General features: G+C 45.0%; 1 protein-coding gene across 1 annotated transcript; it reads right to left on the bottom strand.

Annotated features, from left to right (window-relative positions):
• Positions 1 to 58,394: 58,394 nt before the first annotated feature.
• On the bottom strand, positions 58,395 to 120,044 carry GAPVD1 (GTPase activating protein and VPS9 domains 1). Its single transcript, XM_044305296.1, is given in 28 exon segments — positions 58,395 to 60,281; positions 64,440 to 64,637; positions 65,068 to 65,140; positions 69,914 to 70,127; positions 71,301 to 71,488; positions 72,217 to 72,376; positions 73,715 to 73,824; positions 73,976 to 74,105; positions 74,880 to 75,002; positions 75,091 to 75,162; positions 75,257 to 75,344; positions 76,685 to 76,894; positions 76,896 to 77,047; positions 77,143 to 77,226; positions 78,921 to 79,040; positions 79,431 to 79,565; positions 80,924 to 81,064; positions 83,309 to 83,482; positions 83,567 to 83,716; positions 87,545 to 87,674; positions 91,070 to 91,221; positions 93,296 to 93,376; positions 94,276 to 94,465; positions 95,496 to 95,630; positions 98,806 to 98,892; positions 100,594 to 101,437; positions 102,544 to 102,755; positions 119,924 to 120,044. Coding segments are annotated over 28 exon segments (4,608 nt in total). The 5' UTR covers positions 120,038 to 120,044; the 3' UTR covers positions 58,395 to 60,140.
• Between the last annotated feature and the right edge of the window lie 23,438 nt (positions 120,045 to 143,482).

The raw sequence follows: 143,482 nt of genomic DNA, 5'->3' as shown, positions 1-143,482 counted from the left end.
TGTCTAAGAAACACTATTCTTTTTTGTGGTACCCTTAATCCTTTTACATTCCACGTCACTATTTTCATTTTTTAATATTAATACACAATTTGTTTGGATTTCGACCTGGAGGATACTTCCACTTCCCGAGCACAAACTCCCATTCCTCTAGCACAAACTGCGACACCTCGCTTTGTATGAGTTTGATGGAGGAAGCGATGATTGCCTCTTGCGTGTCAGGCGCAAGTAGTCTTGCAAGGTATTTCACTTGCACTTGCTTGCGGATGCTGCGATTTTCACGCAGCCCCATTCACTTCTATGGGGCCTGCGTTGTGTGAAAAACGCACAATATAGAGCTTGCTGCGATTTTCAAAAATCACTGCTCATGTGCACAGCCACATTGGAGTGAATGGGTCCGGATTCAGTGCGGGTGCAATGCGTTCATCTCATGCATTGCACCCACGCGGAATTCTCACCCGTGTGAAAGGGGCCTTTCACTACCTCAGAATCCTGGAGGACAAAATCATTATGAAATTTGATCTGGCCTTTCTACCCAAAGTTGCTTCCTCCTTCCACTGTAATAAAGAAATAACAGACTTAGGCTACTTTCACACTAGCGTTCGATCGGATCCGTTCTGAACGGATCCGCTCATATTAATGCAGACGGTGGCTCCGTTCAGAACGGATCCGTCTTCATTATAACTTTACTACAAATTTTCTAAGTGTGAAAGTAGCCTGAGCGGATCCGTTCAGACTTTACATTGAAAGTCAATGGGGGACGGATCCGCTTGAAGATTGAGCCATATGGTGTCATCTTCAAGCGGATCCGTCCCCATTGACTTCCATTATAAGTCGGAACGGATCCGCTCGCCTCCGCACGGCCAGGCGGACACCCGAACGCTGCTTGCAGCGTTCAGGTGTCCGCTCACTGAGCGGAGCGGAGGCTGAGCGCTGGCAGACGGATGCATTCTCAGTGGATCCGCCTCCACTGAGAATGCATTAGGGCCAGGCGGCTGCGTTCAGGGCCGCTTGTGAGCCCCTTCAAACGGAGCTCACGAGCGGACACCTGAACGCAGGTGTGAAAGGAGCCTTAGCCTTTGGCGTAAGGTCCGTCCTTCCCTAAGTAGCTACTTATCTGGTATTGTTTTATGTGGTGCTGTCATGGAGGACATCCTGGAAAGTAGCCCGCCGCAGCCCCTAGAGCCATGGTTTGCGACCCCCGTCCTGCTGGGCAGAAACACAGCTGATCCTGCGATCAGCTGTTTTCTGCCCAGAGCGCCGCACAGTGTATGGATCACAGGTTTTGCTCCTGCACTGTAGCAGGAGCGGAAAGGGTCCCCGGCTATTAGTGAGAACGGGGAAGCTGAGGAGAAGACAGAAGCGCTTTATCAGCGCTTCTGCCTTCTCCTCTATGAGCGCTCTGCAGTTTGGACCCGGCGATCACCTGATCCCTGGGTGTCTCAGGGGCAGAGGAGTGCAGAGCTGCAGGGTCCGTAAACCCAGATCAGCCCTGCTCTGTACAATGCCCCCCAGCAGGCGGGTTTCTCTGTAATTGGTGCTCCTTTGGATGCTCCAGTTACAGCGGAAAAAGTACAAAAAAAAGTCAGTTATTGTCTCCCAGTCTTTCAGTTACCTCTTGGGGACAAATTATGTAGTAAAATAATATATAAAAAAAAAAAAAGTAAAAAATGATTTTAAAAAAATTGAATAAATAAAAAAAATAATGAAATATAAATAAAAGAAAAGAGAAATAAAATATGTGGCACAACAAAATAGAAAATTATTTAAAAATTGAAAAAATAAAATACAATAAAAAGGAAAAAGTGCTTAATAAAAGAGTGTTCACTGTCCCGCAACAGTCTTTTTATGACCCCTTGGGGGACATATTATGTGGAAAAAATATATTAAAAAAAATAAGTAATAAGATAATAAAAAAATACAATAAAATATTAATAAAATGCAAATAAAAATAGAAAGGAAAAAGTGGTCTTGGGGGACATATTATGTAGCAGAAATATATTAAAAATTAAGTTAAAAAAAGATAATAAAAAAATGTAAATACATAAAAGAAAAAACACCCACATCAACCAAAACCGTCACCATTAAACCGTCACCGTGAAACTATACATATTATATAAAAAAATGTCCTACACAAAATAGGGAACTAATTATAATAATTTATTTTGGTGTCAGTTTGCATATTTAAAGAATATGGAGCTATAGTTTGAAAAAAAAAATTACTTTAAAAAAAACGTTTTGTATAGTTTCCCCCTAATAAAAATTGTTGCAAAAATTATTTTGGTAGTCCAACAAATAATAGATAATAGATAGTTACAACCGTTTGAACCACCACGCTCGCTTAGGCTAGGTCTACACGACGACATTTGTCGCGCGACATTTTGTTGCACCAATGTCGCGCGACAATTTTTATAATGGCAGTCTATGGTGTCGCACTGCAACATGCGACATGCTGCGACTGCGACGCGACAGTCGCAGAAAATCCATTCTTCTGCGACTGTCGCGTCGCAGTCGCAACATGTCGCATGTTGCAGTGCGACACCATAGACTGCCATTATAAAAATTGTCGCGCGACATTAGTGCAACAAAATGTTGCGCGACAACTGTTGCGCCCTATCTGTCGCGCGACTTTTTGTCGCGCGACAAATGTCGTCGTGTAGACCTAGCCTAAATCACAAAAAAGTGTCTGGTCATTAAGGCCTTTTCAAGCCTGGTCATTGAAGCGTTAACCAATAAGCGCCTTCCCCACTAGTAGGGATCGACCGATACCTCCCATTGGCTGGAGCGGCAGCAGCACAGGGGGAGGAGACACTGCTCCTTCTCCCCTGTGCTGCTGCTGAGGGAACACGGAGAGCGCTGTCAGCAGCGCGATCTGTGTTCCCAGGACGTTATCGGAATATCGGCAAAATAAATGCCGATACCGATAACGTTCAAAATCCTGAATATCGGCCGATAATATCGGTAAATCCGATAATCGGTCGATCCCTACCCACTAGCAAGGTAAAGTGCTTACTGGTTACTGCAGGGCGCCTATAACTGGATTGGCAGGAGATGGTAATAACCAGTGAGCTCCGTCCTCTGCAGTGAAGGAAAACACTGATTTATGAATAGGAGGCAGGATGGAAGGAAATGTCGCAACATTTCTGGTAAAAATGTTTTTAAACAAGTTCCTGCAGCATGGCCTCTGCAATAGAAGATTCATAATTACATGCTCCACACCGCTCTGGTCCTCTGCGCTGCCCCCGCTGCCTCCATCTTCTGGTCCCCGTGCTGTTTACACCTGGCAGTGCATGGGCATAGTCATACACCGCTCCAGTCAATGAAGTGACACGCTGCTTGTGGCCACATCACCGCGTAAGCCAGTCATTGTCTGGAGTGGTGTATGACCATGTCCATGCACTGCCAGGTGTAAACAGCGGGGGCAGTGCGAAGGACCGGAGCGCCGGGGAGCAGATAAGTATAACTCCTAGGTTTCAGGGGCCATGCTGCAGCACGATATTTGGGACAATTACTGGGAAAATTACTGGTAAAAAGTGTTTATAGGAACGCTGAAATCTTATATCTGGCCAGTATAATTGTGCAGCTGATCAGTCAATAAACAAGGAATTGCTCATTTGTCGGTTGATTTCCATATTTTAATAGGATGAAAGATGTACGATTATCTGCTGTAATCTAAATGAAGGCGGAATAACTGTGGCAGCGATCATTCCTCCCCAGTCACTTTGCACTGGCTTGTGTAATAGGCAGATGAGCGCCGATCAACATTTTTATTTATTTCCGGCCCCTTGACCATCGATGTGACAATGCGGCCCCTAGACCAAAAAAGGTTGTGCACCCCTGGTGTACATTAAAGGACTGGGCAGGGCGGCGGTGCAGATGGTCAGCACTCAACAATGCTTTGACACCTCTTCGCGCAAACATGACCACGATTGGATGGAATGATCATTCTTTATTAATGAGATTGATGACAACGCGTTTCAGAGTCCAAGACTCCTTTGTCAAGTCTAAAAAGGCAATAAAAAATAGATATACACACACTTACATGGGTAATAAAAGGTAAAAACATGGAGTTGGATCCATGCTAATAATAAGTTAAAAAAACAACATTTTTTTCAAAAAGGAGGGAGCCAAATGTCTAGATGATGGATACTTAGTCGGCACAAATGGCTGATACTAGGTCCCAGATATATTGGTCTAACATATGTAATAAAAACATGATTCAGAAACAACCATAAATAATAATCAATAAATCAGTCCTTTCATGTCCTTGTATAGACTTGTGATTTATTGATTATTATTCATGGTTGTTTCTGAATCATGTTTTTATTATATATGGAAGTCCTATGTATCTGGGACCTAGCCATTTGTGCTGACCAAGTATCATCTGGACATTTGGCTTCCTCCTCTTTAAACATTTTTATTTATTTATTAATAGTATGGATCCCAGTCCACCTTTTTACCTTTTATTACCCTTTTTTTTAGCAAAACATTCCTGTGTGTCTGTGTATATATATATATATATATATTTACATATATATACATATTTATTTATTTTAACTTTTTATTTTATTGCCTTTTTAGACTAGTCAATAGAGTAGTTATCAAGGTCCTTAATAAAGAATCCTTATACCATCCAATCGTGGTCGTGTTTGAACCAAGAGGTGTCGGAGCATTGTTTAGTGCTGACCATTTGCAACCCCCTGTCTATACTATCCTGGAAAGTAGGATTTAGTCCGACCGGTAATTGGTTTTCCAGGAGTCTGACATGACGGCACCCTTACTTACCCTCCCTTGGTTTGTATACTTCAGAGTGATGCAACTTTGTTGGTATACAAATAAATCTGTTGCATCCATTCTAGTGTAGTAATGAGGATAAATGCTGGACGGTGGTGGGAATGGTCTTTTAACCTCTCCGTGTTTGTGTCCCTACAAAGGCCTCGAAGGGCTACCTCCATGTGCTATCATGTCCGGTAGGACTAATTCCTACTTTCTTGTGCTGCACTGGCAGGAAAAACTATAACTTCTATGTGACCGGAGCTGTTGTATTATATACTGATTCCTAGGTGATTGATAATCGGTCAGTTCTTTGTGGCCCATGTGAAGAAATGGGCCACATAGATGAATAATATAGACATTAATGGTGGACATTATTCATCTATGTGAAGATAACCATTAACTGGTAGAAGTTGTAAACCGACCATCATATATGCCATACCATAACTAACAGTGGACATTATATACTCACCAATTGATCGCACCACAAACTGTATGGATCAGTGGTGGAATTACCAACAGAAGACATGTTGATTTAACCAGCATTATATTCCATCCATTGAGTATTCCTTGTGAGACTATTAGAATAAAACTAAGTCGTGATTCTGGGTTGTATATGTAAAAGATATCAATCTACGGTCATCTGTACCAGTATCAGCACTATATGGGATTCTAATATATAGACAGCTCAAAATCAGTCATTACAACTATAAGAGTTGGAATATTATACGATATGTATGCATAAATGTGGTGCGTTTGTAGCCAGTTTTGTGGACCCACTTTGGTTCATATATTGGCACTAAACTGATATATATATATATATATATATATGTGATAAAGGTATCCCTTTTTTGGCGTCATTTAGGATTATTTTGATCTCTATATACATTTTATCTCCTTTCATTTTATATTTTTGTTTCTATTGTATTTTACAATTATGTTTTTTCTTGTTTTTAATTCATGTAAATGGATGCAATGGTTGCACAATAAATGCTTGTCTAGGGTACATTGTTTCTGGATGTTTTCAGATGAGGAGTGCCTGTCTCTGTTATATTTCAAATTTATTATGGCACCCTTTTTTCTGTACAGAGCTGTACAGTAGCACCCTTTGGATTTTCTGTCTTTTCCGTCAGACCAGGAGCAGACGGACTCCTTATCTCTGCTCCCTGACCTTATAAACACTCATTATAGTTCAGTTCTTTCTATCTTATCTTACATAAGTGTTTATGACCTCTTAGTAGTTTAGAGATAAGGTTTATTAGATGACCGGGAAACAAAGTGAAAGTACCAGTCACAGAGCTAGAAAAACAGTTAACTATTTGTGACAGAATGGCTCAATATTTTTTTAATAAAAAGTGATTTTTAGCCATAAATGAGTAACATGCAATCATAAAAAAAAACTGCCTCCAAAGGTGTACATAGCCTTCAAGGATGCTTTGCTTGATTTGATATTTCATCCGGATGCACTGGTGCACTGATTGGCTCTGACAGACCTGTTCCTATACCCCCTATGTATTCACAGGAAAGCATAGTCTGATGTTGTTATACAGTTTGACTCTGCAGAAGAATTATACAGCATGGTATGCTCTTTTTTTTAACAGCGTATGCCACTGTATGATATACCGCGGTAAAAAAACAAGAAATATCCCTAGTAAATGTAACATGAACAGTGCCTTAGCACCAGGTGTCTCAACGGCAGCATCTTCTTCTACATGGCCAGCTGTCTGATGTCTAAAAGTTAATGGGTGCGAGTGGCCAAAAGATTGACTATGGAAGTACATTAGAAATGGTACAAGTAGACCCCTTTTCTGCTAGACTGACTCAGTCCAGTCATAGGTACACCCATTGGCCTTTTGGCCATATAGTGGATTCCTCAGCATTATAGAGTCCTATTGGTGATGAATTGTTTCTTTCTCTTACTAGTGGTATGCTGGAATAGGACGTGAATTTACTCGGTGGCCAACCTATGTATTCCCGGTACAAATCAAGACATTGATCAGATCACTCTTTCCGGAGGATATCTGCGACTATCCTGATCCTGATCATGAAAGGGTAAATCTTTCAAACAATTTTCACTGCATATTTTCATGATGTGGCTAAACTATTATTTGCTCATTTTCTGTCAATGTTCCTGCATTTTTGTTTTATAATTCTTTTTCCTGTGTATTGTCTTTTGTGTAAATGATGACAAAATGTATTTTTTATTTACATTTCATAATGTAAATATCAGCACTAGGAGGCACATTCTCCATATGTCGCCTGCTCGGCATCTTTGCTCAACCAGTGGAGACTGGAGCGTCAGAACATTTACAACATGAATAAGGTTTTTAGATTACATTATACTACCCCCTGCTCTGTGCCATTTTTTTTATCTGATAAACTCACTGATGACTAATGTTCTACACACCTTTGCATACACTAACAGTACAAGTGATTATAAAAAACTTTGTAATATATCTTATCAGACTAAATGCCTCTTTCTCCACTTAGCAGGATTTTTTTATTTTTTTACTCCTGCGGCCACAAACAAGACACCAGCAACATGTAAGAGCATACTGGCTAGGGACTGTTTCCTTTTTTTTAAACAGACTACATAGTTCTTGAGCACAATGGGAAATGATCAGTCGATCATGTCATACACATGTACCTCATGCTAATTTTAATCTTAATCTCAAATGTACGGCTAGTTTAACATTCTCTGTCTTGAGTGACTGCAGCTATCATCTCAGCCCTTCTCCACAGACTTCTTTTGGAGCTCGTATTCTGATCCTTTAAAGAGGACCTTTCACTTGTATAAACTATGTGAACTGAGTATGCTGCCATATAGAGCGGCGCCCGGGGATCTCACTGCACTTACTATTATCCCCGGGCGCCGCTCCGTTCTCCCGTTATAGGCTCCGGTACCTTTGCTCCTTAAGTTATAGTAGGCGGGTCTTCCCTTGTCCTGTGGGCGTCTCCTTCTTCTAGGCTGCAGCGCTGGCCAATCGCAGCGCACAGCTCACAGCCTGGGAGGTTTTTTTCTCCCAGGCTGTGAGCTGTGCGCTGCGATTGGCCAGCGCTGCAGCCTAGGAGAAGGAGACGCCCACAGGACAAGGGAAGACCCGCCAACTATAACTTAAGGAGCAAAGGTACCGGAGCCTATAACGGGAGAACGGAGCGGCGCCCGGGGATAATAGTAAGTGCAGTGAGATCCCCGGGCGCCGCTAAATATGGCAGCATACTCAGTTCACATAGTTTATACAAGTGAAAGGTCCTCTTTAAAGAGCTGGCAGTCTGTCATGATCTCTTAAAGAAGACCTTTCACCACTCCTTATGTCTGTATGTTGTGCCATTCCTTTATTATTAGAAGTTATGAATGAATTGCTATCAGTCTGCAGTAAAGGTACAGAGGGGTGGTAACAAATTGGGAGGGGTGAAAGGTCCTCTTTAACCCTTGAGATACCAGAGGTTTTTTTTTTTTTTTTTATTTTTATTTTTCTTCCCTATCTTCCTTGAGCCATAACTTTTTTTTATTTTTCCTTTCACATAGCTGTATGAGGGCTTATTGTTTGGGGGACAAGTTGCACTTCTTAATGCCACCATTTAATATGGCGTACAATGTAGTGGGAAGCAGGAAAAAAATTCCAAATGGGGTGGAATTGGATAAAAAATCCAATTCCTCCACTCTTTTACGGGTTTTGTTCCCACGGAGTTCCCTTTGCGGCAAAACTGACCTGTGCCCTTGATTCTCTGGGTCAGTACGATTACACATATGTATATTTTTTTTAATGTCTAAATAGTGTAAAAATAAATGTAAACTTCGGAGAAAAAAAATTTGGGGCATCACCATATTCTGACACCTATAAATTGCAAATTTTTATGTGGGCCTGCCACCTGCTGGATAAAATAAGAATTGCAGCTTCAATACCCTGGGTCTCTTCAGCGTATTGAAACCACTTACCGGTACCGGCATCCTCTGCCGCCGCAGAGGATGCCTGTAAAAAGCCCAGAAGCATGAGCTTCCGGGTTTTTCACCCATTAGATGGTGGGATCACACTTGATCATGTCATCTAAAGGCTTTAATGATCGGCATTATTGCTGGTCGTGGTCATTACATAGTAACATAGCTTATAAGGCTGAAAAAAGACATCTGTCCATCTAGTTCGGCCTGTTATCCTGGAAGTTGATCCAGAGGAAGGCAAAAAAAAGAAAAAGCCAATTTTCCCTAATTTAGGGGGGAAAAATTCCTTCCCGACTCCAATCAAGCAATCAGAATAACTCCCTGGATCAACAACCCCTCTCTAGTAGCTATAGCTTGTATTATTATTACACTCCAGAGATACATCCAGGCCCAGAGATACATCCTCTTCTATGTTTGTGTACAAACCTTCTTTCCTCTAGACGCAGAGGATGTCCCCTCGTCACAGTCACAGTCCTGGGGATAAATAGGATAGATCTCTGTGCTGAACTCTGATATATTAATACATATTTATTAGAGCTCCCCTCAGTCGTCTTTTTTCTAAAGTGAATAACCCTAATTTTGATAATCTTTCCGAGTAATGCAGTCCACCCATTTCAGTTATTACTTTAGTTGCCCTCCTCTGAACCCTCTCCAGCTCTGCTATGTCTGCCTTGTTCACAGGAGCCCAGAACTGTACACAGTCCTCCATGTGTGGTCTGACTAGTGATTCAGCCATGGGTCTTTGCTTTTCAAACAGCTGTTTGAAGAGGAGGTGGTGCTCCATGCAAGCGATACTCACTCTTCATTACACAGCCTGTCGTCTCCCTTGCAGCGATGAGGCAGTGTAATTACAAGTACTCAGTGAATGGAGCTAGTACTTGTAATTACCCTGTGCCGCCAAGACTTCCACGACGTGCAGTGTAATGAAGAGGAAACAGCGTTCGCATGGAGCACTGCCTCCTCTTCAAACAGCTGATCAGTGGGGGTTCTGGGTGTGAGGATTTCCTGAGGACTTTTCTTGAGGATAGGTAATCAATATATACTTCCTGTAGAACCCCTTTTGACTTCCTAAATGCAATGGTCAATAGCCACAGCGGCATATAAGTAGTTATACAGAAGCTTTCTATCACCAAAACCCCAGATCCCCTCAGTCTAATAGACTGCCTGTCACTGTTGCAGTGATTTAATGCAGTTGTATAAAAGGTACTGTATACAACTGCATTATAAAAGCCATGTCTGCTAGTGAGAGTAAAAATGTATTAAACGTTAATAAAGTGTATTTATATAATCAAAAATAAATCTAACCATATTCCCCATAAAAATGTGGTTTTATTTAGAAAAGGTAAAAAAACAACCCTGCACACATATATGGTATCACATTGTGTTTCCACAACCTGTATAAAAAGTATATGTTATTTACACTAACTTGAATTTGAAGATTTGAGAATAAATAGGCTTACACAGGTGAAGTGCTAAAAATATTTACTAAGTGTGAATAAATAATAATCACCTGGCCTACACAATGGGGGAGCACAGTGGGGGGAGCTTCCATTGCCATGCTATCAATGTAATAAAAAAGAGCCACAAACAGTTAAAAGTGATGAAGAGATGTATTGCACCCGCAGGATTCCTTATAGAGATGATGACTCCTTCAGAGATAATGACACATTTGCATCTGCTGGTATATAATTAAAACACTGACACAATTTGTTAAATCCACAGGGATTTTGATTTCTTATAGAGATAATGTCTCCTTCAGAGATGATTCACTGTTATTAATACTTATGAGTTTGTTCCTTAGTTCACCATTAGAAATGAGCGAATTTCATATTTTGAAATTCGTTCACATGGACCATAACGTAATTCTATGACGGATTTCACAGGCAGGAAGCTGCAAGTGTATTACAGTGAGTAATACACTTACAGCCAATGCATTACAATACAGAAGTATTGTAATGCATTGTAAAGGGTATCAGACCCCCAAAAGTCCCAGAGTAGGACAAAAAATTAAGTGAAAAAATAAGTAAAAAAAAATAAAGCTTTACAAAAAAATTAAAAGTTTCAAGTAAAAGAAAAAAAGCGTCCTTTTCCCAAAATAAAGTAAACAAAATTGTAAAAAATAGAAAAAAAAGAAAAGTAGACATATTAGGTATTGCCGCGTCCGTATCGACCGGCTCTATAGAAATATCACATGACCTTACCCCTCAGATGAACACCGTCAAAAAAAAAAAAAAACTGTGCTAAAAAAAAATTTTTTTGGTCACCTTACATCACTAAAAGTTCAACACCAAGTGATCAAATAGGTGTATGCCCCCCAAAATAGTACTAATATAGCCATCACCTCATCCCTCACCCAAAAAATAAACTATGGCTCTCAGACTATGGAGACACTAAAACATGTTTTTGTTTGTTTCAAAAATGCTTTTATTCTGTTAAATGTAAAGAAAAGTATGCAGATAATCATAAAAGTGGGAGACCACTATCCGGCACTGCAGGCATATAGGTCAGTCCTTAGGTTTTGTAGTAATTTTTTATTAAAGTCCATGAGGCGCTGTGTTTTTTCTCTTTTTCTTGTCTAAAGAAAAGTAGACATATTAGGTATCGCCGTGTCCGTAACAACCTGCTCTATAAAAATACCACATCACCTAACCCCTCAGATGAACACCGTAAAAAAGATAAAATAAAAACTGTAAATAAAACTATTTTTTGTCACCTTACATCGCAAAAAGTGGAATAGCAAGCGATCAAAAAGTCATATGCACCCCAGAATAGTGCCAATCAAACTGTCATCTCATCCCGTAAAAATGATATCCTACCTAAGATAGTCGCCCAAAAATTAAAAAAACTATGGCTCTGAGACTATTGAAACACTAAAACATTATTTTTTTTTGTTTCAAAAATGATATTATTGTGTATAAGTTAAATAAATAAAAGAAAGTATACATATTAGGTATTTCCACATCCGTAACGACCTTCTCTATAAAAATATCACATGAACTAACCCCAAAAAGTCATATGCACCCTAAAATAGTACCAATCAAACCGTCATCTCATACTGAAAAAAAATTAGCCCCTACATAAGACAGTCGCCCAAAAAATAAAAGTAAATGTGGCTTTCAGAATATGGAAACACTAAAAATTTTTTTTTTCAAAAATGCTTTATGATGTGAAACTAACAAACAACCAAACATCATATTTGGTATTGTCGCGTCCGTAACAACCGCTGTATAAAAATAATCACATAATCTAACCTGTCAGATGAACATTGTGAATAGCAAAAAACAAAAACAGTGCCAAAACAGCAATTTTTTGTTACCTTGCCTCACAAAAAGGGTAATATAGAGCAACCAAAAATCATATGTACCCTAAAATAGTACCAACAAAACTGCCACCTTATCCCTTAGTTTCCAAAATAGGGTCACTTTTTGGGAATTTCTACTATAGGGGTGTAAAAAAAATTGTAAAGAATAGGGAAAAAAGAAAAGTAGACATATTAGGTATTGCCGCGTCCGTATCGACCGGCTCTATAGAAATATCACATGACCTTACCCCTCAGATGAACACCGTCAAAAAAATAAAATAAAAACTGTGCTAAAAAAAAATTTTTTTGTCACCTTACATCACTAAAAGTTCAACACCAAGTGATCAAATGCCCGTACAGCGGTTTACGACCACGTATGGGATGTTTCTGTAAACTGCAGAATCAGAGCCATAAATATTGAGTTTTGTTTGGCTGTTAACCCTTGCTTTGTAACTGGAAAAAAATTATTAAAATAGGATATCTGCCAAAAAAGTGATTTTAATATAACATTAAATCCATTATTGGATTCGTCCACCGAGTGCTCTGCCATCTTCTTTGTGAGTCTAGGTAAACTGAAAGAGACCTTGGAGAGTCTCCACATAGTGGATGCATGGAGAACCCTTCATCCTCAAGATAAGGATTATTCTTTCTTCTCGCATGTCCATATCTCTTATCAACGTATTGACTACTTATTTATTTCACAGGCATCTCTATCTATGGTGGGTTCCGCTGACATAGGGTCGATCTCTTTCTCAGACCATGCACCTGTCTACATGACATTATACCTAACTGCCCTATGCAAAAAGGCCTGGTTGTGGAGACTTAATGAAACGTTATTAAGAGATGATTCCACAATTTCAAAATTGGGTGAGAAATTATCTACTTATTTTGCCACAAATGTAACCCCAGATGTTTCCATTCCCATGGTATGGGGGGCTCATAAAGCCTGCATCAGGGGGGAACTAATTGCATTAGGTGCAGCAGTAAAGAAAAAGATCACAGGAGGTCAACTCTGTGCTATCACGGATATCAACATTAGAAAAAGCACATAAGCGTTCCTTAGCAGTGTCGCTACTTGAGGAATTGACTAACTTAAGGGGACAACTTAAAGGGACACTGACAGGCCCAATAAGCATATTTAGGTATATATATGACAGTACAGGTCTTATCAAATGTATTAAAATCATCTAAGTATCCCCCCTGTCCACCTTATAAATACCGAAAACTAAAGTTTTATAACCTGCTTGTCTCGTCTCCAATCTGCCCAAGGGGCGGCGTTTCAGCTCAAAATGCGCCCAGCCAGCTGCTCCCAACTGCCGTTCTGAAGCCCTGCCCAGCTCATCAATATTTACTTCGCTGGGCGGCGGCTACAACTCTCACCGACTCAAGATCCTGCGCATGGCCAATTCAATCCTCTGGGCACGTCGTCCGTCTAATCTTCAGCGCATGCGCCCGGCCGGGGTCACATCGCGCCTGCGTACAGACAGTCTGCGTCTTAGAGGCCGCTGCAGCCTCTGCTTTATGCGCATGCGCCGGGCAAAAAGTCTGATGTACTCTAAACAAAGGATATATGCTCAAGGAAATAAAGGGGGGCGGATGATGTCAGCACTACTTAGAGATCCACTTGCTCGTACACACATATCCTCCATCAGATCCAACACAAATATCTTGACGAAATTGCAACTCAATTTGCTAAGTTTTACAGCCAATTATACAATCTGAATGTCGAGGAGTCCCTGAGAGATAAAGAAACACGAATAAAAGATATTAGAGCATTCTTGGAGAAACTGAATCTCCCCACTTTCTCCCCTGAAAACTCTTCGCTACTATTAGAGCCAATCACCATGACTGAAATTAAACAAGCAATGAAATCAACCCCAGTGGGTAAAATTTTTAGGGCCTGATGGTCTCCCCATGATTTATTATAGGAAATTTCAAAATAAATTACACTGCCTGGATTTAACTAAGCAAATAGTTATGAGCCTCCTATTGGATAATTACTGCATGGGCGATTATCTTTCAGCTGGCAACAAGTTATTTAACCCCAACCTGTGCAATGAGTTGTTTCTCATTTCTTAAACAACCATGTCGAAAGACACATCTCGTGGTCATGGAAAAGATGTTAGTCTGTTTGAGAAGGGTCAAATCATTGGCATGCATCAAGCAGAGAAAACATCTAAGCTGATTGCAGAAACTACTAAAATTGGGTTAACTGTCCAACGCATTATTAAAAACTGGAAGGATAGTGGGGACCCAATGTAGTTGAGGGAGAAATGTGGCGGGAAAAAAATCCTGAATGATCTTGATCGGTGATCACTTAAACATTTGGTGAAATCAAATCGAAGAAAAACAACAGTAGAACTCAGGGCTATGTTTAATAGTGAAAGTAAGAGCATTTCCACACGCACAATGCGAAGGGAACTCAAGGGATTGGGACTGAACAGCTGTGTAGCCAAAAGAAAACCATTAATCAGTGAGGCAAACCAGAAAAAAGGCTTCAATTTGCTAGGGAGCAGAAAGATTGGACTCTGGAGCAATGGAAGAAGGTCATGTGGTCTGATGAGTCAAGATTTACCCTGTTACAGAGTGATGGGCGCATCCGGGTAAGAAGAGAGGCAGATGAAGTGATGCACCCATCATGCCTAGTGCCTCCTGTACCAGCCTGTGGGGCAGTGCTATGATCTGGGGTTGCTGCAGTTGGTCAGGTCTAGGTTCAGCAACAGTATGTGCTCCAAGAAAAAGTTCAGCTGACTACCTTAACATACTGAGTGACCAGGTTATTCCATCAATGGTTTTTTTCTTCCCTGATGGCACGGGCATATTCCAAGATGACAATGCCAGGATTCATCGGACTGAGATTAGGACAGACTGGTTTAGGGAGCATAAGACATCATTTTCACACATGGATTGGCCACCACAGAGTCCAGACCTTAACCCTATTGAGAATCTTTGGGATGTGCTGGTGAAAGCTTTGCACAGCAGTCAGACTCTACCATCATCAATGCAAGATCTTGGTGAAAAATTAATGCAACACTGGATGGAATAAATCTTGTGACATTGCAGAAGCTTATCGAAACAATGCCACAGCGAATGCGTGCCGTAATCAAAGCTAAAGGCGGTGCAACCAAATATTAGAGTGTGTAACCTTATATTTTTTTTGGGACAGGCAGTGTATTACCCCATTTTATGTCCCTCTGTCAAGCACTACTAAACGGTGGGGAACTTCCCAGACAAGCTCTAGAAGCTCATATAGCAGTAATACCCAAGGAAGGCAAAGATTTCGAGCTATGTAGTAGCTACCGCCCCATTTCACTCCTGAATTGTGATATTAAATTATGGGCTAAAATACTAGCTAGACGATTACAAACTCTACTCCCCTCTTTAATCCATAAGGAACAAACGGGTTTCATCCCAGCAAGGGAAGGTAAAGACAATGCTAATAGAGTATTAAATGCTATACATTACGCCAAACTGTCTAAGTCTTCAATGGTCCTTCTCGGCACAGACGCCGAGAGGGCCTTTGACAGAATAGATTGGACATTGATGCTTAGATTCGGTCTTCCACCTCCTTTTCTTCAAGCTATTTTTTCTTTATATAAAACCCCTTCAGCAAAAGTCAAGGTCAATAATATATTGTCCCCAGCTTTTAACATAAATAACGGCACTCGACAGGGGTGTCCTCTTAAGCCCAGCCTCTTTGTAATGTGTATGGAGACACTGATACAAGCAATACGGCAACACCCCCACATTCAGGGGATTGCACTCTCCTTCCGGGGTCCACACAACAGCTGCATACTCGGATGACTTACTTATATTTATCACAAATCCGACTCAAGCTTTCCCTCATATATTGTCACTGTTTCAGGTATCTGGGCGGCTATCCAACTTTAAAATAAATCTTGGAAAATCTGAAGTACTCAATGTATCATTAGACAAGCAGGCGTCTGCTATCCCCTTTATGTGGCAAAACTCTTCTTAACTTACCTGGGCATGAAGGTACCTGACGATCTTTCCAAGATATATGACCTGAACTACCGTCCCTTACTTAATAAGGTATCGTCTGAACTGGCTTTAGACAAAATCCCTTTCTTATCGTGGATCGGGAGGAAACACTATCTTACCACTTATATACTCCCCAAATGTTTGTATTTGATGCAAGTAGCTCCAATATACCTACCAGCCTCCTTTTTTCAGAAAATCAGAAGATTGTTCTCTAGGTTTTTGTGGAGAGGGGCCCACCCTAGACTAAGTTACAGGCTTCTTTCTCTTCGGAGGCAGAGGGGAGGTATTGGTCTTCCAGACTTCAAAGTTTATTATACTGCTATTCGTATGCTATGGATATGAACAAATATTCGGGTAACTCCCTATCTGCCTTGCTGGAGAGAGATGGAATAACGGAAACATCTTTGCACTTATTATGGTCTGACTCACGAAAACATATACCGCAGGACATCACAAATATTCTTACCAAAGGCCTTATATTGGCCTGGCGTGGGATACGGAACCATACTGCAATAGCACCATTTCCCTCTCCTCTAACTCCAGCATGCTATCTTACTTTTGTGTCAGGGACATTATCACCTCCACCGCACAGCAGGGACATGTGGGACCAACTGCGTCAATGCCCAATCTCAGTCCTACTATATGAAGGGACGATCCCTTCGTTTACCTCACTCTCACAAAAATTTGCGGAAACCTCCCTACATTTTTTACATTTTTCCCATTTCAGTAAAACATGTCAAAGTTTTCTTGCCCTAGGGCAAGTCAATAGACCAACTAGAGACTTTGAGAAAGCACTGCTCTCTCCTAGGCCCCTCCCAAAAGCAATGTCCAAGATATATAAACAGATAATAATACCAAACGCATCGGAGACACCTGCATTTATATCAGAATGGGAGGAAGAATTACACGTCACCTTTACTGATACAGTAGTACAGCAAATCCTCAGCAAGTCACATGGTTTTTCTCGTTGCGTCCGCTTACAAGAGAACTCATATAAAACGACGTCCAGATGGTACAGAACTCCTGATTATTTTTATAGGAAGGGAGTGGTAGACAAAGCTGAGCGTTGGAGATGTAAATCAGACACAGGTATCATGTCACACATATGGTGGCCGTGTGAGAGGATTAGACCTTTCTGGGATGGAGTGGAGGAGGTTATTAATGAGATCTGCACTGATCCCATGAAATTAACGCAACATTTGGTATTGATGTGGCAAGACACTCCATCCTGCTAAAATGCTGATGGTTGAGCCCCATGCCCCCCTCCCGGAAAGAGTGGTTGAACAGGGTAGACCAGATGCGCAGGCTCGAAGAGCTTACTTCTTAGATTGAATGCAGACATGAACAATTCTTGCGTATCTGGTCTCCTTGGAAAACTTTCCGAAGTATGTGATCCAATCTGGGGATCTTTTCTTCTGAGAAAGGAACTTTGCCAATATATATACTGAGACTCATATCATAACTATACTTACCCTTATGTTTCGCACATGTCATGAATACTATTTTTTTATATATTGAGGATTGTCTCCTCAACCCTACTCCGCCATCCAGGGAGAGCCCTTCCTTTGATAAAGTTATTCTACTTGTTTGTTTACCAAAGGTTATAGATTTACCTATGACTCAGTACGCGCACCAGCGGAATTACTGTTCCACACTACCCCTATCTTCCAGATTGAAATTAAACTGAAAGATGGTAGTCCTGTCTTTCCACTACGGTCAGCAAGAAGAAAGGACAAGGTGTCACTCCAAAGGACTTTCAGTATCAGATGGAAGTGGGGTATTATTATTCTTTTATTAGATTTATCCGATATAACATGTTCATTTTGAGCCGCATGCGAGCTAGTATGTCTGATTCCTACAACATGTACTTTCTGCTGTTTCTGTTGTTGTTGCTGTTGTATTTAATAAAAAGAGATTTATGAAAAAGAAATATCTACCTGAGAAGAGTCCTGGTTATTCATAATCTCCTGCTCTCCCCACCCATCTGCTGATGATTGGGAAAAAGGGAGAAAACTAGATGGGCGAGGAGAGCAGGAATTCATGAATAACCATGACTCTTAGATTAGATTTGACTCTTTTCCAGGCCTCTGCTGCAATGATTATGATGCTGGTTCTCGGCAAACACTTACTTTTAGCTGATGTGTGACACACCGTTAGTATGGGCAACATAAAGTTGATGACAGGTTCCCTTTAACAAATTGTGTCAGAACTTGAATTACAGTATATACCAGCATATGCAAATGTGTCATTATCTCTGAAGGCGTCATCATCTCTATAAGGAATCCTGTGGATGTAACAAATTGCGGCATCACTTTGAACTCTATATCAGTATATTTATAATTTATGACTACTACACAATTGTGGTACCTACTGTGGCAAATTTTGTGCAGCTATACGGATGATAGTTATCAATATTATCAATTATTAATAACTATATAACGCCACCAACAGATCTACCACACATACAGCTCTCAGTTTAATATTGCAACCGTACGTTACACACTTTTTATATAATTTTATTTTTTTCTAGTTTATCATTATTTATTTTTAACTATGTTCTAGAACAGGTGTTATTTATGTATTTCTTGTGAAATTTACTTATAACACATACACCAACTGTGAATAATGTAAAAAAACATAAATTGCATGAGAGATAATTTTTCCTAATTCTTCCCCAAAAATAAATGTTAATCAGTAAGTCCCGATGTACCCCAATGAAACCACATCTTGTCCCGCAAAAATGAAGAACCCATACAGCTACATCAGTGGAAAGTTCTGACTGTTGGAATGCGACAACATAAACAATTGTTTTTGCATGAGACATGCTATTATAGTGTAAAATCAAATAAAACTACATTCGATATCGCCATAATCGTACTGCCGTGCAATAAAAGTAACAGGCTAATTTTTTAAAAAAAACATAGGACACCCCTGACTTCGAGGTGATGCCAGAGTCCTATATTTCCAGGGTATTGAACAAATCAGGAAGTCACCAATAGGTGGTGACTTGGACAATAGGCTCCTGAGCAAAGAGTTGGAATGGATCTTCCGCCTACAGACAGAGACCTAATGCAGTATTTATACCTGCTTCACTGAGTGATTCATGGACCCCCTTCCTGCCTTTACCTGATGGGTTTTACCATCTATGCACATGCCTCCCCCTGATTTTCTATATTTGTATGTGCATCATATCTAGATCTTATCGGTACCATGCAATTATGAGTATTGATACCTCCTTATTATCATAATAATCTGTTATGTCCCTCTATAATTTGCTTAGCTGGATATGTATTACATCCCAGATTTATGTTGGTGTCTGTACCTCTTTTTGACTACATTAATCAGATCTCTCCCTCTAGAACATCTCTTTTATGTTATCTTTACACCCAGCCTCTACTGTCCCTTGTTACGATTACATCATTAGGATGCTATGCGCATCTTTTCTCTTTTCCCCCCTGAATACTTTCATTATGTTATAAGCCGCTTGATGATCCCCTCTTTTACCTAAGACACTTTGTAATTAGGAGGTAGGTAGGACACCTAAGGCATGGTTCTCACCTGAGCGTTTTACAGCGCGTACGAACGCGCTGTAAAACGCCCTACGCCCGAAGAAGTACAGGAGCTTCTTTGGGGCGTATTGTCGCCCGAATTGTGGCAGTTTATCATTGGATGCCTCTGTGGTTAATCACGAAAACGCCCCAAAATACGCCACAAAAACGCCCGATAAAAACGCCTGTAGAAAGCGCTTATCGAATACGCTCAGGTGTGAACCCAGCCTAAGAGCCGGTGAGGCAGAGACGGTGTGGCATGCCGTACACGCCTCCTCTCTGGTGATTGGCCCCATTGGGGAGCGCCCTTGACTTATTTGCAGTGCTTTCCTACTTAAGGAGCTCCAACCGATGGGCATGTATGGCTACACTAGCACCGGAGACCTAGCTGGCTGCCATCCAGGCAGCCAACACTTTGCAGATTATGGAAAACTTTCTTTAGTCAGTGCAATTGTATCTTAGGGAACTATACACTAAAAATAGAAAAGATGGATTGCACACTAGTATCTGGTGTCGCAAGGATATGATTTAACTATACACTCAACTAGCTACCTGGCCCTGGCTTCTGATGAGACACCTGATACAAGCATGTCGAAACGCATTGAGCAGGATAGCTTCCCTTCCTGCCTTTTTTCTACCCGGTCTATGTGAGGACAAGAGCTGTTGAAGACGCTGTAGTCAGCGTAAATGCCTATGCACGCTACATGTAGCTTCTACAGTGCTACTTTTGACTACACAGTCTCCAATATATCGCCCTCCAGTTGTTTTGTTAGAGTTTGGCAGTAGTAACATTGAGTCTCATGTAAGGAGCACTACTATACTTGGGTTGTTTCTTTGGGGACTTATTACAGGCCAGTAGAGATCTACTCCTCAATATAATTTAACAGTGAGGCTATCAATAGTAATAATTAGCCCCATACGCCTGTCTCCGCCTTTTGCATACAGGGTGTTTTCACATGGTTTTAACATATCACCAATAAAAATAAAGATTTTTAGTTTCTTAACTGTGTAATACAGGCAGTGATACAATTTATCTTCAGAGATGGAAACCTACCGACCTATATCTCTTCCTGTTTTTAACATCCTAGTTATGTCACACAGTGAACATCGTAAATGTAAAGAACTAAAAACAATAGTGGAATAGTTTTTTTCCCATTGCTGCACAAAAAAAATTATGAAAGCTGATCGATAAGTTATATATCCACCAAAATGGTGTCCCTATAAAACTATAATTTGACATAAAAATAAAAGTTATCATCTTAAAAAAACTACATAAAAAACTTTAGAAAAATGTATAATTGTCCTTAAATTGAAAATAATCTAGATTTTTTGGGGGGGGGCAAAATAGCTCAGCCCTATGTGGTAGGTTCGCAAGAACTAGGAGACTATGACAGTTACTGCAAAATAAAGCCTGTATTACACAGGCCGATCAGCAAGCGATTGTCGGAAAGGGACCGCTGCTGTTACATGCATGAATCTTCTCCACAGCATGGGGTGGAGCCATCGCTAAGGCGAACGCTCGTTAGCAGTTATCGGCCAGCCTTAAAGGGGACCTGTTACCAGGATTTTGGCCATAGAGCTGGGGACATGGGCTGCTAGATGCTAAAATTCGCATAAAATGTATTTAAGGTCACCATAAGTATGTGATAAACTAAATAATATATATAAATATATTATTAAGAATAAGAGAAAACTAATTCAAAAGCAGTTCATAATAAAAACAAAAGATTATTTTTTTTTATAATAAATCAGAGGACTAGTTAACTAAGGCAAGGGGCATAAGTAAAGGCTCATGGGTCCTGGTGTAAGAGTTCTTGACCAGCATGCACTTTCTAAAATACTGGTGTCTTTTTATGTGGCACAAGGGTCTTCGGGCCCCCTCAGGTTCCTGGGCCCAGTAGCGACTGCTACCTCTGCACCCCCTATAGCAGGTATGACCAACCTGCGGTTCTCCAGCGTTGTAAAACTGCAACTCACACCATGCTCCTTAGCACTGACCTCCATAGGGGACTGTCCCCTTATCTGTGACCTCCACTGTTCCCTGCCCCTTGACAGAGACCTCCACAGCAGCCGTCCCTTTAACAGTCCCTTTACTCAATTATTAGGGGTACAGATAGGGCGATCTGTCACAAAGACCGGGATCATTGAACGGTGTGTTGTCTTCCTGGCGCTAGAGTTTGACACATGAGGAGGTAAGTTCTAGACTTGACAGCGGCGAATCAATGGATGTCGTATATCTTGACTTCTCCAAAGCATTTGACACTGTACCACATAAAAGGTTAGTATATAAAATGAGAATGTTTGGACTGGAAGAAAATGTCTGTATGCGGGTAAGTAACTGGCTCAATGATAGAAAACAGAGGGTGGTTATTAATGGTACATACTCAGATTTGGTCACTGTCACTAGTGGAGTACCTCAGGCGTCAGTATTGGGCCCTATTCTCTTCAATATATTTATTAATGATCTTGTAGAAGGCCTGCGCAGTAAAATATCAATTTTTGCAGATGACGCTAAACTGTGTAAAGTAATTGACATGGAAAAGGACGGGATACTGCTACAGAGGGATCTGGATAGATTGGAGGCTTGGGCAGATAAGTGGCAGATGAGGTTTAACACTGACAAATGTAAGGTTATGCACATGGGAAGGAATAATGCACCTCCACAGTGCCCGCCCCTTTAACAGCGACCTCCACATGGCCTGCCCCTTTAAAAGTTACCTTCACAGTGCCCGCCCCTTTAACAGTGACCTCCACAGTACCTGCCCCTTTAACAGTGACCTCCACAGTGCCCGCCCCTTTAACATTGACCACCCCTTTAACAGTGGCCTTTATATTTGCCACCACTTTAACAATGACCTCCACAGTGCCTGCCCCTTTAACAGTGACCTCCACAATGCCGGTCCCTTTAATAGTGCCCGCCCCTTTAACAGTGACCACCACAGTGCCCGCTCCTTTAACAGTGATCTCCACATAGCCCGCCCCTTTAACAGTGACCTCCACAGTACCTGCCTGTTTAACAGTGACTTCGACAGTGCCCGACCCTTTAACATTGACCACCCCTTTAACAGTGACCTTCACAGTGCCCGCCCTCTTAACAGTGACCTTCACAGGTCCTGCCCTTATAACAGTGACTTTGACAGTGCACGCCCCTTTAACAGTGACTTCTACAGTGCCCGCCCCTTTAACAGTGACCTCCGCAGTGCCTGCCCTTTTAACAGTGACCTCCACAGTGCCCGCCCCTTTAACAGTGAACTCCATAGCGCCCGTCCGTTTAATAGTGGCCGTTGGTGAAGATCGGTCCAGTCGTTTGGTCGGGCATAAAGAACACCCAGACAGAAACTCATTTTTATATATATAAGAGACTAGCAGAAGGACCCGGCTTCACACGGGTATATTTCATCTATTTCATTTAATGTTTCTGTGTGTCGTTCGAAGATATCGACAGTATTGCCCATAACGGTGACCTCTACAGCATCCCGCTCCACTGGCTGCTGAGCTGTGTATCTAAGGGTACTTTCACACCAGCGTTTTTCTTTTCCGGTATTGAGTTCCGTCCTAGTTTTATCCTAATGCATTTTGAATGGAGAGCATTCCGTTCAGGATGCATCAATTCAGTCCCTCTTACGCTTTTTGGCCGGTGAAAATACTACATCATGCTGCAGTTTTCTCTCAGCGTCTGCTGAGCTGTATATCTAATATCCTATACTTTGTGATACTGTCTTTTGAGCTGTGTATCTAATCCTATCCTGTGTGATACTGCCTGCTGAGCTGTGTATCTAATCCTATCATGTGTGATACTGTCTGCTGAGCTGTGTATCTAATTTTATCTTGTGTGATACTGTCTGCTGAGCTGTGTATCTAATCCTATCCTGTGTGATACTGTCTGCTGAGCTGTGTATCTAATATCCTATTCTGTGTGATACTGCCTGCTGAGCTGTGTATCTAATCCTGTCATGTGTGATACTTTCTGCTGAGCTGTGTATCTAATTCCATTCTATGTGATATTGTCTGCTGAGCTGTGTATTAATCCTATCCTGTGTGATATTGTCTGCTGAGCTATGTATCTAATCCTACCATGTGTGATACTGTCTGCTGAGCTGTGTATCTCAGTGGCGGATTATAATTGGGGCGTTTGGGTCGGTAGCCCCGGGCCCGGCATCGCTGGGGGGCCCAACGACCCAAATGCCCACAAACTACGGCGGGGCACGGGAGCGCATAGTTCCCTGCCCCGCCGTCGATCACCACCATAGGCTTCAGGCCTAGCAGGCCTGAAGCCTATGCGGTAGTAAAATCCCGGTTCAGGCGGGCGTGATGACGTCATCGCGCCGTGCCTGTGCCCGGACGCAGCACACTGACGTGTGTGCGCACGCCTGCACCATCTACGAGTGAGCGCCGGCTGGGACACAGGTAAGTATTAGCTTTTATTTTTTTATTTTTTTGTGTGCCAACTGCCGACTTTGGGGGACATTACTGAAGTAACAGGGGGGGGGGGGGGGAAACTACTACGTGGGGCAAATTACTAGTATGGGGGAAATTAATACTGTGGGGGTAGTGTGGGAGACAATTAATACTGTAGGGGCAAATTACTACCATGGGGGGAATTAATACTGTGAGGGCAGTGTGCAGAAATTAATACTGTGGGGGCAGTGTGGGCGGCTATTTACTTAATGGATGGCAGTGTGGGGGCAAATTATCTAATGGGGGGCAGTGTGGGGGGTTATTACTTGATGGGGCAGTGTGGGGGGCAAATTACTTAATGATGGGGCAGTGTGGGGGCAAATCACTTAATGGATGGCAGTGTGGGAGCAAATAACTTAATGGATTGCAGTGTGGGGGGCAAATTACTTAATGGATGTCAGTGTGGTGGCGAATTACTTAATGGATGGCAGTGTCAGGTAAAATGATCTAATGGGGGGCAGTGTGTGGGGTTATTACTTGATGGGGGCAGTGTGGGCAGCAAATTACTTTGTGGGTGAAATTACTACATGGGAGGCTGTGTGGGGGAAATTACTGTATGGAGCAGTGTGGGGGAACTTACTATATGGGGGAAATTACTATATGGGGAAGTGTGGGGGAAATTACTATTTAGGGGCAGTGTGGAAGAAATTATTATATGGGGGCAGCGTGGGGGAAATTACTATTTGGGGTAGTGTTGGGGAAATTACTATTTGAGGGCAGTGTGGTGGAAATTACTATTTGAGGGCAGTGTGGGGGAAATTACTATTTGGGGGCAGTGTGGGGGAAATTACTATTTGGGGGCAGTGTGGGGGAAATTACTATTTGGGGGCAGTGTGGGGGAAATTACTATTTGGGGGCAGTGTGGGGGAAATTACTATTTGGGGGCAGTGTGGGGGAAATTACTATTTGGGGGCAGTGTGGGGGAAATTACTATTTGGGGGCAGTGTGGGGGAAATTGCTATTTGGGGGCAGTGTGGGGGAAATTGCTATTTGGGGGCAGTGTGGGGGAAATTACTATTTGGGGGCAGTGTGGGGGAAATTACTATTTGGGGGCAGTGTGGGGGAAATTACTATTTGGGGGCAGTGTGGGGGAAATTACTATTTGGGGGCAGTGTGGGGGAAATTATTATATGGGGCAGTGTGGGGGAAATTATTATATGGGGCAGTGTGGGGGAAATTATTATATGGGGCAGTGTGGGGGAAATTATTATATGGGGCAGTGTGGGGGAAATTATTGTATGGGGCAGTGTGGGGGAAATTATTATATGGGGCAGTGTGGGGGAAATTATTATATGGGGCAGTGTGGGGGAAATTATTATATGGGGCAGTGTGGGGGAAATTATTATATGGGGCAGTGTGGGGGAAATTATTATATGGGGCAGTGTGGGGGAAATTATTATATGGGGGCAGTGTGTGGGGGAAATTATTATATGGGGGCAGTGTGTGGGGGAAATTATTATATGGGGGCAGTGTGGGGGAAATTACTATATGGGAGGCAGTGTGGAAGAAATTACTGTATGGAGCAGTGTGGGGGAATTTACTATATGGGGCAGAGTGGGAGAAATTACTATATGGGGCAGTGTGGGGGAAATTATTATATGGGGCAGTGTGGGGGAAATTATTATATGGGGCAGTGTGGGGGAAATTATTATATGGGGCAGTGTGGGGGAAATTATTATATGGGGCAGTGTGGGGGAAATTATTATATGGGGCAGTGTGGGGGAAATTATTATATGGGGCAGTGTGGGGGAAATTATTATATGGGGCAGTGTGGGGGAAATTATTATATGGGAGGCAGTGTGGGGGAAATTATTATATGGGAGGCAGTGTGGGGGAAATTATTATATGGGAGGCAGTGTGGGGGAAATTACTGTATGGAGCAGTGGGGGAATTTACTATATGGGGGCAGAGTGGGAGAAATTACTATTTGGGGGGCAGTGTGGGGGAAATTACTATATGGGGCAGAGAGGGGGACATTACTATATGGGGGCAGTGTGGGGGAAATTATTATATGGGCCAGTGTGGGGAAATTACTATATGGGGCAGAGAGGGGGACATTACTATATGGGGGCAGTGTGGGGGAAATTACTATATGGGGCAGAGAGGGGGAAATTACTATATGGGGGCAGTGTGGGGGAATTACTGTGTGGGGGCAGTGTGGGGGAAATTACTATATGGGGGTAGTGTGGGGGCCTTTCTATTAGGGGACATTATTTTTGGGGACACTATACAGGTATTATTTACCTGGAACACAATATAGGGTGTTATTATTACTGGGGGCACTCTAGGGGACATTATAATTGCTGTAGACACTATAGGGACCTTTGGGGTAATTTATCAAACTGGTGTAAAGTATAACTGGGTTAGTTACCCATAGCAGCCAATCAGATTCCAGCTTTAATTTTTCACAGCTCCTTTGGAAAATTAAAGGTGGAATCTGATTGGTTGCTGTGGGCACCTACACCAGTTTGATAAATGACCCCAATTATGAGAACTCTAACGTGTCTGTGTAACAAACTCTGTAGAGACGAGATGCGGCTGAAAGAATTTGTCATGGCGGTCTGGGTCAAACGGAGGAGAAGATGAAAGAGAAGGTCTACATGACAGGAGATGTCACTGGATGTAACAGGTATGTGGTGCTGTATTCCCCTATATGTAGAGCTGGTTCACTACTGTGACCTGCGTCTCATCTTCTCCTCCAAGTCTTTTTTTTATCATAATCATATGTATTTTAAATTTGCCAACTAAAATTTGTATTTGTCACCTGCAGTCCTATGTAACAGCCTAGATAACAGTGATTACTTTCTGTGTACAGATAATGTAGTAGATGTTCCATGCAGTCCTATGTAACACCCCACATAACACAATAGTTCACTGTGTTATGTGGGGTGTTACATAGGACTGCAGGTAACATCTATGACATCTGTACACAGAGAGTTATGAGATGGTGGGGGTCTGACTCCTGGCACCCCCACCAATCCGCTGTTTGAGGAGACCGTGATGTCCCAGTGAGCGCCGCAGCCTCTTTGCTCCTTACCAAGCACAACGCTGTCCATTTAATAGCCCTGCGCTCGGTATTACAGCTCAGCCGCAATCACTCAGATGAGACAGAGCTGCACCTAGACCATGTGAACGATGTCATATTGCCTAGGAAGAGACGTTGGCGCTTATGAAGCACCGCAGCCTCTGCATATAGGAAAAAAAACTAAAACTAAAATGGAGGGGGGGGGGCGAATTGGGTAGACAGCCCCGGGCCTATCATGCACTTAATCCGCCCCTGGTCTATCTAATTCCATCCTGTGTGATTCTGTCTGCTGAACTATGTATCTAATATCCTGTGTGATACTGTCTTTTTAGCTGTGTATTTAATCCTTTCATGTTTGATACTGTCTAATGTGTATCTAAGTCTATTGTGTGATACTGTCTGCTGAGCTGTGCATGTCGTCGTGTAGCTCTAGCCTAAAGCTGATTTATAGCAGTGAAGAAAAATGTCTGGGTTGTTATGGAAACCGGGAGTAAAACTGTGTATGTGAAGACTAAGGGCCTGCAAGCTTCTATTGGCTGATAAGGGACATGTGACCGTGTGCATGGCAGTTGGGGGCCTTGTATTGGCTAATGCAGGTCATGTTTTGGGAATATCTCAGGAACGGTATGTCCTAGAGGGCTGAGACCCAATCTAAAACCTTTCCGGACACCTGATGTACCTGTGTGCCAAATTTGGTGAAGATCGATTCAGTCGTTTGGTTGTGCATAAAGAACGTCCAGACAGACAGACGTCCAGACAGAGAGAAAATCATTTTTAAATATTTAGATACTATCAGAAGGACCCGGCTTCACACGGGTATATTTCATCTATTTCATTTAATGTTTCTGTGTGTCATTAAAAGATATCGACAATATCCCCTATAACAGCAACCCGCCCCCTTAACAGTGAACTCCACAGCCCCCCATCCCTTTAACAGTGAGTTTCACAGCACCCTACTTCCTTGACAGTGACCTCCTCAGGGGCCCGCCCCCTTAACAGTGACCTCTACAGCACCCTGTCCCTTAACACTGACCTCTATAGGGGACTGTTAGGGGGTGAATATGTCATTAGTTTGTCTGTATGTGTATCTGTATGTCTTTCTTATATGCTTTCACTTTCTTGCTGGCCAGCAAACCTATCTCTTTGTCCACTATTATTTCTGCAGACAGACTTAGGCATTGTTCACACTAACATCCAGCAGTATCAACTTGCCTGCACTACAAACTGTGCGCAGGGCCGGTTCTAGGTGAAATGGGGCCCTGGGGCGAAAAACAATAAGGCCCCCCCCCATGACACTTGCTGACTTTAACGTCCCGTATTGACTTTGGAGATTTAATTTGTAGACGTTCATACAAAAGAAACGGTATATTGTGTGGCACAGTGTAGGCTATATGTGTATAACAAACATATTTCACTTACAATTACTTGGCTTGGCCCTTGGGGATCTCGGACGCCACTTCCACACTTTGGCCGGGGGCTCGGTGGAGCTGATGTTGTGTTTTATCCTAATGAGAAATATTTCATAATAAGGATTTGGAGAAGGGGCAGAGGGATAGCAGAGCAGGGAGAGGCTGGTGCTGCTACTAGGGAGTCATCCCATGGGGGAGTAATAAAGCCCACCATAATGCCCCCCGAGTAGAAATAATTCTACTTATAATGTGACAGTGCAAAAAATACCCTCTTGTTATGCCCCCAGTTGAGCTAATGTTCCAAATAGTGCCCCCATAATGTGCCAGTATAAAATACCCCTATATAGTGCCCCCATAGTGCTCCTCTCCCTCCTAGTGCCCCCCATAATGTACCAGTATAAAATGCCCCATATATAGTGCCCCTGTAGATGCCCTCAGTGTCCCCCATAATTTGTAAGTATAAAATACCCCTTCTTAGTGCCCCTGTAAATGACCCCATACTACTCCTCTCCCACCTTCCCCAAAGTACCCACCATAATGTGTCACAGTATAAAATGCTACTGTACAGAGCCCCCCATATAAAATACTCCTTCTTTGTGCCCCTATAGTGCCCACCAATAATGTGCCAGTAAAATGTTTCCCCATAGATGTCCCCAAATGTGCCAGTAAAATTTACCCCCATAGATGCCCACCAATCATGTGCCAGTAATAAGAGCCCCCCACCATCTTGTGCCAGTAACAAGAGCCCCCCATCATCTTGTGCCAGTAACAAGAGCCCCCCCATATCATGTGCCAGTAGCCAGAGCCCCCGATATCATGTGCCAGTAGCCAGAGGCCCCCCCATATCATGTGCCAGTAGCCAGAGGCCTACCATCATATGCCAGTAGCCAGAGCCCCCCCCATATCATGTGCCAGTAGCCAGAGCCCCCCATATCATGTGCCAGTAGCCAGAGCCCCCCCATATCATGTGCCAGTAGCCAGAGCCCCGCCATATCATGTGTCAGTAGCCAGAGCCCCCCCATATCATGTGCCATTAGCCAGAGCCCCCCCATTATCATGTGCCAGTAGCCAGAGCCCCCCAATATCATGTGCCAGTAGCCAGAGCCCCCCCATATCATGTGCCAGTAGCCAGAGCCCCCCATATCATGTGCCAGTAGCCAGAGCCCTCCCATATCATGTGCCAGTAGCCAGAGGCCCCCCATCATGTGCCAGTAGCCAGAGCCCTCCATCATGTGCCAGTAGCCAGAGCCTCCCCCATATCATGTGCCAGTAGCCAGAGCCCCCCCCCATTATGTGTCAGTAGCCAGAGGCCCCCCCATCATTTGCCAGTAGCCAGAGCCCCCCATCATGTGTCAGTAGCCAGAGGCCCCCCATCATGTTACAGTAGCCAGAGCCCCCCCCCTCATATCATTAGCCGCCAGTATTGTACAAAAAAAAAACCACACACACAAAAATAAAAACACTTATACTTACCTCCATGTCAGCGATGCGATGCAGGCCTTTTCCGGCCTGTGTCCTGCGCTGTATGGCTCAGGCGGCGCGATGACGTCATCACACCGCCTGCGCTGGCCTCTGGTAGGTTGCCAGTCTAGTGCCGGCAGTATCAGAGGAACGGAAGGGACACACCTCTCCCCTGCTCCTCTGCACAGGCATCTGTATCACTGTCCTGAGGACGGCGATACAGATGACTATGGAGATGAGCGCTTCCACAATGGAGGCGCTCATCTCCCTGTGTGACTGTCCTGCCGCCGCTGCCCCCACTTGCCGCCACGGGGGACGGGGCCCACTTAAATATATTTAGTTGCGGGCCGACGGGGGCCCCTAAGGACTTGGGGGCCCGGGGGCAATTGCCCCCCTTGTCTTAATGACGCGCTGGCCCTGAGATGCATGCAGCTGATTAACCTAGGTGAGGCAGAGCTGCAGTTAAAGTGTTTTTGTTTTAGTATAACTGTTATTTTACGACATGTATATTAACCACCTCCGGACTGCCTAACGCAGATGTGCGGTCCGGAGGTGGCAGCGCTGCGCAGAGTCACGCATATACGCGTCATCTCGCGAGACGCGAGATGACGCGAATATGCGCCCGCGCATGCGCAGTTCGCGCCGGCATTTCGTTCAGGACTATTTCGTCAGCAACCTGCCAGCCGTGATCATTGGCTGGCAGGTTGCTGATTTTTAAAAAATCCAATCAGAGAGCCGAATAACAGATCATATTTGTAAATATGATCTGTTATATGGCTGGCTGCTCCTCTGCTGGTTCTTTTCGTCGGTTGGATCCAGCAGAGGAGCAGGCTTCACAGTGAGTACACCAACACTACACACTTAGCCCCAGATCACCCCCATGAACCCCAATTAACCCTTTGATCACCCCTGTCAATCACAAGTGAAAAGAAAAAAGTGATCAGTGCAAACTGTCACTTTTTTTTTTCACTGGTATTGACCGTTAGGTTTCAGTATAGTTTAGGCCCCTTGGTTAGGTAGTTTAGGGATCGGTTAGCGCCCAGCCCACCGCACCGCAGTCCGTTATTCGCTGATTAGCGTATCGCTAATCAGCATTTGTACTTTTATAGTATCTGGAAGTGATCAAAACTGATCACGGTCAGATCTATAATTGTACTAGTGTCACTTTAGTTCTCCCTCCACCCAAAACGCAGTTTTTGCCCGATCAGGCCTGATCGCTCGCCCACACGTGCGTTCGCCCACACCCGCCCCACCGCAGTGACAAAAAACAAATTTTTTTTTGATCGCTGCACATTCAATTTACACGCACTGCGGCGATAAAAAAATCAGTTTTGATATTTTTTATCAACCGCAGCGGCCTCCGGTACTTCGCTAGCCTCCCCTTTGTAAGACAGGCTTGCTTTTTTTTCTTAGGTAGTCTCAGGGAATACCCCTAAATTTAGTTGCCCACATGTCAAACAGGGGGTATTCCTCTGAAGAGGCCTACAGGCTTCTGACCCAGTCGGATGAGGAGTGGGAACCCTCATCTGATGAATCCAGCGGGTCAGAATACGAACCTGTAGAAAGCAGTGGCTCTCTGACCCAAAGTTCGGACGAGGAGGCTGAGGTCCCTGATACCACCAGGCGTACCCGGCCCCGTGTCGCTAGACCGCAGGTTGCGCAGGATCCGCTTCAAGAGCAGCAGAGTGGGGCTGGTGCTGTCGGATTACGTGGTGAGGCATACACCAGCAGCTCAGCCCTTCCTGGACCTAGTACCAGCACTGCCGTACAACCTGGTGAAGTAGCGAGCACCAGAAGGGCAGTTGAAGCTGGTACGGTGGCACGTGCAGTAGTGACCCCGTCGCAGCCACCGCAAAGACGTGCCCGTAGAGCCCCTAGAATCCCAGAGGTGCTGGCAAACCCTGATTGGCAGTCCCCAACTTCAGCCGCACCTGTAGTTTTCCCTTTCACCGCCCAGTCTGGAGTTCGGGTTGAGACAGCTCAGATCGGTTCGGCCCTGGGATTTTTTGAGCTGTTCTTGACTGCGGAGCTTTTAGACTTAGTTGTGGCAGAAACAAATCGGTATGCCACACAATTTATAACCGCTAACCCGGGAAGCTATTATGCCCAGCCTTTCCGGTGGAAACCAGTCCAAGTTTCCGAAATTAAAACTTTTCTGGGCCTCCTCCTCAACATGGGCCTGACAAAAAAGCATGAATTGCGGTCATATTGGTCCACGAACCCGATTCATCACATGCCCATGTTCTCTGCTGCTATGTCCAGGACACGATTTGAGGTCATCCTGCGTTTCCTGCACTTTAGTGACAACACCGCCTCCCGTCCCAGGGGCCACCCTGCTTTTGACCGGCTCCACAAAATTCGGCCCCTCATAGACCATTTCAACCTGAAATTTGCAGATATTTATACCCCAGAGCAAAACATCTGCATAGACGAGTCCCTAATACATTTTACCGGGCGCCTTGGCTTCAAACAATACATCCCAAGCAAGCGCGCCCGGTATGGGGTCAAATTGTATAAGCTCTGTGAAAGGGCCACAGGCTATACCCACAAATTTCGTGTCTATGAGGGAAAAGATCAGACCCTGGAGCCGGTCGGTTGCCCTAACTACCTGGGGAGCAGTGGGAAGACAGTTTGGGACTTGGTGTCACCCTTATTCGGCAAGGGGTACCATCTTTATGTGGACAATTTTTACACAAGTGTGGCCCTCTTTAGGCATTTGTTTCTAGAACGGATTGGCGCCTGTGGTACCGCGCGAACTAGTCGCGCGGGCTTCCCCCAACGGCTCGTTAGCACCCGTCTTGCAAGGGGGCAGAGGGCCGCACTGTGTAACGAAGAACTGCTCGCGGTGAAATGGAGAGACAAGCGTGACGTTTACATGCTCTCCTCCATTCACGCAGACACGACAATACAAATTGAGCGAGCAACCCGTGTCATTGAAAAGCCCCTCTCAGTCCACGACTATAACCTCCACATGGGAGGGGTGGACTTCAATGACCAGATGTTGTCTCCGTATTTAGTTTCCCGCAGAACCAGACGCTGGTATAAGAAGGTGTCTGTATATTTAATTCAATTGGCTCTGTACAATAGTTTTGTTCTCTACAGTAAGGCTGGGAGAACTGGATCCTTCCTCAAATTTCAGGAAGAGATCATCGAGAACCTCCTGTATCCAGGAGGTTCCGTGGCCCCATCCACCAGTGTAGTTAGCCGTCTACACGAGCGACATTTCCCCAATGTCGTTCCTGGTACCTCAACCCAACCGTCACCCCGAAAAATATGTCGTGTCTGTAGCAGGAGTGGAATAAGGCGTGACACCCGCTATTTCTGTCCTGACTGTCCTGACCACCCTGCCCTATGCTTTGGAGAGTGTTTCCGGAAGTACCACTCACAGGTACACTATTAGCATAGGGATCATCTCACCAGGATAGGCACACAGGGCTATTAGGGCCCATTCACTCACTGCTGCTGCAAACGTCTCCTTTCACATGGGACAAAGTGCATAACGCACTTCGCCACATCTTTGGGCGATTTGCGCTTTGCACATTGACCCATGGGGAAGGAGAGGTTTGTTCTACAAAGGTAAAAAAACAAAAAAAAAAAAAACACCAGTAAGCAAACACGTTAATGTTCAGTTCAAAAAGTTTAAGTTACATGTTCTGTTGCAAAGTTAATAAAATTATTGCGTTGCGGCCTGGTTTTTTCTTTTTTTTTTTTGTCTTTTTACCTTCCAGGTGGACCAACCGATCGACCAGCTGCAGCACCGATGTGCATTCTGACAGAAGCATTGCGCTGCTGTCAGATTACACGCAAGTCGGTGTATGCGGCGCTGCAAGACGGGATTTTCTCCTCTGCAGTAACAGATATGTTTGCCGAGGCATACGAGCTGAGGAGGAGGCGGCGTTCCTATGCTTTGGCAAACACTTTGTATATATATATATAAAAAAATAAATCCCGGCAATGATTTATTCATCCACATCGATTGATGCGAATGGAGAAATCTGGTTTGCCAGGGCATACGAGCTAAGTGGGTATGGATGTAGGGCGGAGCTCCTATGTCCTGGCAGACGCCTTTCCCCTCCATTTTTTTTTTTGGCAGAGATTTTTTCATCCACATTGATCAATGAGAATGAAGAAATCTGTGCCGTTCATTTTTTTCTTTCAGCCCAGAGGCTGAACGGAAAAAAAAATCTCATTACCTGTATGCTCAATATAAGGAGAATAGCAGAAACTCCTAATGCTGGCCATACATGTAATGATTGCGGAGACCCTCAAATGCCAGGGCAGTACAAACACCCCACAACTGACCCCATTTTGGAAAGAAGACACCCCAAGGTATTTGCTGAGGGGCATATTGAGTCCATGAAAGATTGAAATTTTTGTCCTAAGTTAGCGGAAAGTGAGACTTTGTGAGAAAAAAACAAAAAAAAAAAACAATTTCCGCAAACTTTTGCGAAAAAAAAAAAAATTCTATGAACTTGCCAGGCCCCTCATTGGATACCTTGGGGTGTCTTCTTTCCAAAGTGGGGTCACATGTGGGGTATTTATACTGCCCTGGCTTTTTAGGGGCCCTAAAGCGTGAGAAGAAGTCTGGGATCCAAATGTCTAAAAATGCCCTCCTAAAAGGAATTTGGGCCCCTTTGCGCATCTAGGCTGCAAAAAAGTGTGACACATCTGGTATCGCCGTACTCAGGAGAAGTTGGGGAATGTGTTTTGGGGTGTCATTTTACATATACCCATGCTGGGTGAGATAAATATCTTAGTCAAATGCCAACTTTGTATAAAAAAATGGGAAAAGTTGTCTTTTGCCAAGATATTTCTCTCACCCAGCATGGGTATATGTAAAATGACACCCCAAAACACATTCCCCAACTTCTCCTGAGTACGGCAATACCAGATGTGTGACACTTTTTTGCAGCCAAGGTGGGCAAAGGGGCACATATTCCAAAGTGCACCTTTCGGATTTTGCAGGCCATTTTTTTACACATTTTGATTGCAAAGTTCTTCTCACACATATGGGCCCCTAAATTGCCAGGGCAGTATAACTACCCCACAAGTGACCCCATTTTGAAAAGAAGACACCCCAAGGTATTCCGTGAGGGGCATGGCGAGTTCCTAGAATTTTTTATTTTTTGTCGCAAGTTAGTGGAATATGAGACTTTGTAAGGAAAAAAGAGAAAAAAAAAAAAATCATCATTTTCCGCTAACTTGTGACAAAAAATAAAAAGTCCTATGAACTCACTATGCCCATCAGCGAATACCTTAGGGTGTCTACTTTCCGAAATGGGGTCATTTGTGGGGTTTTTCTACTGTCTGGGCATTGTAGAACCTCAGGAAACATGACAGGTGCTCAGAAAGTCAGAGCTGTTTCAAAAAGCGGAAATTCACATTTTTGTACCATAGTTTGTAAACGCTATAACTTTTACCCAAACCATTTTTTTTTTTGCCCAAACATTTTTTTTTTATCAAAGACATGTAGAACAATAAATTTGGCGAAAAATGTATATATGGATGTCGTTTTTTTTGCAAAATTTTACAGCTGAAAGTGAAAAATGTCATTTTTTTGCAAAAAAATCGTTGCATTTTGATTAATAACAAAAAAAGTAAAAATGTCAGCAGCAATAAAATACCACCAAATGAAAGCTCCATTAGTGAGAAGAAAAGGAGGTAAAATTCATTTGGGTGGTAAGTTGCATGACCGAGCGATAAACGATGAAAGTAGTGTAGTGCTGAAGTGTAAAAAGTGGCCTGGTCATGAAGGGGGTTTCAGCTAGCGGGGCTGAAGTGGTTAAAGGGCTTCTGTCACCCCACTAAACGCATATATCTTTTTTTGTCTACTTAGAATCCCTATCCTGCCATATTGCCATACATTATGTTATTAATAATTTTCGTTCAGTAGATTTAGCCAAAAACTTACTTTTATGATGTGCTAATTACCTTTCTACCAGCAAGTAGGGCGTCTACTTGCTGGTAGCAGCCGCAGAAAATCGCGCGCCTGTGTTGATTCGGCGCAGACGCTCTGAGAAAAGGGCATAAAGAACGTCCAGACAGAAGCTAATTTTTCTAATATACTACCGGAAGGACCCGGCTTCGCACGGGTATATTTCATCTATTTAATTTTATTTTTGTGTGTGTCGTTAAAAGATATCTACAGTATCCCCCATAACAGTGATCTCTACAGCACTCCGCCCCTTTAACAGTGAACTCCACAGTTCCACACCCCTTAACACTGACCCCTCCACAGTGCCCCGCCACTTTAAAATGGGATCTCCACAGCAGGCCATCCCCTTAACTTTGAACTTCCTAGCAGCCGGCCCCTTTAACAGTGAGTTTCGCAGCACCCTAGTCCCTTGACAGTGACCTCTTCAGTGCCCGCCCCTTTAACAGTGACCTCCACAATGCCCTGCACCTGTAATGCTAGGGCTACACGACACGTCGTGCGACATTTTGTCTCAACAATTTGTATAATAATAGGCTATGGTGTCGCACTGTGACATGCTGCGACTGCGCAAAAAATCCATCCAAGATGGATGCATGTAGCAGCGTAGTTGTGCCCTATGGGTCGTGTGACTTATTGTCGTCGTGTAGCCCTAGCCTAAAGCTGACCTACAGCAGTGAACAAAAATGGCTGGGTTATTATGGAAACCTGGAATTAAACTGTGTGTATGGCAGTTGGGATTTGAAGAGAAAGACTTGCAGGCTTGTATTGGCTAATGCAGGTCATTTTTGGGGAATATCTAAGGAACGGTACGTCCTTTCCCGGACATCTGATGTACCTGTGTGCCAAATTTGGTGAAGATCGGTCCAGTCGTTTGGTCGCGCATAAAGAACAGACAGACGTCCAGACAGACAGAAACTCATTTTGATATATATATAAGAGATTACAGATCTTTTGGCAGTCATTGACAGACTAACTCCGGTATACATGCCTAGCTCTAATAAACTAGCAAATAAAAAAAATATGACAATTACACTTTTAATAAAAGCCTTCAAACGCGTTTCGAAATCACCCTAGATTTCTTCTTTAGTAGTAATTAAAGACAAAATCTAGCGCGATTTCGAAACGCTTTTTTATTTATCAGCCACCCTAAAGGAACACCCATCAGTTCAACTGTATGAGGCTAGATGTGCTGGATGTGAAACCCTATGCATAAGGCTTCGCTGAGAAGGCTGGTAATACAGTGCACTTTCTGTGTTGAAGCACGGCGTCCCGATCCTGTCGTTGTGCGCGCAGCGGCTTCACATAGTGAAACTAGTGGCGAGCGCTGGCTGGCTCTAAGAGTATAGTGCGCTACCGAACAGAGGTTGCTCGACCTAGCATTTATCCACCTCATCTCCAAATGATGCTACCACAATACAATTCCAGTATTTTTTAGGATTTTGTGACTAGGCTCCAGACTTCCAAATTACCACAATGGGAAACAGTTCTGCAACCAAGAATAAAACACAACTGTCAGTATAGAATTTATACATTGGCCTAGGTGGAAACCTTGTGTATTATCACACCTGTAACATGGTTGACTTGTGTCTTCTTGAAGGTTGTAAAGGTGACATTGGAACATCTATCCCTCGTGAAGACGAAAAAATCCAAAAGTCTACGTTGAACTGCATGAATGTGGATCCACAATCGCATCCATGACACGTCAAGGGAAGTAAAATGGCAAAAATCCCGCTATTTGTAGGGATGTTGCCATCAATAAAACTGGGTTCTTTCATGTAACGTCTTGCTGACCTCAGTGTTTCCCAGCAGGTTACAGATATGTCAGAATCTTATGTCTATAGGCCTTGCATTTCTGAATGCTATTTGCAGTCCGCAGCACGGGCATGGCCACCATACAGTCTTGTGAATGAGCCCTCAGGCAAAGACATAATGAGAAATGAGAGGACTTCAGCTGTGAGGTACTGTGGGCGGTTTAGGGGGCATTTTGGTGGTGGCAGGTTCCCTTTAAGATGAAAGATCTTCTGTTCCATGGCTATTAGATTAGTACATGGCATAGGGTGGGCTCATAGAGGCTTGTAGAGGACAGTGTGGGGGGGCTCATAGAGGATTCAGACGGGCTCATAGAGGATTCAGACGGGCTCATAGAGGACTCAGGGGGGCCCGCGGGGCTCATAGAGGCTCAGGGGGCCTCATAGAGGCTCATAAAGGACTCAGGGGGGCTCACAGAGGACTCGGGGAGGGGGGGTTCGTAGAGGACCGTGTGCTTTCCTCCTACTCCTCACCCTCACATTAGGGGTTGGATAACCCCCCTTTTACTACTTGCTGCTGATGCTGAGTGTGCAAATAGGGGTGTGGCATGGGAGGAGCCAGGACAGGAGGTGGGATGGGCCAGGGGTAGGTAGTGGGCGGGGTTAAGGGGCCCAATTCAGATTCTTGCTATGGGGCCCAGTGATTTCTATGTACGCCCCTGCCAGGAGATTTATATATGCTCCTTCTCCAAGACGATCTCAGCGTACTAAGGCATACTAAGGCGACGACTACATATCCCAGACGGGCAGAAAGAAACCCTCTCACCAGTTCAAGCTAATCCCGTATCCAAGATGGAAGGTACCCAGTCTGAGGTGGGTGACCCTATAATTCCTGAGGAGGGTGCTGTAAGCTGGGAATGGGACTGCTCCTTCTGCATGTGCAACTAATCCAAAAAGTATGGAGGAACTCCTTGTATGGTTGGTTCACCGCCAAGAGTTAAGTGACCAGCGTAGAGAAGAGCAGCAAAGACATTATCGTGAACAGGAGCGATCCAGAAAAAGAAGAGGAGCAACGTAAAGGTGAATTGTGACGACAAGAAGCTGAAAAAGCAAGGAGAGATGAACAGTTCAGAACAGCCATGCAGCGCAATATGCCTAATGTTACCACTTTAGGGCTGGGTTCACACCTGAGCGTGTTCGATAAGCGCTTTCTACAGGCGTTTTTATCGGACGTTTTTGAGGCGTATTTTGGGGCGTTTTTGTATTTTGGAAACGCGCGTTTGTGTGATTAACCACAGAGGCATCCAATTAAAAACTGCAACAATACGCCCCAAAGAAGCTCCTGTACTTTTTGGGGCATAGGGCGTTTTACAGCGCGTTCGTACGCGCTGTAAAACGCTCAGGTGAGAACCATGCCCATAGGGAAACATTGTTTTTTGCCTGTTGAGCGTTTTACAGCGCGTAGGAACGCGCTGTAAAACGCTCAGGTGTGAACCCAGCCTAAAGCTTACCAGTTAACAGAGACTAATGATATAGAGTCATATCTGAAAGTGTTTGAAGAGTGGCCGAAGTGAATAAATGGCCTGAGGAACAATGCGTACTTCATTTAGCACCATTTCTCACTAGCAAAGCTCAACAGGCTTATAGCCAAATGAGAACTGAGGATGCTGAAAACTATAAAAAAGTCAAAACTGCAATCCTAAGACTCTATACTGTACATGTAGAGTCATTTCGCCAGAGGTTCCGGACCTACAGATACCAGGATAAGGAAGGACCTAGAGAAACATTTAACCAGATGTCTGAATTGTGCTCTAAGTGGTTTTCTCCAGAGGGCAAGACTGTTCAGCAGGTCCTGGAAAAGATTATCCTTGAACAATTCTTGGAAGTTCTTCCTGCACCAATGAAAATTTGGGTAAAGGAACATCAGCCTAAGGGCTCATTCACACGAACGTGTGCTGCCCATTGCCGTATTGCGGATCCGCAATACACGGGCAACGTTCCGTGTGCATTCCGCATCACGAATGCGGACCCATTCACTTCAATGGGTCCGCAAATCCGGAGATGCGGAACGGAACACTGCGGAGTGCTTCCTGAGGTTCCGTCCCATGCCTCCGCCCCGCAAAAAGATAGAACTTGCTCTATCTTTTTGTGGAACGGACGGATAGAGGACCCATTCAAGTGAAAGGGTCCGCCATCCCCATGTGGCTGGGCCACGGTCGGTGCCAGTGTATTTCGGACCAAAATTTGCGGTCCAGGGCACGGGCTTCACACGGTCATGTGAACAAGCCCTAATTGTGGTGAGCAAGCTGTGACACTGTCTGAAAATTACTTGCTTGCAAGAAAATAAATGGTTCAGAAGCTAAGTGTGGTAAGACCTGTTTCTTTTACTGCTCCTACTGGTAATCAAAGACCTGAGACTATAAAATATAAAAGTCATTATAAAGAACAGACTTGCTTTGTCTGCTGTAAAACTGGTCATCTTGCCAAAGACTGTGCCAGTTCTGCTGGTAAAAAATCAAAGGCATCAGCAGCAAATTGTGTTGGTTAAAGACTATTTGCAACCTGTGACTGAGCACCCAAACTGTGAATGCCCTGATTGATACTGGGAGCCGGCAGTCTCTGATTAGATCAGACTTGGTGGACTCTGCCAATATAACAGGTCATTTACTCTTGATATGTGTGCATGGGGACAAAAAGGTGTATCCTAAAACGGTGATACCTATGTAGGTAGCTATATCTGTAAAGAATAAATCAAGGCAACTGGACTTACTGTAGATTTCTTGAAAACGTTTCACTCGTTCTTCCAACGAGCTTTCTCAATTCAGAATTGAGAAAGCTCGTTGGAAGAACGAGTGAAACGTTTTCAAGAAATCTACAGTAAGTCCAGTTGCCTTGATTTATTCTTTACAGATATACCATGACCTGGATAAATGAGAACCTGCACAGACATATGTAAGTAGCTGACACACAAATGTCATTAGAAATGGGAATAGTGCTTAAAGGGACACTGACAGGGCCAATAAGCATATTGAGGTCTATATATGGCACTACAGGTCTTATAATGGGTATTACAATCATATAAGTATCCCCCCTGTCCACATTATACATACAGTAAACTTTAAGTTTTATAACCTGCTCCAACGGTCTTCAATCTGCCCAAGGGGCGGCGTTTCACCTCTCTTGCGCCCAGCCAGCCTCCCCCAACTGCCGCTTTGAAGCGCCGCCCAGCTCATGAATATTCAGTTTGCTGGGCGGCTTCTGCGGTCCCCGCTCTGAAGCGCTTCGCTTAACAGTGCCCGGCGCATGCGCCGGATCTTGTGAAGTCCGGTACAGTAAGCGCCGCCCAGCTCATCAATATTCACTTCGCTGGGCGGCGATAGTCGGAACAAAGATTTAGGGCTCCGCAAATTGCAGATCTGCAAAAAACGGATGCCGTCCGTGTGCCTTCCGCAATTTACAGAACAGGAGGCCCATTATAGAAATGCCTATTCTCATCCGCAAAACGGACAAGAATAGGACATGCCTCATAATTTTTGCGGGGCCACGGAACGGAGCAACGGATGCGGACAGCACACAGAGTGCTGTCCGCATCTTTTGCGGACCCATTGAAATTAATGGTTCCATAGACGGAATCAAAATACGTCCCGTAAAAACGTTTGTGAACGAGCCCTTAGTCTTTTACTGCAGAAACATAAAGTTACGTTTGTTTCCACACCTGGTCACACTCATTTAGCCGAACACGTGATTGACACTAGTGACGCAAAACCTGTATGACAAAAACCCTACAGGGCACCTGAAAACTTAAACCAGTAATAGGAGTGGAGGTCCAAAATATGCTAAAGCTAGGTGTCATTGAGCCATCTTGTAGTCCCTGGGGTCTCCTATTGTGATTGTACCAAAGAAGAATGGGGACATGAGATTCTGTATTGATTTTAGAAAGCTTAAAGGGATTCTGTCATGAGATTTTACCCCTATAACCTAAACATATGCTCATGTCCGGACTAATAAGAAGGATCCTAAGCTGGCCTTATTAAACCTCACTGTGGCTCTATTTGCCCCAAAAACTGTTTTTTATAACCTGTCAATCACTTACTTAAGGTGCCCAAGGGGAGGTCCGTTAATACAGGGTGCCCGGCCGCACCCCTCGCCATCCGGTGGCGCCGCCTTCCTTGTCTTCATCGCCGCCCATACTTCCCGGAGCGGAAGTGCGCGACTTCTGCTTTCGGATTGCGCAGACTGCGCATTTGACCACGGCATCTGAAAGGGAAAATGTATGCGATCAGCCTTATGGCTGATCGCATACATGTGCCACGGGTCTCTACTATTTAAAATAGTACCAACCCGGCGCTTATGGGTTACGTTATACATGCAAAGCCTATTCAGTTATAATATTAATGCATTATATTGTAGATATTGCAATGGACATGTCCAGGCCTGTTCGGATGCACTCAGGCTGATGTTAGCAGTAAGTCTATAAGCCAAGCTGGACAGATTTTGATAAAGTGATCTGTTATAGTGCTATCAGTTTTGAAACCTAAGATGGATAAACGCTGTTAACGATCCAGACAATTTCTGCTACATATGTGGCAAATACACTACTTATGATCAGCGCAAGAATCTGACAAAGCGAGTGCGTCTTGCAGCTAGCGATGCATTTGTGCTCGTGGTGCAGAACTTTCTTGGGAACAGGGGAGCTGCAAACTGCTGAATTAGTAGACAACATGCTTACAGCATATGAACAACTTGGCTTTATTTTGGCTAAACACCATGAAAGGTTTCAATGCTCGTCTGACGAGATGGTACTTGAGTTTACAGCCTTACCGATTCTCAGTACAGGAAGCTAGCATAAGAATGCTGACCTTCTATCTTGGTTTGGTAACCAAGTCCAAGAAAACAATTTTGTGGAAGGACAAGCTTTTACTTGATCTGGGGGGTATGTTAGGGGATGAATGTCATTAGTTTGTCTGTATGTGCATCTGTATGTCTTTCTTGTATGCTTTCACTTTCTTGCTGGCCACTTTCTTGCTGGGGGGGGCACTGAGCTGCTATAAGCACTTCCATCAATAACACTGCTGTCTTTTTACTCACGCAGTACCCCTCTGGTGAGTCACATGAGGCCAGTGTTCTATAAAAAAAAAAAAAAATAAATACCCTGTGAAAAGTCCATACCCCACATGACTTCCGGTGAAGCGATCAGCTGGAGAAGGAGGTGTGCGCCTCAGCGCAAGCGTACTATTGGCCAGGGATCGCTCGCACAGCGAACCACCATCCGAACTCCCTACCCCTCAGTGCACACGCGTGGACTCATATGGCTGATAGTGCTGGGAGCAGGGAGAGACCAACCTGATCGAAACCAGCCAGCAATGCATCTATGCTGTGTCCACGCGTGCGCAGTGTGAGGGTAAGGAAATTTCAGAAGATAAACAACCATCAGATCTAGTGTTCGTGAGTCCACGCGTGCGCACTGAGGGGTAGGGAGTTCGGATGGTGGTTTGCTGTGCGAGCGATCCCTGGCCGATAGTGCGCTTGCGCACACGTAGTAGTGCGCTTGCACTGAGGCGCACACCCTCTTCTCCAGCTGATCGCTTCACCGGAAGTGACGAGGGTATAGCATTCTGATAAGATATAGTATTCTGACAGAACACCGGCTGCTGCAGAGCTTCAGACACGCCACCTCTACACAAGACATACTGACTGAGGAGAGAGACCGCAGAGCTGGAGCAGAAGTGTGAACACAGTCTGTGAGTCTGCACTGTGACTGTCTCTTCTCTGTGGGACAGGAGGATGGGCAGGCTGAACTGTTCAAGTTGCTGCTGGATGCTGTAGTAGACCAGCAGCTTCATGCTATTTGGTTTTACTGCCTCATTAAGCAGTTTGCCTCCATGACACCTGCCCCCGTCCCCCATATTCTGTCCTATCTCATCCTCATGGATCCCCTTCTGTCTCCTTTCCTCTCATGTATCCAGAGCTCCTGTTCCACCCTCCCATTGCTGCCCTGCACAGACCTCCTGCCACTACTTCTTGTATAAATCCCCCTCAGAGCCCTTTTCACCTACTTGCTGTCTCCACTCCTCCTGTCCATCCAGGGCCCCGGGTCCCTGTCTCACTCCTCTGCCTCTCTTGGTGGCGTCTGAACAGCATTTACCATAAGGACCTTCTAACATCACAGGGTCATGTGACTGTGCCCCTCACCCTGTACTGTGCCCCCCTTAGATCCTGTATTGTGCCCTCTTACCACACCCTGTACAGTGCCCCTAGTCATTCCCTGTATTGTGCCCCCTTTTATCCGGTCACTGTATGGCGGTGTTATCCAGTCACTGTATGGCGGTGGTATCCAATAACTATATAGCCATAACTGTATCCCTTTCCCTACCCACGCCATCCTTTTTTAGACCTGACATGAGTGGGGAAAAGTTGCAGATTGCGGTGCTAAGGATCTTTGCACCACAATCTGTGTCAGAAATATGCCTAACATAGACATATTTCTATTTAATAAATGCTAAACTTTGCTGTGGGGCCCAGTCAGTTCTGGCTACATTACTGCACAGCTCCTTCTCTCCTCCAGGCCCAGCGGTGACGTCATGACGTGTGTCTCACTGCTGCAACGGGCCAGAGGAGATAAGGAGCGCAGGGAGATGAGCTGCGGTTAGTGAATGACAGGACCGCCGGCTCCCCTGTGCTCGAGCAATGATAGGTATGTGAGGGGGCCACTACACTGTGAGGGCCCCTTACACAGTATAATGACCCCCAGTGACCACCATACAGTATAATGACACCCAGTGCCCCCTCCATACAGTATCACCCCCAGTGTGGGGGGTCATTATTCCGAATAGAGAGCCACTGTGGGGTCAATATAGTGTGTGTGTGGGGGGGGGGGGCATTGGGGGGGTAATTATACTGTGTGAAGGTCCACTAGTGGTCATTATACTGTATAGGGGTCAGTGGGGGGTCATTATACCGTGTGAAAGCAACAGGGGGGGACATATAAATATTTTAAAAAAATGCTTCAAGGGGGCCCACTGGGATTTATCGCCCAAGTGCCCACATGAACCTGGAGCCGGCCCTGGTGCTAGGGAACCATCTTCAGTTCAGAGTGTTAGCTGGTCACTAGGGGAGCTACTTGCTACCAAGGTAGTTGCAAATACCCATGAAGATAATTTATTTTGCCTTGTTTTTGCTCAAAATAAAAATGAGCTTTGTTTTTGCCAAAAACTGAGTTTAGACTGTTTTAACGGCATATGCACCCACATCTGAACAGGGACCGTCCCCTTATCTGTGACCTCCACTGTTCCCTGCCCTTTTAACAGTGACCTCCATAGTACCCCATTCCCTTAACAGAGCATTCCACAGTACCCTGCTGACCTCACAGTACCCCGCTCTCTTGACAGTGACCTCACAGTACCCTGCTGACCTCACAGTACCCCGCTCTCTTGACAGTGACCTCACAGTACCCTGCTGACCTCACAGTACCCTGCTGACCTCACAGTACCCCGCTCTCTTGACAGTGACCTCACAGTACCCTGCTGACCTCACAGTACCCTGCTGACCTCACAGTACCCCGCTCTCTTGACAGTGACCTCACAGTACCCTGCTGACCTCACAGTACCCTGCTGACCTCACAGTACCCCGCTCTCTTGACAGTGACCTCACAGTACCCTGCTGACCTCACAGTACCCTGCTGACCTCACAGTACCCCGCTCTCTTGACAGTGACCTCACAGTACCCTGCTGACTTAACAGTGACCTCCACAGCACCTGCCCTATTAATAGTGGCCCCTGCCCCCTTAACAGTGACCTCCGCAGCTCCTTTAAGGCTAGGGCCACACGGCGACATGTGTCGCGCAACATTTTGTCGCCCCAATGTTGAGCAACAATTTTTATAATGATAAGCTATGGTGTCGCACTGCGACATACTGCGACACGACAGTCGTAAAGAATCCATCCAAGATAGATTTTTCTGTGACTGTGTCACAGTCGCAGCGCAACACCATAGACTATCATCATAAAAATTGTCATGCAACATCAATGTCGCAGTGTAGTTGTGCCCTATGTGTCGTGAGACTTATTGTCGCGCTACACATGTCGTCGTGTAGCCCTAGCCTAAAGCTGACCTACAGCAGTGAAGAAAAATGGCTGGGTTGTTATGGAAACCTGGAGTAAAACTGTTTGTATGTGGAGACTAAGAGCCTGTGAGCTTCTATTGGCTTATAAGGGACATGTGACCGTGTGCATGGCAGTTGCAGGCTTGTATTGGCTAATGCAGGTAATTTTTGGGGAATATCTCAGGAATGGTAAGTCCTAGAGAGCTAAAACCTTCCCGGACACCGATGTACCTGTGTGCTACATTTGGTGAAGATCGATCCACTCATTTGGTCGCGCATAAAGAACAGACAGATAGAAACTCATTTTTATAATATACTACCGGAAGGACCCGGCTTCGCACGGGTATATTTCATCTATTTCATTTATTGTTTGTGTGTGTCGTTAAAAGATATCGACAGTATCCCCCATAACAGTGACCTCTACAGCACCCCGCCCCTTTAACAGTGAACTCCACAGTTCCACACTGCTTAATACTAACCCCCCCCCCCCCCCACAGTGCCCCACCACTTTAATGAGACCTCCACAGCAGCCCATCCCCTAACTTTGACCTTCATAGCCGCCCGCCCCTTTAACAGTGAGTTTCACAGCACCCTACTCCCTTGACAGTGACCTCCACAGTACCCTGCTGCCTTAACAGTGACCTCCAGAGCAGTTGCCCCTTTAATAGTGGCCCTTGCCCCAATAACATTAACCTCCACAGCGCCCTACCCCTTTAACTTTAACATCCACAGTGCCTGCCTCTTTAACAGTGACCTCCACAGCGCCCTGCCCGTTTAATGTTGTGCGACATTTTGTCTCAACAATTTGTATAATGATAGGCTATGGTGTCGCAATGCGACATGCGACATACTGCGACACGACAGTCGCAAAAAATCCATCCAAGATGGATGCATGTAGCAGCGTAGTTGTGCCCTTTGTGTCGTGCGACTTATTGTCATCCTGTAACCCTAGCCCAGTGATGGGCAAACTGCGGCTCTCCAGCTGCTGTAAAACTACAAATCCCATCATGCCCTGTTGTAGACTAATAGCTGTAGGCAGACTGGGCATACTGGGAGTTGTAGTTTTACAACAGCTGGAGAGCTGCAGTTTGCCCATTCCTGCCCCAGCCTAAAGCTGACCTACAGCAGTGAACAAAAATGGCTGTGTTGTTATGGAAACCTGGAGTAAAACTGTGTGTATGTGGAGACTAAGGACCTGCGAGCTTCTATTGGGTGATAAGGGACACGTGACCGTGTGTATGGCAGTTGGGATATGAAGAGAAAGACTTGCAGGCTTGTATTGACTAATGCAGGTCAATTTTTGGGAATATCTCAGGAACGGTACATCCTAGAAAGCTGAGACCCGGTCTAACACCTTTCCGGACACCTGATGTACCTAAGTGCTAAATTTGGTGAAGATCGGTCCAGTCGTTTGGTCGCGCATAAAGAACAGACAGACAGAAACTCATTTTTATATATATAAGAGATTACAGATCTTTTGGCAATCATTGACAGACTAACTCCGGTATACATGCCTAGCTCCAATAAACTAGCAAATAAAAAAAATATGACAATTACACTTTAATAAAAGCCTTCAAACGCGTTTCGAAATCACCCTAGATTTCTTCTTTAGTAGTAATTAAAGACAAAATCTAGCGTGATTTCGAAACGCTTTTAGAGGCTTATATTTATCAGCCACCCTAAAGGAACACCCATCAGTTCAACTGTATGAGGCCACATGCGCTGGATGTGAAACCCTATGCATAAGGCTTCGCTGAGAAGGCTGGTAATACAGTGCACTTTCTGTGTTGAAGCATGGCGTCCCGATCCTGTCGTTGTGCGCGCAGCGGCTCCACAAAGTGAAACTAGTGGCGAGCGCTGGCTGGATATAAGAGTATAGTGCGCTACCGAACAGAGGTTGCTCGACCTAGCATTTATCCACCTCATCTCCAAATCATACTACCACAATACAATTCCAGTATTTTAGGATTTGGTGACTAGGCTCCAGACTTCCAAATTACCACAATGGGAAACAGTTCTGCAACCAAGAATAAAACACAACTGTCAGTATAGAATTTATACATTGGCCTAGGTGGAAACCTTGTGTATTATCACACCTGTAACATGGTTGACATTGTGTCTTCTTGATAGGTTGTAAAGGTGACATTGGAACATCTATCCCTCGTGAAGACGAAAAAATCCAAAAGTCCACGTTGAACTGCATGAATGTGGATCCACAATCGCATCCATGACACGTCAAGGGAAGTAAAATGGCAAAAGAAATCGATATTTGTAGGGATGTTGCCATCAATAAAACTGGTTTCTTTCATGTAACGTCTTGCTGACCTCAGTGTTTCCCAGCAGGTTACAGAGATGTCAGAATCTCATGTCTATAGGTCATATAACAGTCTCCTAGTGTGGGTAACGGTGGTCAGGCAGGTAGGGTTTCCTCTTTCATAGAAGTAAAAATGCCCTCCGGTTCTTGGGGTAGGTAGCTTTCATCCTGACAACCATTGAAAGGTTGCTCCCAGTTTTTAAAGTCATGGCATATCCTAACAATGACCATCACTTTCTGAACACTGGGAGTCCAAGTGCAGGGGACCACTCATGATTTGGAGAATTAGTCTAGGGCTACACGGCGACACCTGTCACGGCTAGGATCACCTGAGTAGTGGTGATCCCATAGGGATGAATGGGATCGCCACAACAGTCGCAAGAATTCCAGCCGTGTTACATTTCTTGCCATAATTCATTTCTATGGGATCACTGCTACTCAGAGATCCTGGCCACGACAGATGTCACCCTATCCTAAAGGGAAGATCTTTGGATCTGGTTTAGGGCCTTACTACACTGCCCGATATTCGGGCAGGAGAAAAGTGTTAGTGCGGCCAGGGCCTTGCATTGCTGAATGCTATTTGCAGTCCGCAGCACGGCCACCATACAGTCTTGTGAATGAGCCCTCAGGCAAAGGCATAATGAGAAATGAGAGGACTTCAGCTGTGAGGTACTGTGGGCGGTTTAGGGGGCATTTTGGTGGTGGCAGGTTCCTTTTAAGATGAAAGATCTTTTGTTCCGTGGCTATTAGATTAGTAAATGGCATAGGATGTGGTTAAACTTCTGATTATTAGAGATATTCTGCCCGAATAGAATCAGTCTGATTAACCCCTTAACATCCAAGCCTGTTTGTCACCTAACGACCAAGCAATTTTTTGATTTTTCCCTCCAAAAAGCTACGTAAAGGCTGGACATGGTGTATTTTCAATGCCACATAAAGTTTATTGATTAGCATTTTTTGTGGCAATGCAAAAAAAAAAAAAAAAACATTTCTACGATTGTATTTTCTGCCATCTAAAATGCAGTAAAAATAACATCTCAACTTTATTCTTGAATATAGGGCACCATAAATGCTATATGCCCCAACTGTAATCTGACATGTTGTAATCTGGTTACATGGGACCTACTACCTGACAGCCACGACAGAAGTGCTGTGGTCGTCAGGCAATGAATACATAGCAACCAAATGGTTTCAAGAGACTCGGCGCTCAGCTAATCTTATCTGGCTATTCCCCGTAATCTTCAGCTATTTTTCTAAAAATAAATAAACGAGTTCATTCCAGTGCTGGTGCATGGGAAAGTCCTTCCGTCATCTGTGCCGCATTCTCAAGATAGCCATGGGAAAAGGTCAGTACATGCAAATGTTTATATACCCATCGTACATTCAAGGCCGGCCATGTTAATGGTTTGATTTCTGGCACCGTTGTGTAAACAGCACAGTAAGCCACTTACTAATTACATATACTACAGCACCAGCCCCTTGTTTATTATGGTCCACTCCACCATCCTTCACGGTGCTTTGGCATAGAGCGTTAGGCACACAACTGTATGTACTTTTGCAGTCCACAAAAAATACAGATGACCTCCGTGTGCATTTTGTATTTTACGGAACAGAACAGCTGGCCCTTCATAGAACAGTGCTATCCTTGTCCATAATGCAGACAATAATAGGACATTGTTATATTTTTTTTACGGAATGCACACGGAGTACCCTCCATTTTTTTTTTGCGGACCCATTGAAATGAATGGCTCCGTATACGGTCCCACAAAAAAACGGAACGGACACGGAATGAAAATACATTTGTGTGCAAGAGGCCTTATTAAGTGGAGGTCACTGATTGACGGGTCTGTTTACTTGTCCCTCAGCAGACCAGGTTCGGACTGGAGCAGCCTGTAATAACCAAGGGGGTGGCACTGTTTAACAGGCGGACACTAGGGATGCTGCTGTAATGAATACGGCAGTAAATGGCTTGTTGTGCTGTTTAAAGGACATTTGTGAAAGTTGCGGCTACACAGCGAGGTGTCGCACGACAAGAAGTCATATGACCGATAGCATTGTGCTGTTGCGCAACTATTTTAGACCTGTGATTTGAACATTACCAAATTGCAGGCAAAATCACATGCGATTTAGGCTACTTTCACACTCGCATTTTGTGCGGATCCGTCATGGACTGATCCGTTGAGATACTACAACCATCTGCATCTGTTCAGAACGGATCCGTTTGTATTATCTTTAACATAGCCAAGACGGATCCGTCTTGAACACTACTGAAATCAATGGAGGACGGATCCGTTTTCTATTGTGCCAGATTGTGTCAGAGAAAACGGATCCGTCCCCATTGACTTACATTGTGTGTCAGGATGGATGGGTTTGGCTCAGTTTCATCAGACGGACACCTAAAACGCTGCAAGCAACGTTTTGGTGTCAGTCTCCAAAGCAAAACTGATGCATTCTGAGCGGATCCTTTTCCATTCAGAATGCATTAGAAGAAAACTGATCCGTTTTGGACCGCGTGCGAGAGCCCTGAACGGATCTCACAAACTGGAAGCCAAAACGCCAGTGTGAAAGTAGCCTTACATTGTGGTCTGTGATGGCAAAGTCATTTGTGACCAAAAATCCAACAATGCAATGTCACAGTCTTCATGTCATGTGACACAGCATGTAGATCCAGCCTTAAAGGGCATCTGTCAGCAGTTTTGTACCTATGACACTGGCTGACCTGTTACATGTGCACTTGGCAGCTGAAGGGCGTCTGTGTTGGTCCCATGTACATATGTGCCCGCATTGCTGAGATAAATGATGTTATAATATATGAAAATGAGCCTCTAGGAGCAACGGGGGCGTTACCATTACTCCTAGAGGCTCTGCTCTCTCTCTACTTTGACAGGTCTCAGATTAATGTTTACACTGTTTGGCCCTGTCAGTGAAGAGGAGCAGCAGTTGCAGAGAGCAGAGTCTTTAGGTGTAATGGCAATGCCCCCGTTGCTCTTAGAGGCTCATTTGCATATATTAAACATCAGCAATGCAGGCACATATGAACATGGGACCAACACAGATGCCTTCAGCGCACACGGAAAAGCTCAGCCAGTTTCATAGGTCAGTCTGCTGACAGATGCCCTTTAAAGAGGATGACCCATTACAGGCTAGGGAATATTTGTCTGATTGGCAGGGGTCCAACCACTGGCATCCCATTGGATCATAAGAACAGGGGTCTATGTCCCCCGCTCGAATGTAGTGGCAGACAGGCACGCGTGTCCACTGCTCCATTCATCTCCTTGGTACCACTGGAGCTAGAGCATAAGCGTTCGGCTATGTCTATGTGGTAGCAGCATGCATATGTGTGTGTCCGCTACTCCACTTCCACGTTCCCCAGGAACGCTACTCCACTTCCACGTTCCCCAGGAACGCTACTCCACTTCCACGTTCCCCAGGAACGCTACTCCACTTCCACGTTCCTGCTGACCATGAAAACAGGGCCCAGTGTTCCCCCCATTAGACAAGCAAGTGTGCTGATGCTTGCTTATTTATTGAATATACCATCAAAGCCCAATAGGTCGGGCTCTTTATACAGCTGTGGATCCTGCCTGGTGGAACACAGGTTCAGGGGGCACCCCCATTTTCATGATAGGTGGAGGTCCCCTCTATCATACATTTATGGCATATTCACTGCCTGTGCCATCAATGTCCCACAAACAGATGTAAGAATAAAACCACGTTACCAGTGCCTTACCACAAATGGGCATACAGGAGGTAAGTCCCAACCGTCCGTAGGAGAGGCCTGTTGTAATATAACGCCAGTTATGTCCAGATACCGGATGTTTAACCCCATAGATGCTGCAATCAGAAGTTACCACAGCATCCATGAATAGGGCTCTCATGGGGGAAGTGTAATGTCTATCTATTAATTACCCACTCTTTCAGGCTGTAGGTTTTCTGTATGTAATAAATCAAATATCAGACACATGTAACATAATGACACCGAGCATCCTCGTCAGTTTTTATTTCACGTGACTCATTAAAAATATATAGATTTTACAGCAAAGCAGGGGAATCTTTCATATCATTGTTTAGTCTCCCTGGCAATACTTACAGGTTCTCTAGTCTGTAGGACTATAGGAGAAATATTAAACAGGGGCTACTGCAGGGTGTTCGTAAGAAAGTGTATCCAAACATAGGACATAAAGCAAAACCCCTTATCAGATGGGTTGACCTTTGATTAAGGCCTCATGAACACGTGTACGTTATTTAGGTCCGGAAACTACGCTTCCACAAAATACGGACACCATCTGTGTGCAATACAATTTTTTCTTGCTCCCATTACTACAAATGACTATTTTGTCCACAATACAGATAATAGGATGCGTTCTTTAAATTTGGGGAACAGATACACAGAAGGCATGTTTGTACTGTAAAAAAAAATTTTATTATTTTTTTGCATACCCGTAGTCATAATCCACACAAACTACAGTCAGGGGCATGGGCACACGAACACGTGTTCATTTTGTTTGTGGACCATATGCGGAACCACTCATTTCAGTGGGTCAGCAAAAAACGGAAGTTACTCTGTGTGGATTCCCTTTCTGTATGTCCGTTCCGCAAAAGAATAGAAAATGCTCTATTATTGTCCGCATTATAGACAAGGATAGTACTGTCCTGGTAGGGGCCAGCTGTTCCGTTCCACAATATATGGAATGCACATGGACATCATCCTTATTTTCTTTTTTTTATCCTAAAACCTGAATAAAATGCTTCCATTAATACATCCGTTTCATCCGGATCCGGTTGTATTAAATAGAAACTGAACAAACCAAATCCGGCCTTAAAATCATTAACAGTCAATGGTCACCAGAGACTTAGGGCTCCTGCACATGACTATGTATTTTACGGTCTGTAAAAGAAATACAGATGACAACATCTGTAGAAAATGGTCTAAAGGTAAGACCGCTCAGAGGCAGCAGCGGGTCTGCCGAAGTTATGAAGATGCCCACCGCCACCATCTAAAACTCTGGTCTTAATAAATGTGCCCCATAGTTAATACAGTTGAAAAAAATACATAAAAGTTAACCCAAGGGATAGAGGCAGTGATGGCTAACCTCCAGCAGTGAAACTACGACTCCCAGCATGCTCCATTCATTTATATTTGGTTCTGAGAACAGCTATGCAAGTGTGCATCTTGGGAGTTGTAGTTTTACACCAGCTGGAGTGCCGGAGGTTAGACATCACAGGGATAGAGGTGGGGATGTGAATTTTAATAAAGGTGAGTAAGACACAGACTTCTACACATTTTCTTAAGCATTAATGTAATTTACGTTAAGAATTCATCTAACCTTTATTTTTTTTTAAACTGAGCAGGTCCTGAGGTAGACTACTCCACAGACTCGCCGTTCTTACAGTAAAGAAGCCTGAACACCTGTGAAGACTTTCCTCTCCAGACAGAAGCAGTGGTCTTTGTTTTTGAGGGATTTAACATGGAAGAGCTTTTCACCGTATTTTATTGTCCATTCTCAGGACTAAATAAATGTAATAATTTAATCCATTCAATAAATGTAATTATTTAATCTTTCTTCATAACCAAGACCCTCCATGCCCCTTATCAGTTTAGTCACTCTCCTTTGTACTGTTTCCAGCTCCAGAGCATCCTTTCTATGGACTGGTGACCAGAACTAAACTGCATATTCCAGGAGGCCGCTCCAAAGCTTTGTAAAGTAGTAATATTACATCCCTGCTCCACGAGTCCATGCCTTGTTTAATACAGGACAATATCCTGGTGGCCTTAGAAGCAGACGATTGACATTTTTATGGCTGCCTAGTCCAAGTCTCCTTCGTGCAGTGCTCCAGACAAAAAAAAAATGACCAGGAGCCATTGGCTCCTAAACTAAAAAATTTAGGAGCCAAATTACATTTTTTAGTCGCCAAATTTAAAATGCATATAATAAAAAAAAAAAAAAGGACTTTGAGAAGATGAGACACAGGTCACAGTAGTGAGCCAGCACTACATATAGGAGAAAACCACATAGCTCTCACATCCAGGGACATCTTCTAGGGGACAAGGTGACAAAAAATGGCGAATTGCGTGGTTTAGAGTTTTTTCTGTTACGGCCTTCACCGAGCGGAAATATTTTTTTATATTTTAATAGCTCACACTTTTTGGGACGTGGCAATATGTAATATGTTTATTCTTTATTGTTTGTAAATTTTATATGTAAAACTGGGAAGGGGGCCATTTAAACTTTTAGTATTTTTTTTGTTTTTTTAACTTTGTATTTAATAACCATTTCTACCCTTAGGGACTAGAACCTGGATCTTTTCATCCCTTATGCTATTATTCACCCTGATAGAGATGGGACCCTGTGGCCACCATAATACAATGGGTGGGGGGTGGGGGGGAGGCACGGGACTTGTGGCCAGTGATAATGGGGGGTGATGAGGCTTTGGGAGGGCGCACTGCATCAGCAATTAATGTAATTAAAGAGGACCTTTCGTGGGTCCAAAGAATATGAACTTAGTAGTAGGCTGCATAGAGCGGCGCCCAGGGATCTAAGTGCACTTACTATTAGTCCTGGGCGCCGCTCAGTTCACCCGCTGTGGCCCCTGGTATTTTCAACATTCAGAGCAAGGAGGAGGAGACGCCAGTGTCTGTCCTTCCCCCTGACAGCAGCGCTGTCCAATCACAGCGCAGAGCTCAGAGCCAGGGAGTTTTTTTTTCTCCCTGGCTCTGAGCTCTGCGCTGTGATTGGTCAGCGCTGCTGTCATGGAGACAGAGAGACACTGGCGTCTCCTCCTCCTTGCTCTGAATGTTGAAAATACCGGGGGCCACAGCGGGCGAACGAAGCGGCGCCCAGGACTAATAGTAAGTGCACTTAGATCCCTGGGCGCCGCTCTATGCAGCCTGCTACTAAGTTCATATTCTTTGGACCCATGAAAGGTCCTCTTTAACTCCTTTATACAATTGTCTGCAGCGGTATCACAGACCCGGCACCCAGCCTCAATAACAGGGCATGCGATGTGTGGCACCTGAGGGGTTAATTACCACAGATCGCATGCCCTGTTATTGAGGCCGGGTGCCGGGTCCGTGATACCGCTGCCTATACTTATGTTTTACATTCATTGGTGGCGCAGTGGTGACAGCTCCTCCCCTCCTCCTCCCTGCTATCTCCCCATTGGTGGTAGTGGCGGCCGCGTCACAGTGGAGAGGGAGGGACTCCTTCCTTCTCCACTGACTGTGCTACTGAAGAGAACTTGGGCTGCGCAGGATCGCGGCAGTACAGTCGCAAATGGCGACAAGACTAAAAAAAAAGTCTTGTCGCCATCTGCAAATTTTAAGGCGCATTGGCGACCGTTTTGGTCGCCATCTGGAGCCCTGTAGTGACCACCATATAGGCAGATTGGTGGTTACTAAGGTGTTAAGCCGTTTGCTGGTACTTACTTAGGGCTCATGCACACCACCGTTGTTTGTCTGCATTTTTGCAGATCGGATGCGGACCCATTCACTTCAATGGGGCCACAAGAGATCCGTATGTCCGTTCTGTGGCATCAGCAAAAAGAAAGAACATGTCCTATTCTTGTCCACATTACAGACAAGGAAAGGACAGTCCTACTATGGGCTCGACGTTTCATTCTGCAAAATGCGCAATGCACGCGGCTGATATCAGTGTTTGCAGATATGCAATTTGCAGACCGCAAACCAGGCAACAGCCGTGTGCATGAGCCCTAATATTGTTTTGGAAGTTGTCCAACACCTATCCATAGATTGTGCCTGGTGCTACTCCTCAGCTCGACTTGAGTGAATATTACACACAACCTGTGGACAGGCATGATGTTGGTTTTAGAAGAAGGCAGTCAATTTCTGATTGCTGGTTAACTCTATGGTATACTGAATCCCGCCCAGGAATCTACATATCTGTGCACTCAGATATATATATCTATATTATACACACACACACACACACACACACACACACACAGGTGAAACAAAAATAAAGAATATCATGCAAAGTTCATTTATTTCAGTAATGCAACTTAAAAGATGAACCTAACACATGAGATAGACTCATTACATGCAAAGCGAGATATTTCAAGCCTTTATTGATTATGGCTTACAGCTTATGAAACCCCAAAGTCACAATCTCAGGTGCCCTTTGCTCAGGGGGTATGGATTAATTAACTGACTAGAGTGCGACACTTTGAGCCTAGAATACTGAAGCTTTTCACAAAATTTTAATTTTGAATTGCATTAATGCAATTCCTTTTAAGTTGCGTTACTGAAATAAATAAAGTTTTGCACGATATTCAAATTTTTTAAGTTTCACCTGTATATAGCATGTTTAGCATGACCAATTTCTTTACTGTCTGGTCAGAAGCATGTAGATAATGGTCAGATAACCTCTCTTGGCTGCAAGGACTCAAATGGGAAGAGGTATAAGTGTCCCCTGTTTTCTACCCCTGTAGTGAGCACTGTTAAGCGTTTTTTTTGTAATAACTGGTTCAGTTTTAATAGATCATCATACCGTTTAAAGTGGTTTGATGAGCTGATCTCAGGATAGGCACTCAATATCAGATCGGTTAGGGGTCCAACTCCTGGCACCCCCCGGGCTGCTGTGCAACAGAACCAGGCACAGCTCTGTAGACAGGATTGGCTGTGCCTGGGCCATGAAGCTCTCTCTCTTCCTTTCACATGTATGGGACTGAGCTACAGTAACCAGGCACTGCCACTGCACAGCTTATGGTGCTGTGCCTGGTTCTCCAATCAGCAGATTGGTGGTATGCAGGGGGTTCGGACCACTTACCAGGTCATCAGTATTAATGTCATGGAAAATACCTTTAGTAATGCCGATCGATCTGAAAATCTAATGAGGCAGGCATTTACCCATACACCTATTATAGCTGTAGGCATCTCAACTAACATTCTGCTGAGAGCAAATAAACAGACACGCACATGAATACTGCATGTTAAAGTTATAAAACCCTGGCCTAATACAGTTAGTATAAATGTCATGCCCCACTGCATATGCTGTGCCAACATACCAGACACCAGCCCCACAGCATAGGCAGGTGTACCCTCCATGTTAAGCAGGGCGGTGGAATTTCCAAAGTAGTAGTTCTGCTGTGGATTTGCCACGTTTCTGCTAATTTGCAGGTTGTATGCAGATTCCACCTCTTGCATTGCAAAGGCTGCAATCAGCAGCATAAGTCGACAAGCTGCAGTTACAAATTCCATGTCTTAAAATCTCATCCCCTTTGTTCGTAATGTAAAAAGTGTGAAAAAAAGAGTTCAGCTACATCATAAAGGGGTTATCCAAGACTATGAAAATAAGTTTTTTTTTCTTTTTCCAGAAACAGATCCGCTCCTGTCCTTGAGCTGAGTTTTAGTATCGGACACAACGAGGGACAACTATTAGTTTACGCACATTATGGTGCACACAATGTGTATGCCACAGTTTGCGACTTTTTAGTCTTTTTGCCATTTTTCCGAAGTGGCAAGAGAAGGGGGCATGGCTTCACGTGGCCCGCCGGATATATTATAACTTTTGACAGAGACTGGAGGAAGGTATTGCTGAAGTCTGCCCCAACTCCTGGCTGGAGTAGACCTCAGTTTCTGGTGCACAGCAGGCCAGAGATGCACCTAATTTATTGACAGGCATCTGCCTCTTAATAAATTATATAGTGCATCTCACTCCAGCGCAGGACAGGTCAAGACTGGCGTATAGGTACACCATCTTAATAAATCTCCCCCATTGAGTGGACAAGCGTGGCACTGGGTCTTTATTTGGGGATGGGTATTCTACTTTAGTCTAATGCTGGATAACCTTTTTACTACAGATCTATATAGCTGGAGTTCATTAGTACAGTAGGACTGGAAAGTTCCTTAAAAGTGCAGATTTATACAAGAGGCATTTTTAAACTCAGTTCGGCAATAGTCTGTGTTGCTGTTATTTGTGCCAAACTTATCCAATGTCGCACAATGTCCCGTAGATTTATCAAACTATTGTGAAGGAAAACGGGTTTAGATGCCCATAGCAACCAATCAGATTCCACCTTTCATTTTTCACAGCTCTTTTGGAAAATTAAAAAGGGGAATCTGATTGTTTGCTATGGGCAACTAAACCAGTTTACTTTACCCCAGTTTGATAAATTTGGCATGTACTTTGTCTGTTTTGAGCAGTTACGCCACCCTTTTTCTGGAGTAGACTTTTTGATCTGGCTTGGTAATCTAACCACACTAACTTTTCCATTCAGTTTTAAGAAACAGTGCAAAATGCAAACTGTTGCAACCTCAAAAATTAGCAAACCCCTATTTTGCAACTAACCGACACGATAATTTAGTGATAAATGACACCACCCCAAATATGTGAAAAACGATAAAAGAATTCTGGGTTATGTAACAGGTTTTCTACAGAAAGTTTATTGTAGAAGCAGAGAAACTACCAGTTTCTTAGGAAATATTACAGAAGACAACCATCTGTTCTGCGCTACCTCAACCTTGCGTTTATATCATACATGTTAAATTCTGTAATAATATAGAAAAGTTCCATGTACTGTTCTTTCTATGGGTATAAATATGAACACATACACATATGGTCAAATCCATTTAATCCAACGTTCAGTATGGTCGTTCCAATAGTCTGGTACAGAGGTGCCAAATAATCCGGAATCTTCCAAGACTACCGTTTGAAGACGTATAGCCAACTACTTGCGCTTTCCCTGGATTTATCTTCCTGGAAGTCTTTACAGTGTTGGATCAATGAATTCCACCAGATGTATACATATCGATACGTACACACATACTTCACATCCACCTATGTTACAAGATTTACAAGGTCTTCTACAGGACCCAAAGGACTGACCATTAAAAATTTAGTGACCCTGAACATGTGCATGAGTTTATGTTCCCATGTGGCGTATATGCTGCAGATTTCACACCGCGTTAGGCCTCAGGCCCACGGCCATATCCGTTTTTGCGTTCCATGTGCTTCATTTTCCCTTCTCCAAGTCCCGTGGCCTGTTTTAAATTCCTATTTTTGTCAGCGTAACGGACAAAAATAGTACCTTTTTTTTGTTGTTGCGGGCCACGGAATAAACGTGCAGATGCTGAGCGCAAACGGTGTGCTGTCTGCATCTTTTTCGGCCGCGCTGAAATGAATGGGTCCTCATCTGATCTGCCTAAAAAAAATGCATATCGGATGTGGACCGAAACTACGGTCATGTGCATGAACCCCAATTGCGGTGGAAAATCTACAGTGTTTCTAGTAGCAGCAAAGAGGATGACATTTTAGAAATCTCATCCAGACGCTTTGGTGAAAATCTGCTCCGTATCCATGCTGAAATTGACCTGCGGTGTGGATTTCAGATCTGCGGGACGTCAGTTAATGCTGCAGATTTCACCCTTTGGGAACATACCCCGATATTTCTTCCATAGTAGAAATGTTCTGTTTAAAATCTCCCGGCAGGCATGGCGTTACATAGTAATCTTTACACATAGATGGTGTCTCTGGGATACCAATAATCAACCTTAAGCTGCATTCTCACTGTATTAAATTACAAAATGGCCGCTCAGACCATGATGCGATGGAATTTAAGTAAAATCCTGCTGTTTTAGATTTCCAAGACTATAGAGGATATTGATTTTAAAAAATCCCATTCACAACCAATTTTGGCAATAGTTGGAGAGGGGACCTGAAGTGACTGTAACCCGCAACCCTTTATATACACTTCACTCCCAAAAGGCAGCAAAGTGAGTTTTTATGTATACACATATATATAGATATAATCTCAATTATTGCCACTAATCCCTATAGCTACTTTTAATTAGATTGCAGTGACAACCTGAAAACGAGCTGTCAAGTGGATCTTAAATCTAAAATACTTGACGTGGTCCCTTTTTGCGTTTCTACACCAAAAAAATAAATAAAATTCTGAGCAAAAACATGATTTCTGTTTAGTATCAAGTCTGTGTAAGAGGATGCAGTGTTAGAAATGGAGAAGGGACTTAGAAGAAGGAAAAACCAACTCAGTGCACAAAGGCTCCTCCACCTCCTCTCTGTACAGGTATGATACAAGAAGCAGGGCTCTGCTGCCCTCTGCTGGCAGGCAGAAGTCACTTCCTTTTATAAAGCAGCTGGTCGACACCGTTACTTGCGATCATCAATGGTTTTAATGAACTCCACTGCGGCAGTGAACTGCATCCACCAGTAGGACTCCTCTCCAGTTAGACGATTTGAGTAGAAACTGTTGATGTACTGTACCGTGGACAGCAGGAAGGGTGGGTTAGCCTGTAAAAGTGAATAGTAACAACCTTATAAAGGGGTCTCCGTATACGTGTGCATACTCCCATCCAATGTTATGGTCTATAGCAAATGGTACAGCCTAACCGGAGCGCTGTGGCCCCATCACTGCAGTACCCAGCACAAGAACGTCCATAGGAGGGTGGCTGTACCTTCTGCATCCCAGGCCTGTTCAACTGAATGGACGGCATTGTGCCAGTTACTGCACTGAAAAACATTCTTTAAAGACCAGACAAGGCCACATATGATTTGTACTGGTTTAGTAAGCCTCACTCCTTATTGCAGCAGCCGCATTAACACCTTCAGGACTGGAAGATTTTCCGTTATTACGTGTTCCCCATTTGGTAAAACTGACCTGTTACCTTCATTCTTATGAAGCCTCGTCACCGTCAGGGCTCCACATGAACTTACTGCTGTTGGAGCCTGGATCCTTCCTACTAGGAACCAACGGCTCCCCTGGGGAAAGCTGCCCCAGATGCCACAGTCAATTAACCACGGCATCTGCGATCAGTGTCATAACCAGTCACAGACAGACATTAGCCCCCAGTGTCTGCTGTGTGAAACCGCATAAACCTGGCAGCTATGGCATCTGCTCTGCTCAAGTGCGGACATCCTCCATACAGGTTGGTTAAAGCCTCAAATGTTCCCTGAGGGTACGGTGTGTAAACATTGCAAGCAGTGGTCACCGTGTCCACAGCTCGCTACGGGGCAGCAGTGGTCACCGTGTCCACAGCTCGCTACGGGGCAGCAGTGGTCACCGTGCCCACAGCTCGCTACGGGGCAGCAGTGGTCACCGTGCCCACAGCTCGCTACGGGGCAGCAGTGGTCACCGTGCCCACAGCTCGCTACGGGGCAGCAGTGGTCACCGTGCCCACAGCTCGCTACGGGGCAGCAGTGGTCACCGTGCCCACAGCTCGCTACGGGGCAGCAGTGGTCACCGTGCCCACAGCTCGCTACGGGGCAGCAGTGGTCACAGTGCCCACAGCTCGCTACGGGGCAGCAGTGGTCACAGTGTCCACAGCTCGCTACGGGGCAGCAGTGGTCACCGTGTCCACAGCTCGCTACGGGGCAGCAGTGGTCACCGTGTCCACAGCTCGCTACGGGGCAGCAGTGGTCACCGTGTCCACAGCTCGCTACGGGGCAGCAGTGGTCACCGTGTACACAGCTCGCTACGGAGCAGCAGTGGTCACCGTGTCCACAGCTCGCTACGGAGCAGCAGTGGTCACCGTGTACACAGCTCGCTACGGGGCAGCAGTGGTCATGTGACGTGTTCAGCATCAGTGCAGAAGAGGACGCAGCTGGCAAAACAGTCACATTGAAAAAAAATATATATCACATTGTTGAGTAGAGTGGGCGATTTTACCAAAAATATAATTTTCAATTTTAAGACATTTTTCGCAATTATTTTTTTACCTTTTTATTTTTCTGCCATTTTTGTGGGACAAATTGTATTTTAGTGATAACATTTTGGTTTACATATAACATTGTTTAACGGTGGTAATGGGAACTACTCCATCATTGTTTTTTCACTTTAAACGTACTACCACGGTGCCACATAACTAGCGTGTTACCATTATTCTACGAGTCAATACGATCACTGTGATACCAAATATGTATAGTTGTATTTATTTTTCACATGGTAGTTTTTATGTCGTCACAATCCAAGAGCCAGAACTTATTCATTGCTCCACCAATGTACCCGTATACAGGCTTATTTTTTGCAAGACAAGATGAAGTGTCCATAGGTACCATCAGGACTTTAACATTTATTTTATTTTTATTTAGAAAAGACAATGTCATAGTTGCTTGGCATTTTTCAGTGTTGTTCACTGGGTGGTTTAAATAACGTTATCACATGTGGAATGTGAAGAACATAGTGATACCCTAGATGTGATGTTTTTATTTTTTAAATCACTTTTTATGGGGAAAAAAGTTTGTTTTTTGTTTTTTATAAAATTAATTTTATTACTTTAGTCCCACTTTTATAATGCAAAGGGACAAATTAGTCAAATTAATTTGATTAATCGCCCAGCCAGTTGAGACCCATGTCTCGTTGTGTAGAGCCAATGGACAGCATTGAAGCTGCTGCAGTAAGAGGGCCTTCACACGCAGCAGATTGTGGCAGAAACCTCCGCCTCTGAAAATCTGTTCCAATCATTTCAATGGAGCAGCAAGTGCATGGATTTCTGCAAGCTCTATTAAAGGTGAATAATTTTCTGCCACAAGTGAAGGTACCCTTTGGAGTGAGGTTTACTATAGCAGTAACATAATTTTATAGAAATACAGAACTTATCAGAAACCGAGCAACCATAACTTAGAGGCCTGAGTCATTTTCTTCCACCATGGAAAACCGCAGCCCTCTTCTCCTTCAATAAAAGTCCCCACCTTTGACATGCCCAATACCATCTCTTTAGCCCACATTTTATTTTACTTTTTTGCTGTCAGAATGGACACGGGGTGTGGGTGTTACATTGTACACACACAGACCAATACATACAGTACAGATGCAATTTGTATGGTGTGTGTGTTTTCAAAAAGTAAAAACCAAAGCAGGCTGCAACACAGTCCTGATCAAAAGTTTAAGACCACTTGAAAAATGGCAAAAAATCATATTTAGCATGGCTGGATCTTAACAAGGTTTTAAGTAGAGCTTCAACATGCAACAAAAATTTTGAGCATTCAATTTAATGAAAACAACGAATAAACTGAAACAGGCTGTTTTTCAGCTGATCAAAAGTTTAGGATCACACCTCCAAAATAAACCTAAACCCCCCCAAAACCGAAATCCAACTTCCAAACATGAACTCAGTAATGAGTAGCTCCGCCGTTATTGTTTATCACTTCAAAAATTTGTTTCGGCATGCTTGATGCAAGCGTTTCCATGAGGTGAGTGGGAACATTTCTCCAAGTGGTGAAGACGGCTGCACGAAGGCCATCTACTGTCTGTAACTGTTGTCGATTTTTGTAAACTTCCCTTGCCATCCATCCCCAAAGGTTCTCAATTGGATTTAGATCAGGGGAACACACAGGATGGGCCAAAAGATTGATGTTATTCTCCTAGAAGAAGTCCCTTGTCCTGCGGGCATTGTGTACTGTAGCGTTGTCCTGTTGAAAAACCCAGTTGTTACCACACAGACGAGGGCCCTCAGTCATGAGGAATGCTCTCTGCAACATCTGAACATAGCCAGCGGCCGTTTGACGCCTCTGCACTTCCTGAAGCTCCATTGTTCCACTGATGGAAAAAGTACCCCAGACCATTATGGCGCCCCCTCCACTGTGGTGCGTAGAAAACATCTCAGGTGGGATCTGCTTGTCATGCCAGTAACGTTGGAAACCATCAGGACCATTAAGGTTACATTTTTTCTCATCAGAGAATAAAACTTTCTTCCGCCTTTGAATGTCCCATGTTTGGTGCTCTTTTGCAAAGTCCAAACGTGCAATTCTGTGGCGTTCAAGGAGACGAGGTCTTTGAAGACGTTTTTTGTTCCTGAAGCCCTTCAGTCTCAGATGCCGTCTGATGGTTATGGGGCTGCAGTCAGGACCAGTAAGGGCCTTAATTTGGGTCGAGGATCAGTCCAGTGTCTTGACGGACAGCCAATTGGATCCTCCAGCTCAGTGCTGATGACATTTTTTTGGGTCTTCCACTTGACTTTTTTGTTCCATAACCCTCAGGATCATTTAAGAAATTCCAAATGACTGTCTTACTGCGTCCCCCCTCAGCAGTGATGGCGCGCTGTGAGAGACCCTGCTTATGCAGTTCAACAACCCGACCACGTTCAAAAAAGGGAGAGTTTTTGGCCTTTGCCATCAAAATGTGTGACTACCTGACAGAAAATGACAATGAATCCACATCTTTGCACAGATTTGGCCTTTTAAAAGGCATGTGGTCCTTAAATTTTGATCAGCTGAAAAACAGCCTGTTTCAGTTTATTCATTGTTTTCATTAAATTGAATGCTCAAAAAAGGTTTTTGTCTCACTCTCATTTCTTCTTGTTGCATGTTGAAGCTCTACTTGGAACCTTGTTAAGATCCAGCCATGCTAAATATGATTTTTTTGCAATTTTTCAAGTGGTCTTGAACTTTTGATCAGGACTGTATGTACAACACAGAAAATATTCACGGAGATTAGGAGATAGTTATAGTTACCTTAATAAGGACAAATACCAGGACAGGGACAAAATCATCCGCTCCAGGGACGGAGTACTCGTTAGCGAGACTTAGAAGGTTCATAATGGTTGAACACATGCGCAGGATACACTGCACCTTGTCGCTGGGAGTTTTGTACGCGCTAATGGTACGGATTTCAGCCTGTGCAGAAGGCCACGGAGCTTCCCTCAAGTAGACCTAATAGAAGCCATCAGAGAGAAAAGGTTATTATTCAGGACAGAAACCTCTAAATTATGTGTATCAGACAGGCCAGACGCTCCCACATAAAACGGCAGAAAGATTTTGTTAGTCTGTAAAGCAGACCATAGATAGGGAACCATTTCAATGGATCCGCAAAAAAAAAAGAAAAAATACGGAAGCTACTGCGTATGCCTTCCGTATTTCCGTTCAAAGATGGAACATATCCTACAATGATAGGACTGTTCTATCAGGGGCTAGCAGTACCATTCCGCAAAAAACGGAATGCACACAGACATCATCCGTATTTTTTGTGGATCCGTTTTTCGCGGACCTCAAAATACTGAAAGAGCCATACGGTCGTGTGCAAGAGTCCTAAGTCTAAGCACAATCATTTCTGAATCTCACAAACAGGACTTGTAAAACTGACCTCCGGGATCTGTAAAGCTCTGTGATTGGCTGTCACCACTTTGGACAATCTTTGGATGTGTTCGTATAACACCCTGTTTGGGGGTAAAAAAAAAAAAAAGGAAATTAAGTTAATTCTGTGCAAGACAAGTAAATCAGACAGACCATCTTTATCCTCACCTGACCTGACATTTTCAAGAAGAACAAAAGCTAGTACCACAGGGCACCTTACTGCTTCCCAGCAGAGGGCGAGGGGCATCTTACAGTGGTCCCATACATGGAGTTAGTCAATGTTAGATCGCTGCGCTCGCTACACCGTAACTCAGCAACAATAGCAATTATTTAAAATTTAACGGGGGGCCCTGATTTTTACATAATGTGAATTTTGTGATATTTTATTAAAGGGAGTCTGTCACCTATTTTGAGCATTTTAGAATGTTTTTATTGTCTGGCTTGCACACAGGAATCACTACACCACATGCATAAAAAGATCCAGCCGAACTGACTGAGCATGTGTGACCTCCAGCATGGGCCCATTAGGTGGACATCCTGTGAGGGAATCAAAAGAACAGCAGGGCGCATGATATGTATGTAACAGCAATATATAGACACAGGAGCCTAGTTTTAAAATAATTCCATCTGTTATATTTAGCGAGATCCAATAGAGAAATATGATAATATTCATGGGGCAACCCTTTTTTAATGAAATGTGCTGCGACTTTCTGATACTTTGCTTCAAACTTCATTTCATACACCTGGAGACTGGGCAGTCTCATTAAGGTGTACTTCTGATTTTAAAGTGGTTCTCCTATCGAGGCATAAGAACATCAGAGGCGGCTCCCCCACATGGCCCTCTCTTCTTGTAGATGCAGGAACAGTATTGTTATGCAAAATAAATTCTAACCAAGGGCTCTTTCACACCTGCGTTCTTTTCTTCCGGCATAGAGTTCCGTCGTCGGGGCTCTATGCCGGAAGAATCCTGATCAGTTTTATCCTAATGCATTCTGAATGGAGTGAAATCCGTTCAGGATGCATCAGGATGTCTTCAGTTCAGGACCGGAACGCTTTTTGGCCGGAGAAAATACCGCAGCATGCTGCGCTTTTTGCTCCGGCCAAAAATCCTGAACACTTGCCGCAAGGCCGGATCCGGAATTAATGCCCATTGAAAGGCATTGATCCGGATCCGGCCTTAAGCTAAACGTTGTTTCGGCGCATTGCCGGATCCGACGTTTAGCTTTTTCTCAATGGTTACCATGGCTGCCGGGACGCTAAAGTCCTGGCAGCCATGGTAAAGTGTAGTGGGGAGCGGGGGAGCAGCATACTTACCGTCCGTGCGGCTCCCGGGGCGCTCCAGAGTGACGTCAGGGCGCCCCACTCGCATGGCACGTCATCCATGCGCATGGGGCGCTCTGACGTCACTCTGGAGCGCCCCGGGAGCCGCACGGACGGTAAGTATACCGCTCCCCACTACTACTATGGCAACCAGGACTTTAATAGCGTCCTGGGTGCCATAGTAACACTGAAAGCATTTTGAAGACTGATCAGTCTTCAAATGCTTTCAGTACACTTGCATTTTTCCGGACAACGCAAGTGTGACAGAGGCCTTACAATGCATTTCATGCACGGCCATTTATTTAAAATAGCACAAAAAATGTTTATTCTCTGACCTGTTAGAAAGGTACATGATGTAAACTGTAGTGAAGGTAATGTTCTTATCAGTGACTGTATTTGTGAGTTATAACCTCCCTTCTGATCATCAGCCGTGTCATGTGACCAGCACTCTGATCTCCAAAAAACACAACATCTTATGTGTGGACAGGAAGCCAGTTCTCTTTGTATTCCTAAGGGAGTCTCAATATCAGTCTCATAGGAACGAATAGAGAAGTAACTGACTTCCTGTCGTGTGTCAGTTGGAGATCAGAGAGCTGAGGATCACAAGGGAGGTTATAACTCACAACTAGATTCACTAATCAAAAGATTACCTTCACTACAGTTTACATCAGGTGCCTATCTAAGGGCACTTTCACACTAGTGTTGTTAGAGTATGGCAGGCAGTTCCGTTGCCGGAACTGCTCGCCGGATCCGGAAATCCCTATGCAAACAGAAATCTTTTTTTTTTTTTTTCCAGATCAGTTTGACTTATTCATTGAAATAACGGATGCAGTATTAAATTTTTTCAAAGCTAGAAAGAAATGCGCATGAGCAGACTGGAAAACCAGATCCGACGATGCAGCAACTTCCGGAAAACTTGGTACCAGATTCGGCATTAAAGGGGTTATCCCATCTTAGACAATAGGGGCATATCGCTAGGATATGCCCCCATTGTCTGACAGGTGTGGGTCCCACCACAAGGAGAACGGAGCTGGGGAGAGTTGTGGCTGGAGGACCCCGGGTTCCGTCCACCACCAGGTGCAGATCCCCACCTCTCCCATTGAAGTGAATGGGAGCACACTGTGCATGCGCGGCCACCGCTCCCATTCATTTCTATGGGGCCGACAGAAATAGCCGAGCCAGCGCTCGGCTATTTTCGGCAGCTCCATAGAAATAAATGGAGGGCGGCTGCGCATGCGCAGTGCACCCTCCTCAAGTTTCTCCTCAAGTATGGCAGGCAGTTCCGTTGCCGGAACTGCTCGCCGGATCCGGAAATCCCTATGCAAACAGAAATCTTTTTTTTTTTTTTTCCAGATCAGTTTGACTTATTCATTGAAATAACGGATGCAGTATTAAATTTTTTCAAAGCTAGAAAGAAATGCGCATGAGCAGACTGGAAAACCAGATCCGACGATGCAGCAACTTCCGGAAAACTTGGTACCAGATTCGGCATTAAAGGGGTTATCCCATCTTAGACAATAGGGGCATATCGCTAGGATATGCCCCTATTTTCGGCAGCTCCATAGAAATAAATGGAGGGCGGCTGCGCATGCGCAGTGCACCCTCCTCAAGTTTCTCCGCTCAGTTCTCCTTGTAGGTGCGGGTCCCAGAGGTAGGACCCGCACCCATCAGACAATGGGGGGCTATCCTAGCGATATGCCCCCATGGTCTAAGATGGGATAATCCCTTTAATACATTTCAATTGAAATTAATGCTGGATCCGGCAAGTACGGTAGTGTTCCGGAATTTTATCCAGAGAAAATACCGTAGAGGGGACGTAACGGAAGACATCCTGATGCATACTGAACGGATTGCTTTCCATTCAGAATGCATTGGGACAAAATGGAAGCGTTTTTTTCCGGTATTGAAACCCTTTACCGGATTTCAATACCGAAAAAGAATAATGCTAGTGTGAAAGTGCCCTAACAGGTCAGAGAATAAACATTTTTGTGGGAAATCTAATTTAATGCTAATGTTCCCCAGCAGATGCTGCAGGGATAACATGGCTGGTCCTGGCTTACCCCTCTGATAAATAATTGCTGGAGTGAAAGAAGCCAGACTAAGCTTCTTTCCAAAAAGGGGTCATTCTTCAGGACATCAGATGTAACAATATGGCAAAAAAATCCCTTATGTACCATTAAGAGATTGTCCCCTGGATTTCAAAGCAGCCACCATGAGCAGTATACAAAACTGACTACACAAGGCTAGTGGGCCGCCAGTGAACTTAAAGGGGAAAGCTTAATCAAAAGGATCTTTGGTATATAAAAAAATAATAATCACCCCTTATGTCTACATTTTTGATCAGTCTTAGGACAAAGGAGTGGAGGTGTTTGGCTGAACCCCCTTTGGCTTTGTTTGGCTGTGCTCAGGCCTTGAAGAAGCTCAAGAAGAGCACTTCTGCGCCTTCAAATTAGATTGGTGGCCCATGACCCACATTTGTACTGTCACTAGGACATGTCAGAAGCTCTGTTACAATAGTGACTCCTAAACCCCTATAGCACTGCTCAAAACTATGTTTTTTTAAATAAGACATGGAAAGGGCCATTTAAATTGAGGGCTGTTTTGTTAAGAGGACCTCTAACCCCTCCTGTTTGGTAACTACTTGCTTTCCCTATGTACCAATAATTCTGGAGCATGTATTCTCATGGCCGTATGTTGTGCTGTTCCTCAATCATTCCTGCTAGAAGTTTATGAATGTAGGTCCAGTTGGGTGCTACCTATTAGAGGGGGAGGGGCGGCCCTGCACAGGGTGACACCCGCAACACTGATTTGATCATGACACTATGCAGGGACTCGCCCACTACTGGTTACACCTTCATTCATAAACCTCTAGTAGGAAAACATGCAGAAAAGGCACAATATAGATTCATAATAAATGCTCCAGAATCGTTATTGGATGGGGAATGCACATAGTTACTAAAACAGACATGTCAGGAGAGGGGACTGGTCCCCATTAAAACATTGTACCGCATTTGTGAGCAGTGCCCTTGGTGGAGGGCTCAAATCGTAGAATTCACAGATGTGGTCTTCCTACACGTCTGGATCCATTATGCCAGTAATAAACCACGGACTTGCTGTTTACCTGCTCCAATAATACGCCCTAAAACCAGAAGTACACATTAAGGGCTCTTTCACACAAGCGGATGCCGTGCGGGAAATCCGCTGCGTTACAGAGTGCCAAGCCCCGCTCTGGACATCAGAGACACAGAGCATTAACATGATTGATAATGCTCCGTGCCTCTCTCTGATCTTTTTACTACAAAATCACAGTAAGATAAAGTTGTCACCGTTCTTATGTAGTAAAAAGATCAGAGAGAAGCACGGAGCATTATCAACCATGTTACTGCTCCGTGTCTGCTGTCCGGAACGGGGCTTGGCTGTCTTTCACGCAGCGGATTACCTGCACGACATTCACTCGTGTGAAAGAGACCTAAGGGTTCTGCCTCCCCATCTATCACTCACTTCTCCTAATATGCCTCCTTTTCCCTTCAACTCACTGATCACGTAGTGCGTCGGCATCCTGGTTGGGGTAGAAGGCCAGCTTAAAAATACGGTTCATCACGCTTCTCTCAATTGCAGTTTGCGCGTCCTGTAGCTGCTCCTCGCTGGCATTTTGCCAAATCACATCTTGGGCCATAGCTCCGTACAGGGACTGCAAGAATTCCTCCACTTGCGCAGTTTTATCATCGGCTGCTGTTAACTTCTGAAAATCTATGGACATAGAGCAACACAAAATAAAACCTAAGGACACACATGTTTAAAAGGGGTAACACCAGGGATCAGCAACCTCCGGCACTCCAGATCTTGTGAAACTACAACTGCCAGCATGCTCTATTCACTTCTATGGGGGTCCCAAAATCTTTGTTGTCTGCTCCGTACAGTATAAGGCTACTTTCACACTAGCGTTCGGGGCTCCGCTTGCGAGTTCCGTTTAAAGGCTCTCACAAGCGGCCCCGAATGCATCCGTTCTGCCCCAATGCATTCTGAGTGGATGCGGATCCGCTCAGAATGCCTCAGTCTGGCACCGTTTGGCCTCCGCTCCGCTCAGTAGGCGGACACCCGAACGCTGCTTGCAGTGGTCGGGTGTCCGCCTGGCCGTGTGGAGGCAAACGGATCCGTCCAGACTTACAATGTAAGTCAATGGGGACGGATCCGTTTGAAGTTGACACAATATGGCTCAATTTCAAACGGATCCGTCCCCCATTGACTTTCAATGTAAAGTCTGGACGGATCAGTCTGACTAACTTTCACTCTTAGAATTTTTTCTGAAATATAATGCAGACGGATCCGTTCTGAACGGATCCCATCCTCTGCATTATAGGAGCGGATCCGCCTGTGCAGACACCAGACGGATCCGCTCCGAACGCAAGTGTGAAAGTAGCCTTAGAATGAAGTTTTATACGAATCGACTTAGGGGAATAACATTCTCCAATCACCAATCAGGCAATAAAAAAAATTCTTAAAATAAAATATCTGCATGTTTGGCTAGCAATGTAGTGTGTCCATAAAGACCCGCACTACACAAATAACATGTAAATTATCTCGTCCAGTGAACACCAAAAAAATAAAAAATAAAATGCCAGAATTGCTGCGTTTTGCTTGGTCGTTACCAAAAAAAAACAGAACAAAAAAAAAAAAAAAAAGAAATCTAAGTATGCCCCTAAAATTATACCAATGAAAACTAAAAATCGGCCTGCAAAAATGAAGCCCTCATCCAGCTCTGTAGAAAGAAAAATAAAGTTATGGGTTTTGGGATGTGGCGATGCAAAAACATTTTCTTCTTTTTGAAACACCGGCTCGGCTCTTCTTCCAGGTGTGTGCTGGTAGTTGTACCATGGTTGGGGGTTGCTGAACCCTGCGCTAAACAAACAGAACAAGATTTACCTTGAATAAACTCCAGGATCTTTTTCTCTTTGCTCTCCAACAAGAGACGGACGCAAACAGTGGTGAAATATCGCGTGGAGACTTCCTTATCACGAAGAACTCTCTGCAGCAGCCGTTCAAGGTGAGCCTGTGTGCTTTGTAGCCCCTGGCGACATCTCGTCAGATATGCAATATAGGAGGCCCTTTTCCTGCAATAACCAGCAGGTAAATCTTAAATCGGTACAAAGGAAGTAAACGCAAAGAATCTACAGGACAATCATTTCTTATTCATTGTTTAAAAGAGAATGCCCGACCATGGCATATGGACATCATAGAGGAGGACTCCCCACTGAGAATTCCCTAAAAGTTGAAAAAAGGAGCAGCTCTCACTCTGGTAGACCCGATCTGCCCGTGTATTACTTAGTTGGCCATTTATTGCATGCACCGTTTCCTCCACCAGTTTTAGCATTGGCCACTGCCAGACTGATATGCATCGGCAACCTTTTTTCCAACTGTATAATAAAGTGCTGCACCATGCACTTTCCTATACATACTGTAGGTCCACCTCCATAAAAAAATAAAAAAATAAAAATAAATATAGTATGTGGTGTATTTCCTGACTGCCAGCAAGACTGGAAAGATGTGGATAATGTGAATAATCGTTGAGTTTGCAAAGATATAAGTGTAATTATTAGAGATGGCAAAGTCACTTCCTTTGTTCCTATACTAAAGAAATATCAGAGAACAATATTGCTTGTATTGCTTGTAATCCAGCTTCGTGTAGCCATATTGACAGTCCCGTTACTGCACGTCCATAACAGCCATCTCAGAATATTCTTCATGCAGAGGCGACCGCTCGTGAGAAGAGAATTGGCAAGACAACTAGTAGTATTAGAGGGTGAACGGTGCTCTTACACCTGCACATGTCCCTTCATACCTGTAATCCTCGGCTATGGAGGCAAGGATCTTGCTGCAAGTCCGGTTGTCAAATCTGCTCACACAGCGCATGGTCTCCTGAATCTGGGCCATGAGGTTCTTGTCCTGTAGATTAATGGCCTCGGCCAGCTGGACTTTCAGGAAGCACACAATCTCATTGTCTGCAATGAGATTTTTTTTAAATTGTCGTTTAGAAAAATTACATAAAATGAAAAAATTATTGTCCAGAATAATTGGGCCAAGTTTAGAAATAAATGAGGTCATTGTTTTAGGACTCATTAGAAACCTTAAAAGGGGTATTCCGGTTAATTACAGGTCATCCCCTATCCACAGGATAGGGAACAATAACCTTTAGACCCTACCAATTACGAAAATGGGGACCCCATACCCCTTGTAGGATCGGCACTGCTTCTTTACTTATCTCTATAAGGCTGGGTTCACACCTGAGCGTTTTACAGCGCGTTCCTACGCGCTGTAAAACGCACAACAGGCAAGAACCAATGCTTCCCTATGGGAATGGTTCTCACCTGGGCGTTTTACAGCGCGTATGATCGCGCTGTAAAATTCCCGACGCTCAAACAAGTGCTTGAGCTTTTTTTTGGGCGTTTGTCGCGCGTTCCCGCACATAGATATTCGGGAACGCGCGACAATGTGTGCACGCCTGTCTCTGTATGCGCGATTGTAAACGCCCGTACAATCGCGCATACAGAGCGCTCGTTTCAGAACGCTCAGGTCTGAACCCAGCCTAAGAGTTCTGGAAATAGCCGAGCGCTGTACTCCGCTGTCTCCAGGACTTTTGTATAGATTAATGGAGCTGCAGTACGCATACCCGACCCTTTGGAAGGGTAAGGGATCCCAGGTTTCGGGATCAGTGGGGCTCCCAGCGGAAGGACCCCCACCAATCTAATAGTCATCTCCCATCTTGTGGATAGAGGATAACGTGTAACTATTGGAATACCCCCTTGATGGTTTTAGGGAACTTAGTTTGAAGTTAAACTCTAAACCAGTGGGCTCCAACTCCTGTGAAACTACAACTCCAAGCAGGGCATGCTGAAATATGTAGTATCACAACAGGTGGAGATCCGGTTGTCCTGGCCACACTGATAATATATGGGCTTTGGGCACTATCAAAATGCAATATTGGTATATGTAAAAGGGAGTATGTCACCTTGATTAAAGACTTATCTGCAGTACTACATAAATAGTAGTGCTCATTTTAAATTTTCATACTGCTCCGTATTCTGCTGACAAAGCTGTGCTGAAGTACATTGTCTGGACTTCTGAGCTGCATGCACATAAGGGAGAGGACCTCCTGTGCATGAGCGCACCGATCCAGACTATGTAATCCAGCGCAGGTTTGTCAGCACACAGTGTGGAAATGAAGGGCAATAGAAAAATAAAACTTGGCTCTCTAGGCTCCTTATCTGCAGTACTACTCATATAGTACCGCAGATAATAGTCCATATTCAAGGTGACAGACTCTTTAAATGTTGAATTACCTTCAGGATCATTATGATCAGGAAGACCATTCCGCGTAGAGTGGGAAAGCATTGGAAATGCAACAGAATCAGCAGAGCATAATGCTAATCGCAACTTCTTTTTTGCATCCCTACATAAAAACAGAAATAAGACATTGGAATATAATAACGTCTCCAAGTGTACAGCGAATATGCTCTTCACTTTTATATATAAAAAGTAGCTGTTCAGAAATGGCTTTAGTACATGAGAGAAATCAGTCTTTACTGCCTCTCAACCGCTACCTGTAAGAGAAGGAGGAGTCCGGTGGAGGAGCCGTTTGGCTGGCAGAATCCAGGAGATCATCAGCAGTCATATTCTGCAAGGCTTCCTCTCTAGGGGAATCGTGAAGACTTTCTCCATCACCGATGGCATCTGCAACACATCACATTATAGATGAGAGACCAGCACTGTCAATGAGGCTATGCCTCTCAGGGATCAGTCTGGTCTAAAGCCTGTGTGCATATACGAGAAGGTAAATGTAAAAACAGAGGCTGAGATTTACTCATTCCAAAGATGGGGTAAGCTTGGGCAGGCTGTGTAGAACTGCAGCAGATTTGTCACAGGGGCTCAGGCTGGATGAGAAATGTGAAGCAGGGATAGACGCCTTTCTCTGACAGATTTTGCCAGTGAAGCTTCATGCCCTTCAGCTATGCCTAGTCCCCTAGTCGAGCATGTCGGAAAAAAGTGGAAAAACCCTAGGTGCATTAATTTTTTTTCTTAGACAGATTTTGGAGGTATACACATTAGTAGATCTGGGCCAAAGTATCTAAAGCACCTGTATACCCTGATCACTTCATTCATTTGCCGCGTGACAATTTCAAACACAAATGAAACCTCAATTACAAAATAAATAAATCATATTAAAATTGTAGAAAATATCACCTTGCCCATCAAACTTACGTTTGCAGTCATGCAACTTTGCATCAAAGTCTAAATAATTACATAAAATTTGTCTGCTGCAGAAGAGAATCACAGTTAAGAAGTTCCTTCTTACTCTCCAAAAAACTTTCTGAGCCATGGATTCTAAAGATACATTGGGTATATTATCCCATATACTGTGACATGATCATAACTGCATCTTTTCTTTAGTATGGCAGAAAGGATGAAAGACACAACTGATGGCTGACATGAAATGAATGGTTTTACCTGCTGCCTCATAGGAGCCTGTGGCTCCATCACTTGGGCTACTCCTCTTGATGGCATTCCTATACTTGTCAAGAATGTCTTCTGCAGCCTGAGAGTGGGGACCAAGTCTAGATGTTGCGTCATCTAAAAAGTTAAAACCCATTATCCAGTCAGCCGTTCCGTGACTCCTCAGATGGACATTACTGTACAACATCAGAAATTGAACCTGCACCTGGCATGGAGAATCTGTCCTGCCCAAGTTCCTCCTTCTCCTGCTTTTCCTTCTTCCGGAAGGGAATAGGGGCTGAGGAAAAAAAAAAAAAAAGTCGGCACTTACAAAGAGTCACTTGCAGAGTACCTGGTAACAGTATCTAGTAACCTGCAGAATAGCAATTTACCTTTGGGCATCGCTGACACGAAGCGTTTCCTCCACCAAGGTCTGTTACGGTCTGAACGCTCGTCATCGCTGTCTTTCCTTTCTTCTGGCTACAAGAATACATTTACAGTTAAACGTTACATCGGTGTCATTGTCCTGAGTGTACTAAAAGGTTTTAAGAATTTATAATTATTGTCGAGAAAATACATTTTCACGTTTCATTGTCGCTACTTTCACATTAGTGTTTTCAATTCCGCTATCAAGATCCGTCAACGGGGACAATACTGAGAGCACCAGAACGCATTCCATTCTGTTTGGTTGCGCCCCCACATTTCTGTGCGGGACAAGACGGACTCAGACGCAATAGAAAACGGATCCGTCCCCCCATTGACTTCCAATGGTGTTCACGACAGATGGATGCGGTTGTATTATTGTAACGGAAGTGTTTTTTGCAGATTCATGACGGATCTGCAAAAAAGACTAATGTGAAAGTAGCCTTAGAGAGGCATAAACGGATGAGAATAAAACCACAAGGCAGACAGCGGTCTCTCTGCAGGGTCTTCTGCAAACTCTTGTAGCCAAGGTCTTTCCCATACTTGCTTTTTCCACGTTTTGGCTGATTTGTCAGAAGAGGCGGGGCTTAACTAAAAGGGCATGTCCTTATTTCGCATTGTACCAACAGGCAGAAGAAGGCGCATTATCTATTTTTCTACAGGTTAGGCCCTTCTGTTTTCACATAATTAAAGCTCAGCGAGACATGCGGTTTAAGAAAAATGGTGGATTACGTCCCATCTCATACATCGCTAGGATATGCCCCCAATGTCTGATAGGTGCGAGTCCTGGAGGTGGGACCAGCACCTATGTCTAGAGCGGAGCTCGCAAAGTGAAGGAGAACAGACTGTGCATGTTCTATAATAGAGAGACTGAATGAATCCTTACTCTTTTGGAGAGTTGAAGTTGAATTTACCCTATATAACTAGTCAACGTTTATTTAGGGGAGCCGATTAGCATTTTTGACGATGCTAAGCTGCTGACAGGACTAGGTATGGGGCGAGGAGAGCAGTACAATTTGACCTTTTGTTGAGCTTTTCTCAAAAGAGTAGTGTAAAAAATGAAGTTTTATTCTGCTCCTTTAAGTGCATGGGAGATGGAGCTTTGCTGTGAACTGCTCTCTGCATGGAGATGCATCACAGCTCCACCAGAGTACACCATAGCTAGCACTCAGAGCAGAGGGAAGGAGCTGTGCAGCAACATAACGCAGAGACCACTTCACAGTGAAGCTCAACCCTGGGGACTTTAGGAGCAGAACAAAACTTCATATTCTCACTGCTTCGGATAAAAACTCCACATAAGGTATCTTTATACTGCTCTCTCTAGTGCTATCAGCAATTTACCAAAGCTAAAACTGCTGATAGATTCCATTTGAGTATAAATTCTGGACATCACATACCTCCCCCCTTGAAGAATCCTTGCTAGGTGAGGATGAGGACGACTGCGAGGCATTGATCCCTGCAGATGGACCCAACGCCATTCCACCAGGTGGCAACTCTCGCTCGTCATTTCCTGCTCTTCTTGCCCAGCCAGGATCACTCATAGGCCGCCGTATGGATGTGGCTATGTCAGAGCTACGGCTGCGCACTAATCTCTCAGGACAAGAGTGTCCTCTGCCTATAGGAGTCAGAGTCCGTGGGAACAAAGACATGCGAGCCAAACGTGGGCAGTCGAGCTTCACTGCCTCCCATAGCTCCTTCCATAATGGGTGGATCAGGAGGAGGGTGAGAGGGTCTTGCATAGTGTACTTTGGGCCGCACCACTGAAAAGATAAAAAATAAATAAACATTAAGTCAATTATATACATAAATAGTGCAAGCATTAGGCAAGTCACTAAAAGAAAACAGAACTCAGTACCTTCATTAGATGCTGGCGCTAAGGGATCAAACATGGCTAACAAGGACTCTGTCTGGGATGGGGGAGACGTGGTGTGATGAATGTCTGGAAAATAAAGAAGGCATATTACTGGTCTTTTTTTTTTTTTTTTTTTGCATGGAGTGGTCTCTGAAAAGAAAGATAAAGCTAAGAAATAATAGAACAGTAAACATAGTTGCAAAACTGGACTCTTAGGATAGACAAGTGGCTCCTGCTAATGAAGAAAAAGTAATTAAATTGGATCCGTCAGGTCACAGGATAAACTGGGAGGAACTGAGCTCCCAGATATACATACAGCTTTCTAAGGCGTTCTTCGGTATTTTCATGTAAAAATGCAGCCAGGATTCAAATAGAAAGCCTGTGATTCCTGCTTCTCCCAAGTAGAGGAGCCCCTTCTATGACATCCACATGCCCCTGATACAGTATATCGACAACAGCGGTCCTTATGAGGAAACCCCTTTAGGCTGGGGTTAACAGCGTGCGGTGCAGGAAACTATCACCTGCTATAAAGTAACAACAACAGTCCAAACAGTAACGCTAAAAAGTCTCCCTGTAGCCCTAGTCTTAAAGGGGTTGTCTCATCTCAGACAATGGGGGCATACTGCCAGGAAATCCCCCATTGTCTGATCGGTGCGAGTCCCCCTGCTGGGACCTGCACTTATATCGAGAACGGAGCCCCGAAAGTGGTGGAGGGTGCACTGTGCATGCGCTCCCATTTACTTCTATGAGGAGAGCGTTTGGCAGTGGCCGGACTGGAGTCCTTCAGCCACCACTTTGCAGGGCTCTATTCCAGATAAAGGGTGTGGGTCCTAGCGATATGCCCCCATTGTCTCAGATAAGACAACTCCTTTAAAGGGGTTGTGCAGGCATTATGTCCAATCTGTGAGGGTCTGACGCCTGCAAGCTCCACCTCCCTGGCCGATCAGCTGTTTGAAGAGAAGGCGGCAGTCCATGCGAGCTCCGCTTCCTATTCATTACATTGCGCATAGCCTCCCTTGCAGCGGCGCTTCCAAGACCTATCCTGAGGATACAATTTCCTTTTTTATTTACTTTTCTGCTTACACAGCCATATGTTTTTTGCAGGACGATTTGTATTATTTATGCGGTTTCTTAAGAGGGCGGAGTGACCAGGGCAAATGTTGAGAAAAGGGTAAAGTCGGGGTGTTGTCAGAGTGTAGAACGGGCAGCCCACGAACTGATCAGTGATCGCAGCATGCACTATTTGGTTTGATTTTCATGCAAAACTCGCCCATTCAAGTCAACAGATCCATTTAAGAAAATGGACAGCACACGGATGTCTGCTAGGACACGCTGGGTGGGCATTTTTTGATCGATGTGAAAAACGGACGATATACAGGCAGAAAAGAATGGACAAACAGTGCAGAATGAAGGGCACATGGACAAGTTTAGCCAGTTAAGATTTTTTGCATCACATATCAGGTCGCTCAATGAAAAGCTATTTTTTATCCATTTTTACTGGCCCATGCTATATACCATTTATGAAAGGAAAGTATGTAGTAGTGTGCAAGTACAACCATCTGTACAATTTGGTCCACTAGTACCACATTATGTTTGAGATCCTAAAGCTCGGAAGAAATATGATTTTAACTGTATACTCTCCAGTCTACACATACACAACCGATGCAACAAGCTGCCATTAGTCATATGTCACAGTTCACATACAGCCAGTTCCATCCACATTATTCCTCCTAAAAGCTGTCAATATAAAAACTGTGAAATATTTGCACTTTGCCACTTACTCTGAACACAGTCCTCAACTTCAGGGCTCGTTACTGAATCCTTTCCTCCAAAGTCGGAGCTACACTCAGAGCGGAGGTCTTCTATCTTGTTGGGGATGTCCTCAGAAGTTGCACTAATGCCTTTAAAAAGAAAACAAATATTTGTCAATAAGTTTTCAGAAAACTTTTGAGTGTCAAAAAATGGGGGCCCGAGTGCCGAGACCCCCACCAATGCCCCTATAACAAGGAGAGAGAAGCGCTTGTACAGCTCGTGACAGTGAGACCGGCCCATAGACTTTCTATCGAGTCTGTCTCTCTTCATTTCCTGCAGCGAGGAGAGACAGCACAATATGAGAGCACTTCTCTCTCCTCGTTCTAGCAATCACTGGGGGTCTCAGCACTCAGACTCCCACTGATCAAAACCTTTGAGGTCTCCGACATATCAAAAGTTGTCTGAAAACCTCAGTGACCCTTTAATCCCTTACTATGGGATATGTAAACCACAGACATGAAAGTAAAGCTGCATCTTACCTGACACCACACTCAGACCTGGAGTGCTGGGTCTGGAGCTGACCTCCCGCACCTCGGTGTCATCCGATGTACTGCCCAACCCGGAGCAGCTCTCCAGTTCTTGCAGCCGCTCTTCCTGCTTCATGTCTGGTGCTTCTGGGAAAAAAAGGATGCCGAGTCATCAAGTTGTTCAACTGCTGCCGCTGACCATAGATGTCAGAATCATTCTGTTTATATTCCAGAATGTAAATGCTGCAATAGGAATGCAAGGTGTTCTTCAATGACTAGAGAGGCCCTGCTAGGAACACAGGCTGGAATAAAGGGATCATCCAGGTTTGTAAAACTCCTGACCTATCATAGTTGACCATAGTTTGGAAGGGCTAGGACTCTAGGTATCCCTGCTGATCAGCTGTCTGAGGGGCCACGTCACTTGGGTGAGGTCTGTGGTCTCCTCATTGCTTACACGGGTTCATACTGCACAATGCCATACTCTGCAGCAGCTGTGCTTGCTTTTGCAGATAGAGCCGCTGTGAAAAAAAACTGAAAACAGCCCCTTTTAAACAGCTGACTGACAGTGGAGCCAAGAGTCGGCCCCCCAAAAAATCTGATACTGATGATCTAACCTAGGGATAGGCATTTTCACACTCTGTATGCAAATAGCAGTACCATTTTAAATGGGTTTTCCGATTTTTTTTATACTGATGACCCATCCTCAAGAGATCATCAGTAGCTCATCGGTGGGAGTTAGACTCCCGGGACAAGCGCCGATCAGCTGTTTAAGGAGGCCCTTGTGCACTTTCCAAGCACAGCTCGATCCACTGGATAGCAGATGTACTTGGTATTGCAGCTCAGCCGCATTCACTTAAATGGGACTGAGCTGTGCCGAGGCCCTGTGACGTCACTAGGTAGGGTAAGCCCCAAGGACGGCCAAGGCACTCACTTGACTGCCGTGGCCCTGGCCTCTTTAAGCAGCCGATTGTTTGGGGTCACAGCTGTCGGCCCCCAATGGTCAGATATAGATGACCTATGATAGGTCATGAACATAAAACACTTGGGAAAATCCATTTAAAGGGCTCTTTTCGGTAGTAAGGCTACATGCACACGACCGTTGTTTTGGTCCGCATCCGATGCTCCGTTTCCGTGGTCCGCAAAAGAAATATAACCTGTCCTATTCTTGTCTGTTTTGCGGACAAGAAAAGGCAGTTATATTAATGGCTGTCCGTGCCGTTCCGCAAAACACACAACGGTCATGTGCATATAGCCTTGATTCTTTGCCATGACGGTGATGGATGTAGAAGCGGAAATAAACACAATAAAAAAGGAAAAAATGTATTTGTTTGAAATAATAAAAATATACAAACATTTACACCTGGGTCATACTTCATGTTATAAAAGTCACTGGGAACCGATGAAGGTTTTCTGTGGGTGTGAAATGTTACCTTCTTACAGCAGACGCACGTATAACGTATAATCAGGATATGCAGACTAAACTGATGCCAAGTATTGAGACTCACCCGAATCACTGGGCAGGACCTCTACACTCCATGCTTCACTGGTGGTCTCCGATATAGTGGATCCAGTACAAGGGTCAAGTAGTATGGAGCCCGACCCAGGTAAGCAAAGCAGACTACCCAGCATATTTTCTGCCGCTGCACCTAGAATAAGACAGATTTACAGTATTCTCAAGTAGACATCCCACAGAGTGACTGATGAAGGCCTGGCTGATAGGACATCCAGCAATCCTGCTCACGTGGCTTTTTGTGTAGCTCCAGTTTTTTCCACTACAGAATGTGCATACGTGGCTGCCAAACAGACTGATCACACCGCCACGGCATTTCACATGCCATGGGTGGAAAACCTCTAAGAAATATAATCATACTCAGGAGATTTTCGGTGCACATGACTTATGAATTGATGAAATATCATGGAAGGTGAGCCATCTTCAGAGGTGTCTGGCAGCGGCTTAATCCCCCCTCTCCCTAATGAGAACATATGTATGCACGGTTAAGCTAAGCAAACATGTATGGGGCAGTCCCATACATATGGCCCTAGGTAAGAGGTGGTTCCAAACCGACAGAAGACACCGCAACACAAATAGGCGTGGTCAGCAATACCATAGCGCAAAATACCATCCTATTAGAACTATATACCACAGTGCAGCACACTATACTGCCCCTCTGTGGTGGCCATCAATAGCAGCTGAATTCAGGAGGACATGTGCGGTCGCTGGCCGGGTGTATGAGTACCTCATCCTCACAGTGTTAATTATTGTTGAGAGCTTATCATGTATCCGGCCAGGAGCAGAGAGGAGGTCTTGGGCCCCCTGGCGCATCGGAAGCTGTCACCACGATTTTGGAGTATTACATAAGCAGTACTGCAGAGGAGTTCAGGTCACTAGACAGCTCCAATGAAGTACACTTTTAGGACTGCTGCGCATGAGTCCTCTCCATTATGTTCGGCACAGCAGTCCGGACTGTGTATTTCAGTGCAGCTTAGAAAATGGGGAAACAAGGGGCAGTATTGGAAAATAAAAAATTACATTCTTGAGTCATTTGCAGTACCACTCATGATAGTCCAAGATTGTTGGTGACCGATTCCCCTTAAGGTGTATGGCCAACTTTTACCACCCCTAACCCAAATTCTGGTACGTAGGCTTCTAGACGACATTTTGATGCAGCACTATACACTGGTCTTGCAGTAATGGATAAAGTCAGAGAGATTTAACTCCTTTAAATGTCAAGGTCACCCATGGGATATATATGAAGTCCTCTTATACCAAAGTTATACAGTCTTAATACAACTCATCTCAGAAGAGATAAGCCTTTATACAGCTATGGCAACTGAAAAAAAGATTTAAAAAAAAAAAAAAGTTTTGTCCATTGATAAATGTGGCCAGGGAAATAAATATACCTCTTTGTTGGGTAGGAGAAGGAGATGTAGTTTTTAACAAAATATAGTTCAGCCTGTATGAGTATTCATGTAAATGACCACTAGAGGGAGCTGAACAGAAAAAAATAAAATAGTACATGTAGTAATGGCTTCAGCACTGCCTCACATTCATATATAGCCATCGGTACACAATGCCCTGTGACCTTGCATAATACCAGCGGATAAATATTTTGTGACGTCAGTAATCACGTGCCGTCTAACACAGCTGTCAAGACTAATGCTGCATTTACTCTGCCGGATTGTGCAGATTATTGGGACTGAACGATCCTACAAACGCTTGTTCCCGATAATCTGCCTGTGAAATGAGTGGACCTTGGGTGCAACAAGAGCAATGGCGAGACCTTGATTGCACCAAAGGCCTAAATGCATATTAAGAATAAGTATCATAACTCGGATCAACATATGAAAAACAGGTGAACCACAGCTATGTGTCTACGCAAACCGTTGAATAGGGCGTTTGCTGATGACAGACTCCCTTTAAATGGGCAGACCAACTGATGTCACGCAAGGGGGATAGGTCAACACTGCGGCGTCAAACTGTATGTTCACAGCAAAGGAGCCAGTGGCAGGGAACAGGCAATGATACTTACCTCTGCAGGTGTGACCACAATGGGATTCCGCCAGGAGATGAACAACCCCTTTAAAAGGTGTTCTCCGGTAATAATGCTGCCAGCAGGCTGCCCCAGTAAGCTAAGGATTCATACTAACATGCTCCCTGCCGCTCTAGCCCTCATCACTGCCTCCATATTCCGGTCCCTGCACTCTGTTCTTGGTCACATGCTTCCACTGCAGCCAATAAATGGCTTCAGTGGTGAGGTAGCCGCAAGCAGCACGTCACCGCTGAAGCCAGCATAGTGGGACAGGCTGCTGGCAATTGGTTACATGGTATTCTTACCGGAGAACCCCTTTAAGCATTGAAATCCACACCCAGTCCTCTTTTTCTCTCTTACCAGCCATTTCTTGCAGCCGGTCTTCATCAATATTTGGGTCAAAGTCGCTGCCAAGAACGTCCGTGCTCCATGTCTCACTAACTGTCTCAGAGATATCTCGGTCTTCGGTCAATCCCATCATATCCCGAATTTCAAACTTGCGCAGCTTGTCGTCAAGGTTGTCCTGTGTGGTAGCTGCAGGGGGAAGAGATAATAAGGCTGAGCTCTATGTCCGCCACCATTTTATGAACAGGATCCAGGTAGGAGACTGGCACTCACCCTGTTCATGCTCCAGCAGCTGCAGCGCCTCCACACCATTTCTGCCTGAGGGCCCAGCACCCATTTCTGACACCGACTCTCCTTCCAGGTCCAGGGATGACACCGAGTTGGAACGGTTCGAGGGACCTGGTGTAGACATATTTCCTTCTTCTATGTTATTTTAATTGACAGCCAAATCATAGTAAATGTTAACATCTCAGAACATACGAGTACAGAAACACAACATTAACCATTTAATTACATGATGTCGCAAATCTGCCAAAAGGACTCGCTTTTAAAAAACGGTCAAGATTAAAAGGGCATCTGTCAGCAGTTTTGTACCTATGACACTGGCCGACCTGTTACATGTGCGCTTGGCAGCTGAAGACATTGTGTTGGTCCCATGTTCATATGTGTCCGCATTGCTGAGAAAAATTAAGTTTTATTATATGCAAATGAGCATCTAGGAGCAACGGGGGCGTTGCAGTTACACCTAGAGGATCTGCTCTCTCTGCAACTGCTGCACCCTCTCAAATTTGATTGACAGGGCCAAACGTGTAATAACGTTTACACTGCCTGGCCTTGTCGAAGTGGAGAGGGGTTGGAAGTTGCAGAGATAGCAGAGCCTCTAGGAGTAACGACAACGCCCCCGTTGCATATATTAAAACAATGTTTCTCAGCAATGCGGACACATTAACACGGGACCAACACAGATGCCGTCAGCTGCCAAGCGCACATGGAACAGGTCAGACAGTGTCATAGGGACAAATCTGCTGACAGATGCCCTTTAAAGGGGCTTTCCTAAAAGTGATAAATGTCTGATTGCTAGGGATCCGACTGCGGAGATCCCCACTATCACGGGGGTCCCATGGTACCCTGTTTGAACGGGTGATGAATGCCGCTCCAGTCAAAGTTTATAGGACTGATAAAGATAGGATTCAGTTCCGCAGAAACTGAATAAAGAACTAGTGCGCGAAGACCACTCCATTTGTATGGGGAATATGGGACCCCAGTAATCACATACTTATCATCTATCCTGTAAGTAATGAATCTGGGGAAATCCCCTTTAGGGCTACCTGCACAGTTTGCGGATTACGCATGGCACTGTAATACAGCACCAGAAAAGTCCACGAGATTGGACAAATCTCATGAACGCTCCGCTACTTCATTCCATGCGGAAACGGACTTGCCACGAGGATTCTGAAATGTGCGGCAGGTCAATGCTTTATGTGACTCTTTAGGGCAGATTTCACAGTTTTCAATCAAGGCATAACTGCATCAAATCCGTACATGGTTTTTGGGGAGAAATCTGTACTGGAATTTGTGCAGAACAGCAAGCCCCCGCGTGCAGCTAGTCCAAAGGGGATTTAAATAGTGAAGACCAATCCGCAGATTAGGTCATCAATATATGATCTCTGGGGTCTGATTCGCACAAGACTGCAGCCCTGTACATTACACAGTAGCTTAGTATTGCAGCTCAATCCCATCCACTTAAATGGGACCGACCTGCATAAATGGCTGGGATGTCACAGGCCTAAGGGGATTGTCCACTTCTACTATTATATGATATCAACAGAATATGACCGGTGAGGGTCTGACTGGAAAAGTCTTTGGGAAACGACAGGGTATGCTCAAATAGGAAGTGGGATGAGACCCCACTGATCAAACATTTTGGCTACGGCCACAAGGGGGAAGGGGTACGCTGTGGATCAAGTGTGGAATCTGCAGTCTAAGGGCTCATTCACACGAACGTAAGGGCTCCGTGCCCGTATTGCGGATGCAAATGGCGGTCTGCAATATACGGGACCTGTCAATGTACACTCCATGCTGAGGATGCGGACATAGACTTGAATGGGTCCGCAATCAGCAAGATGCGGCAAAAGATAGGACATGTCCTTTCTTTTGCAGAGTGGAGGCACAGATCGGAAGCTCACTCCGAAGCGTGGGTTTTTGGGTCTGTGCCGCTGAACTCCAAAAGACAGGAGATGTCCTATCTTTTGCCATATCTACCAGATTGCGGAACCATTCGAGTCAATGTACATTGACAGGTCCTGTATATTGCGGACCAAAAGCACAGGCATGAGGCCCTCACGTTTGTGTGAATGAGCTCTAAGACAATAGAAGCACAGTGTATAAAACTGTAAAAAATCTCATCCTGCTCTGTAGAATACACATGACATGACCTGTCAATTAAAGGGGTTCTCTGCCTTTTTCTTACTGATGAGCCATCCTCTAGGTCATTAGCATCTGATCGGTGGGGGTCCAACACCTGGCACCCCAGCTGATCAGCTGTGTGAGAAGGTACCAGCGCTCGCAGTAGCGCCTCTGCATTCTCACTGCTTTCCACAGTCCAGTGACGCCACGATTATACGTAATGTGGCCTTGGTGCAGGTTATCCCCATTGAAGTGAATAGGGGCAGAGCAGCGCCCAGGCCATGGGACATAGACGTGCAGTCACCGGCCTGCGAGTATCAATGCCTTTTCAAACAACTGATCAGGAGGGGACCCGAAGTCAGACCCTCGCCGATCAGATGCTGGTGACCTATCCAACGGATAGATCATCAGTAAGAAAAAGGCAGAGAACCCCTTTAAGTCAATTTATGTTGGGGGTTTTACTGTTTCCAGAGGGTGAAATTTGAAGCAAACCCACAGCATTTACACTATAAACCATTTTATACTGCATACACGTCCCATCTGGATCCTTAGGCTATCCTTGGGACAAGCTTTCAATGGCGGTCCCATTGAGCATGCAAAGAAAAAAGGCCGTAGGACCCAGCAGGGAGTCATCCAAACAAGTATGGTTCAGTCCATTTAAGCGGGTTGTGCAGTGGAATAATACTGAAGATCTATCCTCAGGATAGATTATCAATATCAGATCAGTGAGGGGCTGTTTAAAGGGTTCACAGCACTCATTCCAATGCATAGGTCATCAATATTATGTGACTGCACAACCCTGTTAAGTCAATGGACTGAGTTGCATTACAAATACACTCACGCGTGAATGAAGTACGCAGGGATCATACAATGATGGGTTGTCCCAAAAGTAGACCATTAATAAAAACCATCTACAGATTCCTCTTTAAAGGGGTTATCGCACGATTAATGTGAAAAATTTAACTCAGATATCAAATAGTACATTATGATCTCTTTCTAACAAAGCTAGAACCAGCCTTGTACATCACATCCAGAAATAGCGCCATTAATTGCTCCTATTCCTCTACTAGATTTATTTCAAGCCAGCAGCACAGAAGGTGTGTCCTTTCTGCTGCCACTGGTGGATGTTAAAGGACATAACTGAGCATGTGCGGCCACCTCAATGAGGTGGACAGAGAAATTAGAAGAAGAACAAGCAGCAGCTGGCGCTATACAGATAGATTTCCATGAATAAGTGGCTGGTGCCGGTTTGAAAACTGTAGAACGTTTATCATGAGACAAGCCCTTTAAAGGGAACCTGTCATCAACTGTAAGCTGATCTCACTGAGGGCAGCATAAATTAGTGACAGAAATGCCAATTTCAGCGGTGTGTTATTTATGAGCTAAAGGTAAGTGGTTGCTGAGAACCAGCCTCATAACCATTGCAGCCGAGGCCTTGAAAAGAGTCAAATCTACCTGAGAAGAGTCATGGTTATTATAATTTCCTGCTCTCTCACCCCTCTGCTGATGATTGGCCGTTCTCTCCTAGAGAGAAAGGGAGAAAACTAGGTAGAAGACTGTCAGTCATCAGCAGGTGGGCAGGAGAGCAGGAAGTCATGAATAACCAGGACTCTTCTCAGGTGGCCGGGACTCTTTTCCAGGCCCGGTCTGCAATGACTGATGTTGGTTCTCGGCAACCACTTACTTTTAACTTATAAATGACAGACCTCTGAAATCAACTCGCCTGTCTATACTTTATTCTGCCGATAGTATGGGCAGCATAAAGCTGAGGACAGGTTCCCTTTAACAGCAAAAACAGAAAAGAATAAAAGGAAAATAACGGAGCTGAAATCTTAAAGCCTGTACCTTCTGAAATGCCTTCCAAGTTATCACTACAGAGAGAAAAGCGCAAGGTCTTGTCGGGCTTCCCATGAAGCTTTGTGTCGTCCACAGGAACATCCGCTTGTCCACTGTCCACAAGCTGCATATTCAGAACCTGAAAACATGAAAAAAACAGAACCTGCAGATCTATAATAAAGCACAGGATGATGTGCCATGCTTTAAAGGGGCTTTTTCAGAGAATAAACTAATAACTGAAGACCCTTGGCTGCATCACCTATTGAACGATTCGTATTTACCTGCTCCCACCACTCCGCTCTTGTGCATTGGCTCCTGTTCCTACATCTTCAATCAGGGTACTCCCTTGTATTTTACACTTCTGGCTGACTAAGAGTCTCACTTTGAGTCAGATACTCAGACTTCATATGCAATTCAGCCATATAACATTTTGAATATTTGTTGTTAGATGAGAAGGATACTACTCGCGCTTCAGAAGACCGCTTGGTCCTTTCTTTACTTTATTTTTCACAATTAAAAAGTGTTGCCTCGCTCTCAGGCCCACTTGTTCACAAGTTGTAAACCACATTCAAGCGCAACATTTCGCATGAGTAAGGGGGCGTGACCCCCAAAACAACGCACTTAATGTGGTTTACAACTCGGCGAACTCTGAACAAGTGGGCCTGAGAGCCATGCAACACTTTTTAATTGTGAAAAATTAAGTAAAGAAAGGACCAAGGGGTCTTCTGAAGCGCGAGTAGTATCCTTCTCATTTCTTCCAGCTGGGGCATGGAGATGGTCATCTGCGCCGCTGCAACCAATAACTGGGTTCGGCATTGACCAGAAGAAAACATGCCGGAGACTGGAAGATGAAGGAACGTGAGCCAGCACGGGAGCAGTGGGGACAGGCTAGTATGAATTGTTAAAGGGGTTGTCCGAGTTATTTTTTTTGTTCTTTGTACGTTTCTAACTAATCAAACATTTACAATTCACTTCCTTCATCTGTAGTTGCTCCTTTCTCAGATTTCACTGAGGGTCACATGACCTGTGACGTCAGCTTCTTTTTCTGCTCTCATGATGTTTCGTGCACAAGCCTAGGGAGTAGATCTGTGTCTGTGCAGGCCACGCCCCCTGCACTGGCCCAGCTGCTCCTGTCTGCCCTGTGTCTCCCCTCCCACTGGATTCTTCAGGAAAGTTTAACCCCTTTTACCATCAGCAGTACAGATTTAGGGCTGGAGGCTCTGCTGAGCAGCTGCAGGCAGTGAAGAGACAAACGCTGGGCACATTGTCTTCCCTCCTGCAGACACAGAGCTGACAGACTGGAGGAGTTCTGCAGAGCATTGCACAAGAACAGGTAAGGGGAAAGATTCTGTGTGTATCAGCAATGTCACTGTACAACTAGGACTTGTAGTCCTACACATACAACATGCTGCCAAGTATCCCAGGAGTCAGATGTTCCACTCGGGGCAGCACTTTTTTCCACTCTAAACAGAGGTCAGAAGAGAACTAGGGAAATAGAAATTTTTATTTTTTTGCCTAAAACTTGCTTTTTTTTTTTTCTTACTTAACTTGGACAACCCCTTTAATAGGCAATGCAGGCTGGGGGCCTTTAGTTAATAGTTAAGAGTTTTCCGAGATTTTTATACTGATTACCTATCCCAGAGAATGGCCGCTTTCACACGAGTGAGTTGTACACTTCGGACTCGGAACGCAAGTATAAGACAGCTCGCATCCTGAACTCCCAGTACTGCCGGGGTCACATAGCATTATATTTATTTATGATGCAGTGTAACTCTTACAGTTCTGGAATGTATTGGATAACACTGACACCATTATGTCACTCACTGTTATCCAATACATTCCAAACCTCTAAGGGTTACATAGCATAATAAATCAATATAATGCTATGCGACCCCGGCAGTACTGGGAGTTCAGGAAGGGGAGCTGTCTTATACTCACGCTCCGAGTCCAAGTGTACAACTCGCTTGTGTGAAAGCGGCCATTCTCTGGGATAGGTCATCAGTATAAAAATCTCGGAAAACCCTTTTAACTATTAACTAAAGGCCCCCAGCCTACATTGCCTAGGGGTTGTCCAAGTCCTGAGCGCTGCTGCCTTGTCTCAGCTCACCAAGCACAGCGCCGTACCTAGTATAGTGGCTGCGCTAGGTACTGCAACTCAGTCCCATTCCCTTGAAGGCGTCTGATCTGCTCCTAAGCCACGTGATAGATGAACATGTCATTGGCCTAGGAAAAGTAGAGCGAAGGCCGTGGCACTCACAAAATTGACAGTGCCTTCTCAAACAGCTGATTGGTGGGGGTCCTGGGTGTTGGACCCCCATCGTTCAGATACTGATGACATATCCAGAGGATAGGTCATCCGTATAAATCTCAGAAAACCCCTTTATTATTCCTGGAAAAACAAACACTTTTACACAACGCTGCATATATTTTGGCCTTCTTTATCCATTTCCACTTTTGGGGAAAAAAAAAATTTAAAATTGAGTTTCCCCTGGATATAGCAGCATGAGGGAATCTTTCATTTCTGTACACATTTTGTTTGGTTATATATAATATATTGACAAACTTGTATTTTTTATTTATTTTTTTTGGTTGGGGGGGGAGGGAATGTAGCAATTCGGCTTTTATGGTTTACTACTTTTGCAATATAAAAACCTAATAAATGTCTGTGTTGCCATATTATGAAAGCCGCACCTTTTATAGTTTTCTCTATCGATGGAGCTGTGGAAAGGTTTGCTTTTTGCATTGAAGTTCCTTTCAAACCACCCAGATCCGACGATCAATGCGGAGAGGCTAAATGGGCCAGGACTAGAGCTAGCCCGCGTCATCACTGACATACGATTACCTCATTTCACATCAATATCCCACTTATCAGTACACCACAGGGAAGGGACAGGTTAAACAGGCCATGCTAGAGACTTCTTTTCTACCGACCATCAGCATCTTTTTATAATACAAGTGAGCGCAACAGATGCCAGATATCTGTCAAAAAGCTGATCTGCCATAATGGATTGTTGTTTTCTGTAGTCAATCATGCCGCTCAATAGGTATAAAACCAATCAAAGGCCTCATGTACAAAAACGTATCCGTATTTATTTCGATGTGCAAACCACAGATACTTTCTACAATTTTCTTACTCCCTTTTACCAGAATTGACGATTCTGCACTGTCTGCAATGTATTGCTTTTTTACAAGCAAAACTTAGTGTAAGGGTCCATTCACACGTCCGTAATTTGGGCCCGCATTCGTTCCGCAATTTGCGGACCAATTCACTTTCAATGGGGCTGGAACGGATGTGAATCTGTATTTCCGGGATCCGCAAATCCGTTTCTAAAAAAAAAAAAAAAAAAAATAGAACATGTCCTATTCTTGTCCGCAATTGCGGACCAGAAAACGCATTTTCTATTATAGTGTCTGTAATGTGCGGTCCGCAAATTGCAGATCGCACATTGCAGGTGTCGGTGTTTTTGCGGATCCGCAAAACACTTACGGACGTGTGAATGGACCCTAACACTATAAATGGGTGCCTGCGAATACCTCATTCTCGGACATCATGCCCGGGGTAAGCTGCGGCCCTGCTCCCAGTGAAATTACGAGCACTTCCTCAGGTTGATCTTGGGGTATGGCATCTTGAGGGGACCCCTCGTGTTCGGCCTCCAGGAGGCTGGTTTTGCTCCTGCTGCGAGTCACTATATTCAGGGACAAGAAAAAGCGTTACTTTGTCATCTGTAATATAACAGGAAAGAATGGCAAAAACGTATGGAGAGCCCCACACAGTAACACTCACTTCACTCCTCAATACCCTACACATAGAAAAGCCATTTCTTCTTTTTTCAGTACAAGTATAGGAAACATATCCAAGTCAGACTCTGGATGAATCATTAAATACAATTTAGAGGAACTATTAACAGTAAAGTGGGAAATGGTTAAAAAGAAAACCTTAATGGTGAAGCTTTCTTTCACTTTCAAAAGACTGTACCGGGTTCTACACAATGGCTTAAATTTTAACAAGATCCGTAAAGAATATACAACGGATACGTTAAAAGGGTTGCCCCATTGTAACAACTTGTCCGCAGAACAGGGAAAACGCGTCTGACTGACTGTTGTCCATCAAATCAAGAGAATGGAGGCCTATGGTCCCCAGTTTGAAAGCAGTGACAGATACGAATGTGCGTCCACTCAATTCAGCTCTGTAGGACTGCTGGACAGGAGCACAAGTGCTTGGCTAACGATGGCGGCCCCTTAGTGTTGAGTGGAGTAGCTTGTCTGTCACTCCTTTCAAATGGTGTAACGTGGGTTCTTGTGATGAACGGGCAGCCGCCAACTCAGTAGAGACACAACCCTTCGACATAGGGAAAGGTAACCTCAGTTTGTCAATTTATTCACAAAATACAGGAGGAATAACAGAGGAGCCGGTCACGCTCCAGAATCTACTAAAACAGACATGTCAAGAAAGGTGACAGGTCTTCCTTAAAGGGGTTGCACCAAAATTTGAAGTTACTCCTTATACCAAAGGTCAGACACCCACCAATGCTGAGAATAGGAGTCCTACTTCTCCGATCTGATGAAGCGACAGGTCGAGAGGGGGCCCTACTGCTCCAATCATTTAGTATAGGACCGCCGGAAATACCAGATCTTCTCCAGCAGTCCCATAGATAATGGAGCATCAGCACGTATGGATAACCTGCCACTCTTGGGGCCTACGACCTGCTCTTGTCAACAGTGGGAGTCCCAGCAGTTGGACCCCCACTGATCATACAGTTATCACCTATCCTGTGGCAACCACTCTATGGAAAATCATACCCGAGTAAGTAACACTACTATTTTCTGTAATGAGTATTAAAAGTAGATCTGTCAGCAGGATGCCCTTTAAATCCCCAGTGAAAAAGACATCCGTGAAATACAAATGTACGAAAAAAAGAAGAATCCATACACACATCAATGAAATACACACATATGGACAGATGCATATATCTATAAGCAGGCACCGAACATCTGGCACAAGGATATACATATCCGCTCACAAACATGTCAGCTTAGGCGGTTTGACAGTTCTGAATATATATATATATAAATGACGCATTATGGATACATGCACGAGGTGAATAATGTCCTCCACTGGGATGAGGAGCTTCAGAAGAGAGAAATGTAAACCAAGCTTGCCAGAAATAAAAGAATAAACCTTTGCCATGTCAGATTCAATAGTGCCAAGGAGCATGCCAGGCAGAACAGTGGACATATGCCATGCTTTCCCTATATAGAAGTAGAGGGAGTTGAGATATGAACACTGTAGGAAAAGGGCAAATTGGGAATGAGGACCTCTATGAATAGGTAGGGCCGCTATATGGCGCCACAATACTGAACTATTCTCTCCGGCTGCAATACTTCCATGGGAGAATACGGCCATAATACCTGAAATAGGACATCTATGCCCTTCTTAAAGGGTTTGAATAAAAAAATAATACAGGGATTTGGGCCAAAATATTAAATATATTGCACGTCAATATGGTCTCAGAGAAAATCTGCAAGAATGACAGCAGAGGACGGCCAGAACATGGCTCTCAGCTGGGCCAAAAATGTAAGCAATATACTAGTGGGAACATGACATGGTTGGTGGCATGGACATGCATTGTGGCAAGCAGCTGCATGACAGAATGACTTTATGGAGGGGCTGCCACTAATGGAAGCGATTCCAGCAAGCTTAGTCACACGCCATGATGGCTGAAGCGATCTTCATGACAGAAGAACATCCCAGTTACACACCAAATGGAGTCACCAGGTTTATATGAGCGGAGAGGTTTGAGGCGGACGTGTCCCAGACTGTCATGGCTGCAAGCTGCTGCCCTACGGAGTCAATCAGGTCAAGTTTGCAAAAGAAAGAATATGATTAGATTACGGACTTGGCATTGGACATGTAAAAATACCTGCTAGAGGGAATACAACTGAACAGAGAACAAGTTAGAGTGGCCACAGACGTTACATTAATGCCGGCCTAGCTGAGCATCTAGTGTGTATGGGGGCCTCCGGACTCTTCCTCAATGGTAGACGTTGATCACATAGAAGGGTCGGATATGATACATTTCAACATGTCCGCCCCTTTGTTCTCAAGAAGATAAGCAGCCACCGGAGGAGTCTCTCCCTATTGAGAACACACGCTACCGCCAAATTCAGGATCCAAGTTCTATGGATCCCAAATACTGTTGTGAGGCTAGGGCTGAGATGCTACAGGCACTGTGTGGAATACAATTAAAGGGGTTGTGCAGCCAGTACATATAGATGCCCTATGCTCCGGCTGGGTCATCAATATCTGATCGGTGGAGGTATGACTCAGCACCCCCACTGATCAGCCGTTTGAAGAGGCGACAGAACTCGTACAAGCACAGCTTTCTCTTCCAAGAATACACTGCACGTCGTCTCTCTTGCAGCGCAATTACAAGTGCTCGTCCCATTCAAGTGAATGAAACAAGCGCTTGTAATTACACCACTTTTTGCTGAGACTTCTAAGACGACACAGTGTAACCATGAAGAGGAAGTAGAGCTCGCACGACCGCCGCCGTCTCTTCAAACAGCTGATCGTGGGGATGCAGGGCGTCTCCCCCATCAATATGATTTTCATGACCTTATCCTGAGGACTGGACATTAGTAACAAAAGTAAACTGCATTACTGTAACATTTCACATCATACATAGGAGTCATGGAGACCTGTAAAAGTCAGTGCTTTAATTATGGTACTGGGCACTTACCTATAGGGAGTCTGTTCTTTCGGCAGGCTGGGGTGGTAGCGGGGGACAGCTGAGGAGTGCTGTAAGGAGTGCTGTCATGGTTGTTCTTGCATGGCTTGGTTTGTGGCACTGTCACCAGTAGGTTTTCCAGGGCCATTCTATCCTCCTCTCGCAGCTGATCCCCAGATATGACACTGCGCAAGAATCCAAGCTGCAAGGAAGAAGCAACATTAACCTCTCTTACGGACATAGACAGAATACAGACCGTCATGTAGATAAAAAAAATTGTTTGATGGCTGATTTTGGCTTAACCTAAACAATCGTTTGCAATGACAGACGGAAGTCTTTTGTCTGCTGAAAAAGTGACCATCCAGGTTGTAAGATTTCGGCCGTGGTTTGCCGAAACTACATTTGTATGGCATGATTGGCATGAACTCAGTAGGTCACTTACATTGTGCTCTAGGATTAAGGAGTCACTTTGTTTTACAGAACGGATTCCTTGGTCGGCCAGTTTAGTCTGATGTGTTGCTGGATGGATTATTCACATAATAAACTACTGGATGTATGTAAAGGGGTTGTGCAGGGCTTTTATATTGACGACCTTTTTTCAGGATATGTCATCAATATCTGATCAGTGGGGGTCCGACTCTCGGCACCCCCACCGAACTGCTGTTTGAAGAGGAGGTGGCGCTGCTTTTCAGAATTGCACTGCGCATTGTCTCACTTGTCTTGGCAGCACTTCACTAGGACGAGCATTCAAAGCAGCGCTCACATGAGTGCCGTCTCCACTTCAAACCTCTGATCGGCAGGGTTGCTTGGACTCAGACGCCCGCCGATCAGATATTGGATGACCTTTTCTGAAAATAGGTCATCAATATAAAACCCCCGCACAACCTCTTTAACCTTGGTTTTATTATTTCTCGATACCTTCTCAGGTCATTTATTGCAGTGTTAGATGAAGAATAAGATTTCCATGGCAAGAGCTGTGTTCACATCAGGTTTTTGTCAAACATTGAACACATGCTACAGAGTCCAGCAAAGAAGTTAAAAAAAAGTAGACATTCTACAGATACGTTTTATACAGTGGACGTGGACCCCTATAGTAATGGACGGCATCTGTCTGAGGCGTCCATTCAAGTAACGAGTCATGTGTATATGCTAAATGTGGGACAAAGACCTGATGTGAACACAGCCTAAAAGCATTTCTGCTGTAGTCTGTAGAAAACAAAGCAGGTGCTCACCAAAGTGACAAGCTGGCTGTATGTCATATACACAACGGTGCGACTTAACCCTTCCAGGAGATTTACAGAAGATAATGGAGGAGTTTCCACCGCTCTGCCTCCAATAACTACATCCAAAAAAGCAGCAACACAGCCCTATGGAGAGAGAAAATAGAATTACATAGAGATACCAAAAGCATTGTGTCTTTTTAATTCATTTACATTTTGTGCAGCCCACATTTTGTTCCCGATTTATCCTGTAACTGGGGCTGACATATTAGCCCCAGTAACAAAGGAAATACTGCTGCCAGACAGGTTGTACAAGGCTGCACAGCCTCACCACACCGCTAATCTGGGTCTGCTAAGGCCAGGGCTGTGGAGTCGGTAGATAAATGCTCCAACTCCTCCGTTTTTGGTACTTCCGACTCCCTGTCTCCGACTCCTCTGTATTTAATATTTTATACATTCCTTGAAGGAAAGAAAGGCAACATACATGTCATTACCACAGAACTACTGGCTAGGAAGCCGCTGCCTTCTCCTCTGTGTGCTGATCTTCTGCTGATGATAGGGCAGTCGGAGGATCCAGGAAGGGGAATTTATTGTAAAACATGATTTCCCCAGTAGAATCCCATAGTCATGTTTAAAGTTTAAGCTAACAATCTGAGTTTACAAGTTTTTATAGCCTTAGCTGAATGACAGCAGTATTTCTAATGGTTTACAGCTTCAGTCTTGAGCTATTGACTATCCATTCCCTTCACTTATACAAGTGTCTCTAGTCCTGCAGAAAACATATTTACTTAATCAGTTATCAGTGAGAGGCTAGGTTAACCATGGGCGTTGCGTTCCCTGTAACAGCGGAACACAACGCAATGGAAAGTAAGTATTGCCGCTCCTTAACTGTGCGTTGCGTGCCATATAGTGAAGCATATGAGAAGCATGCTTCTTCATGGTCACTTAACGTGTTCGTTTTGCGGTAACGTGACGCACTGCATGCATTAGCCTTTATTCTTACAGTAGAGAAGTACCGTATTTTTCGCAAAAGTGAAGGGAAAAATAGCAGTGCGTCTTATGGAGCGAATGCTGCGACCATCCGGTGATTAGGCTGAGAGGGAGGAGAGGCTGGGGGCCGGCATCTGTTTCTGTAATGGCAGCGGGGCCCGATGCAGTCACTGTATTCTACTACACCGGGCCCCGCTCACTGTAGGCTGGGGATCAGCAACATCCGGAGCGCCAACTGTTCTGAAACTACAGCTCCCAGAATCCTGTAAATGTGCATGCTGTGAGTTGTACTCTCATAGCAGCTGGAGTGCTGAAGGCAGTGGCATAGCTAAAGCTCAGGGGCCCCGATGCAAGAGTTCAGCTTGGGCCCCTATCCCTCAGAGCTTTGTGGCCAGGGAAGCACATAGCCTTTGCGGTGTCTGAGGTAAAATGTGAAACGGCAACAGACCTAACCCCTTCTCTTCAGCCAGAGTGACTTGACCAGCATGTACTTTGTATGTACTTTGTCCCTCAGGCTTCTGGGCCCACTAGCGACTGAGTGCTATTGTAGGCCATCAATACAGATCATGGGGGTCTGAACTCTCTCAGCAATCAGAACAGTGATGCCAAGGATGCTCCGCATTTCTGCAGATTTTTGGTCACACAGACACAATGGAGGACATCCGGATCCGGCATTCATTTACATTGAAATGTATTAGTGTCCGATGCAGCATTAAAAATACCGCAATGCCGGATCCATCCTTCCGGTCTGCGCAGACCGGTAAAAATGTGAAATCTGTTTTGTGAAATCGGATCTGTTCTTGCAATGCATTTATAAGACGGATCCGCATCTGGATCAGTCTACAAAATGTTGTCCGTTTGCATGCAGATTGCCGGATCCAGCAGGCCGTTCTGGCGACAGAACTGCTTGCCGGATCACTCTGCCCCAAGTGTGAAAGTAGCCTTAGCTGTTGGAAATGTGGAGAAGCACAGCGCCCTCTAGTGGACATACAGAGTCACTGTCTGTTCAGTCAGGAATTAAAGAACATTTTGCATGTCACACCACTCCCACTGCTGCTCATTTAAATGAATCTTAATGTTAGTACAAAGTTAAAATGAAAATTCAAATAGGCTTTCTTTTTCATTTGACTTTTGGCAGGGAAAATGCCTGCAAGAGATTAAATTGAAATCTCAATCTACCATTTTCAGCTTCTACATGGTGTTTTCATTTGATTTATGATTTTGACATGAAAAACCCACTATAGGAAGAGGAGAATTAATTGACAAAATAAAAAAGGCTATTTTTACATTTATTTTTGACACTTATGACCCACACTGAAGTTAGAAAAGAAAATTCAAAATGGAGAAATTGAATTTTCTTTTTAATTTTGCCATGCATTTTCCAGACACTAGATGAAATTAAAATGTTAAAACGTTATTTTAATTATAATTTTAGTTTTTTCAATTTCATTTTCATTTTGGCAGGTTTTACCTCCCATACCTGGGTGGGGTCTGGAGTAAATCCACAGCAGGGTATTAAGCCAAGTGATAAAATACAGGGAAGATACTATATTGGACTGTACTTTATCACTTGGCAAAGCTTGCTGTGCATTCACTGCAGACTGGTTTCAGGGGCTTCTTAACCTTATCCTGAAGGGAGGGGAGCAATGTTTTTACGTGGGACTGTACGCGCGAGGGGTGATATTATTCACGTGGGACTGTACGCTGGAGAAGTTGATGGGTGGCGAGAGATTTTATTTAGACTACTAATGGTTCCCCTGCATAAATACCAACCTCTTGGCGCATGTTCACACCACCGCTATTTATTTCTCTTCCTGCTGGATCAGACACATAGCTGACAGGAACAGAGCTGAACATGGACTATAATGGAGTCTGTTGAATTTCCATTCGTGGTTCTGTCTTTTTTACCAGCAAGGCTTTTTGTCCAGCGTTTTTCACAAAATCTGCGACACAGGCCGCAAACAGAGCCTCCAATGCAGATGTGAACAAGGCCTTAATATTATTTAGCCCAACATATAATGTATTTGAATTACTTCAACTCTCGTACTCCTCCTCCGCAAAAAAAACGGTAAGAGTATTTTTAGTCTTCCGTAAAAAAATATTGCGGGGTGGCCAGACCCTTATTCGGTTTATTTTTGACCCTTTAAGGAAGACTGTCACGTGAATGACCCTTTAAGGCCTACCACTATCCAGGCATTTTCTGCACAGTTGGTTCACACTGGGATCTCACGTTTCACATTTACGAGTTGTGTACCACACAAGGAGTCATCTGTAAGTCCCTGATGAGGAGTCAGCTCTTCAATCATCATCGTCTACACCGTACATTACTTACTTTGTCAAATTTACTGAGATTGTTCCTGCCACGCGATTCCGCTTCCTCAAATCCCGTCAGAGCCAACTGCTGCAGGAGGCGGCCGACCTAGAGCACAGTAACAAGAGAAGGACCTGAATGACTGGCTTGTTACATTCACATCAGCTGTATTCACTGGTCTGGACGCTGCCAACAGGGAGCCCATCCAGCCGCTCCTTCCTATAATGCTCTCTTTGACACAATATCAAAAAGGGACAAGTGACTGCGGATGAGATTTATAAGCAGGATCTTCACCTGCTCACAGACATGGAGACTGAACTGTGCGGCTGCAATTTCACGTCGTATAAGGCATCATTAGATACTACCAGATATATAACACCTAGTAATTCTCATAGGAGCCAGAAAATTGCAATCATTCTATTCATTTTCAATTTGAAACTCATTTTCCTAAAAAAAAATAAAAAAAATTATAATAATCTCCACCTTTTACCTAAATTCTGTTCTCATCTATTTCATCGGAGAGACTAGGGCTACGCGTTTCTCATCCAAATCTCCATGCACTGAAAGATAAACTATACAGTTCTATCTACTTGCAGTCACCACTAGGGGGTGCTCATCACATACTGTTTATTTAGTTTACAGTATACATAGTATGTAGTAAGCTCCCTCTAGTGGTGGCAGCAGGAAGACAGAAGTTTACCATTTGCAGTCAACCAAGCCCTGTAAACATATTGACGTTTACAGTGGACACAGCTGTGTACTTCCAGTGGCTGGGTCTAGAGTTCCTCCAAGTAGCTGATCGGTAGGAGGTAGTAGTACCGCGAGTCAGACCCCTGCTGATCTGATATTAGTGACCTATCCTGAGTAAAGGGCCCTAAGAACCTCTTGCAGAGATTAATCAGCACAATATTTTGTACCAATATACTGGGAAACAAAAGTAGTAGTCAAGGTTGCACATCCACTTTAACATTTGAAAGCTTGTAACGAGGCTGAGACTATACGACATGATTTGTCCTAGGAAACTTTGCCAGGGGCACTACTCTCAGATAAGAAAATTCTATTGGCAGAGATTAATCTAGGAAACTACACAAAAAGGCATGCGATAGGCAGCTGTTCATTTCAAAATTAAAGAGGACCTTTCATCTGAATTATACTTCTAAAGTAACTATACAGGCATGTAGAGCGGCGCCCAGGGACCCCCTTGCACTTACTGTTATACCTGGGCGCCGCTCCATTTCCCCGTTATTGCCTCCGGTATCTTTACCGTTAGGTTCCCCTGGGTGGAGCCTGCCGTCGGCTCATTCTCCCATGCTGTAGCGCTGGCCAATCACAGAGCTCAGCTCTTAGCCTGAGAGAGAAAAAAGCCTGCAGCATGGGAGAAGGAGGCGCCGGCAGGTTCCCCTGGGTGGAGCCTAACTGTAAAGATACCGGAGGCAATTACGGGAGAACGGAGCGGCGCCCGGGTATAACAGTAAGTGCAGGGGGGTCCCTGGACAACGCTCTACATGCCTGTATAGTTACTTTAGAAGTTTAATTCTGGTGAAAGGTCCTCTTTGTAGAAAAATCAGAACAGACTGCCTACTTACCTGCTCCCTCGCCCGGGTCCCCAGCAGTCAACATCAGCTACAGAAGCGTCAAAGCATATGTTGACAGCAGGGGGCTCAAGGGGCAGCCGAGGCCACAGATCAAAGGAGTTTGGTTCTTGCTCCCTGCCGCTAGTTCCCAAGTAATCAAGGGAATACTCGGCAGAGATACTGTAGGATACATGTGAAATGAAGTGGTCACAGTGACCCAGCATGGCTTACATACCTGCATCAAGTTGAATCGAGCCACTTCGTTGATTGGAGCATCAGATATAATCCCATACTGCTCTGGATTCACTATGGCAGGGCAGATGAAACAGGTCAGCAGGAGGTCGGTGCACATAGACCTTGCTTCACCGACGTCCAGACCTTCCACACAAGACAGAGTTTTGTACATCTGAGATACAATCCACCTCAGGCTGTGTGGGAAGCAGTAGGTATTTTGTTTTAAATAACCGATAAATTTGTTGACCAGTGTTACCAGCTTGGCTTCGTTGGAATCTATCATCTCCTGGACCTTCTGCCTAAAGCGGTCACTGCCCTTCTCCCCAAATAATTTCTCTTGCTGAGCTGGAGAGAAGCGCTCAATAAGCTTGCTTGGATCTATCTCCAGATGATCTTCGTCCTCAACTAATAGCTGCATGATGGGCTCATGTAAAGTTGCTGTTAGGAAGAGCTTGGCTGAGAAGAGTCCCTCAGAAAAAAGTTTAAAGATGATGCTGAAGGCACAAGTACCTTTCCGGAGCAGTCGACGAGGGTTATCGCTTTCCTTCAGCTCAAATTCAATCAGGTAGCGTAATACCTGGAGCAAGTAGCTTTCATCCTCCTGCATTATACAGTTTGCATACAGAGACGTGAAGACAGTCTGGATGACACTCTGAGCGTTCTCCTGGTTAAGCTTCTCCGCAGCCACAAGACAAGATGCAATCAGCCTTGGGTTCTCCCGGAGCCGATTGAGAAACTCGCCATACGAGGTCTCCTGAAATCCTAGCTGTTTGTAGCCGTCCACAAACTGGGTGTCCTCCAGCACCTTGGCGTGCTGACAACATTCTGCAGGTGATGCTTCAGCACTAAAAAATAAAATAAAAATATATAAATTTATGAACTTTTACAGCCAGGAGTAGGTTTAAACGGCTGGTGCACAACCTGCAGCCTGCAATGTAACGCTGTGCATCACCAGAAAACACCAACGTCTGTAGGTCGCGGGGCCGTCTCTCAATTGTAGTTTATGGGAGTTATTAAAGGCTAGGCTGGTACTACAACACCCATAATCTACAATGGAAAGAGCTGCATGCCTGCATTGGCTCATCTTTGGAGTGCTGACTGGGAGAAAAGGAGATCCCCATTCCCCTGAGTATGCAGGACTACCCTAGCACTGCATTCCTGTTATTCTCAAGATAAGTGAGGGATCCAGATGCTGAACCCCCATCAATCATAAAGTGATGGCATATCCTAATGACTTGTGTCACTTTAAAGGGGTTGTCCGGGTTCAGAGCTGAACCCAGACATATCCACATTTTCAACCAGGCAACCCCCCTGACTTGAGCATCGGAGCAGTTCTTTTATTTACAATAACACACTGCCGGGCGGAGGCTTCTGCCCTGCAGTGTGTTCCGTGACGTCACCGGCACTGATGGGCAAGCTTTAGCGCTGCCCTAGCCTGTAAAACGGCTAGGGCAGCGCTAAAGCCGGTCCATCAGAGCCGGTGACATCACCGAACACACTGCTGGGCAAAAGCCTCCGCCCGGCAGTGTGTTATTGTAAATAAAAGAGCCTTTGCCCTGCGCGATCCAGCACAGGGCAAAGGAGAGCATCGGAGCAGAAATGCTCCGATGCCAACATCAGGGGGGGCTGACTGGGTTAAATTATGGGTATATCCGGGTTCAGAGTTGAACCCCTTTAAGAGGTAAGAACAGTGGTAGATCAGTGGTAGCAAACCTATGGCACGGGTGCCAGAGGGGGCACTCAGAGCCCTCTCTGTGGGCAACCACTCCCTGGAAAAAGTATATGGTGTACCAATAGAGCCTTGCCTGACAAATAAGTCACCATACACTGCTATCTCTTCATGAGAAACAGCAGGGAGGGCTTTTTCCCCCCAACCCATTACACCCATGAACTAAAATCCAAAATAATCCAACCATAAGAAGCAGCCAACGTCTCCACCTAGATACTCTACCTGGTGAGAATAAGCCTGTCCAAGTTGATTCTCTGCTGTTTAGAAATCCAAGACGTGCGGTACAGCTTTTCTGCCGTTTTCAACACATCGGCATTTAGCCTCTGGATGAGCTGCTTCTCCGAATTAACATACAGGCGTTCTTGCTTGAGGTGGCGGGCAAGGGTGTGGATATCCGGCTTCACCATTCTGGGACGCGATGAGAACCGCTTGACCTATAAAACACATACAGACCATACATTAGAGTCAGCCGGGATAGTCTAATCTGAGCTGAGGCAGCAGCCTACATTTCCAACACATTTTTTAAAAACTGCTGTAAAAGGGATTTTTGATTTTTTTAACCATTTGATATCAAATCTCTCATCAGAGATCTCACACTACAGAGATCTAAGGGTAATGTCGTTTGTGCGGATTTCACAGTTTCCACATAAACTGCATGAGCTATTTGCAGATTTTATCGTGGATTTTCACCCAGATCTCATCTGTGCAAAGGGTGAAATCTGTAAGGCTACTTTCACACTTGCGTTGCTTGATTCCGGCAGGCAGTTCCGTTGCCTGAACTGACTGCCTGATCAGGCAAACTGTATGCAAACGGATGTCATTTTTTCTGACTGATCAGGCATTTTTCTGACTGATCAGGATCCTGATCAGTCAGAAAAATGCCTGATCAGTCAGAAAAATGCATTGCAATACCGGATCCGTTTTTCCGGTGTCATCAGGCAAAACGGATCCGTTTTTTTTTTTTTTTCATTTTTAAAGGTCTGCGCATGCGCAGACCGGAAGGACGGATCCGGCATTCCGGTATTTTGAATGCCGGATCCGGCACTAATACATTCCTATGGAAAAAAATGCCGGATCCGGCGTTCAGGCATGTCTTCAGTTTTTTTCGCCGGAGATAAAACCGTAGCATGCTACGGTTTTCTCTTTTGCCTGATCAGTCAAAACGACTGAACTGAAGACATCCTGATGCAAACTGAACGGATTACTCTCCATTCAGAATGCATGGGGATATGCCTGATCAGTTATTTTCCGGTATAGAGCCCCTGTGACGGAACTCTATGCCGGAAAAGAAAAACGCAAGTGTGAAAGTACCCTAAAACTGACATGCTATGGGTTTCAAAATACGCACCCTTCAATTTCTGCATCATGTACATCAAATTTTGAAAACCTCATCTACCGTATTATGCTCCAGATTTTCTACAAGGAAATCTGCGTGTAACATGCACTGTGTGATTGTACCCGGAGGATTTATTTGCTTTCCTTGGTTGATAACCTTCACCTCCAGCATGGTGCACTGTGACCATCTACCCCGTCCTACGTAGAAATAAATACTCCCGCTATATAATATCAACAAGGAATCCTCTGAGGGGGCATTTATTTTTACCAGTTTATAACACTGCTCCCAGCAGGCTACAAAGGGAGTAGGTGGGAGACCTCAAGATTGAGGGTCCCCACTTAATGAAGATTGTGGTTGATAAAAAAAATTGCCCCTATGGTCCCTTGTGCAGAAGGCTTCCTTTCCACATGCCTTTCAGAAGCGTTCTTCGCCATATTTGCCGACCGCACTTTAACCCTCTAAAATTCACAGGAAGACAGCCCCTTATTCCACACTGATGCAAGGATCCTGAAAATAAGAAACTGCCCCACATTCTTTCAACGCAGAGGTCTCCCAACTTCTAGAATAAGAGTACAGCAGGATACGGAAACTAAAGTGTAATAAGCCATTTTTCGAGAAGCTTCATGTGAAGTCCCGAAGAGATCTTCTCAGAAGACTGCTGGACTACGAGAAGCGTTTTAGCATAAACCCTGCAATCCTCTGACAAAGACCACATTGTGGCGAGTGAAATAAGTTCTGTACTCGAGTTCCTCTTTGGCAAATTCCAGTAAACGAGGAGGGAGAGGATTAAAGGGATGAAGGAGCTACATTATTAATTCCTTATGTACCATTCACACACGTAAAGCCATAAAAGCCTTCAGATACCTCTAGGCGGACGTCACCCACAATATTCATTATTCTGTACTTCTGGGGTGAGCAACCTCTGGCACTCCAGCTGTTGTGAAACTACAACTGAGTGAAGCCTGCTGGGAGATGTAGTTTCACAACAGCTACAGCACCGAATGCTGATGACCCCTGTAGTTGTAGGGGGCATCTTCTCTAGACCAAATCATTTCTAACCATCTGTGCTTCTAAGATGGTCGGATTTACAAAGTATAGGTAAAAGCAGAGTGGCGGCAATGGACAAGTGCTCCACTCTGCACCAGATGTGATAAAGCTCCACCATTGAGTTCTTCAGCAGGTCATTGACCACATGGAGGCCACCATGAAGATCCTACAGGAATATACAAGGGAATGGCAGAAATAGAAGCCGACTTTCTCCCAGCTGGCCTGCCGTGGTACATGAAGCTAGGCCAATGCTAATGAATTAAGAATTTACTATTTAGGTCATTCCCTAAAATATCTGTAGAGGTTCATTACAGGTGAACCCCCAATATAACACTGGTGTCCTGGCTTTCACATTCGGTCATGCTTGCACTGGAGTCAAAGCTATTCTGACTGGTAACGTCCCACCCATTACGATATAAAAAAGATGCATCCATCAGAGATCAGAATTGATGACACCAATGTGAACAGAGCCCAAGGCTGGTTTGTCACCACTAGGAAAGGAAATATAATTGTAGTCTGCAAATTGTCTGTAAACATTTTGCTCTACAACATTAAAGGCTATGTACCCCTTCGGGGGGGGGGGGGGTTATGACTGCATTTTTCATTTTGGGCTTAAAATCATTTTTTCAATTGGTCTTTTTTTTTTAAAATATTCAGTAGTTTTGTCATAAAGGGTTAACTTCTGCAAGCTGTGAGAATTTGTGGCAGTCATCTAATAACCCTTATCTTTAAATTACTAATAGCTCAAACACTTAGGTCTCCTTCACACGACCGGATGCCATGCGTGTCATCCGCAGCGTGAAAGACAGCCAAGCCCCGTTACGGACAGCAGAGACACGGAGCATTAACATGGTTGATAATGCTCTGTGCCTCTGGTCTTTTTACTACATAATCACAGTGACAACTTTATCTCACTGTGATTTTGTAGTAAAAAGATTAGAGAGAGGCACGGAGCATTATCAATCATGTTACTGCTCTGTGTCTCTGCTGTCCGGTGCAGGGCTTGGCTGTCATTCATGCTGCGGATGACACGCATGGGATCCGCTCGTTCGAAAGAGACCTTATTTAAGTCACATTCCTATCAGCAAGATAAGAATTGAGCTATAATGAGTGTTGATAATGTCAGAAATAAGGAGCAGCCTGATTGGAAGCAGTAAACACAGAGCTTGCTGCTAGAGAATCTCAAGGCTGTACAGAGAAAGGGGCTCAATAAAGGCCAACTGATAAAATAGTTTTAAGGGTACTTTCACACTAGCGTTTTTCTTTTCCGGCGCTGAGTTCCGTCCTAGAGGCTCAAATCCGGAAAAGAACTGATCAGTTTTATCCTAATGCATTCTGAATGGAGAGTCAGTCCTTCAGGATGCATCAGGATGTCTTCTGTTCAGTCTTTTTGACTGATCAGGCTTTTCAGAAAAACGTAGCATGCAGTATTTTTACCTCCGGCCAAAAAGCCTGAACACTTTGACTGAACGCCTGATCAGGCTTTTTTCCCATTGACTTGCATTAACGCCGGATCCGGCCCCGTGTGTTCAGTCAAAACGGATCCGGCTTTTGCATGTTAAACCCGAAAAATGTGAAAAAAAAGTTAAAGTCCATAAATGGCGGATCCGTTTTTTCCAATGCATTTTTCCATTGTGATCGAAAGCCTGATACGGATTCAAATGTAATCCGTTTTCACACGTTTTTCCGGATCCGGCGGGCAGTTCCGGTGTCGGAATTGAACGCCGGATTAAAACAACGCTAGTGTGAAAGTAGCCTAAGCTCAACACAATGTGCAATAGTTTAAAAAAAAAATCCCCCGAAAGGTGTACATAGCCTTCAAAGGGAACCTGTCACCTGGATTTTGGGTATAGAGCTGAGGACATAGGTTGCTAGATCGCCGCTAGCACATCGGCAATACCCAGTCCCCATAGCTCTGTGTGCTTTTATTGTGTAAAAAAAACCTATTTGATACATATGCAAATTAACCTGAGATGAGTCAGAGCTTGAAAATATGACTCTTCTCTGGTCACACAAGTAAGATATGACTCTTATGTTAATTTGCATATGTATCAAATCATTTTTTTTTACACAATAAAAGCACACAGAGCTATGGGGACTGGGTATTGCGGATGTGCTAGTGGCCATCTAGCAACCCAGGTCCTCAGCTCTATATCCAAAATCCAGGTGACAGGTTCCCTTTAAAGGGGTTGACAACAGAAATGGTCCGTTAGCACACAGTATCTCTATTGATGGGTTTAAAACAAGGCCAACTAGTGTCACTAAGTGGCGTCGACTACGGATGAGCGAACTTGTGTTTAAAGTTCAGCATACAAGGTTCGGGTTATCTAAGAATTCTGTTATGGATTCCGCCACCACGGACCATAACTTATGGTGCATGGTAGCCAAATCCATAACTGAATTCTTAGATAACCCAAACTTGAAACACAAGTTCGCTCATCCCTAGTGTCAACTGTATCGGGGCAGGTGCTCTACAGAAAGAAAACAGCAGGCACCCACCTGATAGGGACAAATAGTGCCCATAACTCCACAGCATGAATTGTAAATAGGACTCAAGAGCAAAGGAACCCTTCAAGTACCTGCACTGCCTTCAGACTACAGATTATATCTACAACCTTTACAAGAAGAATATAAGACTTGCGGGTGCGCAGAATTAAAAGGTTTTACTATGAAAAATATTCAACATTTTTCAAACAAGCACCCGGATGTGAATATATTTCAATATAATTGCATGTAATAAAATAAAAATAAAATAGTATTGTCACTGAGCTATTTAATAACATGTGTCTGTACAGCGCCACCTGCTGTTTGCCATTTTCCTTATTTCTTGTCCATATCAATGAGGTGGTCACACACACTCAATTTAAATCTTTAACTGCCACCAGCCATATCCTCTGTTAGAAGTTACAGGAAGAGAACTACAGCAGAAAGGACACACCTTCTGAGCTGCTAGCCTGAAATACAGCTAGCAGTGCAATAATTGGGGAGATCTCTGGATCCATGTGAGGTACAGGGCTGGTTCTAGCTTTGTTAGAAAGATTGCCATGAATTATAGGATATCTGATCTTCATTTTTTACATTTATCATGGCATAACCCCTTTAAAGGGGTTCTTCGGTATTCTCAGGATAGGTCATCAATATCAGAGCAACCGACAACCGGCACTCCTGCTGATCAGGTGTATGAAGGGAAGGCGCGCACAGCGCGCGTGCCGTCTCCTCTCTCTCTTCCTGCTTTCTATAGACATAGCAAACAGCAAGCAGGAAGAGACGGCATGGCGCGCGCGCCTTCCCTTCATACAGCTGATCGGCGGGGGTGCCAGGTGTCGGACGCCCTCCGATCTGATATCAACTACCTATCCTGAGGACAGGTCATCAATATTAAAGGCCCAGAGAACCCCTGAGATTTTACGGTGGAACAATACGCAGGGTGTACACTGTTGGATGGTTATGACCCCAACCCTTGTTTATAGTGTTAAGTGTCACATACATTAGGGCTGCGATCCTTTACCTGAATGGAAGAATGGTCCTAAAATGTACAGGACAATAACAATGCATTTTCTGGAGGCGCTGGAGCGTCACACAGGTACAGCCCGTAACATCTTGCCCCAACACACCCCTCCCTACAGAACTGCGGTCACTGGATACAGCAGCTCTCATACCATTCATCCTCGGAATATGAGTTCTACAAGTGCAAACCTGACCTTCCAGGGCACAAAGACCTGTCGTATGTTCCTGAAACTGGTCACCTTACAAAAAAAACAAAACTATTTCATTTCCACAGAAACAACAAGTTCTCATGAATCATGGCCAATAAGTAAACGGTCAGCTTCCCTGTAAATTAACCCTTAGGATACCAGAGTTTTTTTGTTTGTTTTCATTTTTATCCCTATCTTCCTTGAGCTACAACTTTCCAGAAGATCTGCTGGTAGAGGAATGTAAATAGCGCCGTCCAGTGTGACCCAAAATAGCACCGAAAACCGATGAAAGAACAGTGTTTGGCAGAGGCCGGGTGGGCAGTGCAAACCATTCAACCCCATCCCCACTAGTTAAAGGCTGGAGAACTGGACTTCAATATTCACAGGACACTCAACATGTAGGTGGGACTGAACGTTTGTTAGCACAGTGTGTGTCTCTGGTGCTAAATGCCCTATTCAAAATCATACGGCCACTTAAGTTATTTTTTGCGGGACAAGTTGTACTTTCTAATGCCACCATTTAAAAGGCATACATACAATGTAGTGGGAAGCAGGAAATATTTTTTAAATGGGGTGAGCTTCCCGGTTTTTCACCCTTTAGATGCCATGACCTCACTTGATCACGGCATCGAAAAGGCTTTAATTACCGTGATCGGCATTATTGCCGGTCGCGGTAATTAGCTGCTGTTTGAAAGAGAGGAGACCCGACGGCCATGACACCCGCTGCACGTGCTAGCGGGCGCCATGTTTGCCCATTGCTGGTAGCGAAAGGGTTAATTATAAACATCTAGTAGGTATAATAGAGGAATGGCACAACACAGAGTCTTAAGAAAAGATGCTCCAGAATTGTTACTACATGGGGAAAGCAAATAGTTACTAAAACAGACATGTCAGGAGAGGCAACTTGGGAGAGAAGTCCCTTTGATAAAAGAAGAAAAATTACAGATCATAGAAATCTATGGAACATCAAATGGGAACAATAAATCTACTTGTAAATATAAAAATCAAACAGCCTGAAGCACAGCTCATTTGTGCCACTATGAAATGCACCTCTTATCTCTTGGCGGATGGAGATCTTTCTCTGGATGATATCCGTATGCCGTCTGCATTTTCTGCGGCCCCGCAGAAATTAATCGGTTCACGCCCAACCCGCAAAAAAATGCAGATTGGACTAAAACTACAGTGAAGTGAATGCACCATTCAAACGTGGAGCTCGTGTTCGGACCTTGCACACGTTTTATGAGGGCAAGGCCGGAAACTGCCCCTAGAAATGCAGTTTGTGAACAGACTTAAAGGGGTTCTGCACTTTCAATTAACTGATGATCTATCCTCTGGATAGATCATCAGCTTCTGATCGGCGGGGGTCCGACACCCGGGACCCCCGCCGATCAGCTGTTTGAGAAGACAGCGGCGCTCCAGCAGCACAGCGGCCTTCTCACTGTTTACCGCCGGGCCGCCCGCCCACTGACGTCACGACTTGTATCAACTAGAGTGGGCGCGGCTAAGCTCCATTCAAGTGAACAGAGCTTAGCCGCGCCCACTCTAGTTGATACAAGTCGTGACGTCAGTGGGCGGGCGGCCCGGCGGTAAACAGTGAGAAGGCCGCGGAGCTGCTGGAGCGCCGCTGCCTTCTCAAACAGCTGATCGGCGGGGGTCCCGGGTGTCGGACCCCCGCCGATCAGAAGCTGATGATCTATCCAGAGGATAGATCATCAGTTAATTGAAAGTGCAGAACCCCCTTAATGTCACGGTCTCTCCCATGACAGGTGTTAGAAGATCTGACAGCCTCTTTTGGTTTCACTTCTTTCAGTGTTGTTGATGGTAATGACCACACCTCTTGTCTCAGGTGCAGCATAGTGGTCATTACTATTCCCCTATTTAGTCTAGCTACACCCATCCCTCCATGCGGGAGATAGCTCCATTTTAGTAGAGGAAGGTGTTTGTGTCTGGATCTCAGCAAGTTCTTCTTACAGAGTTAAAGGGGTTGTCCGAGTTATGAAAAAAAATATAGCACTGAAAATCTGATATATAACTGAGCTAAGCAAGTTTTATGCAAAATTTTTATATATATATATATATATATATATATATATATATATATATATATATATATATATATATAATCAAAGAAATAGGACTGCACTCCGGATATTGATGAAAAAAATCAAGTGGTTTTATTCACCCATATAATGGCAAATCTTGCAACGTTTCAGCTCTTGCGAGCCTTTCTCAAGCATAGAGTAAGTGAAAGTGAGCACATATAAAGCATTTACAAAACAGTGCTACACCCATCGGGGTGTGGTTACAATCAACTTAATTACAGACATGTGTTACAATTATAAAGTGCATATTTAGCATAGTAATCAGTGGAATACATTTCATCCTATCAGGATATAGTTCCTTTACATACAGAATAAAAATATATCCAAGACTAGTGTTCCAATTAGAATCATAAAGTGTTATAAACATACTGAATAGGGATCCCAGGAAGATGAATCCTATTCAGTATGTTTATAACACTTTATGATTCTAATTGGAACACTAGTCTTGGATATATTTTTATTCTGTATGTAAAGGAACTATATCCTGATAGGATGAAATGTATTCCACTGATTACTATGCTAAATATGCACTTTATAATTGTAACACATGTCTGTAATTAAGTTGATTGTAACCACACCCCGATGGGTGTAGCACTGTTTTGTAAATGCTTTATATGTGCTCACTTTCACTTACTCTATGCTTGAGAAAGGCTCGCAAGAGCTGAAACGTTGCAAGATTTGCCATTATATGGGTGAATAAAACCACTTGATTTTTTTCATCAATATCCGGAGTGCAGTCCTATTTCTTTGATTATATTATTGGGGACTGCCGTTATCCCGCTTGGATTTTGCACCCACTCTTCGGCTGGTGCTCCCGCTGGACTTTCTTTTATATATATATATATATATATATATATATATATATATATATATATATATATATATATATATATATATATATATATATATATATAGTCTCCTCACTATTTGCAGAGCTGTGCAGCTGAAAAGGTTAAGAATCCTAGCAGAGAGTAGACGGGAGTAAAGGGGGGGGGGGCGTGGCCAGCATAGTGACGTCTCGTTTACAGGCTTGTAAACGACCTTTATCAGAGCAGGGAGAGAAGCTGACATCACAGGTCATGTGACCCTCCGTGAAATCTGAGAAACCAGCCCCTGGAGATAAAGTGAGTGAATTGGAAAGCTGTTACATTTGCCTAGTTGGCAACATAGAAAGAACAAAAAAAATAACTCGGACAACCCCTTTAAGTGTCTTTTTCCTTTTTTGTATTTCGTTGTTTTCCCTGTCTTTTGGTATTAGGCCTGAGGTAGACTCCTGGGAAGGAACAGGTCGTCTATGATCCAGTCACTATCCCCAGGGCATTACAGGGTGAGCCAGACCTCTAGGTTCCTGTGAATGAACAGTCCTACCATTGAGGTCTGTTCATTCGGATAGCAGACAGGGCTAGGGTTAGGATTTCATTAGGTGGTGACCCTTTTCCCTCTCCCTAGTTGTCAGGCCTGATACCTTCTCCCTCCCACACCACACCGTGACACTTAAGTGGCCGTATGATTTTGAATAGGGCATTTAGCACCAGAGACCTACACTGTGCTAACAAACGTTCAGTCCCACCTACATGTTGAGTGTCCTGTGAATATTTAAGTCCAGTTCTGCAGCCTTTAACTAGTGGGGATGGGGTTGAATGGTTTGCACTGCCCACCCGGCCTCTGCCAAACACTGTTCTTTCATCGGTTTTCGGTGCCATTTTAGGTCACACTGGACGGTGCCATTTACATTCCTCTACCAGCAGATCTTCTGGAGGCCATTAGAACTTCAGGAGGAGAACTGTGCTTTAGTCTATACAGGATCCTATAAACCACCAGAAATAGGATACATGAGAATACATTATTTTTTTGAACCAGTCACATTGGCTATCTGCAGGCAGCATGTTATAGAGCAGGAAGAGCTGAGCAGATTGAAATATAGTTTTATGGGAAAAGATTCAGGGTAATTTGCATTTCCCTCATTAAACTTGCATTTTGTCTGCCAAGTGGATGGTCCTACTCAGTGACTAACGGGCACCTCTATAGTAGGGCCACCCACTGGACTCCTAAGCATGCCAAGTGCAAGGATTTCAATAACTACAATGCAAGTTATCCTGAAACCTTCCTCCTGCTCTATAACCTGCTGCATGCAGATTAGACATTGTCAGGCTAACGACTGGCTCTGTTTAATTTGGCCATGTATGTGTTATTAATGGAATGGGGGGAGAAAGACACTTCTGGTGGAAGTTTATCTTCTAGGAGAACAAAAAGGAAAAACCACACATCTGTCGGGGGAGAATCCAGAGCTGCTCATACACATTACCACGGCGCCTTAAAATTTGCAGATGTCGTCAAGACTTTTTAGCCTTGCCACCATTTGCGACAGGGCTGCCGCTGCAAGCCGTTAGAAAACATGGCACGCGCCGCTCTCAGCGCACGCCATGTTCTCTTCACTAGCACAATGGAGAAGGAGGGAGTCCGTCCCTCCCTTCCCACTGTGACACGGCTGCTGCTGCCACCAATGGGGAGATAGCATGGGGAGGAGCTGTGGCCACTGCGCCACCAATGAATGTAAAACTAATTTATTTAAGTGTAGGCAGCAGGTGCCAGCAGCTGTATCACAGACCTGGCACCTGGCCTCAATAACAGGGCATGCGATCCGCGGCTATTAACCCCTTTAGGTGCCACATCTGAGGGGTTAATTGCCGCGGTTCGGCAGATTGCACGCCCTGTTATGCCTACAATTGAATTAATGAGTTAATTACATTCATTGGTGGCGCAGTGTGCCCTCCTCACCCCCCAGTATTAGCATCATTGGTGGCGCAGTGGCCACAGGTTCCCCTCCATTGGTGGCAGATTACACTGCTGGGGCTCCAATCGGTTACCATGGTGGCCATGACGCTGCTGAAGCTCTGGCCATTTTTTGTCACCTTGCCCCCCCAAAAAAAAAAAAATAGGACACGGCTGTTCTATTAAGGGCCAGACGTTCCAAAAAATATGGAATGCACACGGCTTTTTTGTTGTTTTAGTTTCTTCGAATGATAAGTATTGGAATACTTTTTTATGGTATCGATATTGAATCAAAATTTTGTTATCGTGACAACCCTAGCGGCGGTGCATGGGAGCCAATAATTCCTTGCCCCGCAACCGATCACCTACGCTACAGGCCTGAGGTCTATTTGGTAGTGAAATCCCAGCGTAGGCGGGAGTGATGACACACCTCTGCAGAAAGCCAAACAAAGAAAAAAAGTTCACACGTTTCATCGATAAAGGAAATGGATGCAAAAGGTGTCCACAGCCTTTAATTTCTCCATAAAAGCAAACTACATAGCAGGAGTCATTAGTGGATGTGCTTCACACATATAGCAGTACTTAATGATAAAGCGGCATCCCCACGCAGCTAATTATGGGACCCCACCCAAATAACAGCCTCTAGCAAGTTCAAGGCTTCACAAACAAATTCCTTGTGCGATTAGTCACTTAAAAAGTTTTACACCATAGAAACAGTGCTGGAAGGCTGGAGTCGGGGCAGGGTGAAGTCTCTAATATGTTCCGGGATGATCAAATTGATTCAACTCATCATCCTTTATCCTTCATCATCCTCTTGATGCTTCATTGATAGGGCTGGACACCTCACTGGCCATGCCAATGTCGCTCCTACGCCGCTGGTCTGAGAATCAGTGCAAGTGCAGAGGCTCTACACTAAAGAGTAACAGAGCATGAACAGCGCTGCTCCAGAAGCAATGCTTCCGGGCTTGAGCCGCTACGAGAAGTGGCGCAGGCGCGAGATAGTCAGGTCTGGGCCCTATCAATCAAGCATAAGGGGAGATTTCTTCTGCATCGGGGACAACCCCTCACAGGTGAAGAACTCTAGTCGATGAGACCAATCCATTCGCTCATCCATATGCCTAACCACTCTAATCAGAAGTACTACGGAGGATAATTTACATGGAAGAGCCCTAGGCTGCAACTCGGAGGATTTGTGTGCCACCATATAGCGCCTCTGCACTATGTACCTGTAGACCCTGTCCATACTGACACACACTGCCATTAACAAGACTGCTGCAATCAAACCGTCTGCTACTACTTAGGGCCTCAAGCACACGACCGTGGTTTTGGTCCGCATCCGATCAGCATTTTTTGCGGAATGGACGCGGACCCATTCATTTCAATAGGGGTCGCAAAAGATCGGACAGCACACCATGTACTGTCCCCATGGGCACTTCCATTCCGCGGCCCATAATGGAACAGGTCCTATTCTTGTCCGTTCTGCAGAGGGTAGGACGTACTGTTCCGCAAAATGTGGAACACACACGGCCAGTATCCGTGTTTTGCGTGTGCATGAGCCCTAAAGGGGTTGTCCAACAGGGCAATTGATAAGCATCTCATTGGTGGAGGTCCAACTGCTGAAACCCACAGAGATCATGAGAACAGGGTCCCAGAGTTCCTGGAGTGAAAGATGCAAGGGTACCACTCCACTCAGTCCCTAACGGAATGGAGATAGCCGAGCAATCAACTTGCTGAAGTCAATATGTTGTAAGCAAGCATAAGGATCTGAGAAAATTTAACAAGTGCGACTTTGTGATGGTAGAAAACTGTGTTATAACATCTCCAAAAACAACAGGTCTTGTGGGGAGTTCCCGGTGTGAAGTGGCTAGTACCTACCATACATTGTCCAAGGACACAAAAGAATTGACAACTGGTCAAGGGCGCCCAAGGCTCATTGATGCACGTGGGTAGTGTAGGCTAGCCTGTCTGGTCTCATGACACCGTAGAGCTACTGTAGCAAAAGTTACTGACGTAGTTAATGCTACCAATAATATAAATATGTCCCTAGTCCACATCGACCACCTGTCCTCTGCAGAAAGTGGACACAACGGACGAAAAAAGCATCGGACCTGAGAAAGAGATGGCAGCAGAGTGCACTATGCGAAGACAAGACAACCGTCAGTGTGATGCTCTAGGCCAGGGATCAGCAACCTCCGTCACTCCAGCTGCTGTGAAACCACAACTCCCAGCATGCACAATTACTCAGCTATTCTAGTAACTCACATAGAAGTAAGAGGAGGATTCTGGGAGTTGTAGTTTCAGAACAGCTGGAGTGCTGGAGGTCTAGGCAATGTTCTGCTGGGAAACCTTGGGTCCTGGCATTCATGAGGAGGTGACTGTGGTTAATCCTATGTGGTTTGTATAAGAAGAAGCATTGACAATGAAGTTGTGAGCGCTGTGGATCTTTCTTCCCAGCCCAGGAGGAGGTCTACAATGTACCAGCACTGCCCCGGCTCAGGGAATTGTGCTGGATAGGCACTTTGACAGTGGATTTCCGAGTGGAAATGTTCTTCGAGGTGGGGAGGAGATTTACACTAAGAATCCTTCCTGTGCATGGCCCTTGTACAGCGTGCGGATGAAATCAATAGTCAGTGTTTGGAGGACCTTCTCTTCCTGGAAAGGCATCTCCAGTTCCTGCTGTTCTGTCTCGTGGGAAGAAGGTTTCTACCATTCTCACATCGAGACCTTGCTGGTTTCAGGGGTCTCTGCTCGGTCGCATTACTGAAGGCCGACTGAGTGCATGCCGCCATTTCTTTAACTCCTGCAGAAATGTCCTATCCTTGTCTCCAAAACGGACAAGAATAGGACACGTACTATCTTCTTTGCGGGGCCACGGAACGGACATGCACACGGTGTGCGGTCCTCATCTTTTGTGACCCCCATTGAAATGAATGGGTCCGCATCTTATCCACAAAAGACACGGATTGGATGCGACCGAATATATAGTTGTGTGCATGAGCTTAAGGGTGCATTCACACAACCGTATGTATTTTGCTGTCTGCAAAACGCGGATCCGGTGAAAATATGGATCATTGGAAAAATGCCTATATGCCCTATAATAGAAATGCCTATTCTTGTCAGCGATTGCGGACAACAATAGGACATGTTCTATCTTTTTGCAGAACGGAAGGACGGGACGAAACCCCACGGCAGCACTCCGTAGCAGGCCGAAGAGTGACGTGTGGTACATCAGCAGATATCGTGAAGAAATGCAAAGCTGCAACTTCTCCGCAAATTAATACTTTCCTTCCAAGTAACTAAAGTTGCTGAACACGGCCGGCCATCATCTGATGAAACGTGTCCAACGTGAACAGGAAAAATAGTCCGCCACCAGTGCTCACTACGTCATTCCCACAAGTCACATGTCCATCATGTATAGTTTACAGAATCAGAAATGCAAAAGGCAACGTATTCTTAATGACATAATCCAAGCTCAAATAACTGCTGAACAAGCAGCTCTTCTATGGGGTCGTTACCAGTGCAGCGAATATAACCGCCCAGTGCTGTACGGAAATACAGGCGCTTTACGTGCGCATTAATAAAGGATGAGATGGGAATGGGGTGACTTGAATTAATGGGTCAGGAGAGCGCTTTGTCCAGTCTCCATGGAGCCCACACTAAGGGCTCGTTCACACAAACGTGTGCTGCCCGTTGCCGTATTACGGACCGTTCCGCGTGCATTCCGCATCACGGATGCAGACCCATTCACTTCAATGGGTCCGCAAATCCGGAGATGCAGAACGGAACACTACGGAGTGCTTTCAGGGGTTCCGTTCCATGCCTCCACACCGCAAAAAGATAGAACTTCCGCTATCTTTTTGCAGAAACGGACGGATCGAGGACCCAGTCAAGTGAATGGGTCTGCGATCCCCATGTGGCTGGGCCACGGTCGGAGCCCAGCATTGCGGACTGTAACTTGTGGTTCACAGCACAGGCTTGACGCGGTCATGTGAACAAGCCCTTAAAAAGGTCTCAACCGCATTTTGCAAACGCACATGCATCCATTCATTTCCATGGGTCCGCAAAAAAAAAAAAAAACTGACAGCATGTGGATGTCTTCTCTGTGCCGTCCGCATCCGTATGTCCGTCCCACACATTAGAGAACATGTCCTGTTCTGGTCCGCATGGACGAGAATAGCCATTTCCATTGACGGGAGAGCGAAAAACGCGGAAAGCACACAGTATACGTGTTTGGCGGACTGAAAAATGGTTAGACGCGTGTATGAAGCCTAGGAGTGCCTTCACACATGGCAGATTATGTTGCACAAATTTCTGCAACTGAAAATGCGTTCACACATGGTGAGTACACCGTGGATTTACCACTGCAGCTTTTTGGATTGTTCAGTGCCAGCAAAGTTAGGGCTCATGCACACAAAGGTATTTTTGCGGCCCATATGCGGAACCATTCATTTCAATGGGGCCGCAAAAAAAAAAAAAAAAAAAAAGGAAATGATTCCGTGTGCATTCTGTGTCCGTATGTCCGCAAGTCAGTTCCACCAAAAACCCATTCATTTCTATGGGGCTGTGCACATGAGCGGTGATTTTCACGCATCACTTGTGCTTTGCGTGAAAATCGCAGCATGCTCCTCTTTGTGCGTTTTTCACGTAACGCAGGCCCCATAGAAATGAATGGGCAAGCAAGTGCGGATGCGGTGCGATTTTCACGCACGGTTGCTAGGAGACGATCGGGATGGGGACCCGATCATTATTATTTTTCCTTATAACATGGTTATAAGGGAAAATAGCATTCTGAATACAGAATGCTTAGTACAATAGGGCTGGAGGGGTTAAAAAATAATAATCATAATTTAACTCACCTTAATCCACTTGTTCGCGCAGCCGGCATCTCCTTCTGTCTTCTTTTGTGAGGAATAGGACCTTTGATGACGTCACTGCGCTCATCACATGGTCCGTCACATGATCTTTTACCATGGCGATGGATCATGTGGCGGACCATGTGATGAGCGTAGTGACGTCATCAAAAGGTCCTATTCCTCACAGATGAAGACAGAAGAGATGCCGGCTGCGCGAACAAGAGGATTAAGGCGAGTTAAATTATTATTATATTTTTTAACCCTTCCAGCCCTATTTTACTAAGCATTCTGTATTCAGAATGCTATTATTTTCCCTTATAACCATGTTATAAGGGGAAATAATACAATCTACACAACCTTGAACCCAAACCTGAACTTCTGTGAAGAAGTTCAGGTCTGGGTACCACATACAGTTTTTTATCACGCGCGATAAAAACTTAAAAACAGAACACAATCGCAGTCAAAACTGACTGCAATTGCGTATCTACTCGCGCGGGTTTGCCACAATGCACCGGGACACATCCGGACACGCTCGTCTGCAAGGGGCCTTACATGTGCACTTGGGCAGCTGAAGACACCTGCGTTGGTCCCATGTTCATATGTGCCAGCACTGTTGATAATAATGATGTTTTAATATATGCAAATGAGCCTCTAGGAGCAACGGGGGCATTACCATTACACCTACAGGCTCAGCTCTCTGCACTTTGACAGGCGTGATCACTTTTACATAGTGCCTAATTCTGTCAAAGTGCAGAGGCTCCTGACAGTTGCAGAGAGAGCTGAGCCTCTCGGAGTAATGGAAACGCCCCCGTTGCTCCTAGAGGCCTATTTGCATATATTAACATGTCATTTTTGATCAACACAGATGACTTCAGATGCCAAGAGCACATGGAATAGTTCTGCCAGTGTAGATACAAAACTGCTGACAGATGCCCTTTAGTGCCAATTTACAAATCACTGCTGACCTGTCACATGACACGGTACCCATACAAACGAATCACCGGCCAAGTGATGGACCGGTTCTCGGTACTGGTTAACTGAGGGACACCCTGAGCGGGGGAGCCCCCTCAGTGGGTGCACTCACTCACGACCTCCATAGGTTCCCTAGATCATGACTGCAGTTTCTGGTAGCGGGTAACTGATAGGTCCAGCACCATGCCCTATCTGAACATATGGATGCCACCTAGGGGATGCCGGGTGCGACCCATTCAGGGAGGATACAACACTCTCTCTGATGAAGAACACACCGGGGTGCACATGTACATGCCAATTGGTGCAAACAGCAGGCGTGGCCATTAGTGACCCCCTTTGAGGACCCCCTGCTGCATCACGTACCAGCACAGGATGGCAGGTGTCACAGCACAATTCGGACTTGTTAGGCAGTACCATAGTAAGTTCTGGCAGCCTCCAGCAGGTGACCACCATCAGTCACCATGTCCCTGTGCAGAAGGCGCGGTGTCACTCACTGCACAGTAATTACTGCTGGTGGCAAACCTTGGCATCTACCACTAGCACCCCCTGCAGGCCGCAGGGAGATACTACATGGGTTTTCTTGGCCAGAGGTTGTAGCGGGGGCAGTGAAGAGGACACAAAGTCTGTATACAGGGAGCACATAGGCCCTATGACAACACTGACTGCGCCCTGCCCTAACGACACCCATGTCACCCCACCACACTCAGCGACCCTTCACTGCTACCACAGACAATACGGCAGCAACTCCCCCCAGAACACGAAAGTAATACTTATACAGTACACAACATAGTTAAAAAAGCCCCCGTCCCCACAAGCTGTGCTCACACGGATCTCTCTGGCCCGGTCTCCGCCCTCCGGTGCTGCCGGACTCCTTGTCAGTCGCAACCTCCCAGATACAGAGCTCCGCGCATGCGCAGGAACCAGTGCCTGAGACCTCATGACGCACGCGCGGGAGGCAAGACGCCGCTCCGTCACTGGGCCTGGGCAGGTGATACATGGAGCCTATGAGCACGCGCAGTATGGAATCTTCTGGACGTGAAAGCGCATGCGTACAAATCGCCAACTCCCGGCAGGAAATCCGGGTTATTGGAGGCTTCGTTACCCGGAAGTAGTCCATTGTGCAGAGGTTGTCAAATGGTAGCGCATGCGTATTAACATGGTGTAGTTGGTTGTAGAAAGGTTGTGACTAAATACTATACTCCAAAAGGATCTTTTTGCCCCCTAGTGGTCAGGTTCTGAACTTCTGAACCAAAATAGTATATAGCTGGTTCACAGGGAGTTGGCTAATCCTATTCTCCATAATAACCTGGTCCTCACCAGTGATAGGAAATAGCCGACTCTACAGAAGCTGGCTGTTTCCCATCATTTGTAGGGACCTCGTCTGCCACGTTGATCTGGTTACTGAACTGTGTTAGGATTTAGTTTCCTATTGAGTTGGCTAAATCCCCTTGTCTATTAGGACCTGGTCATTAACCCCTTAAGAATCTGCGCCGTACATGTACAGCGCAGATGTCCGTAACTTAAAGAGGGCCTTTCACTACAATAAAAAATCTAAACTAAGCATACAGACATGGAGAGCGGCGCCCAGGGATCTCCCTGCACTTACTATTATCCCTGGGCGCCGCTCCGTTCTCCCGGTTATAGGCTCCGGTATCTTCAGATTTTTGGCTCAACTGGGAGGAGCCTGCCGACGTCTCCTTCTCCCAGGCTGTAGCGCTGGCCAATCACAGCACTCAGCTCACAGCCTGCGATTGGCCAGCACTCCAGCCTGGCAGAAGGAGACGCCGGCAGGCTCCTCCCAGTTGAGCCAAAAATCTGAAGATACCGGAGCCTATAACCGGGAGAACGGAGCGGCGCCCAGGGATAATAGTAAGTGCAGGGAGATCCCTGGGCGCCGCTCTCCATGTCTGTATGATTATTTTTTATTGTAGTAAAAGGTCCTCTTTAAGGCCAAACGCTGTACATGTATGGCGCGGTGATCGGGCAGGTGCAGGAGATGCGCCCGACCAGCAGCAGTCACTGATAGCCGGACCCCTGCTGCATTCGCCGGCATCGGTGAAATCACTTATGCCGGCTTAATTAACCATTGATGTGCCACGGTCAGCACTGACCGCGGCACGTGCGATGTTCATGCAGGGATCGGAGCACCCATCGGGTCCCCGCGCTGCTGTGACGGGGACCCGATAGCAGGGAAGGCAGCCCAATGCATCCCTACCCCTGGATCTCACAGGCAGGAAGCTGTAAGTGTATTGCACTGGTAATACACTTACAGCCAATGCATCACAATACAGAAGTATTGTAATGCATTGTAAAGGGGATCAGACCCCCAAAAGTTGAAGTCCCAGAGTGGGACAAAAAATAAAGTGAAAAAAGAAGTTAAAAAAAATAAAGTTTCAAGGAAAAATATAAGTGTCCTTTTACCAAAATAAAGTAAAAAAGAAAAAAAGAAAAGTTGACATATTAGGTATAGCCCTGTCTGTATCGACCGGCTCTATCAAAATATCACATGACCTAACCCCTCACACCGTCCAAAAAATAAAACCAAAACTGTGCTCAAAAAATAATAATAATTTGTCACCTTACATCACAATAAGTGTAATAGCCAGTGATCAAAAAGGCATATGCCCGCCCAAATAGTACCAATCTAACCGTCACCTCATCCCACAAAAAATGAGCCCCTAACGAAGACAATCGCCCAAAAAATGAAAAAAAAACTATGTCTCTCAGGCCCCTTTCACACAGGCGAGATTTCCGCGCTGATTCGATGCGTGAGGTGAACGCATTGCACCCACACTGAATCCGGACCCATTCATTTCTCTGGGGCTGTGCACATGAGCAGTGATTTTCACGCATCACTTGTGCGTTGCGTGAAAATCACAGCATGCTCCTCTTTGTGCGTGTTTCACGTAACGCAGGCCCAATAGAAGTGAATGGGGCTGCGTGAAAATCACAAGCATCCGCAAGCAAGTGCGGATGCAGTGAGATTTTCACGCACGGTTGCTAGGAGACGATCGGGATGGGGACCCGATCATTATTATTTTTCCTTATAACATGGTTATAAGGGAAAATAATAGCATTCTGAACACAGAATGCATAGTACAATAGGGCTGGAGGGGTTAAAAATAACTAAAAAATAATTTAACTCACCTTAATCCACTTGATCGCGCAGCCGGCATCTCTTCTGTCTTCTTCTTTGCGGTTCACAGGAATAGGACCTGTGGTGACGGCACTGCGGTCATCACATGGTCCATCACATGATCTTTTTTACAATGGATCAAAAACATGACGCCCGTGTGAAAGAGGCCTCAGACTATGGAGACACTAAAAAAATGATGTTTTAGTTTCTCTATATTCTGAGAGCCATAGTTTTTGTTTTTTTTGGGGCAATTGTCTCAGGTAGGTTCTCATTTTTGCTGGATGAGATGATGGATTGATTGGTATGATTTTGGGGTGCATATGACTTTTTGATCGCTTGCTATTACACTTTTTGTGATGTAAGGTGACAAAAAATGGCTTTTGACACAGTTTTTATTTTATTTTGTTTACAGTGTTCACCTGAGGGGTTAGGTCATGTTGTAATTTTATAGTGCAGGTTGTTCCGGACGCGATGATACCTAATATGTCTACTTTTTTAATTTACTTATGTTTTACACAATAACAGCATTTTTGAAAAAATGCTGTTATTGTGTAAAGCTTAAGTAAATAAAAAAATATACATATTAGGTATCATCGCGTCCGTAAGAACCTGCTCTATATAAATATATGACCTAACCCCTCAGGTGAACACTGTAAAAAAAAAAAAAAGTGTGTCAAAAAAGCCATTTTTTGTCACCTTACATCACAAAAAGTGTAATACCTAGCGATCAAAAAGTCATATGCACCCTATAATAGTACCAATGACCAGGGTCTTGGAGTTGCTCACTTTAAACAATGGGAGGTCTGGTACCAGTTCCGTGCATCTACAAGTTTCTCGGTTTGGTTATCCTCAGGTCGTGCTACTTAAAATATCCTGTCTAGTAGGACTGCAAGTATATCATATGTGGATTACTAGTTCGTTCCCTTCCCCCCTCCCTCCCGCCTTCCCCTCCCCCCTGGATCCTTTGTCTTGTCTCGTCTCCCCCCCCCCCCCCTTACCCCATTCATCTGGTATTGATGATGGTTGAACCTATTTCAGTTATGCTGACTCAATATGTAACTCTGTAATTTTCGCATATTGCATATGCTCAATATGACTTTCTTATGTTGCATATATTCAAAGCATGTGGTTTGCAATAAAAACAAATTGAACCATAATAGTACCAATGAAACCGTCACCCCATACCGAAAAAAATTAGCCCCTACATAAGACAGCTGCCCAAAAAAAAAAAAAAAAATACGGCTTTGAGAATGTAGAGACACAAAAAAAATAATTTTTTCCAAAAATGCTTTATTATGTAAAACTGAAACAAACAACCAAAAATATCATATTGTCATATTTGGCATTGGCGCATCCGTAACAACCTGCTCTATAAAAATACCACATGATCTAACCTGTCAGATGAATGTTGTAAATAACAAAAAATAAAAACGGTGCCAAAACAGCTATTTCTTGTTACCTTGCCTCACAAAAAGTGTAATATAGAGCAACCAAAAATCATATGTACCCTAAAATAGTACCAACAAAGCTGCCACCTTATCCCGTATTTTTCAAAATGGGGTAACTTTTTTGGAGTTTATACTCTAGGGGTGCATCAGGGGGGCTTTAAATGGGACATGGTGTAAAAAAACCAGTTCAGCAAAATCTGCCTTCCAAAAACCATATGGCATTCCTTTCATTCTGTGCCCTGCCGTGTGCCCGGACAGCGATTTACGACCACATATGGGGTATTTCTGTAAACTACAGAATCAGGACAATAAATATTGAGTTTTGTTTGGCTGTTAACCCTTGCTTTGTTACTGGAAAAAATTGATTAAAATGTAAAATCTGCCAAAAAAGTGAAATTCTGAAATTTCATCTCCATTTTACATTCATTCTTGTGGAACACCTAAAGGGTTAACAACGTTTGTAAAATCAGTTTTGAATACCTTGAGCAGTGTAGTTTCTAAAATGGGGTCATTTTTAGGTGGTTTCTATTATGTAAGCCTCACAAAGTGACTTCAGACCTGAACTGGTCCCTAAAAAGTGGGTTTTGGAAACTTTCTGAAATATTTCAAGATTTGCTTCTAAACTTCTAAGCCTTGTAACGTCACCAAAAAATAAAATGGCATTCCCAAAAAGATCCAAACATGAGGTAGACATATGGGGAATGTAACATAATAACTATTTTGGGAGGTATTACTATGTATTATAGAAGTAGAGCAATTGAAATTTTTAAATATGCTAATTTTTCAATTTTTGGGGTAAATTAGCTATATATTTTTTTATAAATAAAAATAAAATATTTTGACTCAATTTTACCAGTGTCATGAAGTACAATATGTGACGAGAAAACAATCTCAGAACGGCTTGGCAAAGTAAAAGCGTTTTAAAGTTATCCCCACATAAAATGACACATGTCAGATTTGCAAAAAATGGCCTGGTCCTTAAGGTGAAATATGGCAGGGTCCTGAAGGGGTTAACTATGTCCAGTAACACAGCTTCTACATGGTTGCAGTGTTATAGTATACAATAACGTTATATAGGTGACTATTGTAGAATAAGCCTCTTTTATGTTTATTTTTTATTTCTGAAAAATATTTACAATAAACAATAAAGAAAAAACTATCATGTGACTTCTGAGCACTTGTATCTGCAGAAATGTCCGGTCCTGTTATATTCATGGTAAAGCTCTTTGCAGAAACATATGGTCATGTGATCTCTGTACTTTCCTAGAAGTTAAAAGGGTTATCAGATATCGAAAATGTCCCCGCCAATGCCTGGGCACCCACGTCACTCCGGATCCCTGCATGGCCGCTGCTGCATCTCCCTGTCGCTTGGATCAAAACATCCAGTGACGGGGGGAGCAGCCAATAGCAGGCCGCAACGGAGACCAGACCCAAGGGGGCTCGCCCCAGCGTGGCGTGCTATTGCCTGCTCTCTCCATAGCTGGATATTTTGATCTGAGTGACGGTGAGATGCGGCGGTGGCCATGCAGGGATCCGGAGCGACGTGGGTGCCCTGAGCAGGTAAGTATAATCCATACAAGGGGTCCAGGCAGTGGTGGGGATATTTTCGATATCAGATAACTCCTTTAACATTATTTGTTTAAAAAACAAATTAGAAATTTCCTATATTCTCAAAAGGATTCATACTGCTTTTCAGGGATAGGATTTAGCCGACTCACACTGAAGTGGCTATTTCCCTACTCCAAAAGGACCTTTTCCCTCTATTCTGGAGGATTCATACTAATGAAGTCCTTTTCAAGGACATTATTTTGCTGACTCACACTGAAGTGGCTATTTCCTGTACCCCAAAAGGACCTTTTCCATCTATTAGATACTAGGGAGGATTTATACTCCTGAGGTCCTTTTCAGGATAGGATTTAGCCGACTCACACTGAAGTGGCTATTTCCCGTTCTCCAAAAGGACCTTTTCCCTTTATTATGTAGTATGGAGGATTCATACCGCTGAGGTCCTTCTCAAGGGTAGGATTTAGCCGACTGGTAAGTTGTTGCACAAATTAATATAAATATTTTGGCGGTGATCATAATTGTGGTTCAGAAATGAAGAAGCGACTTTTCTTGTATATGGTCTTCCAAATTGTGTTCCTTTAGTAGTGGCAGATCCTGGATGGCGGCTGACACATTACAGGTGGACGGCGGGAGTGAAATGAAATGTCAGTGAAGGCAGAATAGGATAGCCAACTTTATAGGAAGGGGCTAAAACTGAGGGTGACGTCACTGTCAGAGGTAACGTCATGCGGCTGTGGGATAATGTTGATGGCTCAGTCATCCTTCAGACATTTTCATCTCCTTCCTCTGTAATGACATCCGGCCAACAGCAGGTGGAGTCACTGGTTGATACAGGCTGGTGCCGAATCTGACAGTCCTGCCGCCGCTACGGCCGCTGACATTACTGGTGGATGACGTTAGTTTTTCTTAATTAAATGTACCTCTGTTTCCTACTAAACCCCAAATTTCAGTCTACGATGCAAGAAACCAATTTCCTGTACAACAAGCAATATTCCAGTGTACGTTTTTATTTTAAATATACATATAAAAATGCAATATTGAAATGTAAGTTTTCTCAAATACACACCAAAATGGCGTGTGATGATTACCTGCTGTATAAAATTAAGATTATTAGATCGATAAAGTTAACACACCTATACCTGACCGAAATTATATTCTATAAACCCAAAAACAAATGAGTAATGCTAGGTTCCTTTAAAAATTCACTTTCTATTAAACATGATTTCAAAGGTTATTATAAATATCATGATTACAGTAGGGATACAAATATATGATGCCATATTTCACCTTCTATCACTAATTCATAACCACATGATAGTCTATTAGTACCTAGAATCATTAATATCCTACATCTATTTAATTATTTATTATACGCACTTATATAGCGCTACTATATTCCACAGCACTTTACAGACATTAGCATCAGGCTGTCCCCAGGAGCTCACAATCTAAGTTCCCTCTCAGTATGTCTTTGGAGTGAGGGAGGAAACCAGAATACCCGGAGGATACCGACGCAGATATTGCTCTTGGTCCGATTCAAACCTAGGACCCCAGCGCTGCAGGGCAACAGTGCCAACCACTGAGCCACCGTGCTGCCCATCATAAAGTGCAACCAACTTTCTCTTTCACATTCGTTTTTTTGGTAGCTATGGTTTAGGGGTGTAATATAAAGTAAATATGGGTGGTTAAATAACGCCCCTGGATCATGGCCAGTCCTTCCTTACGATCTAATGCATTATGTAGGGATGGTATAATATAAATGGACCTTCTTATCAGTGACAAACCTGGACTTAGAATGGCGACTTCCCCTCAACACGCATTTCGCGTTATTGCTTCTTCAGGAGGAGAGGGGATACTGGGGTATGATTCTAAAGTGATTATGGCCTATCGGAAGCTACGTATTGCTACATGTGACTAATCTATCGTTACGGCCGCCTTATCGGCACATGGCCAATCACCGCCTGCCACTTATATGCTACTTCCGCCCTTCCCCTGAGTCCAACGGCAAGAAGGGCAACCTCCCGCACCTAGGTGACGTAGGTTGACGTTGTCGCCGTCTCATCTCCTTGGAGACTGACAGAAGCGCCGTGGCAGCGAGGACTCACCATGCGCACATAGCCATTTCATTAATACCTGGGAAGGCAATTATTAAAACTACATATATTCTCTTCAAATCCATAAATAAATAAAAAAGGGGGTTGTAAACATTTATCTCTGTGAGAAGGAGTTAATTTCCTATTAGAGTGCATTTATTACTAGTGCAAGACGTGCTCGAATAAACGAATAGAGAGATTTATTAATAATTAATTGTTAGTAAAATATTACTTAACCATATTTACATGTGCATAAGGCCTCTTTCACACTTGCGTTGTCCGGATCCGTTGTGTACTCCACTTGCCGGAATTACACACCGGATCCGGAAAAACGCAAGTGAACTGAAAGCATTTGAAGACGGATCCGTCTTCAAAATGCGTTCAGTGTTACTATGGCAGCCAGGACGCTATTAAAGTCCTGGTTGCCATAGTAGTAGTGGGGAGCGGGGGAGCAGTATACTTACCGTCCGTGCGGCTCCCGGGGCGCTCCAGAGTGACGTCAGAGCGCTCCATGCGCATGGATGACGTGTCCATGCGATCACGTCATCCATGCGCGTGGGGCGCCCTGACGTCACTCTGGAGCGCCCTGGGAGCCGTACGGACGGTAAGTATACTGCTCCCCCGGTCCCCACTACACTTTACCATGGCAAACAGGACTTTAGCGTCCTGGCAGCCATGGTAACCATTCAGAAAAAGCTAAACGTCGGATCCGGTAATGCGCCGAAACGACGTTTAGCTTAAGGCCGGATCCGGATCAATGCCTTTCAATGGGCATTAATTCTGGATCCGGCCTTGCGGCAAGTCTTCAGGATTCTATGTCGGAACAGAACAACGCAAGTGTGAAAGAGCCCTAATCCGGGTTCAAACAAAATAAAATCAGATATTCATACCACTATCATAAACGTGATTAATATACACAAAAATCCCGTGACACATTATCCAATAACTAGTGAATACGTAAATCAAATTAATTAAATATAATCATCATAGCAAACATTCCGTGGGGAGGGAACCTCTTCATGATGCAATTTCTTTATTTTATTTATGGATTCCGTCCTCCTTTTCCCTTAGGCCTCATGCACACGACCGTTTTTTTTTAAGGTCCGCAAAAACGGGGTCCGTAGGTCCGTGATCCGTGACCGTTTTTTCGTCCGTGGGTCTTCCTTGATTTTTGGAGGATCCACGGACATGAAAAATGAAAAAAAAATCTAAGTCAAGTTTGCCATTGAAATAATAGGAAAAAACGGACACGGATCACGGACGCGGATGACAATCTTGTGTGCATCCGTGTTTTTTCACGGACCCATTGACTTGAATGGGTCCGTGAACCGTTGGCCGTGAAAAAAATAGGACAGGTCATATTTTTTTCACGGCCAGGAAAAACGGATCACGGATGCGGCTGCCAAACGGTGCATTTTCCGATTTTTCCACGGACCCATTGAAAGTCAATGGGTCCGCAAAAAAAACAGAAAACGGCACAACGGCCACGGATGCACACAATGGTCGTGTGCATGAGGCCTTATCTTAATTCTTTTTCATATTTAGACCACTCTTTTCCACGGGCTTCTCCTCACTTTCACGATGGCTCAACATCTCTTTCCCCACATTCTCTGTTCTCTTTGAAAAATCCTGCTGTATAAAATGCAGTTTTCTCTCAAATGAAATAAAAAAAAAAAAAAGCCAATTTTGGCTGTTTCTTCAGTAAATAAAGAGTGCCCAGTCACTAGAGTGTCAGTTTTCTTTTGCACAGTGAATGTGATGCGGTCCAGTCAGTGACTGCCTGTGTAAACGGATGCTGTGGCCTTGCCTGGCACACTGTGCAGAAACTGCAGGAGCGACAGTGTAAATGTCTCGTGTGTCTCTCCTGGGATTGACTTTGGTGTAATTTGGTTATTGATTTGTGTCTGCCGGCTTCACGTGGTTTTGTCTGTCCGGGCTCGTCTGTTTCCGCATTGTTTTCACCTGCTTTTGGCCGATCCGTCACTAGTCATTTTGACCCCATAGTACCTTCCCCGTATAGGCCCCAGCACTTCATTAAAGGGGTTGTCCAGGTTCAGAGCTGAACCTGGACAGACCTCCATTTTCACCCAGGCAGCCCCCCTGACAGGAGCATCGGAGCAGTTCATGCTCCGATGCTCTCCTTTGCCCTGCGCTAAATCGCGCAGGGCAAAGGCATTTTTCTGAGTTCCGGTGACGTACCGGGCTCTCCATGGGGCTGACAGGAACCCCGGTGACGTCACCGGCACTGAAGGGCGGGATTTGGCTCTGCCCTAGCCAGTAAAACGGCTAGGGCAGAGCTAAAGCCCGCCCCTCAGAGCCGGTGACGTTACCGCCCGGCAGTGTGTTATTGAAAACAAAAGAGCCCGTGCCCTGCGCGATTTAGCGCAGGGCACTGGAGCGCATCGGAGCATGAGATGCTCCGATGCTAGGCTCAGGGGGGCTGCCGGGGTGAAAATAAGGGTATGTCCGGGTTCAGCTCTGAACCCGGACAACCCCTTTAAGGCCTAGTTCACACAAACGTTTTTTTTGCGAGTGTATGGGCCGTTTTTTGTGTTCCGTATACGGTCCGTATACGGAACCATTCATTTCAATGGTTCCGCAAAAAAACGGAATGTGTTTTGTATGCATTCCGTTTCCGTATTTCCATTGAAAGATAGAGCTTGTCCTATATTTGGCCGTAAATCACGGGTCGTGGCTCCATTCAAGTCAATAGGTCCGCAAAAAAAAACGGAACACATACGGAAATGCATCCGTATGTCTTCCTTTTCCGTTCCGTTTTTTCTGAACCATCTATTGAAAATGTTATGGCCAGCCCAATTTTTTCTATGTAATTACTGTATCCTGTACATGGCATACGGAAAAACGGAACGGAAAGGAAACGGAAACACAACGGAACTCAAAAACGGAACCGTGAAAAACGGACCGCAAAAAACAATAAAAGCCATACGGACATGTGAACTAGGCCTAAGGAGGGACTGTGGACTAGGAAGGATCGTGCAAACAGTTAGGCCTCATGCACACGACTGTTGTGTGTTTTGTGGCCCACAAAACACGGGTGGCGTCCGTTCTGCAATTTACGGAACAGCACGGACAGCCATTGATATAACTGCCTATTCTTGTCCGCAAAACGGACAAGAATAGGGCAGGTTATATTTATTTTGCGGGGCCGCGGAACGGATCAACGGATGCGGACAGCACATGGAGTGTTATCTGCATCTTTTGTGGCCCCATTAAAGTGAAAGGGTCTGCATCCAAGCCGCAAAAACTGCGGCTCGGATACAGACCAAAACAACGGTCGTGTGCATGAGGCCTTAGGGTACGTAAGCATCAAAATCTTCCTCTCTGTGACACATGGTTGACGCACTGTACGCTGCAGGGAGTCCCCTCGTAGCAGTAGATGCTGCTCCCTAGTAGCAAAGGTCACCAAGGCTGTTTAATGTGAGTGTCCGCTACATCATACAAAGGCCCTGATTTATCAGAACTTCACTGCAGAATTCTGGCATCAAAAAGTTGCAAAATATTTTGTGACTTTTTGCATTTGTACACCGCTCACTCCAGTTTTGTAATATGGGTGGAAAGTGGGTGTGGTCAGCTATGTTAATGAGTTTCACTCCAGATTTATCAGTGCGACTTTTTTTAAAAAGTCGCAATCTCACTGCAGGCTGAGGGTGGAGTAGGAAAACTGGAGGAGCTTCTCTTCGACAGAAGTGTTGGGTTTAAGGCCTCTTTCACACGGGCGTGTGCGCAAAATGCAGGCCGCAATGAAGGAGCACAGTCCTTGGCGCAGCCGCAGCTGATCGCGGACCCATTCACTTGAATGGGCCCGTGATCCGGCCATTCCGCAAAAAGATAGGACATGTTCTATCTTTTTGCGGAACAGAAGTACGGGGCGAAACCCCACGGAAGCACTCCGGACCCATTGAAGTGATGCGAAATGCCCACGGAACGGCACCCGTGTATTGCGGATCCGCAATACGGCAACGGGGCGCACACGCCCGTGTGAAAGAGGCCTAAGAACGAGACAAATTGATCAAACAATCTGTGACATGTGATAAATGTGGAATAAAGTACTCCAACACAGACTGAAGCAAAACGGACTTCAAACATTCTCGCCATGATATATTTCCATATTCCCTCATAGTGCGCCATTGTAGACTCATGCATGGCTACCGTTACCAAAGTATATAGTTATTAAAAAAAATTAAAACTGGACAATTTACAAAAAAATAGAAGACTTATTTGAAATGTTTACAAATTGTATTCATCTAAAACATAACATTTAGGCTACTTTCACATTAGCGTTCGGGGCTCCGCTTGTGAGTTCCGTTTGAAGGGGCTCACAAGCGTCCCCGAACGGATCCGTACTGCCCTGATGCAGTCTGAATGGATGCGGATCCGCTCAGAATGCATCAGTCTGGCAGCGTTCAGCCTCCGCTCCGCTCAGCAGGCGGACACCTGAGCGCTGCTTGCAGCGTTCGGGTGTCCGTCTGGCCGTGCGGATCCGTCCAGACTTACAATGTAAGTCAATGGGGACGGATCCGTTTGAAGATGACACAATATGGGTCAATCTTCAAGCGGATCCGTCCCCCATTGACTTTACATTGACTTTACATTGAAAGTCTGGACGGATCCGTCTGAGGCTACTTTCACACTTAGAATTTTTTTTAACATTATAATGCAGACGGATCCGCTCTGAACGCATGTGTGAAAGTAGCCTTATTTAACCACATATAATGGTTATCCCTATAAAAAAAACTATGTTTTAAAGGGAGTCTGTCAGCAGGTGACACTAGTAAACTAATCCGCATTGTAGGGCACGTCACACTCTTTCAAACAGGACCTTTTTTTATCTGGTCAGATGCTCCCATATTGAGAAATTCTGACTTTTAGGGCTCATGCACATGTGCCACCCGTCCCGTGCACTGGGGAGCGCAAATTGCTAGCCCCAACAGTGATGGCCAGTTCGCCCGCGAACACATGCGGGCTGCCATCTTAACTCACAAGTCCGGCGAGGCACAGGTAAACCCTTAGCAGCCGCATCCTCCTCTCATAATGACGCCCCCTCCGCTGTGTGAGTGACAGGGCCAGAGAACGGGATCGTTCTCTGCTGGCCCTGTTTGAATTCAAAATATCACGCCTGCGCCGTACCTGTCTTTAATCGGCGCAGGCGCACTGTGAGGTGGCCGCTCTCTCGGCCGCTCCATCCTCAATGCGCCTGCGCCGGGTGTAGATGTGACGTCATCGGCGCAGGCGCATTGAGGATGGAGCGGCCGAGAGAGCGGCCGCCTCTCAGTGCGCCTGCGCCGATTAAAGACAGGTACGGCGCAGGCGCGATATTTTGAATTCAAACAGGGCCAGCAGAGAACGATCCCGTTCCCTGGCCCTGTCAATCACACAGCGGAGGGGGTGTCATTAGGAGCGGAGGATGCGGCTGCTACCAGAAAGTAGCCGCCCTACTTGCTGGTAGCAAGGTAATTTACATATTATAAAAATAGCTTTTTAACAAAATCTACAGAACCAAAATGAATATTTAGCTTATGTATAGGGAGCTCGCAGTGTAGGGATTATTATTATATTAGCCTGGAAATTGGACCCTTTAAAAATGTCGCTTTTATTAGGTTTACTTTAAAAAGCAGAAATAAATGTACACCCTCTGATAACCGGGTATCCAAAATAATAACAGGACAAGATGTTGCCCAGCTACCACCGTGAATTGGTGAAAAAAGTGAATACACAAAATAAATGAGATAAATAAGATACGTATAAATTCCAGGGGCATAGATGACATTTAATGGAGGTAGGGTAAAGGGTAGAGGGTTGGGCACCTTATTATGGGTATTGGGGATGATTCTCTCCCTATACCCGCCCTAAAATAATCCTCTGCCCAGGGATGAACCCTAATGGTGGGATCACCCTGTCCCCGTACCTCCCCTGTCTAGCCCTGTGCAACCCTGTACACTTGGAATTTTTGCACAAATGATGTCAGTTTCTACCCCGACGCGTTTCCCCACTATGGTTCATCAGGGGGTCGGTTTAAAAATAATGGTTGTAATAGATAACATCATGGATCAGATAACAGGATGATAAGACAGATAATCACAGTTGATTAAACTTGGCAGGCGGCAGTCCGAACCTCAGAGGGACACCACAACTGTGACATCTCCCTTTCATCAGGAGAACAAACGTGAGTCCTCTTCTCCGATATGGCCTGCCCCATGGCATCTACCAGGACACAGTAATTATATCTAATTAATTATCTGTCTTATCATCCTGTTATCTGATCCATGATGTTATCTATTACAACCATTATTTTTAAACCGACCCCCTGATGAACCATAGTGGGGAAACGCGTCGGGGTAGAAACTGACACCATTTGTGCAAAAATTCCAAGTGTACAGGGTTGCACAGGGCTAGACAGGGGAGGTACGGGGACAGGGTGATCCCACCATTAGAGTTCATTCCTGGGCAGAGGATTATTTTAGGGCGGGTATAGGGAGAGAATCATCCCCAATACCCATAATAAGGTGCCCAACCCTCTACCCTTTACCCTACCTCCATTAAATGTCATCTATGCCCCTGGAATTTATACGTATCTTATTTATCTCATTTATTTTGTGTATTCACTTTTTTCACCAATTCACGGTGGTAGCTGGGCAACATCTTGTCCTGTTATTATTTTGGATACCCGGTTATCAGAGGGTGTACATTTATTTCTGCTTTTTAAAGTAAACCTAATAAAAGCGACATTTTTAAAGGGTCCAATTTCCAGGCTAATATTCACTTATACGGACACCCACACTATTACTTATATCTAAGTCCATAAAAAATGTTTAGGGATTATTATTAACCAAAAAAAACCCACAAAAAAACGTTTAGTGGGCTGACAGAAGCCCTTTAAAGTAATTATAAGATAACAAATAAGAGTTTTAATAAGGAGGATATTGAGATGACCATCCTCCAAGGCTAATTATACAAAAAAAAAACGCATCTCAACCGCATTGATAACGCATGTGCGTTTTTGTGAAATCTTTTATAAATATGATGTCTCCTAATGTATAGGACTTATTGCAAATAGATTTACCATGAATATACAGCTTTAAATGTTTTTATTTTTGAAGTGAAAGGGGTTTATATAACTGTGTATTGTGCCATATAGCTAGATAGACAATATATGATCCACAGATCGGTCCACTTTTTAGCCAATCCATAAAGTTACCTCCTCTGTATCAAGTATACACCCTATAAAAAGGGAGAACTATCATCAGTGTTAACCACTGAAGAAGGAACACTCTAGTTCCGAAACACGTTTGGTATACAGCAATGATATAAGGACTTAGTCTTGGAGAGACAAAGCCGTTCCTACATATTCAGTCGTCTCGACAAGTTCCACCGCAACATCCTAATACCAGGACAAATAGCGCTGAAGCAAGAGAACCACGTGGGACGCCGCGTGTGGAGACCGGCAAGTGAGACAGCGTGCGCACGCTTCTGTGCAACAGTGCGGACTTAGACGGGGTACAGAGACGGGTACAGGATCGGTAACGTACAATATTTGAAATCTGTATATAGATGTGGAAAGAAACTAATGAATCCCTGCTGGGAATATTAAGCGATTACTAAAACCCCAATACCAGAAATAAATCTTTGATTAACCCTATGCTGGGTACATCGCTAATACTGGTTTACTGCCACTACTGAAAGTTTGATAATTAGATAACTAACAACTGCCCACTATTCCTCCAATAGGCATCTATGTAGATCGTCTACTTAGTCCTTTCGTACAGTCTCTACCCTGGGGATTTATTAACAAAATTAGAGCACATCTGTATTGAACCGGACTGGTTCCTGGCGTCAATTGACGTGGAGGCACTGTACTCCTCGATCCCCCATGACAAAGGCCTAGAAGCAGCTGCACACTTCTTAAAAGCGAGGGGCTGCCAGTTCTCTGCACACAGCCACCTTGTCCTCGAACTGTTGCAATTTGTCCTTACCAAGAATTATTTTCTATTCGATGGCCGTACCTACCACCAGCTCAGGGGCACTGCCACGGGCAGTTCATGCGCGCCCTCCTACGCGAATTTGCTCCTGGGCTGGTGGGAGGAGACAGTGATATTCAGGGACGTGCCCAGTTGCCACACTGGGCATGTTGCCCTTTGGTCCCGCTACATAGATGACCTCTTCATTCTGTGGAGCGGGACCGAAGGGCAATTTGCTGGCCTGGTCCATGAGCTTAACAACAATTCAATTGGTCTCAGATTTACTTCCATCATTATGAAGGATAACCTTCCTTTTCTGGATATCTTCATTTCCAGGGACGATGCCGGCAGTTTGCGGACAACCATTTACCGCAAACCTACCGCAACAAACTCCTTACTCAGGTGGGACAGTTGCCACCCTGCCCCACTTAAGCGGGGAATCCCCTTCAGACAATATATACGTCTGAGACGCAATTGCTCCGAACAGAGTGAATTCAAGCGTCAAGCGGATGTAATAAGGGTTAGGTTCCGGGAACGTGGTTATCCCGATAGGACGCTTAGACAAGCCTACCAAAGGGCTTTGGGACGTACACGGACTACCCTCTTACATCCGATTACACGCCCCGATAATGACTCACAAAAAATCATACGGGTCATAGGTACCTTCGACTCGGCAGCAACCCAAGTGAAGGGTATATTGGGTCGCAACTGGGATACTCTATTGATGGACCCAGACCTAGCAGAGGTACTAAGCCCGTACCCCTCGTGACATTCAGAAGGGGGACAAATTTAAGAGACAAACTTGTGCATAGTCATTTCAGCCCCCCCCCCCCCACAAAACAACAGACATGGCTAGACAGAGTGACTTCTGGCTGCTAAAAGTGTGGCCGTTGTAGTTTCTGCGGTTGGCTGGTCCAAGGCAAATCCTTTGCAGTGGACCCGGCAGGCAATGCCCACACGATACGGCACTTCATGAATTGCCGTAGTGTGGGGGTTATTTATCTCCTCACCTGCGAGTGCGGTAAGCACTATGTGGGCAAAACCCGTAGGGAATTCCGCAAAAGGATGAGCGAACATATAGGAGAAATGCGTAATGTGAGGGACACCTCAGTAGCTAGACATGTTCTCACTGCACATGGGGGTCGTACGCCAGCTATTAATTTTATGGGTTTTGAGCGCGTCACAAAACCACAACGGGGGGGGGGGGGGGGACTGGGATAGACGCATCCTCCAACAAGAGTGTTGGTGGATCTTCAAACTTAACACCTCCCACCCCCATGGCCTGAATGAACAGTTGCATTTTGGATGCTTTTTGTGACTCTACAACTCCCTCTATATAGAATAAAATAAATGACCCCTCCTTTAGGTTGTCTCCTTCTGGACCATTGATAAACAACATTCATTTCACATCACTTTGGGTCGATTGATTCTCTATCCTGACGGGTATGTTTGGATCCCTGCCTTTAATGTCCCTTTTGTCATATGTTGGGGGTTTCTTTAATTAGATTTCCCCTATGAATCAAGGGCGGGAATGTAGTAGCCGTGGGTTTGGTAATTTAATTTTTCCCAACAGCTCCATCCCCCCCAGATTAGCTTGGTGCTTTGCAGGCCAAATACATTGTGGTGTTGTTTAAGATGTTTTGCCTGATTACTTTCTCCCAACAGCTCCTCCACCATATAATAGCCTGGCGTTCTGTGGGCAGCCTCGGCGGCGCAGTTATGTCCTTGCGTCACTGAGGCTGCGCTTGCCATGGGCAGCCTGGGCACCGTTCGGCCGCATGCGCCTGCGCACTGTTTCTGAGCGCCGCACCTCCGTGGGCCCGATCATGTGACATGGTCCAGCGTCATACAGCGCGCACACGCATGGGCCGATGTATGAGGTGTATATGGTGCAGTGTGTGATGTATGAGGTGTATATGGTGCAGTGTGTGATGTATGAGGTGTATGTGGTGCAGTGTGTGATGTATGAGGTGTATGTGGTGCAGTGTGTGATGTATGAGGTGTATGTGGTGCAGTGTGTGATGTATGAGGTGTATGTGGTGCAGTGTGTGATGTATGAGGTGTATGTGGTGCAGTGTGTGATGTATGAGGTGTATGTGGTGCAGTGTGTGATGTATGAGGTGTATGTGGTGCAGTGTGTGATGTATGAGGTGTATGTGGTGCAGTGTGTGATTGTCACGGACGGTGTACAGGAAATAAGGCAAAGCAACATGTATAAACAACTCGCTGGATCCGAAAACTAAGGAACCAAGGGAGACCCCTGCAGAAGACCTGGCACTTTCCCTGGCTGCTCAGCCTATGCAAAGATCCGAATGGTGGAGGTTTGCATATCCACGAACCTTGACTATAAAGCCCTGAGCACCCTACAATAGTGAGGGGACACGACCACCGGCTCCCTACACAAGATACGGAGGGAGTCAGGGTCACCTGGGATCCAGCAAACAGATATTAACAGATAAAGGTACACTTAGCTTTGAAGCAAACAGGAGGACAGATCAGCGTGCACACACACTCCAGGAAGTAGTATAAGCCGCTCAGAAAAGCCTTCTGGGGAAGAATTTAAAGGGAAGCAATAAGTCCAACACATGACAGCTGAGAGAGGCTGACGAGAGGAGGAGCTGAATACCACAACACAGAAACTCAAGGAGGAGGTTCTGAAAGGCCTCTGTCAGAGCTTCTCAGCTGTCTGGTTGTGACAGTGATGTATGAGGTGTATGTGGTGCAGTGTGTGATGTATGTGGTGCAGTGTGTGATGTATGAGGTGTATGTGGTGCAGTGTGTGATGTATGAGGTGTATGTGGTGCAGTGTGTGATGTATGAGGTGTATGTGGTGCAGTGTGTGATGTATGAGGTGTATGTGGTGCAGTGTGTGATGTATGTGGTGCAGTGTGTGATGTATGAGGTGTATGTGGTGCAGTGTGTGATGTATGAGGTGTATGTGGTGCAGTGTGTGATGTATGAGGTGTATGTGGTGCAGTGTGTGATGTATGTGGTGCAGTGTGTGATGTATGAGGTGTATGTGGTGCAGTGTGTGATGTATGAGGTGTAGTGTGTGATGTATGAGGTGTATGTGGTGCAGTGTGTGATGTATGAGGTGTATGTGGTGCAGTGTGTGATGTATGAGGTGTATGTGGTGAAGTGTGTGATGTATGTGGCACAGTGTGTGATGATCATCATTTTTGTTATGTATATAATTCCACATGTAATAATTCATGGTTTTGATGCCTTCAGTGTGAATCTACAATTTTCATAGTCATGAAAATAAAGAAAACTCTTTGAATGAGAAGGTGTGTCCAAACTTTTGGTCTGTACTGTACATCGGTAGATTACAAACTGCTGTCACCTTGTTCTGCGCATCCATCTTGATGTCTGGGATGTAGTCTTCAGCTCCACTGCCACCATATTTGCCGGGGTCCTTGGGAAGTGTGCCAGGCTTTCCTTACAATAGCAACCCCGGGAGCTAGCCCCTCCTTCTTACAGCTCCCGGGTGCTAGCCCCTCCTTCTTACAGCTCCCGGGTGCTAGCCCCTCCTTCTTACAGCTCCCGAGTGCTAGCCCCTCCTCTTTACAGCTCACGGGTGCTAGCCTCTCCTCCTTACAGCTCCCGGGTGCTAGCCCCTCCTCCTTACAGCTCCCGGCTGCTAGCCCCTCCTCCTTACAGCTCCCGGGTGCTAGCCCCTCCTACTTACAGCTCCCGGGTGCTAGCCCCTCCTCCTTACAGCTCCCGGGTGCTAGCCCCTTCTCCTTACAGCTCCCGGGTGCTAGCCCCTTCTCCTTACAGTTCCCGGGTGCTAGCCCCTTCTCCTTACAGCTCCCGGGTGCTAGCCCCTTCTCCTTACAGCTCCCGGGTGCTAGCCCCTCCTCCTTACAGCTCCCGGGTGCTAGCCCCTTCTCCTTACAGCTCCCGGGTGCTAGCCCCTTCTCCTTACAGTTCCCGGGTGCTAGCCCCTCCTCCTTACAGCTCCCGGGTGCTAGTCCCTCCTCCTTACAGCTCCCGGGTGCTAGCCCCTCCTCCTTACAGCTCCCGCCAGCTTTCTCTGTTGCAGGACACAAACTTACCAGTAACAATACTCCTTATTTCAGGCCCAGGCAGCACTGATGTGCTTCAGTACCGTTCAGAGCGCCCCGCACTGATGAATGGCATGGGAAAGTCTACGGCGTATTGGTACACCTTGGTACAAACTTTTTTCAGACAGTAAAACAGCATGAACAGGCATCTATGACGCTTGTACAGGAGTTATTGTGACCTCTGGTCTGAAGTCATCCCCACATTTCCATATCAATACAGTGTAATACCGCCGGTAATTACCCGATGAACAAGCAGACGGCAGATCGTGCTTATTACAGTCTGCCGCCGGCAAATAACTGTACAGCATGGAGACAACGATGGTAGAACGACTGCTCCTCCCCGTACTGTGGACACGATGGCTGCATGTAATAGGAGCCGTCTCCTCAGCAAGCGAGCGCGTGATTCCTTCCTTATCGCCTGATAAATCTGCCTCTGTAATACAGCCGTTACACACACTACCAACAACATACAATCCCACAAAGCCCCCCACCCAAGACACCCCCTCCGCATACACACCGCTGCCCACATCTCGGTACAATACCTCAGACACCTTCATAAAATACCGACCCCTCCATCACAGCATCAAATCCAACACAGCCCCCTATACAACCAGATACCTCCTCCGTCAGATTCCACAACCACCCCCTACCATCTCAGTGTACAATCCCACACAGCCCCCCCACCAAGACACCCCCCTCCGCATACACACAGCTGGCCCCATCTCAGTGTACAATCCCACACAGCCCCCCACCAAGACACCCCCCTCCGCATACACACAGCTGGCCCCCATCTCAGTGTACAATCCCACACAGCCCCCCTGCCCAGACACCCCCCTCCGCATACACACAGCTGCCCCCATCTCAGTGTACAATCCCACACATACAACCTACAGACATCACCCTACTACACAGCCCCCCATATACAATCCAGACACCTTAGAACACTGCATACACACCGCTGCCCCCATCTCGGTACAATACCTCAGACACCTTCTTAAAATACCGACCCCTCCATCACAGCATCAAATCCAACACAGCCAGATACTCCCTGCCTCACCCATAACCACCCCACTACCACCTCAGTGTACAATCCCACACAGCCCCCCCGCCCAGACACCCCCCTCCGCATACACACAGCTGGCCCCAGGGGCGGACTGAGAACCCTCAGGGCCCCCGGGCAAAATAAATCAAGGGCCCCCTTACAGGCCCCACCCATGTTCTGCTGCAAGCCCCACCCTTGTCCCGCCTCCAGCCACACCCTACACAATCTTTAATAAGATTTCAAAGTTAAAGTGACACAAAAGGCACCCAGACCACTTCAGCTCATTGACGTGGTCGGGGTACAGTGTCCCTTTTGCAAATCGAGCTGCAATGTTCTAGAGAAACCGCATTGTTTACGTTCCAGCAATAAGTCAGCCTCTAGTGGCCGGCAGCCGTCTGAGGGCTTCCTGGATTAAAACAGACCTTTGGTCCGGTATCTGACGCTGGTCGTCCTCACACCCTGCATGATGACCTCCAGGGTCAAATTTTTCCCCATAGGAAAGCATTGATTCAATGCTCTCGTATGGGGTGATCTAATCTCAGCGTCCATTAGTGAGCCTCTGTTAGAAGCAGTGTGGGCATAACTACTGTGAAGGGGGCACATATCTGGGCATAACTACTGTGAAGGGGGCACATATCTGGGCATAACTACTGTGAGGGGGGCACATATCTGGGCATAACTACTGTGAAGGAGCACATATCTGGGCATAACTACTGTGAAAGGGGGCACATATCTGGGCATAACTACTGTGAAGCGGGCACATATCTGGGCATAACTACTGTGAAAGGGGGCACATATCTGGGCATAACTACTGTGAAAGGGGGCACATATCTGGGCATAACTACTGTGAAGGGGGCACATATCTGGGCATAACTACTGTGAAAGGGGGCACATATCTGGGCATAACTACTGTGAAGGGGGCACATATCTGGGCATAACTACTGTGAAGGGGGCACATATCTGGGCATAACTACTGTGAAGGGGGCACATATCTGGGCATAACTACTGTGAAGGGGGCACATATCTGGGCATAACTACTGTGAAGGGGGCACATATCTGGGCATAACTACTGTGAAAGGGGGCACATATCTGGGCATAACTACTGTGAAAGGGGGGGGTGGCCCTTCACAGTAGTTATTAATCCCTTTCAGCAGTCCCCCTTTCAGTGAATGGGGGACTGCTGAAAGGGGTTAATAACTACTGTGAAGGGCCTAGCCGTCTGGGCAACCCCACAGATCATCCCCCCACCCACCTTGTACTTGTTCCACTGATCCGCTACTTGCGGGCTACATGGGCATGAGTTCAGTCACTTCGGTGCGCAATCCCATCCTGTGGCGCGTGATCCCGCGAGACCCGTGACCTACAGCGGCAGGTCTTGCGGGATCACGCGCTGCAGGATGAGATTGCCCACCGAAGTGACTCAACTCATTCCCGCGCGCCCACAAGTAGCGGAACAATTACAAGAGGGGTGGGGAATAGCCAAATAAAAAAATATTTTGAACCAAAAGGTGTTATGGGGGCTCTGTGGATGGCACTGTTATGGGGGGGATCTGTGGATGGCATTGTTATGGGGGCTCTGTGGATGGCACTGTTATGGGGGGCTCTGTGGATGGCACTGTTATGGGGGATCTGTGGGTGACGCACTGTTATGGGGGCTCTGTGGATGGCACTGTTATGGGGGCTCTGTGGATGGCACTGTTATGGGGGCTCTGTGGATGGCACTGTTATGGGGGCTCTGTGGATGGCACTGTTCTGGGGATCTCTGGATGACACTGTTGTGGGGGGGATCTGTGGGTGACACATATATAGCACCTTATGCTATATATGTCATCCACAGATCCCCCTATAACAGTGTCCCTGTGAGTGAATGATCCCCAATACAGGGACTGGGGGCCGGTGTTCTAGAATTTTTTGCTACCCACGTCACTTCCGGTAGTGATGTGGGAGGTGTGTCTCTCACCTCGGCTCCTTATTGGCTCTGCCGGGGGTTTGTCGGCGCAGGCGCGGAGGATTCACCCGTAGCGTGAACGCGCCAAAGGTAGCAGAAAATTCCGGGCCACTGCGCATGCACGAAAAAGACGTCCGAAGGTAGCAGAAAATTCCGGACCACTGCGCATGCGCGAAAAAGACGACTTGGCGCAGGCGCAGTAGCGCCGAGTCAGTTAACAATAAAGATTTTATATTAGTCAGCACTTCAAGCTAGACGTAATGTAAAACTATCTCCCACGATATAGACATAATACTGTCAAGTAAACGGAACACCGGCATCTGGTGTTGTAATGGCAGCGGGGCCCGGTGCAGTCACTGTATTCTATTACACCGGGACCCGCTCACTGTAATACTAATATTCCTATGTGAACAACTTGAAATCCTCTGCGATCCTCTCCCTCTCTGTACTCACAAACTCAGTAGCAGGCCGGGCGGCAGCGCAACTCACTGACGTCACGCGCCTGCTCCTCCTACTGTATGAATATTAGTATTACAGTGAGCGGGGCCCGGTGTCATGTTATTCTGGGGCAGGCCCCCATCCCGGCCGGGCCCTTGGACCATGTCCGAAGTGCCCGACCGGTCGGTCCGCCCCTGGCTGGCCCCCATCTCAGTGTACAATCCCACACATACAGGGAGTGCAGAATTATTAGGCAGATGAGTATTTTGACCACATCATCCTCTTTATGCATGTTGTCTTACTCCAAGCTGTATAGGCTCGAAAGCCTACTACCAATTAAGCATATTAGGTGATGTGCATCTCTGTAATGAGAAGGGGTGTGGTCTAATGACATCAACACCCTATATCAGGTGTGCATAATTATTAGGCAACTTCCTTTCCTTTGGCAAAATGGGTCAAAAGAAGGACTTGACAGGCTCAGAAAAGTCAAAAATAGTGAGATATCTTGCAGAGGGATGCAGCACTCTTAAAATGGCAAAGCTTCTGAAGCGCGATCATCGAACAATCAAGCGTTTCATTCAAAATAGTCAACAGGGTCGCAAGAAGCGTGTGGAAAAACCAAGGCGCAAAATAACTGCCCATGAACTGAGAAAAGTCAAGCGTGCAGCTG

Source organism: Bufo gargarizans, chromosome 9, assembly GCF_014858855.1.
Source record: "Bufo gargarizans isolate SCDJY-AF-19 chromosome 9, ASM1485885v1, whole genome shotgun sequence".
NCBI lineage: Eukaryota > Metazoa > Chordata > Amphibia > Anura > Bufonidae > Bufo > Bufo gargarizans.
The sequence above is the reverse complement of the archived record's forward strand: the minus strand, read 5'-3'. Positions and strand labels throughout refer to the sequence as shown.